The 144,179-nt window shown below is 39.2% G+C and overlaps 7 protein-coding genes across 13 annotated transcripts in view; 4 read left to right on the plus strand and 3 right to left on the minus strand.

Annotated features, from left to right (window-relative positions):
• Positions 1-33,545: 33,545 nt before the first annotated feature.
• slc34a1b (solute carrier family 34 member 1b) lies at positions 33,546-52,381 on the minus strand. Its single transcript, XM_081612028.1, has 12 exons — positions 52,369-52,381; positions 52,123-52,302; positions 51,612-51,758; positions 51,187-51,330; positions 48,665-48,776; positions 47,990-48,185; positions 46,771-46,866; positions 46,634-46,700; positions 46,365-46,532; positions 46,026-46,142; positions 44,059-44,183; positions 33,546-43,922 (listed from the first exon to the last, which is right to left on the minus strand). Exons 1-12 carry the CDS (start codon positions 52,379-52,381, stop codon positions 43,320-43,322), a joined length of 1,968 nt encoding a protein of 655 aa, XP_081468154.1. The 3' UTR covers positions 33,546-43,319.
• A 5,302-nt stretch (positions 52,382-57,683) lies between these two features.
• On the minus strand, positions 57,684-79,032 carry rgs14b (regulator of G protein signaling 14b). Of its 4 annotated transcripts, none has more exons than XM_008420150.2 (19): positions 78,920-79,032; positions 74,454-74,475; positions 74,178-74,329; positions 73,986-74,078; positions 72,135-72,278; positions 71,870-72,043; positions 71,707-71,788; positions 71,520-71,620; positions 71,143-71,361; positions 70,824-70,897; positions 70,387-70,513; positions 69,606-69,687; positions 68,983-69,035; positions 68,298-68,394; positions 65,719-67,544; positions 58,389-58,480; positions 58,229-58,306; positions 58,092-58,145; positions 57,684-57,963 (listed from the first exon to the last, which is right to left on the minus strand). In XM_008420150.2, the coding sequence occupies exons 3-15, from the start codon at positions 74,319-74,321 to the stop codon at positions 67,222-67,224; spliced, it is 1,713 nt and encodes a 570-aa protein (XP_008418372.1). In that variant the 5' UTR covers positions 74,322-74,329; positions 74,454-74,475; positions 78,920-79,032; the 3' UTR covers positions 57,684-57,963; positions 58,092-58,145; positions 58,229-58,306; positions 58,389-58,480; positions 65,719-67,221. The 4 variants fall into 4 exon arrangements, with proteins under 4 accessions (XP_008418372.1, XP_008418370.1, XP_008418369.1 ...); XM_008420148.3 differs by lacking the exon at positions 78,920-79,032 and adding an exon at positions 78,498-78,888 and having other exon boundaries at positions 68,319-68,394; XM_008420147.3 differs by lacking the exon at positions 78,920-79,032 and adding an exon at positions 78,498-78,885.
• Positions 79,033-80,986: 1,954 nt separating this feature from the next.
• LOC145553101 (uncharacterized) lies at positions 80,987-84,233 on the plus strand. The gene is made up of 7 exons (XM_081611711.1): positions 80,987-81,097; positions 81,236-81,281; positions 81,384-81,440; positions 81,529-81,570; positions 81,921-82,172; positions 82,307-82,405; positions 84,040-84,233. Exons 2-7 carry the CDS (start codon positions 81,239-81,241, stop codon positions 84,129-84,131), a joined length of 585 nt encoding a protein of 194 aa, XP_081467837.1. The 5' UTR covers positions 80,987-81,097; positions 81,236-81,238; the 3' UTR covers positions 84,132-84,233.
• A 1,863-nt stretch (positions 84,234-86,096) lies between these two features.
• Positions 86,097-91,919, plus strand: arl3l1 (ADP ribosylation factor like GTPase 3, like 1). The gene is made up of 6 exons (XM_008420151.3): positions 86,097-86,358; positions 87,074-87,217; positions 87,959-88,075; positions 88,404-88,454; positions 89,266-89,451; positions 90,511-91,919. Exons 1-6 carry the CDS (start codon positions 86,341-86,343, stop codon positions 90,556-90,558), a joined length of 564 nt encoding a protein of 187 aa, XP_008418373.1. The 5' UTR covers positions 86,097-86,340; the 3' UTR covers positions 90,559-91,919.
• Positions 91,920-102,475: 10,556 nt separating this feature from the next.
• On the plus strand, positions 102,476-114,313 carry LOC103471272 (myozenin-2). Of its 4 annotated transcripts, XM_081611382.1 has the most exons (7): positions 102,476-102,601; positions 106,830-106,921; positions 107,529-107,635; positions 109,680-109,837; positions 111,251-111,404; positions 111,940-112,123; positions 112,859-114,313. In XM_081611382.1, the coding sequence occupies exons 3-7, from the start codon at positions 107,536-107,538 to the stop codon at positions 113,040-113,042; spliced, it is 780 nt and encodes a 259-aa protein (XP_081467508.1). In that variant the 5' UTR covers positions 102,476-102,601; positions 106,830-106,921; positions 107,529-107,535; the 3' UTR covers positions 113,043-114,313. The 4 variants fall into 4 exon arrangements, with proteins under 4 accessions (XP_081467508.1, XP_008418376.2, XP_008418378.2 ...); XM_008420154.3 differs by lacking the exon at positions 102,476-102,601 and having other exon boundaries at positions 106,618-106,921; positions 107,545-107,635; XM_008420156.3 differs by lacking the exon at positions 102,476-102,601 and having other exon boundaries at positions 106,621-106,921; positions 111,251-111,332.
• Positions 113,963-120,657, minus strand: rbm22 (RNA binding motif protein 22). Its single transcript, XM_008420152.3, has 11 exons — positions 120,504-120,657; positions 119,325-119,378; positions 119,208-119,237; positions 118,967-119,099; positions 118,774-118,874; positions 118,306-118,478; positions 116,463-116,663; positions 116,190-116,354; positions 115,802-115,887; positions 115,020-115,148; positions 113,963-114,938 (listed from the first exon to the last, which is right to left on the minus strand). Exons 1-11 carry the CDS (start codon positions 120,555-120,557, stop codon positions 114,784-114,786), a joined length of 1,281 nt encoding a protein of 426 aa, XP_008418374.1. The 5' UTR covers positions 120,558-120,657; the 3' UTR covers positions 113,963-114,783.
• Positions 120,658-123,333: 2,676 nt separating this feature from the next.
• Positions 123,334-144,179, plus strand: part of ndst1b (N-deacetylase/N-sulfotransferase (heparan glucosaminyl) 1b) — a 61,147-nt gene continuing 40,301 nt past the window's right edge. Inside the window, exon 1 of the mRNA XM_008420157.3 lies at positions 123,334-123,644. The gene's annotated coding sequence lies outside the window, so the exon portion shown is untranslated. The remainder of the gene's footprint in view (positions 123,645-144,179) is intronic.

Here is a 144,179-nt window from a genome sequence, read left to right on the forward strand (position 1 = left end):
TTTTCTTCTATCTTAAAGATTCAAGTTCACACTCCTGCATGCACAATGTGAGCTAAACACTCTACTGATCAGTATTTCTGTGATGTGCAAGAGACAAACACAGCATGTATGACAATCGATAGCTATATAGAACTTTGTAGTATCACTCATTTTACTTTAGTTGTTATTGCAGACAGTATTACAATGCACCGCTCAAGACGGAGGGGTGCTTTAAAGTGCTATGAAGCCAGATATTTCCCCAAGGAAAAAGAGGTAGTGGGTGTACAAACATTGCACTTCAGATTCATCAGATGAAGATGAACATTACTGTGAAAGCAAACTAACATTACCCCACAACTATTGTGCAAATAAATGGCTGTTTGCTAACGGCATCTCGGTTACTGCTTGAGTTCAAGGTCAAAAACACTCAAAGCAGCAGGTTACAGTGTTCTCCAGATTTTCTCTGAAGATTTTTAGCGATTCTCCAAATCCTTTCAAAAAACACATTTTTCCTCGTCATTCCTTGCGATTTCACAATGGAGAACATCGTTTTTGCACTGGCGGTGAGCAGTCCACTCAGCCTGTCTTAATGCTGAACCACTCATTATCTTCAGCCAAACCTCATCACGTCTCGCTAATAACACACCAAGCCTTGGTTTCTGACTTAACATCATACAATTAATTTTTGTCATTTGCACTCTGAAGGGATCACATCCTGCTCTGTGACACATGCAAACATGAATTGTTATATTAATGATGCATTGCCAAAAATCCATGTATTACTTGATGCAATGTGAAAAATGTATTGATCTGGGAATATTATGTTTTAGGTTTGAATGAGTTTTTTTTTTAAATTTGTTTATTTACATCTGATCTGTGTTTTTGGTGAGGAAAAAATAATTTCATATTGATTCCAAATTTGGAGATATTTTGAGTCTGTTTTGGTTCATCCATGTGTTTGACAAATTAAAATGTTGTCAAATCAATGATGTTAAAACTTGCTTGTCACACATCAAGTGCTGCTTTGTGTACTGCGCATGGAGTGGAAACAGCATCGAAAGAGTTGTTTTGAATGTATTTCAGGATTGCAGCAGACACAAATAAGCGTTGGTTGTTTGATGAAATGATGTCAAAGAAACAATGTTGTTTCAATCGTATGTTGACCTCCTGGCTGCCATGTTGGAGGACAACTGACAGCCTAGCAACATAATACTGCTTGATGCAGTCACTGTTAGCTCCGTCAGGAAATTGTGGGACAAAGAGACGAAAAGACCAACTCGTTACCCAATAATTGTAATAAGAAAACATGGTAAAGTAGCAAATAATTTTTAAGACCGTAGTGATGTCGGAGAAACAGTATGATGAGATTTACTAAAGTTATCTGCTACACTCTGTCCATATGTGCTCAGATTACTTCTAATCACGTTGTTCTCTGCCATTGTTACATTTCTAGGAGGAAATGTAACAATGGCATTTCCTCATTTCCACCCTGCTGAATTATTATTCAGCAGGGGGTGCTATTAAGACTTTGGTCAAAGGTTACCAATAATTATTTTACAAAGTATTAATGTTTAATGTGGGTGAAATCATACTAAAGCCGAGTCCATTTTATGGATGTAAATATGTATGACACATAAACTGCTTCTAAGCTAAAAAATAAATAAATAAAAAAAGGGCTGTAGACTGTTGAGCTAATCCGTGTCATGAGAATCACAGGGGGATATTGAAGATATTTATGTGCTGGAGTTTTGATTAATTTTAAAAAAATATTATAAAGGGCAATTTACGGGCACATACGGCAAACATTGTGTGTGAGGGATTTGCCCCCTCCCTAACAGGTGCTGTTTTTGTGTTTTATAAATTCTAATTTATTTGTGTAAATGTATTGTTTTGGGAAGTATTTTGATTTATTTACTTGTTTTAATCCTCTTCTCTCTTTGAGGTCACCTGGTCATGTGTTGCCATGGAAGCGCGCCCATGAGCAGTGCTGACAAGGACCTGGTGATACCAATCAGCCTCATTGGGAAAATCCATTTTCTGAGAGGGAGGAGAGATGCATTTTGAATTTTGTTTGGGCCCAGATAGTTTTTGTTTGAGTTAATTGTAACTGTAGACATTGTTTAGGAATAGTTTAGTGCAAATGTTTGTTTGTTTCTGTCTGAAAATGTGAATGTCTCCACCCCTCCAATTAGTCCTGGTGGGAGCCAATCATTTAAAAGCCAGATGGTTCAGGTGAAAGGGGGATTCTTGCTCTTCTTGTTTGTGACCTGAAATGCCACGCTGTATACTGAACTGAACTGAACTGAACTGAACTGAACTGAAGAAAAAAAGAAAAAGTATTGAGTACTCTACAACTGCTGGCTCCGGTCTGTTTTTCTCTTGGGTCGCAAACCAACACTTGGTGTCAGAAGTGGGATGCGACGCTGATGTGCAGATAACTGCTAATTATGGGTCCAAAGCAGCAGACAAAAGGCTCTAAAGCTGCAGAATCGGCTCCAGTGGAGGAAGCAGAGCAGGATGGAGCTACAGGTCAGCAGACTTGGCAGTTCAGTGATGAAACAGCATCGGTGGACATGAAGAACATTGCTGCCATGCTGGAAAAATGTCTTCAGTTCCAGAGTGACTTTGTTGACAGATGGGATAAAGAAGAGGATAAGCAAGAAAGGAGATGGCACCAGATGCAGGTTGAAGTTAACAATCTGAGAGATGACTTGGAGAAGAAGCAGAAAACTGAAGCTTGTTCTCATTCAGGCTCCTCTTCAGAAGATGATTTAGAGCCAGCTTCTCGGCATAAATCTAGAGGCGAGCCAAAACAAAGAGTCTGGACTCAATCTGATATTCCAAAGTTTGAGGAGGGAGAGGACATTGAACAGTATCTGACAACCTTTGAAAGGTTAGCAACGGCATACCAATGGCCTGAGAGGGACTGGGCAGTAAGGTTGGTACCTCATCTCACCGGCAGAGCCCGAGCAGCGTATGTGGCTATGGCTGCAGAGGATTCCTGTGACTATGGTGAAGTAAAAGCAGCCATCTTGACAAAGTATGAAATTAATGAAGAAGTGTACCGACAACGCTTTAGAGAGCCAGAGGTCCGTGTGAATGAAACCCCCCGAGAGTTCTACAACCGTCTGAAAGACCTTTACTTGAAGTGGATACAGCCTCAGAAGAGAAGAAAGGATGAGATTGGGGAGATCCTGATCCTGGAGCAGTTCTATAATTCTCTGTCACCAGAGCTGAGAGTATGGGTCAAAGAGAGGAGCCCAGCATCGGCACAAGAAGCAGCAGAACTGGTTGAAAACTTCCTGGCTGCAAGACGGGACCAAAAACCTTCCGATACAACCTTCAACAGAAGTCCAGCTTAATGCAGAGTAAGTCTGTGGGGTTTGGTTTGGGTGGTGGTCCAAGTCAGATGGCAGGGGTAGAGAAGCAAAGGGGGAAAATGTTCTCATCTAAGCCTAAGTCAGAAACAAAATCTGTTGTCTGCTACTTCTGTGGTCAAGAGGGTCATATAAAACCAGAATGTCCACTGAGAAAAGCCAAATCAGCATATTTTTGCACTGTACCAAGGTCATTGTCTGCAGAAGACCAATTTCAGGGTAAGAAACAAGTTATGGAGGTGAGAGTAAATGGAAAGCCAGCCATTGCTCTTTTAGATACAGGAAGTGCACAGACCTTAGTCCACCCTTCTATTTTGAAAAATCAATGCTATTTACAGGGCCCAGGCCTTGATATTTCCTGTGTGCATGGGGATCATAAAACCTACCCCACTGCGGCAATCTATCTAGAAGTGGCAAACCAAACTTATCTCTTAAGTGTAGGTGTAGTGGAAGGTCTTCCCCATAAAGTTATTTTGGGTCTGGATATTCCAGTCTTGCCAGAACTGATCCAGGCCTGTAAGCCGGTGTATGTTGTAACCCGATCACAAACGCAAGCTAAACAATTAGCTGGGGGTGATCCTGAACCTCTACCTGAGACTGTGGAGACAGGCCAGCAAATAAACCCTGAGACTACTGTTAAACTGAATTCTCTGCAAGAACTGCCCTTCTTTAACTTTGATATTCCTTCTGAGAGTGTGGTTAAAGTGAGGAAAAGCAAACGACAAGGGCGGCTTCAGAAAATGGCAGGCACAGTTAGACAAACATCTTTGGGATTGCCAGATCTTGATGGGGACATTGTGGGCTCGCAAGTTGACTTCAAGAGATTACAACAGTCTGATGAATCACTGAATGGTCTTTTTGATCAAGCAACTCATATTGCTGTGGGAGAAATTGATAAACGGCCTGAGGGGGGGTATTATATCCTTAGAGATGGGTTGCTTTATCTTCATGGAGGAAAAACAGCATGTGAGAAACTGGTGGTTCCACAAAGTCTAAGGGAACAGGTGCTAAATTTGGGTCATGGGGCACCATGGGCAGGACATTTGGGTTTTAAAAAGACCTATGACAGGATTTATGCCAGGTTTTATTGGCCAGGTCTTTATAATCAGGTAAAAGAGTACTGCCAATCATGTGCAGTGTGTCAGCTGTCAGGGGGAAAGAATGTCCCAAAGTACCCACTACAGTCATTACCTATTATTGATGTTCCTTTCAGCAGAATAGGTATGGACATTGTGGGACCACTGGAACGGACTCAAGCAGGAAATCGGTTTATTCTGGTTGTGTGTGACTATAGCACTCGCTATCCAGAGGCTTTCCCCCTTAGGGACATAACAGCTAAACAGATAGCCTATGCTTTACTCCAGTTGTTCTCTAGGGTGGGGATTCCATCTGAAGTACTTACTGACCAGGGTACTAACTTTTTGTCAAACAATCTTAAGCAGGTCTACAGATTGTTGGGCATAAAGGGTATTCGGACCACCCCCTACCACCCACAGACTGATGGGCTGGTAGAAAGGTACAACCGGACATTGAAGAGTATGTTGAAGAAGTTTATCTCTGTCAATGGCAAAGACTGGGATAAGTGGCTACCCTATCTTCTGTTTGCTTATCGGGAAGTTCCGCAGGCGTCCACTGGCTTTTCGCCATTTGAACTTCTTTATGGCAGGCAGCTGAGGGGCCCTCTGGATGTTCTTCAAGAGTCCTGGGTTGGTAAGAAGGATCAGTCAACCAATGTCATCAACTATGTTCTAAATATGAGACAGAAGATGGAGGAGACAACCAACCTCGTCAGAGAGCACCTGGAGAAGGTTCAACAGCAGCAACAGACCTGGTATGATAAAACGGCCAGATGCAGATCCTTCAAACCAGGTCAGAAGGTTCTTTTACTACTTCCAACATCTGACAATAAACTTTTGGCAAAATGGCAGGGACCATATACTGTTATGAAGAAGCTAAGTGCTACAACCTATGAGATTCAGATGCCTGAGAGAAGGAATTCAAAGCAAACCTTTCATATCAATCTGCTTAAGGAGTGGAAATCCCGGGCTCCGCCCTTTAGTCAGCAATGCTTTGTGCGTGCAGTGCAAGAGGAAGATGATGATGATGAGGGTGAGTTGCCATCTGTAAAAGACTCTGTTATTTCACTTGATCTCTCTCATCTCACTCTCACCCAGCAACAGGAGTTGGAGGCCATTGTTCCTTCAGATCTTTTCAAAGAACAACCAGGTGCCACAAACTTGGTGGAACATGATATTCATCTGAAAACCAGTGTTCCCATTCGACAGCGAATGTATCGGATTCCAGAGAAGATGTCTCCTGTGTTAAAGGAGGAAATTGAGGTCATGTTGAAACTGGGCGTGATTGAACCATCTACCAGCGAATGGAGCAATCCAGTGGTTTTGGTGATCAAAAAAGATGGGAGTATCCGTTTTTGCATTGACTTTAGAAAGGTAAATGCTCAATCAGACTTTGATGCTTACCCATTACCAAGGTTGGATGACCTCATTGAATGTGTTGGCCAGGCTAAATATATAAGTACTTTAGATCTTTGCAAGGGATATTGGCAGGTCCCTTTAACAGATGCTGCTAAGCCTCTCACTGCCTTCAGGACCCCGCAGGGATTATGGCAGTTCACAAAGATGCCTTTTGGACTTCATGGTGCACCGGCCACGTTTCAAAGACTGATGAATAAGGTACTGTCAGGTATGGAATCATTTACTGCAGCTTACCTTGACGATATTGTCATTTACAGCAACTCCTGGCCAGAACACCTAATTCATCTGAGACGGGTTCTACAGACCATCAAGCAAGCTGGCCTGACTATTCATCCCAAGAAATGTGCATTGGCAAAGAAGGAACTCCAATATTTAGGTCACATCCTGGGTGGGGGAGTCATAAAGCCAGTGAAAGACAAGATGGAGGCAATCAAAGCAACAGAGAGACCAACAACCAGAAGACAAGTCAGGTCCTTTTTGGGCCTGGTAGGTTGGTATCGTCGCTTTATTAGGAACTTTTCTGCTAGAGCAGCCCCTCTTTCTGACCTCACTGGGACATCAAAGACAAAAATTGTGTGGGGAGAAGCACAGGAGAGGGCCTTCCAGGATTTGAAGCAGGCATTGTGTCAAGAACCTGTACTTCAGAGCCCAAACTTCTCTTTACCCTTCATAGTACAGACTTATGCATCTGCCAGGGGAATTGGTGGGGTTCTTTTGCAGGGAGAAGAGGCGGAGAAGAAACCAGTCGCCTACATCAGTAGGAAATTGTTTCCGCGAGAGACCAGATATTCGGCGGTGGAACTCGAGTGTCTGGCTATCAAATGGACGATAGACTCTCTCAGATATTATCTGCTGGGGCGAGAATTCACCCTTGAGACTGACCATCGTGCACTAAAATGGTTGGAGGCCATGAAAGACACAAACAGTCGCATCACACGATGGTTCCTGTCTCTTCAACCTTACCGGTTCAAGATAGGTTACATTCCAGGAAAGGAGAATACAGTTGCAGACTTCTTGTCTCGCTGTGGACACAGCGAGTCTCCTGAAGGGGAGGGAAGTGTGAGGGATTTGCCCCCTCCCTAACAGGTGCTGTTTTTGTGTTTTATAAATTCTAATTTATTTGTGTAAATGTATTGTTTTGGGAAGTATTTTGATTTATTTACTTGTTTTAATCCTCTTCTCTCTTTGAGGTCACCTGGTCATGTGTTGCCATGGAAGCGCGCCCATGAGCAGTGCTGACAAGGACCTGGTGATACCAATCAGCCTCATTGGGAAAATCCATTTTCTGAGAGGGAGGAGAGATGCATTTTGAATTTTGTTTGGGCCCAGATAGTTTTTGTTTGAGTTAATTGTAACTGTAGACATTGTTTAGGAATAGTTTAGTGCAAATGTTTGTTTGTTTCTGTCTGAAAATGTGAATGTCTCCACCCCTCCAATTAGTCCTGGTGGGAGCCAATCATTTAAAAGCCAGATGGTTCAGGTGAAAGGGGGATTCTTGCTCTTCTTGTTTGTGACCTGAAATGCCACGCTGTATACTGAACTGAACTGAACTGAACTGAACTGAACTGAAGAAAAAAAGAAAAAGTATTGAGTACTCTACAACTGCTGGCTCCGGTCTGTTTTTCTCTTGGGTCGCAAACCAACAATCTTAAAGATTCAAGTTCACACTCCTGCATGCACAATGTGAGCCAAACACTCTACTGATCAGTATTTCTGTGATGTGCAAGAGACAAACACAGCATGTATGACAATCGATAGCTATATAGAACTTTGTAGTATCACTCATTTTACTTTAGTTGTTATTGCAGACAGTATTACAATGCACCGCTCAAGACGGAGGGGTGCTTTAAAGTGCTATGAAGCCAGATATTTCCCCAAGGAAAAAGAGGTAGTGGGTGTACAAACATTGCACTTCAGATTCATCAGATGAAGATGAACATTACTGTGAAAGCAAACTAACATTACCCCACAACTATTGTGCAAATAAATGGCTGTTTGCTAACGGCATCTCGGTTACTGCTTGAGTTCAAGGTCAAAAACACTCAAAGCAGCAGGTTACAGTGTTCTCCAGATTTTCTCTGAAGATTTTTAGCGATTCTCCAAATCCTTTCAAAAAACACATTTTTCCTCGTCATTCCTTGCGATTTCACAATGGAGAACATCGTTTTTGCACTGGCGGTGAGCAGTCCACTCAGCCTGTCTTAATGCTGAACCACTCATTATCTTCAGCCAAACCTCATCACGTCTCGCTAATAACACACCAAGCCTTGTTTCTGAGTTAACATCATACAATTAATTTTGTCATTTGCACTCTGAAGGGATCACATCCTGCTCTGTGACACATGCAAACATGAATTGTTATATTAATGATGCATTGCCAAAAATCCATGTATTACTTGATGCAATGTGAAAAATGTATTGATCTGGGAATATTATGTTTTAGGTTTGAATGAGTTTTTTTTTTAAATTTGTTTATTTACATCTGATCTGTGTTTTTGGTGAGGAAAAAATAATTTCATATTGCTTCCAAATTTGGAGATATTTTGAGTCTGTTTTTGGTTCATCCATGTGTTTGACAAATTAAAATGTTGTCAAATCAATGATGTTAAAACTTGCTTGTCACACATCAAGTGCTGCTTTGTGTACTGCGCATGGAGTGGAAACAGCATCGAAAGAGTTGTTTTGAATGTATTTCAGGATTGCAGCAGACACAAATAAGCGTTGGTTGTTTGATGAAATGATGTCAAAGAAACAATGTTGTTTCAATCGTATGTTGACCTCCTGGCTGCCATGTTGGAGGACAACTGACAGCCTAGCAACATAATACTGCTTGATGCAGTCACTGTTAGCTCCGTCAGGAAATTGTGGGACAAAGAGACGAAAAGACCAACTCGTTACCCAATAATTGTAATAAGAAAACATGGTAAAGTAGCAAATAATTTTTTAAGACCGTAGTGATGTCGGAGAAAACAGTATGATGAGATTTACTAAAGTTATCTGCTACACTCTGTCCATATGTGCTCAGATTACTTCTAATCACGTTGTTCTCTGCCATTGTTACATTTCTAGGAGGAAATGTAACAATGGCATTTCCTCATTTCCACCCTGCTGAATTATTATTCAGCAGGGGGGTGCTATTAAGACTTTGGTCAAAGGTTACCAATAATTATTTTACAAAGTATTAATGTTTAATGTGGGTGAAATCATACTAAAGCCGAGTCCATTTTATGGATGTAAATATGTATGACACATAAACTGCTTCTAAGCTAAAATAAATAAATAAATAAAAAAAGGGCTGTAGACTGTTGAGCTAATCCGTGTCATGAGAATCACAGGGGGGATATTGAAGATATTTATGTGCTGGAGTTTTGATTAATTTTAAAAAAATATTATAAAGGGCAATTTACGGGCACATACGGCAAACATTGTGTTACACATTAACAATTTATTTATAATAATAAATAAAGAACAACAGGCCATGTGGCTGACATAAAGCAGGCCACTGTTTGTTCTGGAGTCAAACTTTGGACTAAATTTGTTGCTCGGTATCTGGTATGCATCTATCCTGTCAGTGCATTTAACTTTTGTTTTCAAACGTGGTTTATCTTCAGGTACCATAGCACTTCGAAAAATGAATGAAGTCTTTCCATATTACATTGCAAAATCATGCCAACAAAATGTAGTGCATAATTCAGAAGCTTGGGGAAAATGACAGGTTGCTTTCAAAAAAGATTATGTGAAAAGTGCGGCATAGATTTGTATTCAGCTCTCCTTGCTCTGTTACATCTAAAATAAAATCCACTCCTACCTGCAGCCTTCAAAGTCACTTGAGTAATTTTTTTAATAGCTCAGCATTAAAACGGAGCATAATTGTGAAGTGGGTAAAAATGACACATGAATATTTTATTCAGGCTCCTTTACTCTAATACCTTGAAAATTTATCAAATATGGCCAGTGCCCTTCAGGAGTCATAAAAGTAGTAAATAGAGTCCCAATAAATACATTCATCTGATCTGTGAGTGAAGAAAAAAAACAGCATCATGAAGACCAAGAAACAACAGGAAATAGATCAGAGACAAAGTTGTGGAGAAGTTCAAAGACGACATGGAATAATTTGTTGCACATCACCCTGAACACAACATCCACATGGTGGAGCACGGAAGTAGCTGCATCCTGCTGGGGAGATTTTCTCAGAGTACAAATTCACATCGCACTTTTTTGAAGTTTTTTTTTTTTTTTTGAAAGAGATATTTTATTTTGAAAACCATGTATCTTAAAATTAAATGCTACTTTAAGTTTGCCTTGGTCTATCACATGAAATCCCACTTTAAAATATTTTTCAAAGAAGTACAATTATCTTAATATTTACCCAACTTGAATGTTATAGTTTTAGGCATGTTTACTTTTTCAGTTTTGAAAAAAACAAAACAAGACAAAACAAATCAAGAACAGTGTAGAAGAAGGCACAATTTGTCTTCGGCTTCATGGATCTTTTCATTTTCTTGACTGAAGTGTAATTTTCCATCAGTTTAGCCTGGAAACTATAATTTTTTATCTCTAAATAAAAAAAAAGTCAGCTTTTATTTACCAACCTCCTGAGTGATTTACATTTATTTTAAAAAGTACAGCTTTGTTGTAAATCCTCCACTCTAATGGAAAACTGTTGATAATAAAAGGAACTGCGAAGACTAATGTATTTGCAGGAAATGGAACAAGATGTGGGAAATGACTAGGAGGGAGTCACACAGGTCATGACCTCAGTTTCTGGGACCGTGATCTGAATGCAGCCTTAACGAGGCCCGACTCTCTGTAACACAAATCCCTCTGTACAGGACTTGTAGCGTAGCTCCTTAATGCTTCAGCTTTAATCATGTTTATAGAATAACGAGAATAAGATTTGAACAGCAGAAAAATCTCAGATATATCTCTTATTTTAAGGGCCATGAACTCACACGGGTCCACAACTTTCTCACTGGCCTGCGACCTGTCTGTAACGAGCTCTGTTCAGGCAAATAGAGTCATTTTCTTTTTCATTCTGACCTTTTTTTTCTTATTCAACTGTAAACTGTTTTGAATCATGCATGGGCCTGGCTTCCCATGCACCCGCCGAGATGTGTTTGCATGGGGTGTATAGAAGACCACTTTACGACAACAGGAAGTTTTAACTCAAAATGAGACGCTGATTGAATGCAATTGCCAAAAAGAAAACAGCTGTGCGGGATTGAGGCCCCAATTCCACTGTTGCTTCAAAAAAAAAAAAAAAAAAACAGCAGAGGGGAAAAATGCAGGGCTAATGAAACATAAACTGATGGCACCCAGAGGAAATAGTCCTTCAGAGAGAATAAAAACTATGCAAACTAGTGGTTTGTTTTCCCTCCTACTGACCCTTTTCTAACTGCATTTCTTTGCGTATCGCTTTACAAACTCGAGTTTGGCTCACAGTATTCTTTTTTTTTTTTTGCTTTATCGGCACCGTCACGTGGAATTTGTTGTATGGATGAAAACAGATGATGACAGTTATTCATTTCTGGATTTTATACAGCATTTTTTATTTCACATCTCAAGATTTAATTCATGATTAATAGCTTTTTGAATGAAAATATTTTCATAAAAGCAGACATATTAAGGGAATGGGCTCTCGTCTATCTTTTAGGATATAAGTAACAAATTCTTTTATTCATACTTTAGTTGAAAGGTTGATAGCACGGTGATAACGGAGGAATTTAAACTCTGGTGCAGCTTTGAGATTTATCTGGATGTAGGGGTTTGAGATTTATTATCATGCACTTGTAGATCGCTCTAGCTATTACTCTAAAATATGTACTGCTTCAGTTTTATAGATTAAAATTATGTGGTGAATACCTGCTTTTAAAGAATTATGCAGAGAATTCCCACATGATAAAACCACTCTAACATAAAGATGTCTTGGAAAGTAATGAAGGTTTATTTGAAAGGTGCCTGGCTGCTTCCATTTCCTTAGTCTTTCTTTGATCATTTTATGGCTGCATTCTAGATTTGTTGCATCAATTTAATTGTCTTTCCTTCTGCAAATCCAAGTTCAACGCAGAAGGGCAAGCAGCAGTCCTAGTTCATCTATCTCTATTATCCTGTGAGTTTGGAGTTATGGAGTTCTGCTTGAGTTATTTTAATGAAAACTGACTCCTCAACCGAACCTTGAATAATGCCGTGTCATTAATGGTCGAATACAGTGCTGCTTTTCAGACCCTTTCAACTTTTCCTTATTTTCTTGTGAGCCAGACATATCTTGGAATAGATTGTATTGGATACAACGGAGTACAATGTTCTCAACAGCAGTAAAGCAGAAAATGGGTTTTTGAAGTACTTAGTTATTGGCAAAAAATACCCAAACGTCCACTCTTTCAAAACAGTAAGGATGTGGCGGTCATAGGTGTGGGTTAAAAAATCCACTATCTGTGTCTAACTGGGCGGACTAGGGGACGACCTGAAAATATTGAGTCTCCACTGCACAGGAATGGTGTTAAATACTTTTGAATTTGATATTGATTTCCCTTTTTTTTAATAATTGAGAGTAAATTAGCTGTGTTGTTGACCAGCTGTATGGGCTAATTTCACGATACAGGTTCAGAATGTGGTCAGGGATGGAAAAATTAATTTCTAAAACCCATATATTCTTAGCCGGGCTGTTAATCCATTATAGATTTTTTTTTTTCTGGAGGTCAGTCTACCCCAAGCAAAAATGGAGTAAGGATTTTTTTTCATCACTTTTTCTAATTAAAGATGCAGCTCCAAACATGTGCAACAAGCATACTATAACAGCTTCATGTCCGTAGATGTGAAATTATCATAACAGGCGAACAAAAAATAAGAAACATAGCTTCATATAGCTATGGTTACTTCAAAAATAGAGCTCACTATACATTTAAGTGAACTGGTTTACTGTTGCTATCAGTTCTCCATCAACCCCATTAAGAATAAGCTAAAAACAAACAACACACAAAAAAAACAGTTAAAGCTGTCCTCCAAAACATGAGCAAAAACACCATATCTGTTAAAATCTGCTTATGCTTTGTTCAATATGAAGAAAATGCTTTGAAAGGATATGCAGCCCCTTTTATCTGTGGTAAGTCAGTGGGAAGTATGGGTTTGCTGCTCATGTTGCAATTAATTTATAGCCATATTAAAGGAAAAGAAATTGTGTTTCTTTTTTCAGAAGGATATCAAGTAATGATTTCTTCACCTAGAAAATCAAACAGCCCTTGGGAGATGAGCGCCTGTCACGTCCTTTGATGGCCAGCAGGAGGCCTAAGAATTAGTGTGATTTCTCAGTCAGCAATTTCTGTCAACCAGTCTTGGTTTACTAAGTAAAGTTTTATTAGACAAAAAAAAAAAAAAAAGAATGCTCAGTCTCCTTGGTAACCAACAGTTTTACTGACTGATGGTTGGATTTAATATTTCTATCTCAGGTACGCACCACAGCATAAAATCTGGTTTACATAACCAGAGTTTACTTCTTCTGGTTCATCATTTCCTTTAAACATAGTTCACAGATAAAATATTTAGAAAATTTAGTCATATTAACAGTATGACCCTTGGAAGATCTAAGAAAAACATCACTGTAGAAGCATTTTTAAAATAATAGTTTATGGTTGTTTTTTTTTAGTGAATCTGTATTGATATATACCTGTTTTATTTTCTTGTTTGCATGCTTAAATTTCGTGCTACAAACATCGGTAAGGGTCCCTTTTGTTTTCTCACCCATCCTGATTATTATCCACATCATCTCTCATCAATCCACAGCCTCCACAGTCACTGTTGTGATTCAGAAATAACACCAACTCCTTCCTAAAGACTTTAGAAGCAAATCAGTCATTGGTTGTTCATGTTGAAGGGTGCCTTGTAAAAATCCCAGAGGAACAGTGCCTGGCACTGGCTTACTGAAGGAAAGAAGAAAGACATTCTAGATTAACCGTATTGCCTCCACTGCTACACATATGCACAATTATATTTGAGGCCCGTGTCAGACGATGTCACTGACGTTTCTTCAGGCTCAGTGTGTTTGTGATTTTCGATTATAAAACTGAGTGGGCGTCTTTTAACCTCAGATGCCCTGATGCCTCAGGCGAATAGAGCACATGCTTCCCCAAAAGTCAGTGCACTGGTGCATCCTATAAGAATTAGAAGTAGTGGGAAATCAGGACGGAGACAGGTCACATCTGTTAAAATCTGTTTATGCTTGTAATGAATGTGTTCTACTTTGGCAAGTGTTCATAAAAAGATGATGATCCAGTTAAAGTCCCTGATGTGCCAAATCGGGATCTAGATGATGACTTATTCCCTTTGTTTGTGCTCGGGAGTTCAGCTAGCGCAGCTCCTAAATGTGTAGCGGTTACACATTTATACTGTACATATGCTTTATGCATGGGGATCCCTTTGCTGTGAAGCTGAGTAATCAAACCCAGCAACTAGTTCCGTGCTGAGACGTGTTTATTTAGCCTCTCAAGGGTAACATGAGCAGTTATTTTCATTTAAAGTAGACAAACTCCCTATAGTAATAGCCTGAGGGGCTTGCCAAATTCACTTATTATCATTGTAAAGCATGCAGAATACATGTGTAAACAAGAAGCGAGGGAAAACAGTGGAGGTCAGATCAAAGTAAAGGCTCCAAGTTTCCGTAAGGGGATCTCCGCTGTACGTTTTCCAGAAGGCAGCATCCAAAAGGAGTAGTTCAAATGGTTCTGCTTCATAAGTTCTCCTAAGATGTGAAAGCAATCGGTATTTTACCTGCGTTGTGTTGAGGATCACATAGATAATACAATCTCTGCAGTCATAAAATGAGAGCAATTTATGAAAAAAAAAAAAATTAAACTGCTGACACTTGTGTATTAGACAGTTGTATGAGGTCATTCAAACTAAAATTAATGTATGTTATTAATACAGGGATCACGTTAAGCTTCCGTCCCACGGTAGAGCAAATGGGTGCTAAAAAGAAATTAAAAATGTTGTTGCTTATTAAAGAAAATCATTTTTTACACCTTATTTTCATGCTTCTTTTTAAATGGGACAATGTTTTCAATTTAGAAGGATCACAATTAAGTGGAAAAATCCATAGATTCATACAGTAACAGCATATTCACCTTATATCCAATTTCTACTGTTCAAAGATGCCCACGCAGATGATTTAATGGCTTGTTTTTCATTACTATTTAGATGTCTTTATCCGGGTGGGTTTGTCTGACCTTTAGACGATATAGCCTCATTAAAATGCTCCATTTTAATTTGTTAAAGGACTGGCCCTATGCGGTTAAATGTTTATGCTTGTGGGGGTGTTTTCCAAAACTCTGACCTTTAATTATCGCATCCCTACTGTACCAGCATTCATTTTGCCCTCTTCTTCGTCTTCTTTCACTCCTCTGTCATGAGTTGAAGCTAATAGTTGGCATCAGTTTTGCACCCCTTCTCAAAACCAAATACATATTTATATAAGCTAAAAGTTTTGAGCAAAAAATGCGCTGAGTTGATGAGCATGTGGCTCTATTTACGCTCAACATTACTATTTACAGTGCTTCTCATCCTTTGGCTGCTATAAGCCGACTTCCTGCCTCACATCAGCCAGCTCTTTACTGGTGGAGGTGAGGATTCATGTCACTCCAGCTTATTACAGGAATGGGTCCCTGGTGCTGTGTATATGAATTATGCAGCAGTCGGATGGCTTAGAGAACAATGCCTGACAATGACAGCGCTGTAGAAATTTGTGGCATTTTATCCCCCAGTGCCTGCATTCAACACAAAATCCACCAACCAGGATTCGGTAACGACTCCGGGGGCTCATCCATGCCAAATTCTGCTTCAGATATAAGCAGAAGGGTAGTCTAAAATGGTGGTTGTCTTTTTGTTTTCTTTTTTTTTTAATGACAAGAGTGAGTTTGCATTCTGCAATATCAAGATAAATGTAAAGACGATGGGGAGAAAAAATTCTGGGCAGAAGTTGCAACGATGCCTCGCCGTTACAACTGATGAAACTTAATGCTTTACTTGATCTATTCAGTTCTGGATTTAGTGACAGAAATCCAAAACTGACCTGCGTTACTAGGAGTGCAGGTCCTAATAAAAGTAAAGGTGTGTCTATGGATTATTTTGTCCAGGTTTGTGCTTTCTACAAACTGAAAATGCTACATTTATATCTAACATTATTCTGAACAATAAATTATGCATTTTAAAATGCTCACTGAAGATTAACAGGAGGCAAAAACACTTAATGAAGTCTTAGTCTTTAAAGAGAGCTGACATGGGACTATGCATGTCAGTGTAGCCCATGCTAAACATGCATTTTGTTCCAATTGGTCTTATCCAGTACAAAATGTTGTGTCTGCAGCCCTAACATTTTTATTAACTGGTTTTAAATCTTAACTGGTTTTAGCTTCTATCCCCAGTTGTTCAGTTTTGAGAAATAAACTCACAGAAGCCCTTAATCTACGTCCACATACTGAATCTTTTAGTTCATGGTAATAATCAATGTTTAAATTTAAAAAGCTGCCAGTTCAGTAGAGTGAAACGAGGTGAAAGTAATCAGCACAGAGCCAGAGTTTCCCCCTCACTCCAGTTGTACCTCTTCATGGTCACACAGCAGCGTGTGTGTACGCGTGTGCACGTGTGTGTGTAGGGGTGTGTGTGTGTGTGTGCGAGTGTGTGTGGAGAAGGGCGAAGAAATTATCTTGGTTTCCACTGGGGTTAAAGAGAAGGTCTGGTCACCAACTCGGAAAAGAGTCCAGCTGAAACAAGGAAGCAAATTCGCAGGATTCCCAGCAGCTTTGGGGCTTTCTGCTGCTCAGCCAATTAGGGTTAATTTCAGTGAAGGTTTGTCTGTGGGAATGTTGGATTGAATCTTTATAATGACCTACCTGACAACCAGCCTGACTTACTTTCAGTCATGATTTTTAATGGTCCTCATTGAATAAGAAGGGTATTTATGCTTTGGGTGGACATATCCAAAGTAATTTAAATTTCTTCACAAGACCATGAGGCAGCTCTGGACACGCACCTCAACATAGCTGAGCTCATTCAATACTTAGTTGGGCAAATGAGAGAATAACAGAAGTGGAGATTCATATTTCAACAGTAACATGCTAAAACAAACTCATATACATATCTCACAAAACGTCCACAATCAAAAGACCTTCTTTCCTTCCTGCCCACTTTCCTCAAGATGTCCATATTTTTTACATTTTTACTTTATTTACATCTCTATGTGGGGATTGCTGCGAATGCCATAATTCATCAAGTCTGAAGCAAGATAAATTATCCTCGTGTAGGAAAGCTGATTGGCAGAGGATGAGGAGGAGGAGGAGGACAGGTATGTGTGTGAATTTGTACGTTTGTGTCATATTTTTAGGTTGAGTGTGAGTCAGATGTTGTTATTAGAAAAATATTTCTCTGAGTCCAATCTGACAACGAGAAAGAGGGACAAATATTTTTTATTTCCCCACATGGCACCACGTTACAATATGTTTTTAAAAATGTAATAATTCAGAAAATGTCTATGTTCATTATTACATTTGAAAAACCCACACACTAAATAGATTTAAATGGCAGAAGAGTCTAAAACTTCGAGTACAACTAATGTCAGGTGCAGTGGTTTGGTAAAAGTGCTATTGGATAAAGTGATATTCTTTAAAAGAGTAAAGCAGAACCTCTGCTCTGCGTTGGGTCGCCTCTGCACTCCAGAAGCACAGAATAAAACACTCAAGATCTAAACGCCTACATGCCCAGGAGTGGTAAAAAGAGCTTAATGGGATTTGCTAAGTTACTTGTAGGATTTTGACAACTGCATGTTAGCCATTAACAAGTAACCAGTAAGGTTAACGCCAATAATTACCAACATGATGCCTAACAATAGAAAGAAACATGATCCATTTGTTCTCCTTCAGAAACATATAAAATAATGTAATAATAATATTATTTAAATGTTTTGGGTATAGTTCTTTAGATTCTCCTACAAGCAGAATCCATTCAAATCCAGTCATCCACACAAAGCAGTCCCAGATCATCACATTACAATGAAGTGACCTTGTCACGAGCTTACAAGGTCAGCTTGTTCGCCATCATGAGCAGGCTGACCTCTACTGGGGTAAGCAATACTTATGCATTGCTTTAAATGGGGCTCTGGGTTTCTTTTTATGACTTCACACATTGATGTGCACTTAGAGTTATTTCAGCCAGCGCTCCCATTCTGTTCCATGTTTTATCCATTTATAAATAATAACCCTGCAGTTTACCACAGTCCCAAAGACTTGGAAATAGCTTTGTAAACCTTCCCAGACTGATAAATAATGTCAGTCGCTTCTCATCTATTCTTAATTTTCTTTAGAGTGGAGCTTGGAGCCTTTAGAGATATTCTCGCCCCTTTGAAGTTTTCAGACAGGTTTTCTTTAAGTAATTCATTAATGCTCAAAAATCTGCCCAAATAAAAGTGCTTAATTTCCTATTCAGCAATGGAGGCAATTACCCTTTCAAATATAAACAGATTGATTTGAATACCTTTTTTCATTTAAAAAATGACATCACCACCTAGAAATTATTTTTGTATTTACTCAGAACTTTGTTTCATATTAAAATAGTTTAGCGACATGAAGCATTTAAATACAAAAGCAGCTAAAACAGAAGATATTTGTAAATCAGGTGTTTAGCTGACAACTACACGATCCAAGTATCTTCACAGGTTGATATGATATCTATAATATCTACAACCCTGCAAGATTAAAGTAAAAATTAACCCTTTCATGCATGAATTATGATCCTTTGTGTCAGGATTTTTTTTCTCCATATTTTTAATTTTATTTTGTTTAGGCATAAAACAAAGGTAGGAAAAACTATTTGTAATTTTTTTATTTTATTTATTTTTTTACGTAATCAATTGTAATTTTCTCCAAATGCAAATTTGGGAATGTTTTGTAAAATACATCAGTAGTATTGTTCTTTAGGGGCTATCTGATGTCACAATATTGTTTAGACCTGTAAGAATCATCTACAGTAGACCATATTGGCCATATTGGATTTAACAAAAATTATTTCTTGCATTTGCAGCTGATGGCCAGTAGTTGGTAGTGTATTTTATGATGCATTAGTGTCCACTTCAGTGGTCTGTGTGCATTGATAACATGAAAATCCACAAGAAGCACAAGAAAATGGCTTGTAGATAGCTGTCCACCGTAGTGACCACTATGCATGAAAGGGTTAAACACATTAAGATGATAATGATGTACAGATGTTGGCAGTGCTTCTTCAAAAGTGTTGTAACCGGTTGGGCTGAATATGGTTTGGCTAAGATAGAAAAAAAAAAACTCTTCATCAGAGCTATGTATAAACTAATGCGCCTGGCTAACTGCAGCCTGAACCCTGGGGTGGTAGTGATTATTCAGTAGCAAGTAATAATTACTTATAAATGAAAAAAAAAAAAAAACTAAGTAGTTGAAATTATGTCCCCTCAGTTTGTTGGCTTATTTTTGGGAGCCTCCTACTGTGGGTGAAGCTTAAACGCGGGTGGATTGGCACGTTCTTGGCGCCAGGTTGTAGAGCATGTTCTAGTCACTTTTCAAAGAAGTAAGAACAGAGCTACGCAAATACAGCTGTAATATCTCTCACTATCGTCAACAAGCTTTCATCCATAATGACTGTAGCGTTACGTATGGATATAATGGAACTGGGTGACTCTTGATGCACGCAGAGAGGAAACTTATCAGGGAGGACTGAGATGCATTCCAATTAAATCTCCAGCCTCAAGTGGCGAGAGTCTCTTTACAAGCTCTCTTCTGTGCTGCATCAAAACAAAGCACATCGTTTCACCAAGGAGGTCCCAGAGAGATAAACGGAAATCTAATCTTTGATGTGAGTGACTTGAAAAAGTTCAAACTCACAGTAATTAAAATGCAGCGTATGAAACATCTGAACAGAAAAACCGTGCAAAGATCTACATATCGCCATCCAAACAACAGGACCTCAGTATCTTTTGGGCTCAGCTCAACTCCTAAACATTCCCAAAACATCAACATCATCACCTAGAAAACTAATTTGGAGTTGGGGGGGAAAGCAGGTGAATTGTGTTTATTGCCACGATCTCACAGATAGCAATTTCTTAAGCTTTTGTATCTTTGAACTCTTCTCTTTGAGCTCTTTCATAACAATGCAGCTCTAACCTCTGGTTTGATTGGGTTCTGATATCAATCGTCTTTATCAGGAGTTATGTGCAAAGCTTAAAGCAAGCATTGGCAAAGAAACGCCTTTTTGCTCTGCCCTTGTAACACTGAAAAAGAGACAGTTTCAGATTTGTAAAAGTTGGACAGTTTTAGCTCTAAAACTGCAAATAAATACAAATTTAATCTTAAAAATGACACAGGAAATGGGCGCCAGTTCTTCAATTTGATTACCCAAACCCCATCACATACATCTTTTTTGGTTTTACTTTATGATAATCCTCTTGTTTATCTGCCTGCTCACTAGGGAAAACCCATTTAGCTGATGTGCTATAAATATTTTTATTCAACAAAAACATTTTTATTTTTCTTGAGTGGCAAATCACAACATTACTTCAAGAGGAGACGGATTTCATGCGTTCCCGTTTGCCATTATTATGCCTACTGTGGAGCCATTGCCCCTTTGTTTGTCTGTTTTTGCTTTTTTATGTCATAATTTAATGTTTGAAATCATCAAACAAATTGTAATACGAGACAAGTCATCTTGTGTCATTTCAAATTGCAGTTTTTAAATGACAGGATTTTTTTAGAGAGCAAAGATATCTAAATCACTCTCACCCTAAAGGGGGAAGCAATTGACTCTTTTCTTAAATTATTAATTAAATGTGACTAATTTTGGACAGTCAAGCTCAATGTGACAATCAAAACTTGATTACTCACAGACATGAAAGACCTTAAATATAACCTCTTACAGAGTAAGGTTGTCTAAAAGATGGCAATAAACAACACCTTTTGTCCCAATCTAAAAAAAAAATAAAAATAAAAAAAAAGACAAAAATCTCCAACATCTATTAGTTTTGAAGCAATTACATTGTGCAATTATTCACAAATATGAAATGGTGGTGAAACAAAGGTGAGATTTTTAATTTTCAAAAAAGTCCAAATGAATGTTCAGGACTTTTTGAAAAACATTAATTAAATATCTCAGATTTTTTAAATTGTTACACTACAAATTCTTAGATGATGTAAAATATTTCAGTGTGACAAGAAATCTTTTCCACAACATTGTAACTGCTGCTTCATTTCATGTTTGGCATCAAACTGATTTTGACTTAAATATAATTTTGTTAGTTTTGAATGGTTTCTCCAATAATCTTTTTCCCCCCAAATTAAAAATATGAAACTATTTGTTGTCCTACAATCCATCTGTTATTTTCCTACGGAAACCCAGTTCTTGTTGAATTAATCAACAGGAAAGAGAAGCTGTAAACCTCTGACAGTTCATTATGGGACAAATTATTATTAAAAATCTCAAAAACAAAATCAACTTTTAAATGTGTCAATCTTCTACATACTCAACTGCTCAATAAAATAGAGAAAAGTCTATGAACAGATTTCATCCCACAAGTTGTTGCTCTGCCAGCGCTCATCTGAAGTCAGGCCAAGTGAAGATATTCACACACACTCAGAGAGACACACACACACTTAAACTCATTCTATTAAGCAAGACGATTTCATTCCTCATTGGAAATCTAGCCAGGTATGTCCTTCGTCTATTGCTCGCCGCACACAGCTGGGCCGCAGTGCAGGAGGAAAGTGTCAATTAAAATGGATTCGGCTTCTTCATTGTGCTTCATCCCGCACAGGCAGAGAAAGGCAGAGAGGGGGGGGGGGGTTGCAAGCCATTTGCGAAGGAGAAGAGAGATTGAGAGTATAGTTGAAAACAATCAGTTATTTAGTGAGACAATAAGTAGATGTATCAGCGAAGGCAGCGTTTTAGTCTGTAGTTTCACCCAAGAGTTGCAGACTGGAGCTGACTCCCAGTGGGATCTTCAGCGGCGACATCCCATGATCCCCGCTCCGCTTCTCATTTCCTCTTTCCTCAACACCTTCTTCTGCATGAGTTCGTAAGACATTATTGTTACTGCTGGTTTTGACACCCACGTGTTGTTAAGCTCACATTGTTAATTTCCAGTTGATAATGCGGGGAGCTGCCTGCACTCATGATTGAGACGAAGCTTTCTCAACAGCTCTTGCAGTTGTTATCCTGATAATCGTTCAAGTTTTACAAATTTTGTTACAGAAAATGGAGGATTTTGACGTACCTTAATGAAGCACAAGTCAGGGGCACATCTTTCGAGTTTTGACTGGTGAGACATTGGATCCTCAGGAGCTGGAAATAAAAATGTATAAAGTTTTTGGTGACTATTTGTCACAATACCAAAACTGAAGACTTACTTTGTTAGGGATCAAAGTAGCTTTTGTTCCTGTGTCCCTAATGAGTTAATTAGGATTTTGTGGAAAGCGCTTTTTGCACTCTTGTGGGAGTGGGAAGTCACTGTGGCTCTTCCATGGGGTTAAAGTGGAAGTTAAAACACCCATCATGCAGCAGCTCTGCCACTTATTAGGCAAGGTGATCACGCAAATTCAATCTAATCCAGAGAAGTTTGCTGGATGAAGTTTGAGATGAAGTGGAAAAATGTGAATCATACTGACAGACACGGTGTTCATCTGGTTAAAATGACCTTAAATGTGGGCCCTTCTTATGTCCTTTTAAAAAAACATCTTGAGTGAGCAGATGGCTCTAAGAGTACAAATCTGTCACCTAGATCAACACTCAAAAGATCACATGCATACAGTTAAAATTAGATATTGGTCTAAAACATAAACCTATGTCAATTTCTGAACTTTTTTTCAACCTACTGGAAGGTTACGTTAAATTGTACATGTCATGCACAGACACAACATAGTTTCCTTTGAGGATTATTAACTAAAATGTTAATAGTTAAATGAAATGTGCATGATGTCACCCCAGCTGTTGGAGAAACATTAATACCAGTTATATAATTTTCTTTAGACAAGCATTAAAAAAAAGCTCAATTTCCATCAAGAGAAGAATATTTCAGTCCAGGCTGGAAAACATCCTCTCCTGTGACATCTGGATCTGTCTCTTTTTCCTTTTTTTTTCTTTTTTTGGCTAAATGTATTAAACTCCCCGTCAAGCCAAGGGCTGCCAAATATCTGTCAACAACGGGAACAGAGGGACCCAAAAACAGCATCTGAACATATCTGCCTCCATCTGCCTGTTTGCATATCTGCACTGGAAATTGCAGACAGTAGCAGCAGATGCAACCTGTCTTCATTTGCAAATAGGAGTGTAGGCATCATCCCAATCCGACTGCGACAGATATGGATTACAGTTGTGATCTTTTTAGTTATTTCACATCAGAAAACACAAACTAAATCCTTCTTTGTAACTAGCAAAAAACCTTTCCTCATTAAGTATCTTGTTTTTGTTCGTCTTTGTATATATTTCCAAACATTCCTCTTTCTGGAATTTAACTCGCACACATTCTCTCTTTTCTTTTTTTTAAATTCTTTTAGAGCCACTGTTTTCTTTGAATCTAGATGAAGTCAGTGAGATTAGCAGACACAACCACTTGACTTTTAAAGATCAAACGCATGTGGTCTGGCCTCTGATCCGTTTGAACGGAGAGCGCTCTCTTCTCACAGGCACTGGATGATATAACAGCACTCGAGCAGTAGAGAGAGAGAAAAAAAAATCACTTTAGTAAGGCCTACGCATTCACACTTCAACCTATGGAGTACTGTAATCTCAATCATAATTTTATTACTGCTCAGAACTAAATCAGCTAAGCGGAGTCTGATTATAACACTCCACATGTAGCTTAAAGGGGAACACTTATTGTACACACCAATTATTATGGATGAGTTTTAGAACTGCAGAAACTCAAAGCGGTTTTTGATTCATGTCGTCACCTGCAGCAGAACTGACGGAAGGTAACAACCTCCGAATAAAGCAAGAGAAGCGGTGTGCGGCATGGTGATCGTTTTCTTTCCAACTGCACTCTTTGCAACCTCTTTATTTGACCTAAAACAAGAAAATATACTGTTATGAAAAAGAATGAGATGCAATAAAAACGGCGAGGCAACAATAAAACGGCAACAGTGCATTTACCGAACAGCCACAAAGGACAAATACGCTCCAGCAAGAGACATAAATCAAAGAAGGAGAGATAATAAAGTGGGACGCTTTGTGTGGATTATTAGGCTTGGTGGGGAAATTGATGAAAGATTTCAAAAGGTATATCTTGAACTAAAATAATCCTGTTTTAAAGGATGTATCATTACATTACAAAACAGATCTCTTGTGTATCCTCCGTGGTGGGTTGCCAAAGACCAAAGTGTGAAGCATCAGGAACAGCACAATGAATCTATTTCACCTGAATCAGGGCATCGCACTGCTCTAATAAAATAAACCGCATGTTCTTTAGAAATCCGACGTGTTGTCTTTCGGGTTTTGAGCCGGTTCAAGCTTTCACTACATGTTCTGTGAAGTTATTCTGTCTCCGCAATGTAAATGTACCTTCATGTTTATGGTGTCAAAGAAGCCTGGTGTTTCTGGCAGAAGGAGATGCTTAGCAGAGATTTGTGAGGAATGGCTCAGGTTATATAATTGCTAAGATAAAGCCAGAACTATGTTTTTTTTTTTACTCAAAGGCAGGTGAGAGGATTGTGAGGATTTATTCTGACCACTGAAAAATGTGGGAATATGTGTAATATTTCCCAACATGGATGAAAGTTTGAGTGGCCTCTCAAAATAAATACTGTGTAAAAGTATGTGTGTGGATCATATGCTATTTAAAAGCTTAATCTGAAAGCAGCAGATAAAGAAGCACGTCATATCACAAAGGGAATGAAACATGAAGATCAACAAAAACTAATAAAATTTGTTTCTGCAGAGAGGTTATGAGTTAGTCGAATGTTACCTGTGTTAGATAAATATATTGATGACCTCATATTAGATGAACAGTTTTAGACTTTTATGGCAGATTAAGAAGTCAAACTATAATGTATTTTTACCATCTACAATCGATACAGTCTCAAAATTTGAACTACTGTGAACGTGATTTTTTTTTAAAGATTTAAAATGTAATCAGATGTAAATTGTAACCACTCTGAACAAAGATGTCGGTCTGTGATGTATGACATTTCTTGATATTTCTCACACTTTAGTAAAGTGAACATAGCGTAAAATCTATTGGGATTTTTGTAATAAACCAATAAAAATAGTGAGCAATTATATAGAAAAGCTTAAGAAAAACGATGAATGCCAAACATCTTTTAATAAAAAAGACTTAGCTGTCTTTCTTCTGAAAATAAATAAAATCCAGGGCAGCCATTGCCCTGGGAAGCCAACTAATCACTAATTACAGTTGATCTGAATAAAATTTGAACTCAAAATAAATAAATGTTAAAGAGTTTCCATCTAAGTCACTGTTTGCTATCTGACTAAACAATTAAACCTTAATAACTTTGTTTTGAATCAGTGCACGAAGAGATACGTTTAAATCTCATCTCTTATAAAAATGCCATCTAAACCCTCCATCAAAATACGATCCAGGTGTTAGAATTTTGGTAATTAGCTGAGAGATGTTGAATTAGATTATTTTATTAATTCCTTTCTTCTCTATGTTCTACTGTACAGAAAAAAATTAGTCATGCAATTTCTCTGGTTGTGGGGCGTAAACAACATCCTGCACAACCTATTTGCCTTATTCTGATTTCAAAGATTAGGTATGGCTGCACCGCGTAACTTTAAACAGACTCCAAAGCAAAACGATGTGAGGAGTAATTAAGTCATCTTTCTTACGTCCCCAGGGTTCGTTTTCCACATTAATCAGTAGAGCTTGTTGAACAGTAGAATACAATGTTCCACTTAATGTTATCTTGTCCTTAAAGGCAATATATTCAGAGCAGATCATCAGAAGGAAAACCAAAACAAGCAGATTTTGCTTTTAAATAGAATAAAATACACATAAAATGCCCATGAACTGTGCACTGCTCAGAATCAGAATGTTGTTGCCGATACCTGATCTTTTTTTATTGTAAAACTTTGAACTGTCATTACTAATTTTAGCTCATTTCAATTTCTCTTTAATTTGAATCAAAAATAAAACAAATATATTTTCTATTCAGAATCTAACACATTTCAGTATAATCTCAGTGACAAAATCTCTAATACAACTCAACCCAACTGATGTTTAATTATAATGAAAATGTGACTTAATGATTTTTCCAGCAAGTGTGAAGTGGATGTTGCAACGTTGTTGGAGAAAATGCTTTAAACTGTTCGGACCAATTGCAATGAAGTGATCGTTTATACAGAACTGAGGTATAAACAAATGCGCTGTCTGTGAGCTGATGAGTAATTTGATGGACCATACGCACTGAAAAGACTCAATATGTTTAACAAATTTCATAACCTTTGGTTATGACACAGGATGGAAGTTTACCAAGCTGAGAAAAGATGCACGCTTCACTCTCAGACTGTCCTGCACTTCAGAGAAAACAACTGGCAGCAATTAAACAGCAACGCATTCAAAGGATTCAAAACATCAAGTGCTTTTTATAAAACGCTGACATGTTTTGCTGAAAAGGTTTCTGGGAAAGTTAAATTGCAGACACTGCCCCTATTCTTTCATGGTCTTTATTCTGTACAGTGCAACTTCTGACAAGGCTGTTCCTTACAGTAAGACAGTTTTTCTGGAGATGCAGAAAAGAGGTAAACTGTCTGATGAAAGTGTAACCAAAAATATTTGATTGTGTTGGTCTTTAAGCATTTCCCCCGAAACTGCAAGTAGTTTTGCGCCTAAGTAAGACATTTGAAGTTAGACATTTTGAAATCCTGCTTTCCGAGTTGCTTTCGATATACCATTTACCTTTTCGCTTGACTCTTCAGTGAGAACTTCTCCCGACTGAGATTAATCTGACCTTTACAATGAGTTGAGGTGTGTTTCATCTACAGAAACATTTCTCAGTTATCAAGGCAGCTTAGATAAGATAAACTTTAGTGTCTCAAAAGAAATGTGTGGGGTACAGACACACTGGCTCCTGCATAATCCTTAACAATCATATTACATTCACACTTAGAATCCATTCTATGATAAATCAACACACACACACACACGCACACCCCTACACACACACAAACACACACAGCAATAGAGCTGTTTTGAGATGATAATTTATTTTAACGTTAAATTATCCAGCAAGCGTAACTGAAACAGTGAAAAATCTGTTTTTACATTCAAATACATTTAAAAAATAAATTAAACTTTGTGGAAATATCTTAATTCAACCATGTATTTTTGCTTTCAGTGCACACCAAAGTCATGTCTGGAAACTAAACTGGATGTGATAAAAAATAAATAAAAATAAATATAAATTAAAAGAATCATAGCGCCCCAGGATTTTTTTTAATTGTTGACCAATTTGAAAATTGGAAAAGCAATCATGTAGCTGCTCCCATGCTGCCAGCTGCTTGATGAGTGTGTCCTTCAGGCTTTAGCTACTACAAATATGTGAATGTATCAATATTTCTTGGACTTTAAAGGCGATTCTTTTGCAGAGTGTAACCTCCATAGAACAATAAAAAATTCAAGTGCAGGGTAATAATGTCAACTGGAGATCTTTCTGTTGTCATCTGATGTGCTTAAATGACAAGTAGCCTAGAGAAAAATAAACATTTAAATCATATATGTACTGTGACAGAGTCATTGTTTATAGTTTTATTGCTCACATCATGTGAGCATTAAAAAGGGCCTTTTATTAGATACTTCTCAACTGAACAAGGTATTGAGATTTTAGTAGTTTGTTTATAATCCTTTCCAGTTAAATATCTTTACATAGTGCATACATTTACAGTGCTTAATGTATTTTGAAATGCAGAAAGTATTTCAAAACATACTTAAGGTATGGTTTTACAAAGCAGCAACGCTCCTGCAGTGGAAGACGTGTTTTAATTGGATTCATTAAATTCAATTTGAAAATAGTACCAAATGACTTTAGCCATAATGAGCATGTCTCTGATGTTCAGGCTTCTGGAAAATAGGCATGTTGTTTAAAGTTATTTGAAACTGGGACATTTGGTGGTTAAAATATCCCAGTTGTTATTTGGTGATAGAAAAAAAAAATATCAGTATTCCTATATGTTTGGAAGAATTGTCCTTCACAAAATGATACATCTTACTCAGTTATAGTTTAATTTTATTTAAAAATTTTATGATCAGTTATTATAATCGTGATTATTTATTACTATCGGTTTAATATTAACATAGTTATATTGCTGGTGTAGCTATTTCTTTTTTGTTTTCAGACTTTTTCTTTTGTGAGTAGAAAATCTAAAGCACACATAAAAAGGCTCGATGCTGCAGGAAAGATAAGCTTTGTGGCTTAGCTGTGTTTGCTGTTTGCCTGCTGCAATCACCTTCAGTCTTTTTCCTGCCGACTCACTGCTGTTTGGCCTCAGACAGAACAAAAGCAGACTTTATATCTGTACTGTGTGTGTTTGTGTTTCCTACGTATATGGTGGTCTAGAACTGACCAATTACTTGAGATGTTCTGAACTTCCTGGCAAACTAGAAGCAAAACATGTAACTTTTGACATGAGAAAAATACTATTTTAGCTTATGTTACGGTTTCTGCCTCAAGGAGAACCTGCTGGTAAATCATCACTGCGTCTTTGCTGCTTTGCAAGTTTGTCGTAAACAGAGACATTCTTATTTCTAAGGTAATAACATTGGCTCCCTTTGCCCAAAGAAGTTCATGAATCTTGTTCTGTCAGCAGTTAGAAATCACTGATGGCATCTTTGTGATGAATTGTCCTTCTTTTTTGCCTTTTTTTTGTGGATTCTCACTGCAACGAAACAGCCGTCATCAACCTGCAAGCTTCGTCGCAGATTTTCAGACGGTGAGCTGCTATACTGACACCTGGGCTCAATCAGACATTATTACCTTCATAACTGAGAATTGGCTGGGTAAACGTGGAATACTGTCTGATGCCGTCGAATCCAGAGACAATGCACTGAGGCGAGGCTTTATGGCTTAGTTGGCTGTGTTGAAGTGAAAACCTGAGTTTTCTGTATCACAAAGGAGAATCTCTTTGAGCCTGGCTAGATCACCAGGGAAACACGGGATGAACTCCTGACCTGCCTTGTGGCGGGTTAGGAGTTCATTCTCCTTTTAAATTGTCTGGAGGAAGATAAAATAGATGTTTTTAGACAGGTGAATGAGATCCTATCAACTCATAACAAGTAAAACAATACATATAAAAGCTTCTTTGAGATGATAAGACTTCAGCCTAGGCATAATTTCAATCACCAATGTAATTCAAAGATTATTTTTTTATAATCTGTTATGTCCTTATCTACTTCTTTGAACTAGCTGTCTTTCTCAAACAAATGTATAGACAAATAAACCTGATTGATTCTCAAAATCGGCAGTATGTCAGAGTAAATTCGGCTATTAAATAGAGTAGGATGTGTTTTTTTTACACCATCTCCAGATCGGACACGAATTCCCAAAACCTGCTTTTGTTTGATCTGTGGAAAATCCTCAGATAAGACAACATCTGTAGCAGTTGTTGTAAATGTTGTAAATGTTGTTGTTCCCTGACCTCTTCCTGCTCTTTCTCTTCCCCTTGTCAAGCAGTCTATTGCACATTTAATTTAATAAAATCAATTATGCAACAAACAAGATTTCATCCCCCCACATAAATCTGCTCTGACAAGGTAAGGCATCAGGATCGACTACCCATCCCGCCTGACCTGGGATAGACTGGTGCAGAAAAAAATTATGTTTTTTATTTATCCTGACTTAACAAAGTGATATAAACTTTATGAATGGAAAAAATAATAATTAAATAGAAATCAAACACTTGCTGAGGAAAATAAAAAGTTAGCAACTTTATTTTTATTTAATTTAGTTTGTTTTCCTAGGATTAAAAACCACATCAAGATTAAAAACCTCCTTTTTTAGGGGAGTCTATGTACAATTTCTTCCAACAAACATTTCTCTTCAGCATTTCCACTTTCTCCTAACTGTATCTGTAGTATTTTAAACATCTCTTTCCACTCATTACGGGTGGGGAAAGTGAAGTGAAGTGTAGTTTAATTGCTGTTTTGGTGATATTTGAACAGAAACATTAATAAGCACAGTTCTTACTTACATTTGTCCTCTACATCATCATTTATTTAAAACAGAATATCAAAGACCAATTCCAACTGGACTGCTTTTCATTTACACCATTTACTAAGAATTCAAAGTTATTGTGGCTCCAAAACTCACATGAGACGTTGATTTTAATTTTGCTTTTTTTTCCCTCATAGAATCAAAGTCTATTTTAGAAAGGTCTTGTCAAGTCACCATCTGGTGCTGCTGCTGCTTTTTGTTGTTTTTTACGACATTATAGGGTATAAATATGTTCCTCTTCATGGTGAGTATTGAACCAACCTCACAGCCTTTGACTTAAAATAACCGCCAGAAATTACTCACAGTCCACAGTAAGAAGATAAGGTTGTGTCAACCTAAAAAAACCTAAAAGTAAATTGTTAATATTAGTTTGGTGTAATCAGTGTTCATGATTTCTTAAAAGTTGAAAGACTCAAACTGGAAATAGGACCACAGACAATGGAAATAAGTTGTATTTTAAAATGCTTTGGAAAATCGACACAGTTAAACTGTAATATATAGCTCAACTGTACATTTCAGAAATGCACATTTCAGTTAAACTGTATAGTATTTATTATTTATCTCCATAATTTGTCTAAATAAACTGATTCATATGGATTATGTCCATAAGTCCAAAGTGGATACCAAAGGAAAGGAAACAGGAACCGTTGTGCATGAAATAATGTTTAAAACCAGCACACCTGTAAGGATGTAATAAGTATGTTGATTTGGACCCAATGCTTAGGCCATTAAAATAATCTTTTAGTCTTTCCCAGTGTCACCTAGCCTCATAAATGAGGCCTCTTTGTGAGGCCTCATAAAACCCTCTTTATGAGGCTAGGTGAAAGTGCTGATTAGAGGTTTCCTCTTGAATATTTAATCAAAGTGTTACAGAGTCACAGCGAATGGTTGAAACTAACCAGGCTTGGATGAAACAAGTTATTTATTAAATCATTAAGGAAGACACCTCAGCAGTAGGAAGATCAAGGAGAATCCAACTTACTGACGAAAGGACATTCAGTTGGAGGAATCGCTGGGAAACCTCCAGGAAGTCAGACGAGGAACTGGAAGGAAGAATATAAATAAGAAGAAAATGGGCTTCTTAGCACAAAGGCAGCTAGAAATAACATAACCAGTTCAGCTTCAGGAAGTATAAATAACACAGGATATAAACAGGATTTAGTAAAATAGAAAAACAACTAAAAATATCACAATGACATCCGCTCAGTTTCCCTTCGTGTTAATATCCATCTGCTAATGTGGTTATACTTTTGCTCAGGTTCAAATTTGTCAAACTCAAAATTCACTTTAATGTGCATGTTCAGAAACACCAAATAGTGTCGCAGCATTTATCACCTTTGCCCTTTTGTTTATTTATTTACTATGAGAGATTTTGATTGACACGTGAAGCTGGCAGAAACTCAGACTGAAGCAGAGGCGAAATCCACCTTCCGTGTCTCCTGTGTGTCCTCAAAAGAAGACATTAACTGTGTTTCTAGTGTAAACGGTGGATAGACCTTGGAAATCCAGTCGGCCTCGTGGACCTTGTGCTGTGTGTGATTTGTTCCCAGCCAGCGGGAAGCGTGAGCAAGAGCAGCATATAGAAGAAACCTTTCATCAAAACACAGTTATCAGCATCTCCTTTCTTTAAAATGACTTTTAGATGTGAAATCCAGCTGGTCTGCATCCAGCTGGAACAAATACACATTTGAAGAAGACCTGTTCCTTTTTTTCTGTCTGTGCTTCATTGAGACTAAACAGTGTATTATGTTTTTTTTATTCAAGCAGAAACTTTACATGAATGAATGGAACATATCGCAGTCCATTCTAATAATGGGGAAAGTCTTGTGTTGAATCATGTAAGACATGGTTAATTTAGCTGATAGTGTGCACTAAATTGACAGTAGTGCATGCATGCTTGCCTATTTCTCTGTTTTTGGCCCAGTAATGGTCTAGCTGCCTGTCTAGAATGTGTCCCTTTTCTCATGGGATGTGATAGCTGAGGGTTCTGGATGAGACAAATTACCCAGGTGGGATAATCTCTTTCAACAGCAGCCGTCTGTCTCCGATTATCTGCGAGTGAGCAATACAGTACAGAGATTTGATTTCTATTCAGTTAACTTTTTTATTTTTTATGCAACTAATCCAGAACGTAGCTCCATGAAAAATATCGCAAACGCATAACAGACTCAACGAAATTCAATGGGAATGTTCACCTTAATCCACAAGATTAGAGCCTGCAGAACAAGTACAATGCTGTGAAAGAGGTTGATGTTTTTGTTGTTACTCTATTATCACACATTCGCCAAACGAATTTCAGTGTCAGACAAAATACAACTTGAATAAGTTTTTCATCATCTTTTTAATGTATTATTTGATTCATTAAGGGTAAAGCTATCCAGCCCCCTAAACCCAGTGCTTGGTTGGACAAGTTGTGTAGAAACAAACAATTCACACAACCCACCACCATGTCTGGCTGCTGGTCTTTTAAAGTCTTCCTTACAAGCTGTTTAGTCCAGTCTCTTTCGTTTTGTTAAATCTTGAACACTGACCCTAACTGAGGCGAGTGAAGCTTTCAGTGCATCGGCTGATGATCTGGTTTCTTTGTGACCTCTTGCTTGAGTTATTGACGCCTTCTTGGAGCGATGTTGGTCCATCAGTGTTTGATGTTTTCTCCATCTGTGAATAAAAGCTCTTACTGTGGTTCCCTGGAGTCCCAAAGTCCCAGAAATGGCTTTGTAACCTTTTCCAGACTGATAGATGTCAGAGACTTTGTTTTTCATCTCATCTCCACTGACAAAAATTCAATTATGTTCGACTTGAGTGGTAATCAGATTCTCCTGGTCTTGTGGTTCTGGTTGTTCGGTCATCTCTCTCTATCTCTCTCTCTCTCACTGCTGCATTCTGGCAAAAACACTTTTAGAGTCTCACTTTTCTTTTCCGTGAGAGAAACCTTCAGAGTTTCACGCCCGCCTTTTGACCAGACCAACCTGCAGTAATCTTTAGAAACTGCTTCTGTGAGTGTCTCCCTCTGTACTGGAGCTCCCTGGTAAAGTCCCAGTGCAACTTGCTCTTCCACCCACACTATCATCTCTACTGATGCTACAGAATAATTTACCAGATACCTGGAAAAGTACTTATGTAAACCCAGGACAGCCTCCTTAAAAATGTAACTTCCAACTCACCTTCTCTGAGATGCTCTCCTCCTCTCGGAAATCCTGCTGGATCACTTCTCCAACGTCAGCTTCAAAAGGGACATTTCTGTGTTCACTGCTGCAACATAATCTTATTAACACTGAAACCACTTCGAGGAGTGTTTCATTTGTTTATTTTTCTACACAAAACTGGTTAAATCCTAACAGTTGTATATTACACCAAACTGTTGAATGTTTAGGAAATTGTTTTTTTTTTGTTTTTTTTTTAATCTTTTTCTGTTTTCAGTAAATACTTAATCTCTCTGGTACAAGTCAGTTTATGTTCAGATTTGTCAAATTATTCAGAACCAGACATACCTTTGGAAAATGGAAACAAAACTGTTTGCAATGATGCCAAACAGAATAATTTTTCTTTCCCCCCCATTTATTGTATCATAAATTTCATTAATTTCAATAGAGAATATGAGTCAGTTCAGCTATATTTGCAGGGTTTTTTGGTGTTGTTGTGCTTACTCGGAATCAGAGATGTTGCTTTCCTGGTCTTGCCTTATTGACAACACAATGTTTGCGCACTACTGAACCTGTGCAAACAAATACAGAGGTTAATGCAACATATCGACCCCTAAGATGGGATTCATTGGGGATCCAAGTTGTCTAAATTATTTTTCCAACGCAGCACAAATTGAGTGCGACCTTAAGGTTATCGTAACCCACACTAGCTGCACACACTCACGTACTTCTATGATTTATCACATACAACTGTCGATGCATTTTTTTTTTTTTTTGCTTTTAGTCTAAGGTTGAACGGTGTGATATGATGGTTACAAATGGATGTGAATGAGGATAATGACGCCGCACCGTTTCCTGTTTAAACCAAGAACTAATGACACAAATTTGGAAACGTGGTAAAAAGGAGTGAGATGTCACCGCATCACCTGGCATTCAGCAAAAAAACGTAAACAGCCTTAACATCCAGCCTGCTCACAACAACAGCTGCAACACAGACGGCATTAAAGTGTGTGATTCAAATCAACCACCCACCATGCCCTGCAGGTAGAGAGACAGCTTCATTCCCACAACTCCATATTTATCGCTCCCTTTCTTTCAACTGGGAGATGTAGAAGCAAAGGTCTCTGTTTTTTTTTTTTGGTGCTAGTTATTATCAAAAGCCTGTTTGGGTGTGGTGTCTGCAGGGAAATCCGTGTCGGTGCAATAAGTCACTTCATTCATCTAAGTGGCTCGGACTCGGTGATTTCTGTACTACAGAAGCAGTGAGGGATCTGTTTCCTCCATCAGCAATACATTTCCTCAATTTCCTGTCATGCTATTCCTAAATCCAGCTCAGTAAAGGGTTTGCTTAAGAGAAAAACAGTAATGGGTGAAAGTATTTTTTATATATATATAAAAACATTTTTGTGTCCACTGACACGTTGCAGGGCAATACTTTGGCTTAAGTGGGTAAAATTGGAAAAACTCCTGATAGCACATCTACAAGGTTTAGTTTTGTCTTACAGAAATACGACAGTTGGACATGAATGAACTGGGATTTCTGCTAGACTCAATCCACTGCCCGCTGTCCCCACATGCTCCTGAGGAGGAAACCAGTCAGTCCCTCAGGTGGGTTTGGTTTCATAAAAAAGTACGTTAGTTGTTAGATGAATGTCTAAATTGTTTGTTTTTTTTTACTTAATTTTGACTTTAGCTGTATCTTTTTTCCTTTGAGGACATTTTAAACCATCGAACAATTTCTTGTTTGTTTGGGCCTTTTCAGGACAACAGCTGCTTTGACTCCTGATTTTCCTGGAGAAAAAATATTTTTGCTGAATATTGCAAAGTGCTGGGGAAAATTATGGGCTTTCCGATAGATTTGTTTGGGGGGGGCTTTGTTTTGGCCACTTTTAGAAGTACTTCAGGTCATCAAACATATTTTTACTTTCAGGAAAAATATCCATCCATCTTCCTTACACCCTTATCCCTTAGTGGGGTCAGGAGGTGCTGGTGTCCATCTCCAGCTAACGTTCCGGGCGAGAGGCTGGGTTCACCCTGGACAGGTCGCCAGTCTGTCGCAGGTCAACACAGAGACACACAGGACAAACAACCATGCACACACACACTCACACCTAGGGACAATTTAGACAGACCAATTAACCTGACAGTCATGTTTTTGGACTGTGGGAGGAAACCGGAGAAAACCCTTGCATGCACAGGGAGAACATGCAAACTCCATGCAGAAAGACCGGGGCCGGGAATCAAACCCAGAACCTTCTTGCTGCAAGGCAACAGCTCTACCAACTGAACCACTGTGCAGTCCTCAGGAAAAATATAACCAGAGTAAATGAAAGAAACTGCCTTCAAATTATGATTTCATTTACTAATGAAAAGAAGCTATCCAATCCAACATAGCACCATGTTGGTTTGGTCCTTAAGCCTAATAACTGGTTTTGCCACCATTGAGGAATTGCTGCCATCAAGAGTTTAAGAGAGCAAACATTAAGTGTTTTCTTTGCAGTCAAGGGATTTTAGCCTGCTGTTTTCTGCACAGTTGTTTTAATTCAGTCATTTAATTTGAGTCATTTTATTTTGTGTTTTCTGATGCAGAGCAGAATTCATGATTCCATCAGTTGTAGCTCAGCAAAGCAGCCCAGACCGTCACACTACCATCATGTTTGAATAGTTTCCCTACAGTTTTGGTGAAGATAAGATGATTTGGTGACAATGAGATGTTTTCTGGCAGATCTGGGATGAGTCTTTCTGAGCTTCTCCATAGATGTAATTTTTTTTTCCAGCCTCTTTCTCACTGTTGAATCACTTTCTTTGCTAAAGAAAGTGAGCACTGCAGTGACTTATATGGTGTTATGGGTTCCACTGTGCAACCCCATTGATGCACTCTTAAAGTCATTTTGTTCAGCAGGGTTCATCACTATGCCATGCAATCTCCATTTGTGGATAATGGCTCTCACTGATGTTCACTGGAGCCCCGGCCTTAGAAATGACTTTGAAAACATTTCCAAGGCTGATTGATTTCAATGACTTTGTTTCTCATCTATGCTTTCATTTCTTTAGACTGGAGCAGGATATCTTGCTTTTTACAGATCTGTAATAATCAGGCCTTGGTGTGGCTTTTGAAATTAATCTGGAAAACATTTAAAAAGTTCATTTTGGGCAAATGTAGGAAAGTCAAAGTTAATTTATGATTAATTAGTAGGACCTAGTTGAATGATTTTTTTTTCTCCTAATGATTGCTTTTCATATTTAGTTAAATATTAGGACCTGGTAGTAAAATTATTTTCATGAATTGAACTATTTAGGTGTGACAAAATGTTTAGTTTGTGTGTTGCTCTGTGACTGGTTTGGCCCGTCTGTTGTGCACCAACCAACCAGTGCAGCTGGACACCAGCACTGGGCAACAAACTACACACTAAAGTTCTTGTTTTCCTTGACTCTTTGTCAAAGAGGCAGGGCAAAACAGAAGCACAAAGAAACTGGAAAAACAACTCCATCTTTGCAGTTTTCTTGCTCCATATTCTGTCATTATTTCTACCAACGTCTCGGTTTTTCTTCCACGTTGTTACTCCACAAACTAAGTGTTGAAAACATCTCAATTTTGTGGATAAGGTTTCAAAGTTTTTTCTTTTTTTAATATCTGTCTTGGTGGTTGTCAGGGCTCCTCGCTCAAAAGGGAAAATGAACAACCAACTCTGTACTTTTGATGTTTTAATATGAGTATTAAATTGTTGAAAGTGTTTTCAAAAGGGGGTTTTAATCTATTTTACAACTTCAACATATCTCAAAGAACTTTGGCAGTCATAAGAAAATGTCACATTTGGTGAAGCTCCTTTTTCTGGTTCAGGTAAATTTAGTTGATGCTGCTCTGAAAAGAAGCACAAACTGTTAAAAACTGTTTCTTCTGTATTATTTATTTAAAAGCATCAAAGTACTTCTTATTTATAGAGATAATTTCAAATTTAATTGCTTTTTGAAGTGATTTACCTTATGAGAACCTTCCGGTCTTAATGAATAATTTCTGAACTCATACTGAGCTGCATACAATGACCTTCCTTCAAAGTGTGCGCTTTTCCACATTTATGCACAGAAAAGATGAACAATTCTCACAATAATGGCGTTATTTAAAACTTAAATGTATGGAAGGTTAAACTGGTGATTAAGTCCCCGTGCCTGGGTTTGATTTAAATTCAAGACGACCTCTGACACTTATTATTATTCCCAGTAGCAGGGGACATGAGAGGTGACCCTAATTGCAGTAGTTCACTTCAGATTTCACCTTATTCTCCTGTATTCTCCATGTCTCTCTCAGGCTTTAGCTGCTTAGGTAACTCTCTGCCACATTTTAAAAGGCTTTTAGTCACTCCTCCGTGGTCAGCAAGGTCTGATTCTCTCTTAGTATGTGTAGGCATGAAGATCAAAATTGTGGACAGCTAAGAGACTAAAAACAAAGATTCTCATTCAGATGCAGCTTCACGATTCAATTTAGCATGGCCACACCTCTGTCGTTAGGAAAATCAACTAATTTAGAACAATGTAGAGGATAAACCAACTGTTTTAGTTGCATGTTTGATCCGTGATAGTCATAAATACACAAACAACACATTTTTGGCATCATTATTGGAAGTCAAACCTGTCTGAAATGAGACGATCCAGAGGGATTTTACTGTGTATTCCCATTTTTATGATGGTAGATGGGGCCCAAAATATCTCACTACAGAGCTTTTCGGTTTCAGAAATAGCTTCTCTGGATGATCATTTAGATTAAGAATCTTGCGGTCTCTCTGAGAATGTGTTCAAAAGCTAGCGCAGCAAGAAATAGCTGTGCCTGGAATATTGCTGAATCAGTAGTAGTGAAAATGAAAATGCTTCCCAGGCAAAATCTGTTGGCGTTGGTGTTGAAAGGGTTTATAAAAATCAGTATGTGAAGAATGTGGCTTTACTAAAACCTTGTTCAAACCAGACTGGGCTCAAATAGAAGGGAAAAGAATGGTTACTATATTTATGGAGGGAAAGAAACTGATGAAATTGCACACGCTAATGCTAATGGATGTGACAGATTAGGCTCACAGGAAGCACATTGACATCTGTAAAAAAAAATAATAATAAAAACATTTCCATCTATTCTAAGAAATTGCTGCATTTAATAAGTGAGGATAAAATGTAAAAAAGTAACATCAATTAGCTAAAAATAGTTTCTAGCCGGTTCAGTCATTGGGACTCAGGATGTTGTATTTATCAGTATCCCTTTATTACTTTCCTCACAGGAGAAAAAAATATAAACCCAGAGACAATCACGCTACAACACTGACAAAAGAGTAAATATAAATTGTAGAAACATCTGTGTAAAACAAGCAGACTAAATGACAAACAATCAAGTCCAATTACATTTTAGATTTATCTGAATTACAGCCTGAGGAACAACATTTCATCAATCTGTCTGTCCTTAATTTAGGGCGTCTGGATATCTTTCCAGATGGAAGGTGCTCAAATTCACCATGAAAAGAATGATTGGGAAAGCAGAGAATAGAACGAGCCACTGGAAAAATGTAGAGGAAACAAAATCAACCTAAAGATGGATCCTTGAGGAACTCCAAGACTACGAGGCGCTGCTGAAGAAGAGAAATTGACCATTCAAACACAGTGAGAGATACTAGTAGAAAGTGAATCACTGAAGGATAACACACTTTTCCCCCAACCAGATCTCAGAGACAACATTTTAGGACGGCGTGATCAACCTTCTCAAAACCTGCTGTGAGATCTAAAAATCACAGTTGCAGAAGTGCCACTGTTTGAGGACAGGAAAACGTTACTGTAGATTTTTTATTTATTTATTTTTTGCTGCAGTGACAGGTGCGGTTGCCACACAATTTCTCAATAATAATATCATACTTAAAAAAATACAGATGTATGCATAAACATTTTTCTTTCTGATTTTAGAAAAATGGCAGCTCAGAGGCTGACATAATTTTTTTGACCAGTGTTTTTTTTGTGTGTGTTGTTCTGTATTATCCTTTTAGAGCCAATGATTACCAGCTGGCCGTGCATAGTGACATTGTGCAATTATTATAGCAAGGTCCCAAAAAACACAACTGTCTACTATGAGATAAAAATGATGTAAAAATCCACAACATGGACATTTTTGTTTGCTTGTTTTGTAAATGTAGATAATTTTATTTAATCAAAATTGAGCTCTCGTGAGACACTAACCATTCACGTGTTTTACACAACCTATTGAACATCATTTTGGAGTAAAATATGAACACAATTAAGCAGTACATAAAAAAGATGCATTTAGGAAGTGTAAAGGAAATAAGAGGAAAAAATCTGGTATGAAGAAGCTTAATGAAACACTCATCGATCCTTTTCCAACTTTAATTAGCGATCAGCATGACAAGACAAACTGAAGTACTTAGAGAGGTGAAAAGTCTCACAAAAAAAGAGAGAGAATCATGTTTATGAAAGCAGATGTTATCAGTTTAGGTTTACTTTTATATCTATTTCCCCAATTTCTCTGAGCCGTTTATTAGCCAAAACTAAAAGTGAGTTTGACTCAAGTCTCATTATTTTTACAGACTATTGCTGAGCTGTTGAAATTCAAGTGACTAGTGACGTGAAGATCTTGCTGCAGCAGCATATTTCTGTCCTGCAGATGAAGCTCCGAGATGGGATTCTGCTGCATATGCAATCCTAATGATGATCAGTTCCTACTCTAAAATAGAATGTGTTGCATTCAATATCAACAGCAGCAAGCCGCTGTCGTTCAGTGATAAACCGCTCGACACGACTTGAACTTTCCTCCTTTTTTTCATTTGCTCACAGCACAACAAAACCGAATTGCTTCTAATCTGAATTTCAGGCTAACAATGACGAGCATTACTGTGAAGTGGCAGACAGTTTTCAGAATTCTATCCAAGCGAATATCTGAAGGCTTCCCCCCCCTATTCTTTGCAAAATTTCCCAAGATCAAAACATCCTGAAGATCTGCTTTAAAATCGTCTAAATGTATCTATAAACATATATTTTATGTGGTCTTTATTTCGCTGATTGTTCACTAATGTTCTCTAACAAACCTCAGAGGCTTTTGTAAAACAGGTGACCTTATGTTGAAATTAAATTACATAAAGGCAGACGTTGTTTTCCAGGTACAAATGGTCACACTAAATTTTATTAAAGGGCATCTCCACTTATCGATTATCCACTTTTTTTTGTGTTGTCTACCACACATAACCCTCCAAAAAAAAAACACATTTAAGCACGTGGTTGTATTTTTGACAAAGTGTGAAAAAGTCTTCTGAATACTTTTGCAAGGTGCTATACCGTAAATGACAATTTCTTAACATTCCTAAGTGTTGAAATATCCAAAACATGTTTGAAGAAAATCTGCGTATCTTTCAGTCTTTTCAGTGTTAACAAAGACAACGCAATGTTGACGATCAGATTGCTATAAATAAAAATCGTATGCTTTCAACTATTGCCTGCATTATTTATTTATGTATTCTAGCTTTGAAAGAAAAATGCTTTTGAAATCAAATTTTCTCTCTGGTCAGCGTGGTTTTTTTTTTGTTTTGTTTTGTTTTTGTGATATGTTCTACTATGAAAATGTCAATAGATCAATATAAATATTTCATCAACCTCTTGCTAGATCTGTGCAATCTCTCTACCGGCTCCCAAAATCTGGACATTGCCATCGAATTTTCACACAGACAATTCAGTCGCCGGTAGTAAAGCAACACCTGTCTGTGGGAAACGATTTGCGTCAACATTAACATTTTGCTGTAGGGTTTCTGCTTTGTCACTGGACCAGTTGGACCAGCTTTCGTGGCTGAAGAGTCACTGCAAACGAGAGTTGTCGACTTTTCTGAAACACATGATCAATTGTTAGTCTGCAAACGAGAACAAAGCACAAATTCCCACATTCTGCGACACCTCCCAAATGAAATGTGCACACTCGCCCACTTAGTGAGCACACACAAGCGCAGCCAAATGACAGACTGCAGTACAGGACACACAGACGGGTCGCTGCAGACATCATTCATGCGAAGATACTCTTCGGTTCCTTTTAGCAGCTGTGTAAATCCATTCACCCAGAAATAACCTCAGATGCAGATCAAATTTTAACAGACAGCTTACATCATCGCAGCCTTTCATAAGCTCCATATTATGGTAATTGCACCTAGTTTTGTTTTGGTTTTTTTCCTCGACTAGATCAACAAGTCGACAGATCAATAGCCGAACTGTTGTAAATAAAAATAAATTAGGAGACATAAACTACAGAATGATTCAGAACCCTTATGAATAAGATAACTTGTGAACATCACTCACGCATAAGGAGAACAGAATAATAAATGACATACTTGATAATTGCAATATGTTGACGTTTAACTGCAATAACAGAAAACATGGCACAATGGACTCGTTCACTACAGTGACTGATACATCGCAGTTCCTTGATCCCCACTTAGTTGGTTTCGCACCACTTATTGAAATGTTTGCTCATTCCAACGCCTGGTGCAGGTATTTTTCCGTATCTTTATCTCAGAGGGTAAATCAGGAAGCACAGGTGCTAAATACGTTTAAACCCTCAGCTGCACGTCTTCTAGCATCTGTTTTTCTCTTTCTGAGTCCATCTGGTGATTTTTCCCGAGCTTTATCTGCAGATTGTTTGATTAAAAAAATTGAATTTCCAGTATGTGTATTTGCTGCTACCAGTTGAGCGAGCAGCTCAACACGAAGATCGTTTTTGCAGCCGTCCCTAATTTGCATCCTGGCCTCATCACCCTTTGATGGATGTCACTTCTGTCTCTTTGAACTTGCATGTCTCTTACCTCTCAAATTAAATCCGTAGAGGCTGCTAAATTATTGAAAAAATACTGTTCCTTTGCTGTTGTTGTGTACTAATTTAGAGGAAATCTTTGTAACCTTTCAGATCTTAAAAAAAATAATAATAATAATAAAGAATTTGAACCATTGCAAAAATATTGTTCATTTAAAGTTGTGTTTTATTTGATCATGAAAACGGACAGTGCCTAAGTACTCGGTTCTTTATTGAGAAATGTTGACATTTCTGTTTCTAATCTTAAATTATCTCTGAAAGAAATCACTATAACTAAAAGGTAAAAGATTATAACGTTTTACTCATTTGTTTCACCGTATTATAAACACAAATGTGTTTTCTTCAGGGGGAAAAAATTAGAACACCCTAGACCCTATCGATAAGTGTCGCCCCCTACAGGAAGTGAGAGAAATTGCACATCAATTCTTCAGCAAATAAATATAATCTGTAAAATGTTTTACTGATTTTTGTCATATTGGATATTTTGATGGGTTTAATACTCCCAAACATGCTGAGAAAGCATAGAAAAGGCAACTTTAGCATCTATCTAAATAACAGTTTAATGTGGTTGAAAAAATGCCTCTTAATGTCTAAATGTGGGGCTGCACAGTGGAGCAGTTGGTAGAGCTGTTGCCTTGCAGCAAGAAGGTTCTGGGTTTGATTCCCAGCCCGGTCTTTCTGCATGGAGTTTGCATGTTCTCCCTGTGCATGTATGGGTTTTCTCAGGGTACTCCGGTTTCCTCCCACAGTCCAAAAACATGACTGTCAGGTTAATTGGCCTCTCCAAATTGTTCCTAGGTGTGAGTGTGTGTGTGCATGGTTGTGTGTCCTGTGTGTCTCTGTGTTGCCCTGCGACAGACTGGCGACCTGTCCAGGGTGTACCTCGCCCGGCACGCCAGCTGGAGATAGGCACCAGCAACCCCCCTGACCCCACCAAGGGACAAGGGTGTAAGAAAATGGATGGATGGATGGATGGATGGATGTCTAAATGTGGTTGAAAAATTTGTTAGGGCCACTGAAATGGCCAGTTCTGGCTAAATTTAGATTGATCACAATGGGCCGGGAGAGCCTAATATTCTTGACAGCTTCATGACTGAAGTGGACATTTAAACCTAATAATCTGCATTTGAATAGATTGAAGACTGCACCTTTTAAATATAGATGTTATTATTGTTTGACTTCAGAAAACAGAAAGCTTCTATTGTTTCTTCTTGTTTGCTACAAATTCCAGATTTTCAAAGGACAGTACAAAATGCAGTTTGTTGTTAGTCCAACTACAGTGGAGTACTGTTGCACCTCTCCAAGCCTTTTAATTTGAAAACTGGCACACCTGGTCTGATCTCTTCCAAGCAGTCCAGAACCGGGTTATTATAAGCCAGCTGTTCTTCACTCTGGGATGAAGCGGACTCATCCTCCGTTCTGACAGACGTTGTGTGCGGAGCGATCGGCTCTTTGTCCTCCTCTTCGTTCTGACCCGCCTCGCAAGTGAAGCTGCAGCAGACAGTTGCCTTCGTTATCAAGCGGTCAAGAGGTTTGAGAGAGTGCATCCACTTAGGCAGGAAGTCCCAGGTTCGGAGTTTGGTGGGCAGATGCCGGGGGCTGTGAGCCTGCATCGTATTTACTACAGCAATGAACAGAGTGATGCCCAAAAAAGGACCCCCAACTCCAGCCATCACCTGCCAGCCAGCCAGGGAAAGGCCCAGCACCAGGGATGGAAGGAGCAGGAAACACAAGAGAAGGTACAGGATGGCAAACCAGCGGTATTTGGCCGTGCGTTCCCCCAGAACGTAAGCCATCCTGATGGGCAGACGCATGAATGGAACAGGATACCACAGCAGGATGCCAAAAACGTTGAAGAGGAGGTGACACAGCGCAATCTAGGCGGAATAAAGGCAAACAGTTGAAAAGCAAGGCACCAGACTTTTCCTCTTTCTTTACATACATGTGAAATAAAATCCTACCATCGTATAATTTTTGTTTTGTTTAGTAGTCTCTAATAAAACAGAAGCGAACCTGGATAGAAGCTACTATCTTGTTCCCAGGACTGGCCAGAGCTGCCAGTAAGGCGGTGGCAGTGGTGCCGATGTTGGAGCCCAGCGTGAGCGGATAGGCCCGCTCCAGACTGATGACACCAATTCCTACCAGATAGGACAATAAAACATGTAAAGACAGAAAAAAAACAACAACAAAAAACGCTGCAGAAATTGTGTCAGTGATGCCTCATTGCTCTTCATTTGCCTGTTTGGTTTTGTTACATAATTCCGCATGGCGTTAGACAGAGATTTCACTGGGAGCTGAAATCCAATATGCAGGACAAGCAGAAATCTATTTTTGTATTAAAAGCTGTTTTTTTTTTTTTTTTTGCCTTTTCATTTTAAGCTTGGTTAATTACCTCTGTTGGATGTGGGGATTATTCTGATCTCATATTTATCACTGTGTTGCAGGCTGATGACTCAGTCATCACCAATTTTATATGCTTCCTTTAGCCGTCCGCAGACTGAGCTGCTGATGAAAGCTGCTCTTGCAGATTTCATAAGACTCTGTCAGCGGATGTATGCAGTCATATGTGTTTATATTTATCTACAAATCAAACATAAAATTTAAAAAAAAATCTGATATTTTCTTTCTCAAAAATAACTACATATTTCATAGGTAGTAAATACAATATACCTGGAATTTATTTCTTTAAATGTCCTTTTAGGGGCCACGTTGTTAAAATTTATATATATATGTATAGGAAGCTGTGGCCTTAGAAGCAAAAGCTCAGTTTATGGGCTGTTATATTTCAGTATATACTTCAAATCCAAATTACTTTAGGAGCCTCTGAGCCTTTATTTTGTTGATGTTCAACATATTTAATCTTTTAATAGACCAAACGTGTGCTACGTTGTTGATTGTCTCTTACAGGAGAGACGATTTCATGATAGAGTACAAGCTCAAAAGGTTATAAGAGTATAGGTTCTTTAATTAATTGCTATATTTTTGCAAGTTTTAATGAAAATACTGAGTAGGAAAAAGAATATGCATTTAAAAAATAAAAAATAAAGATAGAGATTAAAGAGATATAATAATCTTGACTCCATGTCCGAACCAGCCCTGATGTAACTGTGAACAATTTTAGTCAAAAACAGCTTCACTTGGGGGCAGGGTAGCTCCAGTTTTGAGGCCTATGTGGGAGGAATATGAAAACATATCATATGCTCTAATATCTTATGGGTTAGGAGCACATGTGCAGCAGGGCAAAAGAAAAAACAGAGGAGCATGAAGAATAAGAGTGAAAAACATATATTTCGGACAGATTTAGCCTCATAAAAACAGTTTTGTTGCTGGATGAGTGGGAAAATTGTTGTTTATGTCAGTGGTACATAATATAAAAGGTGTGGTGTGGGTCTCGGTTTGCGGAGCTCTATAGAAAGTAAATAGGAGTTTGGTGTGGATGTGATGATATTCCCGCCCCCACCGTCTAAAAAAGCCTGCTTAGGTGCTCTCTCATGTCTTTTCTTGTTGCATCACATGGAAATTTGCTGCATTTCTTATCTCACGCTCCAAATTCATTTCCCATGCTTCCACTAAACTATAAAATCATATAATTTTGATTGCGCTTTATGTAATCACAGCAACAACAAAAAAAATGCTGTTTTCTTGCAAAGGGTTTTTGATTATTAGCCTTTAAATAAGTATCTGCCATTTCTTTTCGCATTTATTCATTTCTGATTCATGATGTGCAGACGTCTCACTTTAAGTCCTGCGTTGATAAGCACATCACACGTCCGTTTCCATAATTTCTATCATTTTACATTCCCAGTAAATTTATGCAAAAGTAACCTCGGGGGGGATTGAGAGCGACTTCAGCATCTCGAACTGAAACAGACTTTGCATTTTCTTCCATTTGTAATGCAGAGTCTTTCCAGTTCACAAAAGAAGATACAGTAATTTGATGTCCCCTTGATAAGAGCATGGAAATAAAGCACCACGCTCACCAACTAGAGGAGTCATAGCTGAGGTGAAGACGGAGCTGCTCTGGACGACAAACGTAACCCCGGCGCCTACAAACATGGCGATGTACCCCGACAGCCATCCGAATGGATATGGCAGGTCTGGTCGCAGAAAAGTGAGAAAAAATTAAATGCACAAAAAATTACAGCCGTCAAGAGTTGTAATCTTCTAAAGGATGAGTTACACTCAAATCTGCCTGTAGGTTAACACAGCCTATAGATCAACAATGAGGCCAAACTGGAATAGAAAATCCATTTCCAGGATTGTTAATTTAATGACAGCATGAATTTAACAACATATGAAAGCCTGCAGAGTGAGCCCACCTGTATTTATGACTTTATGGATGACCTTTGCCATTTGACCTTGAAGCAGAGAATTGAGCAGCTTGACCAGAAGCAGCAGACATGTGCAGAGGACGGCCAGAGAGGCTGCTAGGAGAATTAGCCCCACTGTGAGGTCTGACAGTTCTGTAGAGGCAAACAAATGTCGGCCTACAAAGAGACGGATCCCACAAACTTTAGGGTGTTTTATTGTACTGAATTTTATAAATATAAAAGTATAAAAATGTGTCATAGCATAACTACAAACCCACACTTGACATGTGTTGAGGATAAGTGAGAGCCGAGACCACAGTCTTCAGCACTTTTATTGGCAGCAGACTGCAGAAAGAAAGATGGAGCTTTACGAAAGCCACACTTAAACCACAGAGTGTATCAAACTAGTCATTACCGAGGCTGTGTCATCCCAGCACCACTGTTTCACCAGGCTCCGGTTCCTCATGACCTCATCTCCCATGGCGATCCCTGTGATCACACATTTGTCCAGCTGATGGGAAACGGATACATTTTTTTTCAGCACATTTCAGGGCAGTAAGGTTAAAGAATGAAAAAAAATGTATTTTTTTTTATAACATCTGCTGCTTTAAGAAGTCAGTTTGAGATCATGTTGCTGTCAATGAAAACATTGATGTGTCTGCTAGGTATGTATCTTTTCGGTGAAACAGTTTTGGGAATATCCAACAGTTAATTCCAAAATTTGGAATATTTTGGAATTAATATTCCAAAATATTATATATTATATAATATATTGGGATACTAAATGTTGATCTAACAAAGTTCAATGTTTTTTCTTTTTTTTTTGTTATTTAAATGGTTATTTAAAAAATAAGAGCAAATTCCTGTCTGGAAAAACTTGTTACAGTCGTATTTTATCACTTGTGAATTGATTGTCAAAGTGTGTTGGAAGTTTGAGTTTAAACACAGAAAAGATGAAAAAAAATCAGAATAAACTGGAGCAGAGCAGAAGTTTAAGAGTATAAGGATGTGCATCACAGAAGGGGAGGCATTTGTTATTTGCTGGACATGCAAATAAACCAGACAGACTCATTCTGGCTTCAATGAGGGTTTGTGCTGCCCCCCTATTGTGTGCTGCCCTGGGTAGAGAATCAGATGATTCTATATGATTTTATATTCATATAGAGTGAGTCCACTCTATATGGGCTCTATATTAGGAAAAACTGGGGAGAACTCAGGTAAATTTCGTATGAAATTTTGGCATAGAAAATTTGGTATAAACCTGCAAACTAAATGTTCCTCCGGCAATGAGTGACGTGTTGAAAGGTATTTCTGTTAGTAATGTGTAACCATGTAGCGAGATATATATATAAAAAAAAAAAAGACAATCATTTTACCAAAGAATGATGTCACTAACAATAATTTCTCTGCGCTCCATTTCTCTGGTGATTTATTGCAGCTACCACTGAGTGAAGAACATCCTGATGCTTATTTGTGAGCATCAGGATGTTCCCTACTTTCGTCCTCTTAATATCTCAACACTTTTTGCCACAAAAAAAAAACACAACTAATGAAGGATGATGTGGCACCAACTGTTTATTGAGCGGTTTATTGGACAGGGTATTTGCAAACGCGACCAAGCGAAGGTTTTTTACCTGTATAATGAGCTTGGTGACCGGCTCAGTGATGACCTTCAGCAGCTCAGGTGCTTCCTCCCCAGGCTGCAGTCTGAAGACACTGACCAGCCACTGGGACAGATGGGTAATCACCCCGCTCGCCACCTCCAAGGGCAACAGCACCAGCACCGACAGCCAGTTGAAGCAGTCGTGGACTGTTGCTCCGGCGAAGGCCCTGCCGAGGGTCGCAGTCATTAACTCTGCTCACCAAGGTCACCCAGCATCAGACTGATCATCTTTGAACAACAGCTTGTTAATCTGATTTATTTATTTTTTTTCGTTTTCCAGACACGAGTGATAGCTCGTCTGTTTTGACTGTGACGTTGGTTTTTTGCAAAATGTTGGCATAAATAATTATTTAATCATGCAGATAAAATAATACGCCATCTGCTCGGCATGTTATCATTTCATAGCATATTTTTTGCCGGGGTAGAATTAGACTGGATGCGTGCCATTATTGTCACTTTCCCACTGAAATAGAGCTTATAACGCAGCCAGCAGCTGCCAGTGATTTCTCTTCCACCTCCTCTGCTTTCGTCCGGGCAGTTTTCCTCTTTAAACCCCCTAATATAATCATTACTTATCTTTTTAAGTTTCCTCCTCCCTGCTCCTGTGTTTCCTTCATTCTTTGACTCACTACGTTTGCTCACTCACCGTTGAAACTCATTTCTTTCTGCGGCCTGCATCATGGCTACGATGGTGTTGGTGACAGAGGTTCCGATATTCGTGCCCATGATAACCGGAACGGCCAACTTCACTTTCAACACTGCGAGAGAGAAGAGACAGAACAGAGGTTTTGTCACGATCTGCGTCAAGGTCATTACGACGCAGCGCCTCACACCCGTACAAAAGGAGCTGTTTTGCCGTGAAACGTCCAAGTTATCAAGAAGAGCCATTCACGGCAGCAATAATTATGCGACACATGACCCACTACTTTAATGGTGATGAGAGATGGCTGTGGTTTCCAAGTGAGAGGAGGCAGCTTTATGGGAGAGGTTAATGCGGAGAGCATCTTTAAAGAACAGAGAGGACATCCTTCATGCAGGCAAACATCCTTACCTTCCTCTAAGTTTGGTAATGATCAGCAATCTTATTTATTTTTTTATTTTTTTATCTTTTAAAAGGGGCAGAGAGCCAACTTCTGTAGAGTGATGCCACTGATTTTCCCACTTTGAATGTGGAGCCTGAGAGCAAGAAACCCTGGACTGAATGAAAGAGAGAAAACTCACAGTTGGCGTAGTGCGACCTGACATCATGCAGAGCCACTTTTTCACATTCTCTCACCTTGTAACCACAAGCAACATATCTTTTGGGGACTGTAAATGGTAGACCGACACAAAATAGTATATTTTTTGTGATGCAGTAGAAAATCTATTCACTTAGTACTTTTTTCAAAGGCTTTTAATAATAAAATTGAGGCAATACTTTTTGCTGTATTTACATCATCAAGTCTGTTTTTTTTTATATATCTTTGCAGCTTTGCACTTCTACTCAAATGCTTGGTTGGAGCAACAGTTTTCAGATTTTTAAATTGATTTAGGTCTGGACTTTAACTAGGCCATGGGTATACCTTGATGCAAATCACTGCAGCTGCAAAGCAAATCTACTGCCCGGTCATTTGTAACCTCCAACAGGTTTACTTCCAGGATGGGCTGCATGATGCTGCCACCAGCATATTTCAGGTGTGTTCAGGAAGATGTTCTGCGTTAGTTTCGATGCCCACACACTTCAAATAACATCCTTCAAAAAGTTCTGAAATCTTTGGTCTTTATCTTCTGACAAACTTTTACCTGGTATTCATGTTTTTCACAGAGAGGAGAATTTTATTCCTCCCACTTGTCTCCTGTTGTTTCATCGTCACCATACAGGAGTTGCACTTCCAGCTACTATGTCCAACAGCGGAGAGCCTGCTGGAGGTCCTGTTATGACATTTTATGGATTTTGGAGGCTTTTAGTATTTGGCCGTTTTCTTTCAGGATGGATTTGCTTTGACAGCCAAACCCGTGTTCTTTTGACAGCTGTTTTGAATGTCCTCCACTTGTGAACTATTTTGAAAACAGAGGGATGACTGATTTCAAATCCTTTAGAAACATCTTTAAACCTCTCTTACCTTGCCATTCACTTTCACTTCAATAGTCAAGAAAACACCAAACTAAATATCTAAGGTTTAAAAAAAGGTAAACCTCGCTTTTTTATTACAGATTTGAGAGATTTTTTTTAAAAATCCATTGTTTTTTTTTTTAAATATAGTTTATTTACATTGCTTCCTCAGCATTTTTAAAATTCATTTTAAATGTTCATTATATCCAAACTTGCAAGGAAATCATGTAACTATAAATGTTTCATAAACATATGTTTACTGGTAGAAATTAGTTTCTGCTGTCAGACCAATTCTCACACCTTATTTTTTTTCTCTGAGTTTTAACACATAAACTAATGATTTTTTTCTCTGTATGAGGTTACTGGATTTGTTATAAAACATTTCTTAGAGTGAACCTATGTAAATAATCACAAAGTTTGGTGCAGGTATGCAGTTAATGCTTTTACACTCACACAGCTTCAACTCAGACAGCACTAATTTGGTCAAAGCTAATCAAAGTTTAATAAAGGTGCTAAAAATGTTCAGGTGATTGAGAAAATAGAGATTTACTTGCCAGTTTTTGTCCTCGGTTATTTTTCAAGATAGAAAACGTAATTGGCTCTGCATCTGCTTAACACCTACTTGTAGCACTGCATTCATATAAATGTGAACAGAATCTAATCTACCTCTTTTACCTCATGCATATTTTAATGCGGGCTGATTTTGCTAAATTAATCTAGATTCCATTATCTATGCCAATAGCAAATCAGACAACGTAACGTCGCGTCGCCTGCAGTCAGTTGGGTTTCGAAGTCGATTTCTGAGAAGCTCTATTGTCGAAAATGTACAAAGGGAGTTTCCAATTCCCAGGGTACTTTGCTGTCTGAATATTGGTCCAATTATTGTAATATGTATGCACGCAAAGTATTTGCCTGGAGATAAGCACACAATGCAGTAAACATGCAAAATATATATATATATAGCAGGCTGGTTATCTTTCTCTGTTCCCTCCATTTCAAAATCTTATTTTTCAGTTTAAACCAGCTCGTCTTCAAAACACACAAACATTTACACAGGTTTTCGTGCGCCTACTCACATCCCGAGGCCACAAGACTGACAACAATGGAGGTGGAGGTGGACGAGCTCTGAACAAGGACGGTGACCAGGATCCCCACCACCAGTCCTGCCACGGGGTTGGACAGCACGACATTGTCCTGGAAAATGTCCCCCGCCACTTTACCTGGTTAAATATCCCACCCACGTACACAGAGGGGAAAGATACAAACACAGACAAAAAAAAAACAACAAAAAAACACAAAATTGATTACTCTGAGGAATGACATATGGGAGCTGTGCAACACTCGCACTACTTATTTCCTCTTCTTCCTCAAGAAGGTCACCAGATGATGGCTTGGCAGTAAATGATACAGTAGGACGGTGAATTGTCCCTCACTGAGTCACTCTTTTGTCACACACCAGCTAGCTGAGTCACAGTCGGCCCGCAGCGAGGGCTATACTTACCCCCTGCTAACTGGAAGGCAGAGCTCAGCGTGTCCAACGAGCAAATGAAGAGGAAGAGGAGGATGAAAAGGAGAGGGATCTTTGATAGATTGATAAGACGCTGCTTGATCTTGCCTGGACTCACAGCTGTGGTGCGCGGAGAGTTTTCTGTTGGAAACAAAGAGCAAAGGAAAGGTTTAGACTTGCATCAGGGCATAAATAGCTTAAGACTGACCTATTTTATCCATAAGAAAAGAAAAAACACCCCAGAAAAATAGCAAGTTTCAAGCTAGCACATCTCCTTTTCATGTGAAATCTGGCTCCTGAATATAAAAATGTAGTACTTGTATGAGAACAAGGCTTTCAAATGTACAACATACACAGTGAAGCTGAGTTACCGGGGAGACAGAAAATCCCATTGGCATTTTGCCTCTGTCTTGTACATGTTCCTTATCTATAAGCCTTTCTAAGGAAATCAAACCAGCTGCCACACCAAGAGATGAAAGTGTTGAGCTCCTCTTGATGCCTATACCTTTTTCTCTGTGTTCGCTGCCTGTGTGTATCGACAGTACAGTCGGGAGGCGATTGGGACGTTCATTGTAGGACTCAGAGCTGCCAGTGAGGTCAAGAGTGGATCCGATGCCAGACTCCCTGTCCTCCTCCAGAGAGAGTTTGGCCTGGGAGGAAAGCTGAACCGCGTGCATCTTCAAGCCTGAGGGAACACGGGGTTCACATTTAGGTTCCTAGTGGTGACATTAAAGCTTTTCAAAATACGTACCAGTCAGAATCATATACACACTCACTATGAACATGGGCGTTGTCTTCAATTTAGAGTTGGGTTTTTTTATTATTATTTGAACCATTCTTTTTTCCCAGAAGGAAAGTAAACACATTGCATTTCAAGTGATTTTTGAGAACAGAAATTTGTACACAGGTTTTAATGTATAAATTATTTTTTTTTTCAATCCAGACATGGTCAAAATTAAACATACATCCTTAAATAAAGACAGTAATTTGCATCTTGATGACACACTTTTGCAGCCATCACCAAGCTCCTGGCACTTTTGTGGCTGGACATTGATGTTCATTTAACCTGCTTGACTTCCTGGCATGTTTCCATAGGTAACTAACATGTGTTTTTGGGGGCCATTGTCCAGCAGCAACATTGAAATGGACTGTATTTGCATGAAAAAAAAAACAGGTTTAAATCTTCAGGAACAACCAAGAGCCACAAATCCTTGACACAATGACAATTGGAAAATATTGGAGCAGCATTATTACTGTCCACAGTGAAGAAAGTTTAACATCAGCCTAAACTGGGAGTATGCTGCTAAGAATGAAGCTCCTGCACCAAAACTGATACCTTTAAGCAAACATAAAATTTACAGCTGCCACGTGGATCTACTAAATGCTGGAGAAAGTTTTTATGGTCACACAGGTAGCTACGATGATCAAAAAATACCTGGAGAAGAAAAGTAAAGATTTTTAAATCTAAGAACACTGTTTTTTTTTTTTTTTATCAAGCATAGAAATATTTATGAGTTTTGTCAAAATCAAAAATTATGAACGAAGCATTAACGGTGCTGAGCTCAATTGGTTGAGGTGGTACAAATCAGTTTTCCATTTTACTCAGAAGTTAATATTGCTTTCAGTGAAGTTGGAGAAAATTACATAAAGGTTGGTGGAAGCTGAAGGTTTCTCCAACCTCAAAATCCAACATGGCTGCTTCCTTACACAGGCAGCCAAAAACTGTCTATTTGCACCCCTGCTGATTTATTTCTCATTAAATCATCCAGACATCTTCAAAACATTATTACAACCCCCTTTAGTAAACATGTTGCTACAGTGTCTGAATACAAACACATACATTATTAGCTCGAATTGCTAACACCAGGTAGCGATATTGTTGACAACTTTAGCTAACATGGTTTGGTTTGATGTCATTCCCAGACCCAGGTTCTCAGATTAGAGGTATATACAAGGTGGGGACTTGTTTACCATCGTTCACTACGTGACAGTGAATCTGATAAATAACTAAAGCCAAAAATCCTTCCACCGTGGAAATATATTATGGTCTTCTTGTCCATGATGAGTGGATGTAAAACTGCAAAAGGCTTGAATGTTTCCACGGTGAGTGAGATCTGTGCCCCGTCCACAGGGCTCCGCAGCTGAGGAGGGAGGAAACATGTGGCACTCCGAGAGCCGTGTAAAGATGCTCAAGTAATTAAAATCACAGGATGGCACCACTGCAGACGAAACAGATGAGAGTGAATGTGTTTATCAGCCACCTGCAGCAGTCAAAAGAAATCAGTGGAGACCAGCATTTCTCGTATATGAGCCGCATCTCTCACAGAGGCGCCGAGACCGGCAGCAGACAAGCAATTACAAAAGAACAAAAGCCACCCGCATTGTTTCTAAGTGGCACCTTTTTCTTGATTTGAGGTCAGATTGAGTGCCACACCTCCTGGCAAACGAAAGCGTTTTCAGAATCAGTGAGAAAACATCGGTATCAGTGTAACTTTTCCCCCGTTTCTACTTTCTCAAAGGCACCCTTCACCTCTCAAAGAGCTACGATTGCCTTTAAAGAATTTCCTATTTTAAGCTTAGAGTGCCTGCTATTCCCTTTTTACACATCAGCTGTATTTTAGAGCCTTCGAGGCAGAGAAAAAAAAATGTGTCCCTTAAAAGCAAAGAGGATGGAAGTAATTACAGCAGGCAAAATCACAGTAATTACAGTCATTGCATCATTAGCATTGTATGCGACATCTTCCAGCAGTTCCTAATGGGTGGAGAGGCCTTGTTAGCATATGTACATGTATATCTGTATCTGGGAGGGGGTGAAGCAGCTTCTACGGATCACAGCTAAATAGTCTCTGGTCATATTTTGTGTTGGTAAACGAAACACTGAATGTTATCTGAGTGTTGCAAGCTGTCTGGCAGTTCGTCACTCGATGTTTTTCATCCACCGGCAAGTTTTTCTTTAAATCTGGTCAGAGAAAAGCATCGAAATTTCAAATGTCTTCCTGCAGCAGGGATGCTACAAGATTTGCTCGTCGAAAGACAAATAATGAGGTACGACAAGTTTTAGTACAAGTGTTATAAAAACGTAACAATTTATGTCTAATCTGAACTGATGGGACATGAGCTGTAAAATTGTGAGCAGCAACAAAAAAGCATTGTATAAAAACTGTATGACTTCTTCTGCTTCTTCTGGACATTGCACAACCACATGCTTTGCTCTTAACCAGAAAGTCCTGAAGAAGAATGTCTGCTCATCACTCACTGACCTCGAGTTCAAGCACACTTGGATTATTCTGCAAGACAATGATTAAAAGCACCCCAACAAGTCCACCTTTGAATGGTTTCCAAAAATGAAGTAGTTGTCTTGTCTAACTCTGAACTAAAGTTCAATTAAGATGCTGTGTCATTGCTTTACACAGGCCATCAATGCACGCTCTGATGGGGCTTAATTCCTCCTCCATGATAAAGAACATATAGCTGATTATTCCAAATGTTTGATGGCACAATAAGTTACTATTTATAACTTCAATTACATTTTCACAAAGACCCAGATTGGTTTGAGTAGACATTTCCATTAGGAAGCGAAATCATTTGAAAACCTCATTTGCGTTAAAATCTGCACATTTAAGTGCAACCAAAACAGCAATAAGGAATATGCTAGGAAGCCAAACTTTTTCTTTCACACCGCTCCATGCGGAAAAAAAGAAAAATAGGTAAATCAAACTTGACACAAAGATCATATTTATTGATATTGTTTCTGAAGTGCAGCCTCTTACCTGGTGTCAAACAGCGTCTGTGTGAGACCTGCAAAGCAAAGCATCAAGCTGGGGAGTAAATCATCTTTAAATACGCTCTCAGACCTGAAAGTGTTGAGAGGGGCACCTGCTCCTTTGGTGATTAACTTGAGACAACAATGTTAATCAATAACACAAAGAGTTAAGTTAATGATGCATTAGTAAAAGAAAAAAAAGGGGGGCGGGGGGTTTGTAGTGCACTCGGTAATGATTGATGCTCTCTCAGACGGTCTAATTTTCACTTGATTCGCTGCCAGATAAGGGGATTTAAAGACGAAGCTGCCAGTTTGATTTGCTGGAACATGAGAACACTGAGAGAAACCTGACCCCTAGTGGTGAATCAGGAGGAATGCGGCTGACTGTTTTGGTCCTCACGTTCTCACGCAGCCGTTTTTCATCCTCCTGTGGAACATGGCGAACATTGGAGACGGTGTATTAGCTGACTGTTTCTTTTTCAAGATAAGCCAGTGAAAGTAATTCAAATGTTTGGAGAGTAATCTGCTCTCAGCTGGTACAGGTACTCCCCTCAACCCCGGACGCTTAAGTTTAAGTCTGTTTTGATTGGACAAGAGCTATCAGGGGGATTTTTTTTTTTTGACAACCCCACACACAGAGATGCACATTTGCCTTTACACTCCACCGCTCACAGACTGTGTGTTCTTCTCAGAAACAGAGTTGGCCTGTGTAACAGGGTGAAATAATTATTAATAATTAGTTCAGCTTGAGTTTCCCCCCTGTCAGCAGTTCTCCTAACCAGATCTGGCGAACCTGCTGACCTCATGCCTGCATCCACAAACCCAGTGGAGCAGAACTCAACAACACCCTCAGCAACGTTTTCACTAGCCAAATGATGATGAGAGCTGGGACAAAAAAAAAAAAAGGAAAGGAAAGAGACGCATGAGACAAGCTCTGTTGTTGGTGATTTTCAGCCATTTGTTGACTACAGGGGTGAAATCCTTCAGATCTGGTAACACTGCAGACAGAGAAAGAGTGAAACACGGATATCCACTCACACGCAGTCACTTGTAAACCCACACGTTCGGCTAAAGCTGTGCAACAGCTCTGAGGCCCTTTGGTTAGAAAGCCCTCCATACTGCAGTTAATCCCCTCTTCAAATGCAGAAGTCGTTGAGAGGATGCCGCCACCTGTCATCCCGGGGATAAACAAACCGAAGCGACGGCGACTTCATCCTGCCATTCTGCACACACCTGTCGGTCGGCCATCAGCCCAGCTCTAAGCTCGCTCTAAGGAAGGCCAGATAAGGCTTTAGCAAAACGCACATCCCTTCTTTTTTTCTTTTTGTCTGCAGAGGAGTGATTTTCCGTGTGGGATACTTTGCAGCATAACAAGACATGTCATTGCTTTGGCTAATAATTCATTGTGGATTGAGGAAGCTAAACAGTTTGCTCAAGTGCTTCGTTTTTTGTTTTTTTTCTACCTGAAAAATAACTCAAGTTTAATAACAAATGAGACCCATTAGTCAGAAGCAACACTCTGGAAAAGTTTTGCTTTAAACTGTTAACAACATCTGCATTGCAAAATAAGCTAGATTTATTATAATATTTTAAGCAAAGTTTATCATCTTCCAACTATACAATGTTTCAACAAATAAAAATCTTAAAAGTCCTGCAAAGTCCCTCTTCTTTAATACCCTTAAATAAAAGCCCAGCATAATTATTTGTCTTCAGAAATCATATAATTTCAATTTAAATAATAGGTTGAAACAAGAATAGGTGATAAAGTCCTATCTTGTCATAGATTTTCAATAGCCTGGGCTTTGACTGGGCCATTCCAGCACATTAAATCAGTCCATTGTAGTTCTGGCTTCATGTTCGGAGTCGCTGTACTGCTGGGAGGAGAACCACCTTCTCATAATCAATTGTTTTGAATCAAAGAATTCCCACAGCATGATGCCGACGTCTCCATGTTTCATGTGCGGATGGTGCTTTCATGGTAATGTGAGGTGGTGGTTTTCCGACACACAAGGAATTTTGGTTTCCAAAACGTTCCGCTTTGGACTCACCTCTAGAGAATCCCTTCTTCTGTGTTTTTCTTGTCCCAGGTATGACCTTCCCTTCATCTTATTTGAAGATTTTCCAGCTGATGAAAGATCACTTTTATTTACAGCTCCCATAATACTGCACCAAGAGTTTTATCATAGAAAGTCTGGCAAAGCAGCTTTAAGATAAAAGGTTAAGTCCCCGAATCGTTAAATTCAAATATATTTGTACCTTGCAAGACTCAGTTGTTGCAGTGAATAAAAACAGAAAAAGAAGCATTTATCCAACAACATCACTTTACTTTTACCACACACATTTATATATCAGTCACAGCACAACGACACAGCTTCATCAGATGTGGACTTTCGATAAGGTTGAGTCAGCAGGAAATTCACAGCTTGAGTAGATTCTAGCCATCTATGATCATAAATGTTCAGCACTTTCTTTGTTGACTTATGTACATTGTATATGCGTAAGTTTGTGGCTCGACGTTGACAGCGTTTGTCACTTCAGCTCTTCTGTGGAGGACGAAGGCGTGTCAGAGCCATCGGGACACTCCTGCAAAACCAACAGAGAATTACTGACATATCAGAATAAATGTTAATTACCACTGCAGTGGTAATTAAGACATTGTAGTGGTAGAAAAGAGCAAGTGAACAAATACCAAACAGGAAAACAAAACCTACCTTCACTTTCTCCAGATCAGGCCTGCCTGGCAGTGACTTTTGTGAGGAAAATGCCTGTTAAAGAAGATTTAAAAAAAAAAAAAGTAAGATCAGCTCTAACCAGAGACCAAACATTAATGCGTCCAGCTGCTGCTCACCTTCCTGGACTGCTGCATCTCCTCTGTGGATTTAGACCTGTTCTTCATGTGCTTCTGAGGAGAGGTAGAGGTGGGACACTATAGAGAGGAAGGATCTGGTTAAGACCAGGTCTGCATAACAAAATGCTGTTAGAGTCTTTTTTTTTTTTTTTTTACATACCTCATTTGTCTTCTGCTCCATGGCTGAGTGGAGATTGTTCCAGCTCAGTGCTAAAGAGTGGCCTTGTGCTTTTGAATAGTCTTCTTGTAAAGCTGAAAGAAGAAAAAAAATACACTTTTATTTATCTATTTGATTTTATTTGCTTAATTTACTGAAAGAAGTGATTAAATGCTCAATCAAACGGTCTATAAGCAAGATAGTTGCCGTGTGTAGTTGCAGGTTCTTGCCACTAGATGGTCTTTCTGACTCAGTTTTCCATTGAAACGCTCATTTTAATCACAGAAGCGTTACCGAATGAATGATTTCTGGATTTTAATGCTCACCTTCACGATAGGAAGCAAACAGCTTTTGCCCATATTCTTACTTTCACTTCATTTTTTTAAAAAGCAAAATTAATGCACACTTTATATTATTCATTGAAATATGTATCAATTTAAAAAGATATCTTGTTTTTTGTTTTTTTTTTTTGGGGGGGGGGGAGGAGGGTTCTAATGTTTTTTTGAGTGATGCTTGTAGCTTACAGTATGTGAAATGTCTACAGACTTACAAACAGCAGCATTTGAAAATACAGATAGAAATTTAAAGTCTAACCCAAAATGCTGCTTTTAATGTGCATGGGAATCTTCATTTTGAGAGGGAGGTTTGTGGAGACGATCGTCTCTTTCAACTTTTCACAAAGCTTCCTCACCACAATGAATAACTTTCCCTCCCAGCTCACTGGAAAAACTCGTCTCCAGCATGTCTGAACACATATTTGATTTATTTTTTGAAGTAATCATCAAAAGCCTCGGGGCGTCTCGCTAACTAGGACATTTCTCTGACACTTTTATTACTGCTTTGGATGTTTGATCACTTTACTAACAGCCCGTTTGAGTTTAAGTGTTTTCAGTAAATTGCCCGATATGTTCTTTTGTCTCTTGCTCCTTCCTTTTTCTACTTTTTTTTTAATTATTTCATCAACATAAGATACAAAGAACTAGACATCCAGGCCCCATATTGTTTTCTCAGCCAACACTCTGCTGCTCGTTGATTTTGCCCAGAGGCTCAGACTGAGTTAAAACACCAGGTGGAGCAAAGGTAATGGAAACATCTGACCACATTTAGTTTACTCTTTTAAAAAGTTTCAAACCGTCTTGTTCAGTAAGATTTTTTTTCTTGGGAATCTTACTGATTTGCATATTTTAAGACCCGTTCGTTTTTTTATTGTGTGCTATGTTACCTTCTCTTTTTTTTTTTTTTTTTTTTTTACCATTATGACACTTTAGTTTTTATTTATAGCGACAGTGATTTGTGCCAAATTTCTCAGTGAAAAGCATAATAATAAATGCGTTATGTCACTTATTTTTGCATTCTGAAGTTGTACTCGGAACCAGTTTTCTACCCAGCAACATGAATTGCAAACAATTGTGATTTTTTTTCCCCCTTAGTCTCAAGATTTTCCTCTATTGCTTTTATGAACTTTTGTTTAATGGCAGATGTGCATCAAGTGTTTAAAAAACAAAAATCAATCTTAGTCTCATAACCAAACCACATGGTTCCAGTCAAAGTATCAGCAGCATTTAGAATCATCCCAAAGTGTCTGATTGGCATGTTGTGTCTGGAGACTTGGTGATCCTAAGATCGCCCTCCATGCTGGGACTCTCCAAAAGTTTGGGGATTTGTCGTTTTTTTTTTTTTCCATCTTTACCATCTCCTGCCTGTGCATAGTGGACAGAGAAACACAAATCCCGGTTCCGTCTCGTTTGTTTCCAATTGTTTCAAATAGTCTATTTATTTCTCTGACTCCACCTATGGGCAAGTTTATGCATGTAACTTTTTTTTTCTTGCATTAGCTCCTGACTTTTAAAGATCAACACATTTGTACTGTTTTCTTGTCTTTCTTATTTTGAAAGATGGCTACAAGAATTCTGCCATGTCACATTTATAAGCCAAAAATCATTAATTGCTAATTAAAGGTTCCTGGACACTGACCAGCTTATAAACAATTAATTGCAAAAATACCTTGGTCCTTTTTTTTTATCCAATAATTGTTTCAGTGTTGAGTAAGATCTTTTCACAGTTTCTGAATTTACTCAGGTTAAAGTTTGTATTTTTCTAAGTCTTTCAGTTCATGCCTTTACTACAGCAATTAAATATGAACTGGCTTTAAATTTTAATTGCTGTAAATTAAACTTAATTTACAGCAATTAAATTTAATTGCTGAGATTTTTTTTTTTTTTACACAAAAATGTTCAGGGGTTTTAACAATTGTAATAAGTTTCTGTAATGATTCACATCTTAAAACTTAATTTTAATAGATTTGTATTATTATGGGACCAAAAAAAAAAAAACAAAAAAAAAACTTAGTTTTACTTTTAGCTTAATGCAATCGTGCAGATATAAAGACATAACTACTTCTGTTTTCCTGTGAGCTCATGAATGCCAATAAACCATTTGAACAGTGCACCATCACAGCTGGATCTTTGAACTGTTGAGCAGATTAAAAGGTTTTTGAAGGGGAACATTTAAGAGTTAACACACTGAGCTAAAAACAATCTGAGCAGCGGCTAGGCAGAACACTAAGCACAGTAATTTGTTCCAAAGTTACCGAGGACAGAATGTAATGAACGGATTAATCACGCATTCAACTTTCCAATTGTATCTGTAAAAGAAAGTTTAAAATAATGCTCACATTTAGTTTAATTACCTCATTAAGAACCTGAAATCATTATGCAAGACATTATGCAAATAGGGAATAGAAATTCTTGAGATGCAGATTATAATGATCTTATTTGCTTTGGAGACATTTGAAAGGAGGAGAGGTTTTCTAAAGGAAAAAAAAAAAGAACATTCACTCATGCACACCAATGCAGCACAAACAATGAGTCCCAGAAAAGCCGAAGTCTACAGTGAATACAAAGCAACAGTCACAGCCAGAGGCACAGCTGGCATCAGGAGCCCTGCTGCCAAGGGACTGAACACCTTGGGGTTTAGGTCACAGTGTGAGAGACGGTTTCTTCATTTCAAAAAACACAAAACAACAGACCGACAGTTTCTGTTCTCTCTGTCAGTGCCCGCATGGTCCATCAAGGACGCATGGGTGAAATGTTATTGGCCGATCTGAGTTCACACTTGAAGACTTGGTTTATTGCAGCCGTCTACAGCATCTAGATCCGTCTGACAGATAAGAAAACTGTCAAAGTAAAAAGAAAAAACTTCCAGTAGGTCTGTATTTCTACAGCTTTTCATTTCAACGTAGGACCAATATTAGCAGATTAAGAATAGCTTCTGAGCTCAGGTTCTCTGCAAAGCTGCTTCGGTGAAGAAAAAGAAAAAACAACATTCCTGAAAAAGTACAAATAATGCCTTTTTCATCAAGGTGAACTATTAAGTTTTATTAGAAATGAGCACAATTTGTGCTCGCATTTAGAGCACTTAACATTAAACCTGTCATTTATTAGGTGCATAACGTTTTATGGAACAGATGCAACTCTTTCAGTGAGACCTCATAAGAACATTAATCGGAATAAAAAGGAAAAGGATTTGACTAAAACCCAACCATCACCCTGCTGCTCTGTTCAGGAGCTTATAAAAAATGAATGGCGACCGATCGACAGGAGTCCCTTCACCCACTGTGACGACTGACGTCAGTGGTCACAGCCGGTTAGCATTCGATGCTGCAGGGAACTCTCCAACACAAAGGCATTCTTGAAGTGGAATATACACGGACTGGACCTGCCTGCTATCTAAAACATGCCAACACAAGTGACTCAGCGGAGCGCTCTGACTCTATTTTTTTTTTTTTTCCCCACACAGGCTTCAGTTAGCACACCCAGGGGTAAGAAACCAGCAGCTGAGCTCTGCACACTTCCTCTAAATGTGCATTACGGGGCTTTGAAGGAGGCAGAGGAGAATAATTTCAGCCTTGATGGAAGGGCAGGCATTCAGTAAGTCTCTGGCCAGCTCACTCAGGGAGATGACCTAAATAAAAACGATTTGTTGGCCTGTTTCACTTTTCGTTTGTCTCGATAAAGAAATTCTCCATTGTATGCAGAGCAAACATACACAGAGGTTGGACTGAGGGAAGGAAAGTTCTCTTTTTCAAAGAAGTACAGAAACATATTGAGAAACATGTCACTGATGAAAGCATTTGAGCAAAGTACAAACATTTAATAGTCGCCGTTAGCCGAGGAAGGGATAAAGATTCAAGCAATGGTCTGCAAAAGTAAGTAGACGTCTAATAACGTCACATTATAGACACACTTCTTACATCCATTATTTACATCGTTAGACTTTAATGCGACAACAAAAATCAGAGCATAATTTTGAAGTGGAAAGAAGAAATTACACTGGTTTCGAAGATTTGTTGTTACAAATAGTCAAAAAAAAACAATTTATTTCTATTTAGCCCCATTTATTTTGATTACTCTAAAAAGAAAATCCCTCTAGTACAAGTTTCATGTATGATGTATTTTAAACCAACTGAATATTTAAAGTGGCAACACAAAGCTGCAATTGGGAGCAACAAGGTAAGGAGTTTGAATCCCAGTCTGAGGTCTTTCTGCATGGAGTTTGCATGATCTCCTCTTGCATACATGGGTCTGTCTGGCTTCCTCCCACTCTCCAGACACATCCCTTAGGTTAATTTGGTGTGTGTGTGTGGAGGGATGGATGCGTTTGTGTCGCTCTCGCATGTACCCTGGCTCCTGCCTGATGAAGGAGACCCTACAAGGACAAGCGAGTGCAGACGATGGCTGGACTCTTTGATAACAATGCTTTACAAGTTTTACACAGAAGCTGCAGATGAACTGTGAGAATATGGAAACCCTATTGCCTTTAAGAGCCAAATATCTGAAATCAAACATCACTTTGATGTATTTGCACTCCACTGTCCGAGACAAACCCAGAAAGCTTGATGCCATCTTTGTCCTTGGAGCATCTTTTCTGAGAATTAATCGGAAACCGTTTTTCTCAGTCAAGAAATGTTTCCAAAATTTTGACTTCTGCTGTCAAAAGCTGAAGATGATCATCAACGCCTCTTTATGACTGTGCCTTAATTGTTGCGACAACCTCTTTAAGTGACTGAATGCAGCTGCAAGGCTTTTCACTAACAAAAAGAGAGAGACAGCCCATTACTCCTATTTTACTCTTCTCACATTTTCTATCATTATATTTTAGGATTTATTTTATAATCTTAGTTCTCACTTTTAGAGTGAATCTATAGCCAATATCTCTCGCTTTTTGGAGATCCACACCTCCTCTCAGTCTTGGATGTTCTGGGAAAGGATCTTAGTGGTTACACACACATTTTCAGACAAGAAGAGATAAATCTTGTAGAGCGGTGGCTCCGAGCTCGTGGAATGAATTGCATTCATCTTTCTGCCTGTGAAGAAGCAGCTAAAGACTCATTTATTCATTTATTCAAACTGACTTTTAAGCAGATTGTGACTGTATCCTTTTCCTGTTTTTGTATTTACCGATTTACCTTTGCACCCTTCTGTTTTATTTTCCTCGTCATAAAGACTTTTTTTTTTTAAATCGCTATTATTATTCTTTTAAGGATGCTATGCTAACTCCTATTCCACGATGGCCTCAGAGGTTTATTTTCCACAGCTTGTGGATTACTCTTCAATCCATCATAAAATGAAAAGAGTGTGGCAAAAATGCCACCCAGGTCATTACCGTCAACCTTTACTGACAAGGTGTTCAAGAAAAGCGTTAATTAGAGAAGCAACCAGGAGCAGCTCAGGGTGAGAGAATGTGTTAACAGGATGTTTTGGAAAATGGCAAAACGTGCAGCCACAAAGGGAACAGCAGGCAAACAAGGCGCCCTGGTTAGGCAAGACCGAAACATTCAAAACTTTGTGTTGGGAAAAACTACTGCACATCACCTTGAACACAGTGAAAGATGGTGGTAGTGGTGGCGGCGTCATGCTGTGGGGGATGCTCTTGAGCAGAGATATTGTTGGTGGGGGTGGAGTGATGGAAGGGTTTAGATTAACAAAATTTGTGTTCAGAAAATAATTAATCATTTCAATCTGAGCGTGAAATATCTCTGAGAAGAACTCAAATGTAAAATGTTTTTAAGCTGAGCCCGTATATCCTTTTTCTCCCACTTCAAAATTCTGCACAGGGTTGTTTCGTTACATGAAACAATAGTAGTCTACTTTAAATTTTATGGTCTTGACAGGTAAAATGTGTAAATGTTCAGAGAGTGAGCATTTCTTTAGTGGCACCAAATGTTAGAAAACAGCAGTCTTTCTGGTTAAACACTTCCTCCCACCAGCACCACTTCTTCAGAGACGGTTTGAGGAAGATAAAACTAAAAACAAAGTAGAAGCTTTAAGGCTCTTAATAAAATACTTATAGGATCAAATTTAAATGAAAACCTAAGCTGTTCCAGAGATATTGCCCTATTTTTTTTTTTTTTAAAGAGTGAGGTCAGCAGGAATTAACTCCCCGGGCAAGAATTAAAATACGAAGGAAGTGGTTGAGCTTAAAATGCGTGATTAGCTTCCTGTAGTCATAAAACTCTATATTATAGCTCCTGGCGGCATGGAGTAACTTAGCCTTAAATCATTTTTCTCATGGCGCCTTTTCAATAAAGAGTGTCCCAACATGCACCCTTCTTCATACCCAACCAGCCAGAGTTCATTTTATTAATCAAAAATTTGCTTTAGAGGAAACTGTCAAGACAAAGAGCTCCCAACCTCAGTCTGACATCACTACCTTACAGCGCACAGAGATGATCGAGCTCCAAGGTCAGAAGGTGGCCAGTAATTCTGATAACACTGTGAGAAGATAGAAACCGATAGCAACCAGACATCCGTTTTCCCACGTTCAGGTGAGCACTCAGCACCCTGACCTCGCACCCCAACAGGATGAATTTAGTCAGTCGCCCAGCACAGCTGCTCCCTGTCCCACTAACAGCTGGGCCACGTGTCTTTCACCCGAGAACTGCTGAAAAGAATGTGAAATGATTTTAATCAGTCAGGCATCCGTCACTAAGTGCAGAATAGATTTGCTTTCATTGAAAGCCCTTCTCCATCCATCATTAATACTTTTAAGTATTAAGAGTTTTAAATTCAATCAAATAAACCATGCAACAAACTCCATCCCAATGAAGCAGTGAACAGAACAAAAAAAAATGAAATGACAAACCATGAGGTTCATCAGACAGGATAAATGCATTTCATCAAGCTCAGATATGTGCTGTGTGACAGACAGGCAAGAAGGATGAAAGATGGAAGTGACAAGGACGAACACACATACACTCTTAAAAAGCAACCTCCAAAAATCCTGTTAAATTAAAAAAAACATATCATTCTGGGGAAAAATTCAAAATGCTCACCTCCTCTCCCCCTCTGTCTTCTTTCCTCTCAGCAGCACAGCAGACGTGCAGTGGAGTAGATGGCACTCCTCATCCCAGAGCTGTGACGGTGTGTGTGAGAGAGAGAACACCCCTCTCTGCCCATTCATAGCTCCACCGACGCATCACTCACGCACGACTAGACGTGCAAGCGCACAAACGCGCAAACGCCAGGTGTGCCACTGTGTCTGAACACTTTGCACACTAATGTAGTGGCGTTCATTCTCTCCAGCTTAATTACGACCATAATAATTGCACGCAATGGTCTAAACAAGCATGATAGATGGGATGCATTCCAAAACCACGTGCTGCCACATACTATGAAATATATACACTGCTGACGTCATCCAGGGGGATGAGATCATCCATGAGTCATCTAATAGGTTTTGTAACTCGCATAATGCCTAGCCGTCACGGAAAAATGGCAAACCCCCATCCAGCAACAAGTCTTGGGAAATATAAAGCAGTTCATTGGCTACACACCTCTCCAAGGATCCAATCGTAACTCTGCAAAGATCATCATCACTGACGTTACATGAAGAAGGAAGTTTTCCTTTATCAGGATAAACCAAAAAAAAAATGGATGTATAAAAAGAGTTTGCAGGTATTCACATGGATCAGCCTTGTATTGTTGAGCATGACTCATCCAGTCACTCCACTGAGCTCGAGTTGTCTTACAGCACACTGAATGTATAATTTAAACCAAAATCACGAACCATTTTTTTCAGGCAGAAACTGACCTCGGATTTATTGAAAAATAAAACGCCTTTCATAGCAAACAAATTAAACGGTTAAAAGTTTTGCTAGGTAACATAACACTGAATCTGTCACCCTAATAACACTCTAGGGATCCCAAAATGCAATTGTAGGTTGGCAGGGAATGAGGCATGACCAGAGCTTCACAAAGTGCCTTCACAACAAACCATGCAAAAAATACAGATTACAAATAAACAAGTGCGCACACAAGAAAACACATATTTCAAGTAATAAAAGCTAATCTTCATAAAATATTTAGAAATCATAAGACACAGACATGCAGGGCACGTTTCAATGGGCTACTCAGAACAGTCCATGCTTCCTCTGCAGACATACACTCATGCTTTAGAGTCAACATTAAAACATGACTGCAGGTTCGAAGGTGAATTAATCTGTACAGCAACATGTTTCAGGGTGCAATTTCAAGGTTAAACGTTTTATGCGTTTATGGGTGCAGTATAGATTTGTAGCAAACATTCTCCAATGAAGATCTGTAGTGTTTTAAAAATTACACAAATGTTTGCCACGTTTTCACCCATCCATCTAGACTTGCCTTCAAAAGCCCATTTGATCAAAGGCTGAGGCCAAAGAAAAATACTGCCGAGTGTGAGCTTATTCGTTAAAGAAAGTGCATCTGGACCAACAACTATCTGTTTACATAAATCAGATCACATTTCTGTTAGATATTCAATTGGGTTTTAAGACTTTGTCTTTCCACGCAATTCTGCGTCAAATTGTTGTTTCCCTCAAGTCTTTAGATTCAGATTTAGAAGCATCAGAACTTTCCTCAGATTTATTGGCTGGAGTTGGAGTTGGAGTTGGAGTTGGAGCTGGATCTGGAGCAGTAACTGGAGCTGGAGCATCTGTGTTGTCCCCCGACTCTGTTTTGGAGTCGGTAGTGGAAGAGCTGGTTGCACTGGAATCGTCTGTATTCTGTCCCTGGTCTGAAGAAAGCTGCAGGAAAGAAGGGATTTCTAGCTGTTCTTTGGTCAGAAGGCCTCGCTGGTCATCTACTCTGCAGCACTGAGCTCTGGTCAGCATGTCCAGAAATCCTGAGGCAAATCAAGACAATCATGTTAATTTTGCAGGCTATTTGTCAGAATCAGTGTTGAGAAATGTGCATCAGAATCATCATTTGGCAAGATGTAAGTGATGTAAGTGACAAAGCACTCTGCAAAAGTATTCTATTTATAGCTTAGGCAAAGGACAAACAGAACATAGTTCAAGATTTTGACTTGGGGGATGGGGGAGAAATTAATTCAAAAATATTTTACAAATAAAATTCCAAAGTGTGTTAAATTGTACTTGCTTTCTAAAATGGCTGATTTAATCACAGCTGCAACAGTTTTGAGATGCAACATTACCAACTTTCATGATGAAGAGATTTTTATTTTTTGCTACTCGTCACCTCAACACGTCATCCACACAGTAAAAAACTGGTAGAAAAACCAGCAGGAATTATTTATTCCAGAAAAAAAAGATGGGATGTACTGCACACCACACCTTTCTTATTTCTAGTTGCACTAGATTTTGACAAAACATAATTTGCCCTCATGCTCTACTTCATGTCGATCAATGTTTTTAGCTGTAATGAGAATTAAATCTTCTGTAATCCACCGTCACGGTTTCTTTTCACTGGATCTCATCTTGACCAGACTTTGATTTATTGATTTAATAAAAACAGTAAAAATCACTAGCATAACATGTACTGGTCTATAAATGAGCTCCAGTGATCCAGGTGTGAAATCGCCTAACAGCATGTGGTGTGATACCCAGCTACACCAGACACTGGTGAGGTGCCCTACCGTCCATGTCGCGGTTCTTACTGGGTCTGTGCTGCGTCTTGACTCTGTCGGTCTGAGTCGACAATCGAGGCTCCAGGCCTCCGCTCCCCGCTCCTGGCTGAGGACATGATGCACTTTTCACATATAGAAAAACTGATATCCAAGAAGAATACACAAGCATCACATTTACATCTCTCCAGGTGTAATTTAAAAAATGAAAACAACAAATGAACATCTGAACAAGACGTGACCGAGCTTTACAATTAAGGATGTGGTTCCAAGAAAACAGCTTTACAGTCTCGCTAAATATTATAAAAACAACAATGGCTTTGTGTCCAGTGGACAGATGGACCTGGGTTCATGTCTAGTTTTAATTAACAGTGAGGAAGAAGATAAGGGATTGTTTTTATTTATTATTTTAAAGCTCGCTGTTAGGGAACTGCTGAACAGCATTGTGGGTCTCCAAACAACAGTTTGTGTTGCTTAGAGACAGCTTGACCCATATTTACTGGGATGTTCAATAATTGTGGCGGAAACAAATAATTTGCTCCATCAATCAGCCGCCATGGTTCCTAAAACTAATCAAATCTTTCACCCACAACAATCTGAAGAGGACAAAAAGTGATGTAGTCTTCCAATTCACAAAAAAGTGAAATGCATTAAAGCTCTGATAAAATGGTAATAATTACATTAATGTCTGTCTCACCTGTGCATTAGGAGAAGAACTCCCTCCTCTGGGAATAATGACCTGATCTTTACCTATTTTCACAGAAAGATAAAAATTTGTAAAACCACTTCGACGTAAAATCTCTTTGCTCTCCCTGAACGCAGGGAAAGGAGCTGAAGCACAGACTGCGGCTCTGATGTGATGTTGGGAAATGAGATGAGAAAACTGAAAATGACATAACGTTAAACAAACCAAATTCACTGCGACACATCAAACCCATAGAAAAGAAGAGCAGAGAAAAATCTCAGCAAGTAGTCAAGAGTAAAGAGAAAGGGACGTGTAGAAAGGGATTTAGAGAAACCAGGACAGCAAATTACTCTACTGTGTTCAGAGAGTGAGAGGCATAAAAAAAACACCAGAGAAATGAAAGAAAAATGAAGTATCACAAGTTAGAGGAAAGAACATGACATGATGTGTGTTACCAATAGTGTATGGAGAGCAGCGTTTAATTATCTCTTTGAAATAAGGTTCCTCGACTACACAGGCTTGTTTTCTTAACCGTTTTTCAGGAAACTGAGAAATCTACTGTTTAAATTATTGTAAACAGTCCATTTTGAAGCAAAATGATTGGTTTTTCTAAAAGTAAAGTCCAGCATGTTTACCTTTTGCCTTTTCCAACCGCAGCGTCTTATTGGCTAGGTTGTACACAGAGCAGTTCAGGTTCACCGGCTCGTCACTTCCAACCTGAAACAGACAAAAGAAAGAGATCCTGTTGAACAGAGTCCGATAGTCAGTACTAGCAACCTCAGCTATGGCGCAACATGTGCAGTCATAGTCAGTAAATTAGAATATCAATGAAAGGTGGAGTCATTGCAGTAACTCAATTCACTAAATAGAAGACACTCAAGAAGATAATTACATTTTGAAACCATGATTTTTTAATTTTTTTTTTAGTTAGGGTTATTAAAAATATGACTGTAATCATCCCAAATAAATGGCTGAAGATGCCACATTTAAAATTAGAACATTACTCCAGGTGAAAAATGTTTCTACCTCTCCATGAGTGTTTGCATTTTCACCACTATAACTGCACACCCAATGTGGCCACTAAGGGCAATTTATCACATATTCATACTTTGCAGAGTATGAAATTTTAAGTACCAAATATAGTGGAGTATTGCAAAGCACTGTTTATATTTCAATGGCAGTTATGACTCAACAAAAGCAAAAATGCAAGTTTAATTGGCATAAGTGTAAATTATGTTCTGACAACTGCAGGGGGAAGTGTGTACTGCTAATTCTAGCAGGTATCTATTCATGTGGAAGTTTTTATAACATTTAAAGATTTAAAAAAACTAAATTAATTGAGATTGTTAAGCACAAGTAACCATTCCTAAGGAAAAGACTGCTTTATATATTAAGGTGTCAGACATAACCACTTACCATGGTTACCGCTGCCTCTTGCGGCTTTAGATGGTGTTTCTGCATCACTGAACAAAGGGCGTCCTGCAGTGTTTTACTGGACTTCACCATGATTCCCACTGTTTTACCAGTAAAGGCATTCTCCAACCTGTGACATGACTGCATTTTCAATAATAACCCACAGAAATCCTACTGAAAACAATGCTGATAGATAAAATGAAAGTCAACACCTAATGACCTCTTCACAAGAAGCGGAAATCTGACCTAATTTGGTCATGCGTTTGAAGAAATCTTAACTAGAAGGCAGATGATGTGTCCCAACAACATCAGGATTTCCCCCAAATATGGTGAGACGTGACATGCTGTAGTGGTTGCGTAGTGGGTGTGAAAGTCTGCTAATGGTGACTAAAACGGCAGACAAAAAAAAGAACAAAAAGGAAGTGACTAAGATGACTCACGCAAACGTCACCCTGAGCTCAAGAGAGACCTGTTGATCTCTCAGCACGGAGCAGTCCTGGTCCAGTGACAAGGGCTGCCAAAGAGAGAGAACAGCACATGAGACAGAAAGAAACACCAGTGATTTTTTTTTTTTTTAACAACAGCATCAGTTTCAACAAAAGGTTTCGGAAACGAAAAACCAAGATGAGACAGAGGATGTTGGAACAGGAAGAGGTTAAACGTCTCACATGTTACCAAACATGGTTAAAGGCTGGCACTGCAGCTGGTAGCTTTATCTGAAACAGCAAGTGCTGCAGCACACAGAGGAAAAGCTCTCACCTTGTCCTTGCCATGAAGGTAAATCATGACATCTTTTAATGGGAAGCCCCTTTTCTCACACAGGCTGGCCAGCATGTCCTTGATGGGCTGCCCATTACGTGTAGGGGCCAGGGAGGCGCTGCCGTCAGGCAGGTAGACACAGCAGTAGCCCCCCTCCACCCCCATACGGCTCCCGATGCCAGCAGCCTGATCGCGGGAGGTGGGACCCGGCCGGCCGTTCTACGCAACAGATGGGGGAGCAAAAACAGAATATTTAGACGGATTTCCCAGCTTCTGGTCTACATTTTATTATTGTGCGTGTTTAACCATAATCTTACGTAATTAATAATTTATATGATCCGTAACATTCCCAGAATGTTTGTCACAAATGTACTGACCTCCATCTGTCTGCAGAGGGAGCCAAGCTCCACATTGCTGGTTGATTTGATCGACATATTTGGCTGCTTCAGAGGACCTGAGCCTTGGAAGTTTGATGCATCTGAGTCAAGACAAAAATAAAAACTCAAAATACAGAATTTAAAAAAAAAAAGAGAAAGAAACAATTTGACATATGACCACTACTACCTCCCCAGGATCCTCTTTTCTGTCGCTGTTTCTCTGATACACTTTTACCACTTGGTAGACTATTAGAGTCGGACTTCCTGTTCTGTTTGACAGATTTAAAGAGATAAATCAAGGTTTAAAAGGAATAATGGGCTTCCATCGCCTTGTTCTTTATGCTATTCACCTTCTTGTCACTGGAGGGGCTATTGTTGGCCATGTCGTCCCATGACCCCATGCGGACGGGCTCCGTCGAGAGCTGAGGTAGAAGTTTACCTTCTACACTTGCCAAGGTGCATCGCTGATAGAGAGGAGAGCGCACAAAGCGCCGGTAGCTGTCCATCTTCATCAATTTAAAAATCTGATGCAAGAGAAGCAGTAGAGCTGAACTCAGAGTTAAGCAATAAGTACATGTACCGGTGATTACATGGGAGTGCAAACGTTCTGCTAACCTGAGCCTGAGGTTTGTTAAACATGTCGGGAGTGGGTTGCTCCAGATCCTTCACCTCTGTCTTGGCAGTGTCATCGATGTTCACACTGTAGGGAGCGCTGTCAGACAGGTAGGTGTCATAGATGGAGCGAGCTGCTGCTTTCAACTAAAAAGAACAAATATGCCACAATGAATCAATGGAGTTCAGACACACACAACATTTGTCACTTTATGTATTCAAGCTGTTGAATACAAAAATAAATGTTTTTTCAGTAAAATACAGTAAAACCAAAACATTTTCAGTGGTTTTACCTGGCAGAGAAACAGTAGAGCTTAATCAACTGCAAAGAAAATGTCATTTTCAAAGTTTTCACAAATAAAAATGTGAAAACAAGCATGACATGCATTTGCAGAATACTTCCTTCACTTTAATATCCCAAAGGATCTGCCAGTCTAACCAGTTGCCTTCAGAAGCAATTAGTATACAGTGCAGCTGTGCATAATGTAACCTGTGCATAAACAGAGGTGTCCTGTGACGGCCTCAGAGGTTTGTTCATGTATCATGAATGTTAGGGCACACACCAGTTCAGGCAGACGTTACGGAGAAGTATTAAGAATATTAATTGCAGAAACAAACTCATGACAAGGTCTGTTTGTCGTTCCTCACAAGCTGTGTATGTAGGACACAGTAAACATGCTGAGGAAGGTTGGATGGTCAAATGAGATGAGAAGCTCAATTTTGGTCTCATCCTCTGGTCATGGCACTATGGGGATGTTTTTCTTTAGCAGTGATGTAGAAACTGGGAAGGGTAGATGAGGAGGTGGGTGGAGCTAAATGAAGGACTGGTGGTGGTTCAACTTCCAGCAGGACATCAACCCTTAGCATATAGCCATGTGCACACCTGTGTGTGAGTCCAGTCCTCGAGAACTACCACTTTGCAATGCATCACTTGTCCCTGAATCAAATGAATGGCACACTACCAAGCCTCTATTTGACATTTGATTCAGGTGAGTTGGAGAAGAGATGCAGCTAAAAATTGCAGGGTTGCAGATCCAGAGGACTGAACTTGTGCATTCCTGACCTAAATGATGTAGCAAGTTTCTAAAAAAGATGTTTACCATCTATCTTTGCTATATTTGACAAATCATGACCATTGTTTTGTGAGAAGAATGGAAGATTAGATTGCTCTCTGGATGTAAAAAGTTGATAAAGACATACATTAAAAGGGCATGTAGCTGTAAGTAAAGTGAAATGTGATCATGTAAAGTATTTACTTAGGGGGACTGAATACAACAAGTACACACTTTTGGGGTTTTTTGTATATATTTTTTTTCCCCAATCATTTTTTCCCACGGCAGTAATTATAGAAAACACTTACAGTAATTACTTGAAAACAGCCAATCACACAAAAACTGAATAAAATCAGAAGTGTGCGATTGTCAATTGACAAGGTCAGAAAAAAATGCTTAAGGGTTATAAATACTTTTGCAAGACAGCGCAACAGCCAAAGGCCATTTCCTGTGTTAATTTTAAAATTAACCACCAAAACTTTAAAGGTGAAAGCAGCTTCTAAAAATAAGCTGTATTTTACTAAGCGACTTAAGCTTCTACAAAAGCAAAAACTTGTAATTTTGCTTACCAATTCATTAAAAGCATTTCTCCTCGAGTTTTTTTTTTTTTTATCCGATTAATCCACCTGAACAATTCTTTTCCAACATTGAAATACTACACTTAGCATTATCTGTGTTATTTTATAAACTTGTCTGCTTGGCTTGTTAAAGTGAATGCAAAATATACATATTAGAAAACAGAGCAGTACACACTAAAAGAAATGAGTCACATAAATTCAGGAGCTAAAGAGTGGCACCATACCCGATCCAAAGATGTGGCTGGAATCTTTCTGAACTTTTCACATTCTTGCCAGAATAAAATGTTCTCTGCACTCACTTCGGACTTCAGAAAGGCCTGCAGAGAAGCGAGCAAGAAACATGAACAAACACGCCAAGCTTAGCAGGAATACCTTCGAAAAACACCAGTGAATAAATAGTCAATAGTCTGTCTCACCGTAAAGTAACTAACCCCATGGGGGTCTTCCAACAGCTTCTCAAAAGAGACGGCCCAGCTCAGGACACTGTTGGCGGAGTTGACGTCCCCTCCTGGGGTCCCTGGAAGGCTGGAGCTGCTGCCTCCGCAGCCCCGCGCAGTCATGTTCAGCTCTGAAAACACAATCACACCTACTTTATGAGAGCTAAACAGAAAGCTGGAGCTTGAGTCTTAATCAGATCTTTTCATGCGAGAACATGTTGAGATATGTAAAAGGTTGGTCATGTGCGTGCTTACCTCCATCTGACACTGCCTGACTCTGGGAACAAATAGAGAAGTCAGGAGACGTTATAAAGCAAACAAAATGTAGGGAAGAATATTTTACGGCAAATCAATTTTGCTGATTTTATCTTAGACTTACAATCTGTTCAAAAACTGTTTCTGAAACAAGCCTTTAAAAAAAATGTGGCTCCAATTAATATACTTATTGTCTAGTCATAGGAGAAAGCTTAGACAAAAATCAACATTTCTGCAACACCTATAAAGTGCATTCAACCGCATAAAATAGACATTTACAAAAGGAAATGTGAACAACAGCTGCATGTTTTTTCTGCATGTTCTGTCAGTGTAGCGCAATCAGCCAGGACAGTTTTCACAGGAAGTGGTTGCAACACTGATGACAACAGCTCTCATTCAGCTTTCAGAGCACACAAAAAATTCATATCTTGCAAAAGTTCTCCCACAGTAGCTGACAGACAAGAGTTTTGTGAAACTCTAGAATGAAGAAAACAAAGATTTGGGTAAGAAATTACTTTAAAATTGTATAAAATGGCATTTCTATTTAAAAAAAAAAAAAAAGAGACGAGGTGGATTTGTGAGAGGCATTTATGTTTTCCTGCCTGGGTTTCCTAATGTGGGGGCTCCGTTTCCTCCCACAAATCTACACATGTACAGGTTGGTAAATTAAAATTACTCAGGTGTGAATGTAGCCATGTCTACTCGTCTGTACAGGGTATCACTGTAACAAAATAAAAATAATTTTAAAAAACTTCCCCACCGACAATAAAGGTTGATGTTCTAGTTTATAAATACACTGATATAATTACCATAGATTATATCTCACTCTCAGTTCCCCATCATCGTTTGCTAGTAGTCTAAGCTAAAAAGCTCAAACTGCACAATCTCAAAAAAAGAAAAAATATTCTGGTTGTAATGTTTTTAACATTTGCTTTAGTTTTTTATATCTTCCATTCACTTTAATTTTTAGGCTTAGATTTACACTGAGCATCCACTTTCTTTAAAGACACCTCGGTAGTTACAAATGATACCCCTTTTAGACAGTTTATAAAAATGCCTTAATTCTTTAAGAAAACAATTCAGCACGACTCTCAGATGAGATGTCATGTTGGTGAATAGTTTTGAAATTACTCCTTTGAGAATTTGCTTAATCTTGAAATTATAGCATCATGCAAATGCTGGACGTTCCACACCAGTTTGAGATAATTGTGTCATTTTGCATTTCATGGAAGTGGATATCATAAGATACGTACACTGCGGTAATGAAGGGATGTAGCTGCCCAGCAGCATGATGCTAATGCTGTGGTATTAGCTAAGGTTGTGTAATATCGATTTTGCGATAGATTTTTTCTTTCCTAGGAAAAAAAAAAATCTATATTCATCCACAAGTATCGTAACATCCAACTGTCACCTTGATCACCGACTGCTTGCTTCGCCGGGAGAGTGATTAGGTCATCAGGCTTAGAGTGATTCCTTAATTTGTTAAGTATCAAGGTTAAAAAGGTATCAAACTATTCAGAGCAGGGTACTTGGTGCACTTTATTTACTTCACAAATGCATGTAAGCTACAGTTTGTACTGTTTCAATTAAAAGAAACATGTTTTCTTACCACTTCTTTGATACATTTTGTCCAGCTGTCGACTTTTAAGTCTGTGTCGTGAGCAGAATATCGTGTATTGTATCATATTGAGAGATTATTGTATCACTACAGCCCTAGTATTAGAATCAGTGACATCCGTCCCAAAACATTCCAAACTCTGACCCCATCACCTGAATGTTGCAGCTAAAACAGAGCCTTGGTGAATGTTTTGATGAGCTTGTGTATGTTGTAGCCCGAGTCATCTGTCCTTAGCTACCAGGAGTGTCTGCTACTGTACACCATCTGTTCCAAGGTTTGATGTGTTGTATGTTCAGAGCTGGTATTCAATATACTTTGATTATAACGAATGGCCGTCTTGCTGCAACACAACAATGCTACCAACTGTGCTACTGTGAGCCTAAATCCCTTGCTTTGAATTTCATTAAATCACCATGTTTGGTTGATTCAATGCACTGAGTTGTTGCCATGTGATTAGCTAATTCACCATTTGTGTTGAGCAACTGTACTGTTGTAAATGTTTCACTTCACAGTGGTCACATAAAATGACCACTGCGTATTTTTTTCCTTGAAAATAAATTTTTAACCATTAGTGTAACTGTGATTTAGCAGCCTTTGTTCATGATGAATGAAGCTGGCTGAACACGGTTGTGTTTAATTTGAATCATTATCAGTCGTTATTCTGATAGTAAAAGATTAAGCTAGGTGTGGGGGGAATTCCTTAAATTACAGCATTGTGTATTTTGTCTGTATCTTCAGTTGTTTTTTATTTCAATAAAACAAAAAGCAGCTTCTTATATTAGTCTAAATTAAGTCTCTTGTCAATAAATAAAAAGACAACAAAAAAGCAGAAGGGTTGAAACCAGTTTCAATCCAATGGATTTAACAGGGCATATTGCATGTAAGATGTGATCTAAATCACTTTTTGTGTCAGAGATCAAATTACCAATAGAACTAATCACAATGTGTCTGAGCTATTAAACTGCTTTTAAGAGCATTTTTCAACAGTAATGTGTTGACTTTTGCTGCAACTGCACTCCTCATTGACTTCCCCATTTAAATGTTTGTCCTTTTTTTGTCAGTCTGAACTGAAAAGCCACCAGTCATGGCAGAAGGAAGTCAAGCAGAAAAGTCAAACAAACGTCACTAAATTAAATCAAATAAAGTGACATTATCTGGTTTGCACACATCGTATTTTCTGTACTTAAGCAGAAACAGGAATGCAAACATAGAAGGGAGTTGCCAAATTAGAAAAGGAAATTTTTACATTTAATGCAAAGCAGTAATTTGTGCTAAACATCCAAGACATTTGAGGGCATTTACAAAAAGACACTTATTTAAGAGCCGATTCATTTCAGGAAACGGAGAGTGAACTCAAGCCAACTCGGCCTACACAGGACAGATTGGACCACATGCATGACTCGCTTTATGCTTCTGGCTCATAAAGACCGGCCTGTCTTCAGCAGCAACCAACTGTAGCCACACAGCCTGATTGGCACTGGCTTTGCATGGAAGGGAAGTCAGGCAACACAAGCCAACATGGGACAACTGTTCATCAACCCGCTAAATGTCGACTGACACTGGTATCAGGAAGTATTAAAATGAAGGCTAGCACTTAAAACGATAAAACCTACAGATTAATGGGTGCAAAGCACAAAAAGAACTGGACACAGATAAAATTTAAAGAAACATGTTTGAACCTAAAGAGTGGTACAAGCTTACCATGTGAGCAAGAGGAATCCCTAAAGAATTGCAGTTCTTCGCCATTATGGCCTAGATACCAGATTAAAAAAACACCAAAAACCTCTGTCCTCTCCGTCAAAGGGATACAGCGAAGTGCTCCACCCAAACTTGATGAGCACTCTTCATAACAAACACTCAGACATCACTTGGGTCTTCCTGTCACTTCCTGCCTGGAAGGGAAGTCTCGCCATAGCAACAAGCCACAGAAGAGGAAGTATGGTTACTATGATCAAACTGTTCTCAACCTACATCTTGAGAAACTCTGTGATGTGGGCTCATAAGCAGACTCACTATGCTTTTAGTGCAGTTCAGCTGCTGTGCACTTTGAGATGCATGCAGCCGAGTTTTAGTTTTGACGTATGTCACAGTTATAGTTTCCCACAAGGCTGTTGTGCGTTTTTGCGAAAAAAAGTATGCATATGTAATACAAACAACTACTATATACAAGCAAACGATCCCTGTTAAAATAAAAAACATGTAGTTTATATTATGTAGGTATATTTTTACCTAAATATCCAATTCGTTTTAGAATAAGAAACCCTAGACATTTTTCATGACAAGCTTCATAAATAAGCGGTCACGTTTCTCCTGCTTTCTAAGTTATTTTAATTAAGCTAAGCTCATGTAGGGAAAGTTCATATGGAGTACAAATAATGATGAGGCAAATTAATCAAAATATTTATGGATACCTGTAATTAACTCACCTTTCTCCCCTCTCTGTTGCAACGGGATAAGATGCGCAATTTATTGTACGTTGTGTGTTGCTTCAGAGAAACGCTTTTTGCCAGGCGGGAAAACTTGTGAAAAAGTCCACTCAGAGCCACCATTTTTGGTGAGAGGAAGAGGAAAATGTTTAAAGAAACCACAAAGATGACAACATCCAGCTCCTCCTCGGGACAACACCTATTCTCAAGTGCGCAACAAAACTACGCAGGTGTCACTGGCTAGTATTAATTAATGGCGGACAATTTAGTCTCGCACTCAGAGAGCAATTTATTTATTTTTCTTTCCACAACATTGGAGTCGATGCTGTAAATATGTTGCACTAGAAGATAAACTTATTTTCAATTATGCTTAATATTCCAGCAATATCTGTTCTTTAAACGGAAACCTGGAAAATGAATACCTGCACATGCGATCCAGTTACCGCGGATGTCAGAACGCGGAGTTAGGTTTAGCGTCACACCAGACGTAACGGCGTAACGGAGACGGAGAAGTACGTATTTCAACATGGCGACGCCCGTAAACGTTGCAGTACCTTTGGAATATCATGGAAACATAATTTTCAGATTTAATTTCCATTAAAAAAAAACATTTTTAATTTATTCTGTTTAGACTTGTGGGTGGTGCGAGTAACTTTGAGTTTAGATAAACTAAACTCAAAATAGACACACATGTCTATTTTACAAGACATGTGTGTCTTGTAAAATAAATGCATTTTCCCCACAGCTTTTTAATGCTAATATGAGGAGCAGCCATGTTGGAATGCAAAGTCGGCCTTGCAAGGTGTAACTGGGATTAGTCAGAGTTACTTTCCCAGTGGGAAATTCCAGTTGAGGACATTTCAATTGATTTTTCCAACTGGAACTCAGCAATAAAAGTGGGCCTCTGTGTTACCAAATATAAACAAAACATTGTCTAAATAATTAAAATTACACATTTTATTTATTTTTCTAAGGCAGAAGAAAGAACTGTCTTCAAACTAAAAAGATTGGCTATAGAGAACTTTTGGACTGATACAGCCGAACAGCTCAATGTAAAGAAGCAGATAATGCTTCAAAGAATAAAAATGAACACAAATTGTGGGGTTTATTTTACATCTGTGACTCATTTGGGATCATGCAAATATGAGGAAACAAATAAGGAAACAACTGGAATGAAACTTCAAAATATAACTGGACACAACACAATTACACTCAAAGATACAAAATGAAATACTTACACAATAAACCAAAAAACAACATGCATGGTAAGAGAGGTCCTGGCAGCTAACCTGTTCCCTATGCAGTGTGTCAGAACCAACTCCCAAATGGGGCATTTAGATCATTGTAATGAGTGAAATGAGCAAAATTAAAGGTCCCTCATAAGCAGCTAAAATGATTGTAATGAACAGAAACCTATTTCAAAACTTTTTGAGGCCTGTGCTGTCTCGATTCACTTTGTAAAGACTGACAGCAGCTCCTGATGTAGTTATTCCTCAACCCCACTCATTGTTTCAGAGGCTCATTGTTCCCCGTAGTAGTATGGAGGATGATTATGAAATCTGACGTAGAAAAGTTTATTTTTAACCAGCTAAGACGTCGAAAGAAGTAAAGCATCACACTTTCGTAAAAAGCATGTTCCCTCTTTTCTGTGCTTCCTTATATTGGTGGCTTGTTGCTGGTGAAAAGACATGGATCGTGCTGGTGTCTGACATGAGTTGTCACTGGATTAGATTTTTGCTTTCATTTTAAAATGTCAGAGCACATAAACTAAAGAGGAAATGGCAGCAGAGTGCAGCATGTATTCAACGTGATTTTCATCAGATGGACCAAAGTGTGGAGATGTTACTCGCATGCAAATTAAAACACACAAAGACATGTCTGTTAGTTTCTGCGTGGTCACCTTCTCTGTGTGTTGTTTCTTTAAAACAACCTGGTGCTTAAATTGCATTTTTGTGAATTTTTGCTTCATTTCCACTCGTTTGAAGCTGTCTCTGTCTCTACTGTGCATACTTAAAAGAGCTCCAGAATCCCATCCACTCAAAGAAGCAATAAGGAAACAAAAGATAATCTACAGCACTCTCTAGTGGCCGCTCTATAAATAGATGTCTGACTGTGAAGACCAAGTATGTCTTTATTGAGAGTGTGTACTTAAAATTAAGTTATCTTTTGTTAATGCATTTATTTATAAGTAGGAGTATCCTTGATGTGAGTATCTTTGTATGCTATGTGCTCAAGGGAATAGGCCTTTGCATAGAAAAACTTTTTTTTTCTGATAAGTACTCCTGTGTGAGTGCATGTCTCACTTGACCTCACATTTGTCCATTTTTTTGTTAAAAATAAATATACCATACAAAACGTTAAATATTTGAACAAATTTGTGTTAATCAGCACCCAGACTGCGATGTCTGGCTGTCGTCTCCGCCTTGGAAACAGATAAACAGTGGCAGTGTTTGTGATGCCAAGTTCCAGGAATGAAATAATTTGCATCCCTATCTGTGTTTATAATCCGTTCTTCCAAACTTTTTCTATTGCAGAGACCTTTAGGTTAAGCAAAGCAGAGCAGGTCAATGCATAGGTCTGTGCCTTGAGCGACAAACCAGGTAAAATCAAGACATTTAAGCTTTATAATAATGTAATCATGGGCAATATTGAATTATTTATGTCAATGTCACATAAATATAAAATTTACTAGATGTTCTTTGCACTTAAGTCTTAAATTGATCACTTTTGGTTGACAGAGAATGATCAGAACAGGGAGAGAGCTTTTGCTTGGACTTCTTCTGGGTAAAAACTTACAATATTTGGTTATTCACTATTTTGGCGGTCTGGGTATCAAGTATTTCTATTTGACTCTGTTTAATCTCCTCCGTGTTCTATTTTTTGTAGTTTGTGTCTTCTCTTCCTTGGTTGCTGCTGACTGTAAGGGATGTAATATTACAAAAGGTAAAAATAAAAGTTACTTATAGCCAGAATTTCATCAAAATATGACAGAAGTGTTCTAAAGTGTTTCTCAATTATTATTTCTCTGTAGCTTGCTGTGAGAGGAAACCCAACGTCACTGAGTGTTCTAATGGTATATCCACTCTTTCTTACTTGTCTATTTTAAGATAAGAGCTGGGAGTTTTGCATATGATTGCAAATGCTGTAGTTTTAATGTCGTAAGATCAGTAAAGTCAAACAGGTCATCAAAAACATGGTAGACTCAAAATATTAACTAAAAATGTCTAACTGTTGATATTCCTTATAAATTTTGACCACATAGACAAGGAATGAGCTGAATAGCTGAATATCTAGATGTTACTATAAACTGCTAATCAGAAGTAATATCATTAACATCCAGAAGTAAGCCAAACGGTATCCCTCTCTCTTACAGAAGTTACAAACTTTTCAGATCCTGAACTAAACTCTTTTTCTTCCCAACAGTCTTCAAAGCAGAGGTCAATAGTTCTGTAGCCACCATAAAAGAGGGTGATGACGTAACTCTAGAATGCTCCCACAACATCCCTGCTCTGAACCTGAGCTATGGATGGTTCAAGGACGACAAAGATATTGAAGGCAATAACAAAACAATTACTTTGAATCGCGTCCTTTCAAGCAGCAATGGCAAATACAAATGCTGTGTGAAGAACTCATGTGGCAACTGTGAATCCGTCGCATTTGATTTCAAAGTAGAGAGTAAGTAGATGTCATGATTCTACACTGGCTCTCAATTTTCATTTCTTTTTTGTAGGAAAACAAGGTCAAAGGTTTTAACTTTTGATATTTTTCTTGTTTTTGTTCCCTGTGACTCTCCATGTTCTGTCATTCAGACAACTCAATCGTGATCCTTATTGTCTGTGGAGTTGCAGCTTTGGCCCTTATCCTAATAATGGCGGTGGCTATGAAGGTTAAGCTAGAAATGGACAAGAGTAAGAGCTTTATTTGGATTGTTTAATTCTCTTCTTTCTTTTTAAAACATTAAACTGACTAAAGGAGCTGTAGTCTTATTTCAAGAAACATGACTGTAGTCAGCAGTTGCTTAGCATAACTGCACAAAGGCTAAAACATGGGTAAACACCCACACTCCCTCCATGCAAACATAGTAAAATTCCTGGCAGCTTGCTAACAAAGATCTTTTAATAAACTTCTCATGAATGGTGTGTATTGAACTTACAGAGCCATGTGGATTCATATGACTAAAGCCATGCAAATCTGAAAACAACCCCTTACTCTCTGACATTATTTAAAACTTTATCTAAAATAAATTCGTATCATATAGTAGAGATTAAATTACATGGAATTTGAATGTAGCACAAAAATGTCTACAAATGTAGATGTTAACAAATTAGCAACAACAGTGGATAAATATGTAAAATAATGAATATTGCTACACAGAGCTTTTAAACTGAGCTATAACATGTTCCTTTTTTTATATAATTCATTCTGGTCCATAACAGAATTTCAAATATAGTTTTAGAATAGAAAACCGCAACTGAGAGTTGTTCAGACTCTGACCACTAGATGGCAAGAGTTTCTATTATGAGCCAGTGTTGACCGGTTCATCGTTAGCAAGAACTAGTTCTTATGGTAGTTCATTCACGTTAAAATACACACATCGTAAAAAAACACCTATTTAAAAACACCTAGATATTTTTAACTGAGCTCCTAAACAAACTAATTCTTGTTCATTTGTCGTATTTTGTCTGATGTGTTGAAAAAATATTGGTAGATTATGACATCATAAGAAATACGCAAATTGGTTATCCCACTGTTTCATTGGTTGCACCTGTTTCATTTCTGTCTTTTCTTTGCTCACCTCAACATTATTTTATTATTGCTAAATTTCCAAAATGGCTGACAACACGTACAAAAATAGAGACATAGCCATATGCCACCAATTTAAAATAATACTGATGCTGTTTTGGAAAGCGTAAGCAAGCAAAGTTGATGTTTTTGTTGGGTTTTTTTTTTCGTGACCTAGAACATTTGATCAAAGATTTTCATTTTATGCTTCAGATTATTAATTTTACTGTTAATGTTGTCATTTTACAACATTTTGATTGCATTTAAATAAGATAACTCTTAGTTATTTTAAGCCATACCCCAGACTCCTTGCAGCGTTCCCTGTAAACATTATTTCTCAACGCACAGTGTTTCATCTGTGTTATTTTTTTTTATCCTTATCAGTTGGTGAGCAAACATGTTTTTATCATAAGCAGCGTGAGAAGATTTATGACATTTTGGAGTTAACACTCATTTGTCTTTTTGCCTAGAGCTGCATTGTAAGATTAGAGTTTCAATCAGATTTGCACATGTTTTAAACATTAAACTGTAACAAGACCAAACAAACTAGATATGATGTGACAGTCTGATGCTTTTAAAGGTCTGGTTGATTAATTCCTTTAGTTCTGGTCTTACTCAGCTTTGCTGTTTCCTCCCTTTGTGAGCGTTTGTATTTATTTAGAAGAGATGGATGTTATAATGATGTTTGCAGATCTTGAAGCTACGTACTATGAACCTGTTCAGTGCTTATTAATCAGTGTTACCCTATGCCTATTGGCAGTTCAACACAAGGAGAGGAGGAGGCAGAGGGAACAGCAGAGGGCACAAGAAGCACAGAATGCCGGTCCGATCCCATTTGCCCGAGGATACTGAAGAAAATGGCCTATTTCATATAACTGTGATGAATGAATGCTAAGCTTCCTGTCATAATGTACTTCTACTGTTTCCTTATGTAAATAAAACGTATCCAGTTTCTGTTTGTGTCTCTGTTGGCAAATAAGAAATTCAAATTTGGAGAGCACATAATTTTTCTTTTTTTTTTTCTCAGATTATATCTTTCTGAAGAGGTTACTGTCAACATTCCCACTAGATGTTTGCAAAAACCCCAGTGATTAACTAAAATTTGGTTTACAATGTTAATGTGAATGAAAATAACGTAGAGTTCAAATACTGAATGCAAGAGGTGTAAATATAAATAAAAAAGTTAAAAATCTAACTGGAATCTGTCAAAACTTATTTTGATCTGTGTAACGTAATATCATCTGGTTTAGACCCCAAAAAAGGTGTCTCATTGTCATGGTACGCCCCACAAAGAACCATGTCACTGAGAGTAATAACTGGCTCTCAACACCTTCACAATGTCATAGCTGAAAAACATACTGATGTCTTTTGGTAGACACACTTCTGAACTTCTGATTGTTTCAGTCAGTGCTGTCATAATCTAGAAGTGGGAATATCTTTTCACCATAACCTGGCCCCAACTCTTGCAACGAGAATCAAAATAATGTTTTCAAAGTTGTGTTGTTGTTTTTTTTCTCTCAAAGCATATAATTAGTTCACTCAACCACATTGCCGTGGATGTAGACTAACTGTGCAAAAATCCACAGCTGAAGAAAATGTATGTTGAATCTTGTTTAAAGTTATCAGCAGAAGATTTGGACAAACCAGTAAAGTACAGAAAAAATAACACATCAAAAATGTTGTACCATCAGTGATGTTTGGAGGCAAAAGCGTCATGTTCAGGGGTTATTTTTCAGTAAATGGTACTGTCAGACTTCTAACTGAAGGGAGGACAACTGGAGAAGCGTAATCAAACATTTATGACGAAAATCCAATCCCAAATACTCTGCAAAGGAAACAGCCAGTTAGCATCAGACAAAGAACATTAAAGTTGCTAGATTGAGTCAATCAACCGACCTGAATCTGCTTGAAAATCTGTGGATAAAGTCAAAAATCAGCGTATTGGTGAGTTGTCTGCAAAATGTTTAAGATTTGAATACAGCTTGTGTGGAAAAAATGGACAAAATAATTCCTGATCAATACATCCCAACTAGATGAAACCATCAATGCTAAAAAAAAAAAAAAAATGAAGGATAATAATTGTGTTTAACTAAGGTTGTTCAATATTTCTACTGCTAACATTCCACTGTCCCAATATTTATCTTGATCTCTGGGTTACATGGGGTTTTTTGTGGGCCCATTTAAAGCACATGAAAAGTCGATGTGTTAAATACTTATTTTCCCCACTGTATGAATATTTTTCATGACGTAACGCTCCTTCCACGTTGCCCTGTTTAGTTGAGGGAAAAGAGCCTAGAAATGTTTTAATCCAAATACAGGACAGAGATTCCCACTAATCCTCCTGGATGCTCTATTCACAGAAGCACACTCTACACAGAGCAGCTTAACAGTGGCTAGCCTGTAATGGATATATTGAACAATAAATCCATCCAGTCTCCCTCTAAAAGGCAACCATGTGAGGAATCAGACCAACGAAAGCAGAAACAACCTCCTGGTTCAACGCTCTGATTTAACCCTCGAATGTTTACATGTTAACCTTGTTCACACTAAGAGTGTCTTGCATCAACAGCAGTCATATGGGTGATAATTTTATTTTATTTTTTTTTCCAATCTGTGTATGTGAATGGGTTGGGAAGAGCTGTTTATTTACAGCAGGTGGCAAACGGATAATCCAGGTAAAGCCACTGCAAAGTGGAGAGGGAGGGATGGACCAAGGTGCGGGGGGGAAGGGAGGAGGATGGAGAGTGGCCTCTGCTTGGACGGCCAGGGCTAATTCTGGCCTCCTAATCCTAGTCCCGATCCACCCTCCCCCTCTTCCTGCTCACAGTGGCACTAAGGAGCTGTTGACGCCCAGGTAGACATTATCACTTACACACACAACACTTAACCTAGACAAGTTTTCAGAGAAGGGGAGAGGGTAAAAAAAAAAAGAGCAGCGTTTGCAGGTTAATTGTCTGGATAGATACTCCTCTGCGTGATCTGGATTGCTTACACACCCGTGTGAGTGTCACTGGAGAATGTAGCTGCAGCCTGCTAGCCAGGCCACAGGACACACACCAACATGGGAGAAGCTCAGAAGGTAGGTGATCTTGATCTGCCACCACAGAAAGTCAAATGTGAGCTTACGTGTATTTGTTTCTTTAGGTCGGTTCTGACTCGTAGAAGACGAACCAGTCAGGATTTTTACATTTTTGTTCCTCTCACTCTGTATTATTCTCAGTCAGAATGGATTATCCAAGTTCCTCAGGTTGTGTCAGTTCAACTCTGATTGTACCGCTACATTTGTCTCTTTGATGTGGAGTAAATCACCACAAGCGTCGTCTTACAGTCAAGTGTTGAACTCTTGGTGCAAAACTGTCAGCAATGAGGCGGTCCTGCTACGCCAAATAAACTGTTGCGCAACCTTTCCGACTAATCACATTAAGCGAGGTTCTATTATATGAATGGAGCGTCTGATGCCAGCGCTTTTCTAAATGTGGCATCAGATTCATTTTTCTCAGGATGTGGGTTGAGGGGCGGTGGCAGTCACAACAAAACCATGAACATAAGTTGGAAGAAAAGCTTTAACCACAAATCAGAGAGAGGTCAGGGAGGGTTTATTAGTTTACTAATAGAAGTCATGTTTAGTTTTTTTCCATTAGCTGTCCAAGCAGTTTCTGCTCCTTGACTCCCATTACAAGTATAAAAAAGACGTGTTGTCGTGTTACGGGTGTAAACGCAGTTCACTCCTTGCCGTGTTTTTTTTTTTTTTTTTTCTGTCTGACCTCCTGCACCTGACACTCACCACCTCCCAGGGCTTACTCTCTGTCATAGAGAAACTGAAAGGATCCACAGAGCAGGAGGTCAGGATAGTGCTGCTGGGTTTGGACAACGCAGGCAAGACAACGCTGCTGAAAAGCCTTGCCTCGGAAGACGTGAACACCATCACACCAACGCAGGTACGAGGGAACGATTAAGATCTAATAACATGCAGACTGCATGGCCTGCTTTCTTATAACAGAGTCAGACTTTTTCAGTGCATGTAGTAAAAGTATGACAAATGGATGTCATCTTCACATCCTTTAAAAAACCTTTCATGAGAACATAAACCAAGTTCTGATTTGTATCTCCCCAGCACGCTTTCTTGCAAGATAAAACTGATGTTCTCTTCTTTTCTTTTCTTTTTTTCCCCCTATCGTCTCGCTCTGATGCAATTATCTAATCTCTAATGTCATTATCTGATGCCCTTATCTGACTCTTCCAAGAAAATATTGGATGTACTGCCAGGTCCTGGACCATTGTGACAGCTCTCCGGGCAGGGAGGATGTCAACCAGTAAGACGCGGCGACAGTGGCCGTAAAAGTAAATCAGACTTGACACATCAGCCCACTCTTGGCTTGATCCTTCTGGTCTTATCCTCAGATTTGCTCCTCGGCTACCCCTCGGGATAACGTTGTTACACAACTTTGCCAAGTGAAACACGGGGAGAGATGTTATGAAAATCAGCTGCGGATTAACACGCCGGTTGTGTCTTTCTAAAGCACGCGTCGCTCTCTCACCGACGCATAACGTGTTTGTAGCTGAGAACGACAAAGCAAAGAATACTTTATTAGTGATGTGTTTCAGGAGGTTTCCTCTCCGCTTTGCATGTACTTTTGAATAATAGGTTGTGACACTTTGCTCCCTGTGGTTTCTTCCAGGGCTTCAACATAAAGAGCGTGGCCTCTCATGGCATGAAACTCAATGTTTGGGACATTGGAGGACAGAGGAAGATCAGACCATTTTGGAAGAAGTACCTGGAAAACACAGACCTCTTGGTGAGCAATGTTAATTTAACTCAACCCATTCTTACGTTTCCAACACCAAACAGTTTGTACATAATTACTTACGAAGGCTCATAATGTCCAAATGAAAAACAGTGTGTGTTTTGTTCGTTTATGATATTACGATTAATGGTAACGCTAGCAGTGTTGCAGATATTTAGGATGAAAGGGAAATCCACCACCAGACTGTCAGCAATGAATGCCGCATATAACACATTCTAGTTTCTTAGAGACTGCATATTGTTGACAATAAAATTCATGGTGATGCTATTAAGAGAATAGACAATTTTTTATGTTTTCTTTTTTTTTTTTTTTTTTTTAGATTTATGTTATTGACAGCGCAGACAAGAAGAGGTTTGAGGAAACGGGATTGGTGAGCTTGGAAATTCATTTTGATTCCCACCCCACAAAAAAAAGAAGCATCACAGTGTCTTAAGATATCGCGTTTGACTTTTCATGTGTATTTAAAATTCCTTGTTGATTTTCAAGCGGTTTCTGCAAAACCCGTGTAAGATAATCATCTCAGTTTGCTTAGTGAGTTGCCCATTTTTTAACTGAAATCTTTAAAAACCTGAAATACAGAAAAGAATATCAACACAGCAATATTGTCTTGTCTTAATCTATGATGTCCTCCTAATTTATTGATAAGGATGATAAGGAATGGAAAAAATCAAAAGTTTACTGTTAGAAAACCTGCAGCAAAATTGTTCTTTGTGAGATCATGCTACTGCACTGAATGAGGAAAGGTGGAAGATGCTGCTATTGTAATAATTACACCGACTTGAAAGCATCTGCTGGGATGTTTCGAACTCTTAAAACTCACAATGACAGAACGATTTCAGAAAGCAATATTTCAGTCATTCTCTGACTACAAAACTATGTCATGTCTGACTATACAAAATTATCTTGTCACTTTCATGCATACCCCGTTTTGTTTGCTGTCTTATAACACGAAGTCTGACTTATCCATCGTTGAAAACTGTACATTTGTTCTGGCAGCTTAAGGTGCTTTTCTAATTATATACCAGGATGAAAGCTAGCATAACTTTCATCCCTAACCAAGGAACTAAAGATAGTTATCTGTGTTTAATTTACCACTTTGGGATCGGTGATATACTTTCAGTATTCTACATCAAACATTTTACTTTGACAGTCTGCATGACTCACAAAAGCTGTTTGTGCAGGAACTGTCTGAGCTGATCGATGAAGAAAATTTAAAGGGCGTTCCGGTGCTCATCTTCGCTAATAAGCAAGATCTGGCCACAGCGTCACCGGCTAGTGAGATTGCTGAGGGGCTCAACCTGCACACATACCGGGACCGCGAGTGGCAAATTCAGGCATGCTCGGCTGTTTCTGGGGAGGGAGTTCAGGTAAGGAGCAACAGCTGCTTATTTTCTGACACATTACAACCATAAATGTCTCTTATCTCATCGGGATTTTATGGGACATAAAGTCCAAAACATAAAGAAGTGAATATTTGTAAAGTGGAATTAAAATAGCACACAGTTTTCATAATTGCGCACAAATTCGAATCAGGGTTAGGTTACAAATCAGTGCCAATAGCATTGAACTTACTACCGAGTTCTTTTCAACCCATCGTATGAAAACGCGAAGAGTATCTGCAAAAGCACAAACACATGAAATATCACCTAAACCCGGAGACTGGACATGGAGGGCATTAATCAGAGAGACATTTGTATAGAAGGATAAAGTGTTGTGCTCAGATGAGACCAAAGCAGAACTTTTTTGTCGTGGAACACGGTAGGGGCTGCGTCATAATGTGGGGACACGTCAGCAGAGTTATTTGGAGGATTACAGGGCAACTCTAGAAGGAACCCTGCTACTGGAAAATGAGACGGAGGTTTCCCTTCTAGCAACAGCAATTTTAAACTGTTAGGATTAAAGCAAACTTTAGACCTCAGTGATATTAGAAGTTTGTGATTAGACATGATAATCTATGTTGACAGCGGCTTCCTGTCACGTCTGACAGCAAATCTTAATTTGCAGAGTATAATGAGCAAAAAATAAATATATATTTAGATGTGCAAAGCTGGCTAACACATTCCTAAAGAGATGTTTAGCTGATCGCAGCAACAGATGGCTCTGCAAAGTATTGACTAAAACAAGGATGAAATCAAATATGTGCCAGTTTTCAGATTTCTATTTGTAAAACTATTTTGTTTTGAAAACTGTTTGATTTTCCTTCTACATGCCAATTCTGAGCAACTTTCTATTGGGCAGTTATGGAATATCCATGCTAGATATGTCAAAGTTTGCGGTTGCGATGTTGCAAAATGCATAAAAGGCATGGCTACTTTTGCAAATAATTTTAGAATAAACATCTACTGAAAAATCAGGACAACTCTGTTTAGACACTTGCATAAGAGTAATTTGAACACACACAATTACTGTCTTAATTTTGCCAACAGGACGGCATGAACTGGATTTGCAACAACATTGTGAACAAGAAGAAGTGAAGACCAATCCCAAAATAACACTGACCAGAATGAATCAGAGCACCGGCGTCACAGAATGTGATTTATATCTTTCACTTCATCTAATTATGATGCATTCAGCTGACCTCATAGATTGGAATGATTCTGTTTTTATGAATTTTTATTTTTATGAATGTTTTACAAACGTAGTCAATATAAAGAAGAACCATAGTTCTAATAAGTATCAGTGTTTTAAGTATTAACATTGTTTGGAAATGAAACATTTTGGCTTCATCCCAAAAGATTCGGTTGAATCTGTCTGCGTTCCTTAATGCTGCAATTACCAAGGAAAGTGTGTAGCATTGCAGCAGCAGTTTTTGTGTGGGTGTGTGTAACGTGCATATTTTGACAATAAAATTAGTAAATTCTGCTGTGTTGTTACTTGTTTGCAGATTAAATCTGTCCCTATGTAATCAAAGTGTCTTTACATTTCACTTAGCACAATACAGAGACAGGAGGTACAATCCTGTAAAAAAAAAACAAAAACAACTGTCACTGATGGACAGAAACTCCATTAATGTCAATGTACATACTTCATTGTGAGACAATTACAAGCTAATCTGACAAGTGCTAACATTTTTGCTGTGAGATGGAGACAAACTGAGCAACAGAGATGGAGACAAACTGAGCAACAAGACTTGCAGAAGAGACAGCTTAAAATTACACACTTACGTGGCATAGCAAACAAGATATCAAATCGTAATGGCATAGCAGAGCAAACAGTGCAGGAAATTACACACAGAGCGAGACTGAGTAATTTCGGCATAGGCTCTTTTCCATGAAACGTTTTATATGTTAATTTTGGAACCATTACGTCGCAGACTGCCCGTCTTGCAGCACCGTTTCTGTCCGTCATCATCGGCTTTCGCCGAGACGGCTTGCCACACGACACCTCTCGCTTCCAGCTGTGAATGCCGTTTGTTCCTCAAGCGGAAATGCAAATCCTCTAACAAAATCTGAGCAACTGGGAGGGAGAAGACCTGCTTTATTTACGCTCTTTGTGAGATGCGGTCAGACCATTGATTTTTTTTTCAGAGCTCTGTCTTTGTCAGCTGTCTCTCCTGGGAGGATAGCCGTCAGAGACCCTCCAGGCATTAGGGCCTAAACACTCCTGTGATTATTCCTCATGTTGTGTTTTGTTTGACTGACCTTGGTGTGTGCTAAGTCCTTCATTCACCCTCCCTTTTTTTTGGCTCTTCCTAACTGCATTTGGATGTAATGGATCCTTTGTTTCTATTGTGTAAAGCTGCAATTAACCACCTGAAGCCACTCTGAAATTAACAGCTAGCGGGGTCCATTCTGTACTTTTACACATTAAATTGCCCTAATGAATACTTTCCTCATTTTTGTTGTTATTTCTTGAATCTTTTGACGGAGAGCTTTAGGTTTCTCAATAGATGTTCACGAATTTAATGATTTTCTCCTTGCAGATTTTAATCTGAGACAAGACTGAACATTTTTAGTCCTCAGTTGCCTTTGAGCACCCCCTGGTACTTCACCGGGGGGTGCCGCACCAATTACAAGTTGTGAAAAATGGATCATTATGGTAGTTTGAAGGAGGCAGACAGCTAAGGCACTGGGGGAGGGGAGGTAAGCTGGTATTTTGCAATGTGCATTGAGGTTTTTTTTTTTTTTTTTTTACTAACAGGTGGCTGCACCAAAGGGTCCGAATAATCTCTTAGCCACCAAGGAATCTGTTTGCTTTTATCCTGTACCTTCTGGTTAGGCAAAGCTTTAATTCCTGACAGTGTGTCAATAAATTATAGGCTTCACTGAAGGCCACGTTGTTTAAGCTTTCACTTTGTTTGTGCTTTAACTATACTCATCTTTCTTTTGTTAAAAATGATCTGCATATAACTGTATATCATGAATGACAGCATGTCGAGGGGATGTGATGTCACTGTCTCGCGGGTGGCCCCTAAGTCTGCGTTGCCATGGCAGCCCTCCCTATTATTCCTGGTCCTCCAGCCACCTCTCATCTCCGTTGCTCTCCAGCCCTCCCTCTCGTTTTTTTCCCCCTTCATTTATGATACTTCCCGACCTGTGCTCACCAAAGCAAACCAAGAATCCTGTAACGGAAAGACTGAGTCCGGCGGTGCGGCTTCTGAACGCAACAGGTAAGCACAAAAGACAAAGTCAGTGCAGTGTTTTAATTATGCAATGAATAAAAAAAGTTTCTAAAATGAATAGTGTTAAGCTTAACATAGTAAAATATGTCAAAGGGATAAAGGTGGTATAAAATAGTTTTATGCAGATTATCAGCACTTTAAAGCTAGCTGAGCTTCATTGCTAGAGCTAGCTGGTAGCTAAGTGGACAGTAATTTTTGTTGCCACTTGTGTAGCTTTTGCTCAGTTGCTCGGTCCTTCACACACCACAGAAAAAGATGAAGCCCAAGGAATGTGCAGCTTCAAGCAAAACACCATTAACATTGAATCTGATAGTAAGATAAGCATGTTAAGCAGAAGTTAGAAAAGTATCAGTTCAAAGTGTGAATGAGTTATTTCTTCTTACATTATGGAGTTTATAATTGTTTACATTGCTTTGTGCCAATCATTAGTAACTAATTACAATTCTGTACAACCATCTACAGACGGTGCACAGGGATATATCATTGTTCATAATTTGGTGTTCAAAGTGGGCTTTATTACTGCCAAATTAAACCAATACCCTTCTGCAGCAGCCAGACTCTTCGCTGCCCTGTCCACTTTACTTAATAGACCAGATTTTATTATTTAAAGTGGACAAAATGGACTCTAAGCTCATCCAATCTTTCTCAATGTTTGTCTCAGAAAATATTGAAAGTTTTTCTTACGTTTCAGACTGCATTATTTTGTTTGTACAAAAACCGTCTGCAGCTTAAAGGATGATAATCATTGGGTTTCTGTTTGATTAACACTATCCATAATCAAGTTAGGTGCAATACTGAATTAAATGCTTTTTTTCCCCCCAATAAATAGTCTTCTTGTTCTCGTTTGTGAATGCAGTTTTTTTAACTTCCTCAAGAGGTCAATAATTAATCTTCAGCTGAATTAACCTTATTGATAATCAATGTGATTGACTGGGTTCTGGACAGACAGTGAGACTTGGTTGGTGTCTGGATATTAAAGCCATTTAAGGGACCTGGTAGTTGCTACAGTCCACACTCCACTGAGTTACTTTCTAATGTGCCTGTTTGAAAGTGACTTCAGGTAGTTGGGACTTGATTCTGCACATGTGGTAAACTGAATTATGTGTGTTTTCTTTCTTAAGGTATCATCAGGCCTGCCCAGCCTACAAAGGAAGCACCCCTTCTCATGTCAGTAGTCACACACTTTGCATCCGTGGAATCGTGGTTTCCCAGTTTCAATGCTACCCCAGCAGCATTGAGCCTCATGAGCCCAGCCTCACTCCTCCCTGAGGAAAGGCACCACATGGAAATACAGACCATTGTGATTATTGTCATTTTCTGTGTCGTCTGCTTCCTTCTCTTGCTGGCCTTCTTTTATGCCTCCTGTTTCCACTTTTCCATCGGTTCATCTCGGAAGGAGTCACGGCCGGCTAACGGATGCAGCCTAGAGCCAGAGGACACCACATACAGGCGCAGCTCATTTGAAATCCAGTCAGTGCAAAACGTAGTCTGACTGATAAGAACAGTCAAAGTAATACCTATAGGCTTTCTTGTCATTTTGACTAAAAGCTACACCAAACAGAAGCTTTGCGGTAAATAAAAAGGCACAGGCTTGATGAATTATAGAGCTAAAAGAAAATTACACGCAAAGAAGTGTTGTGAAAATTTTCAATAAAATTATCTTCACTTTGTCCCTGTGTACATATCCATGTATTTAATATTAATTTATAGCCGAGTAAAAAAATGCAAAATAAAAGATATAAATCACATGAAAATGTAAAAATGAGTGAATTATGTTGTCATCGAGGATCAAGAAAAAATAAATGCGTCTGCACAGAGATTCATTTCAGCCTCCGATATCCTCAGTGAAGTGACAAATGATTTCCTCTTATGAGTGGATGGATGAGCTTTTGAATAATACAGACATATGAAAGAGAAGGAACAGAGATGGAGAGGAGAGATCCATAATGATGAAATGATAGCATCCACGCAGTGCAACAGAGCAAACAATAACATTATTATTTGTGCTGTGCAGCTACATTACAGGGACATATCAGCAAAGTGTAATAAGTATTATCTAAAGGAAGAAATGTGTAAAACAAATCTGATTCATGTATGCAGATACAACCATTTAAGAAAAGAAATCATATGGGAATCAGTCCAAGTATCATAAAGCCCAGTTTTGCAGCAAACGGGTCAACGATTCTTTAAAAAGTGCAGATTATTACTTGCACTGTTCACGTTGCTTTCATCACGGCTCTGCAAATTGCCATCATGCTGTCTGGTAGTTTTTCAGGGTAAGTTGTTTTTCCCCATATAAATTGAAGCCAATCACACAACAGCTGCTCATAAATGGTTTGACCCATTTGACCAAACAATTTCCGAGGGTTGAGGCTGGGATACAGGGCCGGCCGTGACAAAGCTAAGAGCACACCATCAGTCTCTTTCATTGCTAAGTGGGTTTCTCCTGTCCTTGGTGATTGTTGAGGTCCATTTTAATCAGGCGAGGCATGTTTGAGGATTAGTTCCTAAAGATTTTTTTTTTTTTTTGTGACACTGCAGGATGTGAAACTTCATCAGTTTTGCTCGAAGTGATTCACCTACAATACGTTCACTTGTTTATTCCACATGCTTATATGGCTCGCAGATTATAAAGTAACGATTTATCTGTTGAGTTGAGTCTGATGTTAAACATCACTAACCTTTTCTGCAAGGAGGTCGTTTGATGTTCGGTTCAAAAAGTTGCTTTTTTTTTTTTTTTTTTTTTTACCCATGAAGCTGTAGTCGAATGCCCTGAAGCCCTGTTCTAGTTTTCAGCTGAGTCTTTCCAGGTCCCCTTGTGTGGACTTTTATCCAGGCCTCCTCTAGGCATTTCTGCACTGCTTCTACAGAAACTATGTTAAGTCATAGGTGTTTTATTAATATAAACTGTCTGGAGGGGAAAAAATTGCTATCTATTACCCCAGACTAGATGAGGAAGTTTACTCTTTCTAGGAAGTTTCTCTGGGCTTCACATCGTAAACTGTATATCTAAGGTGATCTAAGTGACAGATAAAGTGCTGTGGAAAAAGTATATGCTCTCTTACATATTTCGGTAACACTTTATTTGACTGGGTGTGCATAAGACTGACGTGACACTGTCGTAAACATGACAAAACATCTGTCATGAACATAAAGAAGTCTTTATGAATGTCTGACTGTTGTCATGAAGTGTCATTCGGTAAATAATGGCACGTTTAATGCAAACTTGCTTTAAAAGTCTATTAAAAGTGCCAACATTGCATGATTTTGTAAATAATGACAATTTAATGCAAAGCTGGCACTTTTAATGTACTTTATGTTTCTCTTTCCCCCCACGTAGTTGTTTGTGAACGTCAAACAAATTTCAATTTCAGACAAAAGTAACCTACATTCACCTAGCAGCTTTCAAAATGTTATTTTATTTGTTGCGAGAGGAAAAGCAATTCAATCCAACCATCATTAGCTGGCAACCACTGCCGTGTAGCATCTGTAAGCGGACAATTACTTTTTACGACACCGTGGGAGGATTTGACCTCTTCTTTTTGCTTTCTTCACTTTTCTAAATTTTCAGAATTTGTGGATAATGGTTCTCACTTTAGTTCTCACCATGTCGTTCCAAACCATTAAAACCACATTTTGTACTTATTCAGTTTGCCTGTCTGGTATTAAAATTGATCCAAGGCATTTTATAACAATGAAGCAGGGGTGCTTTTGACGGTATGCATCTGAACATAAACTATCAGTTATAATTTGATACAGAAAATAATATGCAATTACTTTAAATGGCACGTCAGATTTGAGCATTTCCTTGGTTATTGGCCTCCTAGTAAAAATACATTATCACCAAGATAAATATAAATTGATGTGCACCAGTGGTGGAGAAAGTACTTAAAAAAATTATTTAAGTAAAAGTACAAATACACAGACAAAAATATACTCAAGTAAAAGTAAAACTACCACATAACATTTGTACTCAAGTAAAAGTAAAAAAGTACTGGCTTTTAAAAATACTTAAGTATTAAAAGTAAAAGTACTTGCTGAGTAATGCCTAATCCCTAATACAATATCATTAAGTGAACCAATCGTATTTAATTTTAATACATTAGAAATGTGCCATTTTAAGAAATCCAACAGAAATGGGATGGAAAGAAGGTGGGTGGGAGAGGACATGGAACCAAGGAGCCACGTAGCAGAGTTGTAGTCAAGCCCTCCTACCCAAGACCAAGTCAAGACAAGCAACCCAAGCTACGTGACACAAAAAAATTTACTTTTACCTATCAAAATTGCTTCTCAAATTGATCTGAAAGATCCACATTCCCATAAAAAAAACTAGATATTAAATACTTATAGCTTAAATAAATTTAATCAATAAAGATCCGTCCAAAAGAATCGGATCGTTCCTGAATGTCATATTACTATATTGCCCTTTGGTCACAGCGTTGTCCCATACATGTGACACCTCAGTCAACACCTCCACACAATAATTCAGTGCATGAGTGACTTTTTTTCATCGCAGATGCAACATGTGTCTCAGTACAGCTAGCTTTGCTAGCATCACGTCCACAGAGCTTACCTTTCTTTAAGCTTTCCTTCCAAGTGATGCTAAAAGTTGGACGAAGTCCCCACTGTCTGTGAAAGCGAAGCGCTGCTGATTTTACATGTCGCCATATCTTAGGGGATTTATGCAGCGCTATTATATAACTGACGATTAGACAGACATCGCCTCCCGCTCAGAGGAAACCACTGCGCATGTCTTGGAGCTGCGCGTGCGACTAAAGGTGGAGGCGATGGGTGACAACAGACACTAAGTCACGTTATTGCTTGGATTTTACGGCGCCACCTTAAGTCCCTGAACTTCACATTTTAACGGACAAAAAGAGCAACGCGACTTGGATGTAACGAGTAACGCGACACTTTTGTAGAAATGTAGTGAAGTAGAAAGTACAGATACTTACTGTAAAATGTAGTGGAGTAAAAGTAGAAAGTATCAATTATTAAATCTACTTAAGTAAAGTACAGATACACGAAAATTGTACTGAAGTACAGTAACGACGTACTTGTACTTCGTTACTTCCCACCGCTGATGTGCTCTCTTAACTGAATTGTTGGCCATGAAATGGATTGTTTAGAGGAGCGAAGCATGCCAGGCTAAAATGGAAATACCTGGGTAGAAAATGAAGGCTAGAACTGTCCAAGGGGTAAAGTGACCTGGAGCCAAAGTCAGCTGTTGTGAGCATAATCAACTCGTGATGAAACTGGTACTCAAAGCAACAATCTCCAGATCCTGTCATGGAGACTGTCCAAATTTTGGTGGGATTTGTCGAAGCAAAAGATGCAAAGATGCGTCATCTTGCCACAGTAATCTGTCAAGAGTGACAATGAAAGTTAACTGTAATTTTAGCAAAGTGAACATGCTACAAGACTATTTTTCTAGCCTTATGAAAAGAGATTTCTTTTAAATTAAACTCTGCTTCTAGTTTCTTCAGAAAATTGAATCAATTCTCCATTTTTGATATGATATGTTTCTCTTTACTGGCGTCATCCTCAGACAGAGGGAACCTCAAGCAATCAGAGATTTTAAAAAATTGACATTAGGTCAAACGAGATTGTTTGCGGCTCAGGGATATCTCACTTTTAGCAATCATTTATATTATGTAGCGATAGGACCTTAGAAAAAGATATTATTGATGAACTATAGGTTTAGAGACTGAAAATAAATTGGACAATATTTTTACTTCTGTTCCTTACAAACCGCTTATCATGCAGTGCATATAAATACACAAGCTTAGATGCGAAATGCGGTGTTCGCTCTTCTATTCCCTGATGACAGATGGATCACTCTGGTGTTTTCTAAGATTGGCACCTGCAATCAGCTACCTCCAGCGCCTTCGGGAGTCGCTTTGCTGTTATCGCTGAATATACAGTCACAGGCAGAGTCAGGCCTGCTGATAAAATGTCACACTGACAGCCAAGCTGCTCACACAAGCAAAGAATTTTAAGTGTACAGGGCTAAAAGATATCTAAATATTGACTTTAAAGATTAGGTTAGATTCTGTCTGCAGATATGATGAAAAAACAACATAAAGTCTGAGTCATGGAATCATCCTGAAAATGTTGTGTGATGCGGAAATTTTACTAGTAAGGAGAAATATGCACCAATGTCCATGTTTTAAATATGTCCAACTATGCATTTAATGATGCTCTGTGTTTCACTAATTTATCAGGTTCTGTGATAGAAACTGAAAATGGTTTTACTTTTAACTTTTCATGATTTTGTAAATTATGATAATTTAATGCATTTTTAATAGACTTTCACTGCAACTTTTAGAGCCACTTTGCATTAAAAGTGTCATTATTTACCAAATGACACTTCATGACAACAGTCATAAACATTCATAAAGACTTCTTTATGTTCATGACTGGTGTTATGTCATGTTTATGACAGTGTCATGTCAGTCTTATGCACACCCCTTCAAATAAAGTGTTACCCAGAAATCATTAGTACTCCAGCAGCAAAGCAATAAAAAAAAATCTGTAAAAATGAAAAAATCTGCATACAAAATAAAGCTTAATATATAAAAATATCACTCATGCTAAACAAATAATACAACATTTTGAGTCAGAGATCATTGATTGTATTCATAAAAACCATGAATCAATATCTTCAATGATAGTGATTAATCATGGCTCTTTTTCAAGGATGCACTGCCTTCCTTGGGAGTGCTGCTGAGCAAAATGTTCATCTGAATAAGATCAGGTCTGTCACACAACTATTCACATTAGACACACGTCTCACCAAATTAGAATTTCATCAAAAAGTAAAATTATTTCGTCATCACAGTTGAAAAAGACAAACGTCAATTCACGAAACCCGCGGTGACATTCAAAGCATTTATCTTAGCAAATGTTGACGCTTATGGCTATGCTCATAAAAATGCAAACATTCCACTTCTCAGAAAGTTAGAATACAGCCTCAAACCAATAAAAAAATAATTTTAATGCATAAATTGTATGCTATGGTCTTACACAGTCATGGGGAAGACTGCTGACGTCTCAGCTGTCCTGCAGACAGTCACTGACTCCCCCACAAAGAGAGAAAAACTGTTTCTAAAGCTTGCTTTTTTTTACAGAGCTATATCCATGTATACTTATTGTCAAGTGGATGGATGGACGGACGGACGGATGGATGGATGAATGCAGAGACAATGTCAGAAAACGGATTGCAACATCGCTCAGTGGTCCAATATAACTTCTCTTGCTAATTTTGCTTTGAATCGATCTCCCGTAGTCTGGAAGAAGAGTAGAAAGTCACATAATCCACCTTGTTTAAATTACAGTGTGAAGTTTCCACTGTCAGTGATGATTTTGAAGAGCAATGTCCTCTGCTGGTGTTGGTCCACTGTGTCCTGCTCAAAGTCAGTGCTGCCATCTACATGGAAACATCAGAGCTGACGACTTTATGCTTCCCTTTTTATGCTAGTTTCATTTTTAAAAACTTGCTCAACTCACGGTTTATTCCACATCTCTGGTGTTTTCTTATGCTCATGTTTAGGATTGTTTCTTCTTTCCTATGTCTCTCTGTGGTCCTCCAGTGCTGTTTCTTTTTAATAAGGATAAAGATACAATGCAAAACATCTAGATGGTTAGATGGTGAAGTTACCTTTGGCACTGTTATGCAAAATTAGCAGATCCAAACAACAAAAGTGTCATCACGGCAACTACGCTCCTGTCTTCACGACAGACATGCCTTGTCTTTGAACTGGCTTTCTGTTAGAATTAATTTGGACCCATTAAAGTCAACCATATGGGGGATGATGATGTGCCTTTAATATTGTAGGCAAGAAAACTTGAGTCCAATGAAGACGACATGAGAAGAATGTTAGAAATTGCAACTTTGATGCAGATTATCTATTATTAATGACTGCAGACTTCTGAAAAAAAATCTTCAAGAACACTGCACAATAGATATACTTAAAAAAAAAAAGCAAAGGAACTTGGTTAGGAAAAAATTGCATTAAGAGTATGAAAAAAAGCACAGCATGCAATTCAGACCGTACGAGCGTTGACAGAGAGCTCTCCTTTGCGTGACTTTTTATCCAATTTCACAGAAATCATCCTGGACTGGACTTTATCCAGATCTTTACATCTTTCATTTCAACAGTTATGCTATTTACCCAGAATGAATGGTGGAACAACGAATCATTGACTTGGATCTACGGGATTTTGGACCGCAAACAACCACAGACACATGGCATAAAAAGCAAATCTAGGCTGCCAAATGGGCTGATCAGACATCAGAAACTGCACACAGTGTGCGGACACTCAGTGTAGCCACTTTTCTTTTGACGTCTCTCCTGAAGCCATGTACGAGCAGGTCATTGATGTTCAGGCTGGTCTTTAACACTTCAGAGAGATTAGGCCCTACTGTCTCACACGAGAGAGCACAACGAGATAAATCGATCATAAATAACTCAATTTTACAAGAAAGAATAAGGCAAGTAGAAATCTAATCTAACAACAGAAGCTCTGCCCACAGCATGTAATGTGTAAAAAGACAGATATGACTGGCTACGTCCCGTTTGGCATGCTGCAGCATTGATAATGTAAAAAATAAAAATAAGATAAAATGCATGCCGCTGTTAACTTTTCTGTAGCCTGGTCCATAACAACCTTCAGAGCAGCAGAGATTTTTGCTTGCATAAGAAAACGTTTTCAAAGAGGAAGGAGATGTTTTGGTAATGCACTCTGAGGAAAACACTCTCACTTGCAAATGGGTTCCCATTAGGCTCACAAGAGCTGCACTGTTTGATTACAAGCTAATTAGCAGCTCATTTCATGCATGGTAAGTGCTGCTAGAATGGGCCCCTGATTTGATTCACTGCCCGGGCTTTTATTTCCCTGCTCCTAATTCACTTTAGCTCTTGCTGCATTTTTGGAATGTTTTACTTTTCAGCCATAGCCTTTTTAATAAAGATCTGTATCACTGTAGTGTTTGTGTGTGTATGCGTGTACGTGTGAGTGTGTGTTCATGTGGACCGCTCATGCGCAGTCGTTTCCAAGAAGATGATGGGTTCCCCACTCTGGTATGTATCTCGTTTGTCCTTTTCGTTTGAAGCCGTGGCTCCACTCGTTCCAGCTCTTCCGGATTTGGAGCTTTTACAGGAGCAAGCGAAAGCAAACAGGACAATACTTTATGAAGGGTGCTTTTTAGATTTTAGCAGGTCACAATAATTGGATTGTGTTAATGGAGCTTTCGCAGTGAATTCAGTTTTTAGCTGGGAGCAGCTGCTCATTGGGATAGCTTAGTATAAAAAATATTTAAGTAGCTGGACAGGCTAAATCAAACTGCAATAAATATCTTAAAGCATCTGAAACTTCCCAAGCAAATGTGTGCAATGAATTATAAAAAGTTTGATCAATTTTGGGATGTGGTTGATTCTCATAATGAATATGAAGCATAAAAACATTACCGCTAAAATGAGGATCAAGTGATTGAGATGGGTTAAGCAGATATTGAGTATAGAGATCACATATATGCGATCTGTTTTGCTGAAATTGATTTCTATACATGGCAGGAAAAGGAGATGCAGCTACCTATTGTAGCCCCACACAAGCACACCCAATAATATCAAGCGCACGCAGTGGAATACTGTCATCCTATTGGCTGGAACGGTTGCTAGGCGACGGTACTCCTTGATCCGCGAAGGGGCAGACAATATCCAAGCGAGCAGTGAGGTTTGCGAGCGCAGATTTAATCCGCGCAGAGAGAAAGTTTGCGCACGAGGAGAAAATCTGAGGGAGAACAACAGAGAATATTTGAAAGAAAGCAGATGCTTTTAGTGGAAACATTACAAGTTTTGAGAGCAGAAACGACATCCGACTTTCAAACTTAAAAGGTAAGTAAAATTTCCCTATAAATATGTACCAAAATCTCGTATAAGATTTTGGTATATAGATTCAACTTTGCGTTGAATCTATGTCATTAAGAATTACTTTAAATGCAAACGAGAATCAAAGCCCAATTGCAGCAGAAACAATTGGGTTTTGATAAGTTAAGATAAATTAATCTTAAGGCTTTTGTGGGCATTTTTTTTTTACCAGGGATGCCAATAATCATATAATGTGCTGCAGATCCTTTGCCTAATCTCCAGGGGTCAAGGTTGGAGAACCATAACAATTTTCACTTAGTGAGAATGTTTCCCGGCAGATAAAAGTAGAGTCAACTGGATCCTTCAACCCAGGAGGGTAAACAGTTTGAATGGTCTGTAAAAAAAATAAATAAATAAATAAACTGCAGGGAAACAAACTTGAACTGTCTCCTCCTGTGACAGCAACTCCGTATAATTTTGTTTGGAAGAAAAAAAATCTTTTATAGCTCCTCATCAAACTTTTTTTTTTTTAATGCATTTATTTACATACTTTCTTCATGGTTTCTTCACTTCCTGCACACTTCATTAATTCTCAAAAGAGTAGAAACGAGGAGCCCTTTTGCAGAATCGCCTGCTGTAAAACCATTTGGACGTTTTTATTCTCGTTGCCTTCTTTTTAATGTATGTAGCGCACGTTAAGAAAGCGCTGAACGTTTCCCCCCCCCCCTTTTTTTTCAACCTTATGGCTCAATTTGTAAGCAAACTTTCCTTTTAACCCGAGGAACCCCGATTCAGCGGGAGTTCATTAGCTCACTGCAGAGTCTCTCACGCCGCTGTCTTTTCGCTTTGCTGAAATCAAACAGGTTTTTGTGCACCTGCGGAGGAAAACACTTTGAAAACCAGGCTCTTTCACTGAAAGAGTAAAATGAAAGTTAAGAAGTCGCCGTGCCACACCGGGCTGTAGACACACATCAGAGAGATTCATATTCCATGCGTGTACATTATGTCGTTTCTCATTGTGAACGTTTTGCCTGGTAGGTGCTCTCTCTCTCTCTCTCTCTCTCTCTCTCTCTCTCTCTCTCTCTCTCTCTCTCCCTGACAAGCATGCAGACATCATCGCTGTGTGACTCCTTGATGAGACTCTCACGCAGCGGTTCGCACGTCGTTCGGCTCTAAATTGAAGCTCAAACTGAGCACCGTCAAGCCGACTCTCCCCCCCCATCTGATTGACTTCCAGTCGCTCTCCCAAAGGCAGTGAGGGAAAAAGTTCAGAGTGTGACGACTTCTTCGGTGCTGCAAAAAAAAAAAAAAGAATTTTAATGAGTTTAGCTCTCAATGCGTAAGAGATAACAGGCCCACTTAATTTCTCAGCTTTTGCTCTCTCTCCCGCTGTCAAAGCAGCCAATAAGGTCTTATCTCATGGCCAGCAGGGCAAATCCTTTTAAAGGTGGTCTTATTGCAGAAGCTTCGGTCTCATTGTTCCTGTGTCAGATGTCGGTGCCCGGTGGCTTTTCACTGCTCGCTATGGGACATGAACACAGAATCCTATTCATTTTCTATGTGCTTATTCTCTGACATCAAACACGTTGGCTTTCTCCACTAAGCGCTGTATGTGCTTGGGTTTTTCTTTCCAGAGATAAACTGAAAAACATGAGCTCTTTATTCTTTTTTTTTTTTCTTTTTTTTTTTGTGAATAAATGTTATGCTAAACAGATGCAAATATATTCAGGAACAAACTCTGTGTTATTTATTTTATCCTCTTGTGAGAAAACATTGCAAATTCTCATCTCTAACAATTACGACCATATTTAGATGTCAGCCAAGAAAAGACCAATCCTTTACAGAGCCTTGCTCTTGCAGTATTCCAACTGTGTGAATTTTTTTTTTTCTTTCTCGTTGTCTCATTACAACCACAACTGTCAGTGGATTTTATTTGCAATTTATGCGATTGAACAAAACAAAAAAAAGAAGTGGAATGAGAATAATTTTCTTCTTATTTTTCCATCCGTCCACCCAACAGCTCCACTGTCTAAACCCGAGGGTCCAGGCAGGTTGCAAGGGGGGCTGGTGCCTCTCTCCAGTGGGACGGGGGAGCCAGTCCATCACTGGCCAAGATAGAGACCCAAACCCACAGACACACATAAATATGTTTATCCATGAGGTGGTTTTATTAGTTTTTAATTGACGTTTTCTTATCAAACGTGGGGGTTGAATAAAACCCAAGATATAGATTTTATTTGCAAAAAATAACTAAACCCGACTCATTTACCATCCATTTTACAATGGCTCTGCTTTGCGTTGGTCATTCCGATAGAAGGCAGTATGAAATCCACAATCTCTTCTCAGCCGGCTATTCTTTGGTGCTGTCTCCTCAATTCCTCCAAACGTCAACCTTGAGTTTCTGCCAGTTCCGTTCCCAGAGCCGTGCGTGCATGTGGGCTCCAGTGTCAACAAAGTGCCTTTTTATAGCGTGCAGCGCGATGGTCAAGCTACATATCTGTTAGAGGCTGTCAGTAAGCTGCCCCTCATCCGGGGAAACAAGGAGCCTCCACTATCATGTTTAGCATGACTGGCGTGGGGAATGTCTATGAAGCTGGCACTCATCGCCGTCAGTAAAGATCATCTTGGTTATTCCATGCTTCACTGAGGCCCCGTGCAATATCTGGCACGAATGTGATCATAAATATTTTAGTTTATAAATACAGAAGGATTTTTTTTTTTTTTGAAGCAACTCATCATATTTTGTTTAATTGTTACTTTGTGTTTGTATTGGCAATTATTAAGCCCTAATAAAATCATAATTGAAGGTTTAAAGAATAGTGGCAAGCCAGACATCGACGTTAATTTCTTAATAGCATGCAATGCTTGTACAATTTACAATGGAATCGGCGATTTTGTTCAAAGCAGCTGTTTTTTAGTGTTGATTTTTTTTATTTTCTCTTGTTAGTCAAAATTAAAGTCAGACTTAAAAAAATAAAAAATAAAACAGTGTGGGATTATACCACTCTAATAAAATGTTAATTTATTTTAAGGCTTTACATATTTGTCAGGAATGGGAATGAAATGTTTACGTGCCCAATTTATGACGCCTGACGTTGGTGATATTATGAAATATTTAGGATTACAGAGCCTCATAAATGCATTGGAACCCTCACAGTGATTATAAAATGGGTGTTTTATTTTCCTCTGGTTATCCTCTCACCGTCCTTCTCAGAAGTCGTTTTCTCAAGCATTGGAAATTCAACAGTGATTTGTTGTGAACGCGATAACTCCACGTGTCACAAACTGCTAAACCATGAGTCTGAATAAGCTGAAGGGGACGTGACTGATTCTGTTTGATCACAAAGGCAGAGCTGCACAGAAGCTGGGACGTTCTTTGTCAAAATGCTTCTTCTGCTAAACAATTCTCCTTAATAAACCATTAAAGAGCAGCCGCCTCTCGGCCTCATTTGTGCATCAGCAGATGAATATTTGTCACTAAGGATGACTTAACGTTTACTTTCCGAGGCCAGGAGGCTTCCCACTGGGAGACAGAGGTAGGCAAGGGCAAAATCAATTTCCAATCTCAGCAGAGATAAAGGCAAAGTTCCCTCCTCCCCCCCACCACTAGGCTTCTGCTAAGTTCAGGAAATCAATTTGTGAGAAAATACAACTTGATAGAAAAAAAAAAAAAAAAACTCACTTGAGTTTAAACAGAGCAACCAAATTTAAAAGTCATTGCTTAAAAGGTGAAGCTAAAGCAAATTTGGTGTTAATCTGCATTTGTTACATGGTGGCCTGAACAACTGAGAGCTGTGTAATCCCAATAACTCAGGGTAGAAAAGGTCAGAAAATGGAGGACCAACCTGCCTAAACAAGAAAACATAGCAGTGATGATGATGATGATGATGATGATGATGATGATGATGATGATGATGATGATGATGATGATGATTGCTACCTCATCAATTTCAAAGGTGCCTCCACAAAAAACACATGTGGATGCTTTGCCTTTCTTTGATAGTGTCTGGACAACTGCTGCAAGCTCACACAAGCATGCGCGTGCAGAGGAGATCCGGTTTTTACAATCAAAGCTGCCCCGAGGTCAGGATGTAAATCTTTGCACTTGCCCCCACCACCCTAATCACCTTTTTATAACCCCACAAAAACACCCCCTCATTTTGTCCTTACTGCCTTAGCTCTCTGCTAAAATAAACCCAGTGAGGTAAGTGCCAGAGGCATCCCGAGATGAGTTTTATACAGTCTGTTCCTTCAGGGTTGAGGAGTGTCCGAGCTGAGCGGAGAAGCATCCCAGATCCGTAGTGGGACGAGGAGCAAAACCCAGAAGAAAAAGAGAAGGAAACACAGGTAAGGTTGCAAATAAAGGCTTTCTAATCATTTGTACGCTTTGACATGAGGCACGATTAGACTTAGCAGAGTGAACTGTATCCAGGGACAGCGTGTGTAATTTTTGATGCTATCTGGTCAGAGAAATGTTAGCTAACAACATGCATATGTCATTAAATAAAACTAAAACCGATATACAACTTCATACCTGAGGCAAGTGTTTGGCACTAACAATAACATCATTCTTCTCGAAACTGTTAGAGATTTGCTCTATTATTCAGTATTTATGTAACACAAATCCCATTTAAAAAATTTTAATTTGCTCAAATTGTGTTTAAGGCATCAAATAAATAAAGTGTTACCCGAGCACACACAGAACATGTTTTTGTAAGAGAAGGAGGATATAACTTAAGGGGTTAATAACAAGGGTCCATCTGAAAGTATGGTATGAGTTTATAGAGTAAGGAGTTCATAAGTTTCTTACCTCTGCCTTCTCCTTTTTGAGCAAGCTAAGGTGATTGTGGTACAAAAATGTGTGTCTTTTGCATTTTTTTTATTTATGTGTGTGATTTTATACTTCTATCATCTTCAAAATACATAAATAAACAAATGAATATTGATTATACAGCCTGATCATGATTAAGGGAAAACCATTGGAGATGCATTCCAGAGTGGATGGCTTGACGAGGCAGAGGATGCTGCAAGCCAAAGCTCTGTCTCAGGAGGCCAGAGGAGGTAAGAACTTAAAGGAGCGACACAAGGGATTTATGTTCACTGTTGGGTTTTGGGGACAATATGGCCAGGAGGGCAGCAGAAGCACACAAAACACAAAGAAGTCCTCTCTCTGTTGCAGCTCAAACAACTTCTTTAAGACCTTTTGTCCACGTCAGGTCAGTAGGAATATGTTATGTTATGCAGTTTAAAAACTTTCCAAACTGTGAGGATACCTGGCTGTGCACCACAGCTGGCTAAGATGATGTTGCTACTGGAGCTTAATTAATTCATGGAAAATTACTTATTTCTCATAGAGACTGAACTGCCCATGGTCGTCGTCGATTCAAAATAAAAATATGCATAAACTCGGCCGTCTCTGTCCTGAAGATTACATTTGTTGTAAATCTAAAAAGCCAAAGCCTGAACAGGTCAACACTTTTCAGCAAACGTAACGATGGGACTTGAAGCACAGCTGCCTGTGAGCACATGTGACAACTTAACACTGAAAAGGCTACAATTTATTTAACTCCTTGACATAATGTGAGATCACAGCTGGGTGTGTCAGGTGTAACCGAACCAAACATCAAAGTGTGTAGCTTCTCTTCTCGGAAACAAGTGGACACTGATACTCTGAAATCCTCGGAATGGTAATGCGTGGATGGCCAGCTGGGACTATCCCAGCTGGCTGCTTGCTACTCCAGTCCCGTCCGCTAGTAAGGCTTTGAAAATTATTCTCCTAAACTCAGCAAAACGTGACTCCCACCGCTGAATTATACACAGGCTGATCAAAGGCAGCTCCTCTAGGGTGGCATGGGCCCAGACTTCTCCCAACACTTATCATGTGCGAGTAAAAAGGACCATCTGTTCTGACACAAGTCTTTCATCCAAAGATCCTATTTATATGCCCAGTTTCCCATTTAACTCTGGAGCACAACAAACATTACACACCACTTGACATCATCTCGAGGCTATTTCAGGCCATCCATCATGCCGCAATACAACCTAAGAAGGGACCCCCTGAGCAAAAACTGCATGGATACTTAGTGACGGCACACATGCTTTGGCTTTTAAATATCAGTCCAGCTCAGCTGTTTCATGTTGACAGAAACAAGAAGAGCACTTGGGACTTCATGACTTGCCAAGTGTCTTTTTTTTTTTTTTTTCTGCTTTCCCTTTCTTTGTAAATTGCTGGAGTTAAAGCTGATTCAAATTTATGAATTGAAATGTGGAAGTATTGGTGATATGAGAGAAGTTTGACTTTTTCAAAGCTTTAAATGATTTCAGACAGCAGGGGGGGAAAAAAAATCATTTTTAATCCTGTCGTTTGATTTGGACATAAAAAATAAAAAACTTTTGCATTTAAGACAAGCAAAGCCCTCCAAGAAAGAATAAGGCAAGAAATATACTACTCAAATGGCTTATTGAGTAGTAAAAAATAAAAAATAGTCTGTTTTCTGAGAACAAAACGATTAGGGAATCTTCAACATTTGAGTGGATAAATAAATAATGATACAAAAACAACATGAATTTTTAAAAAATGAACAGGATTTCTACTGTACAATGAATATAAGTAAAACACTGGAGGAATCTGGAGGCGCAAATAGAGGATGACTGAACTTAAAACCATTAGTTTTCGGCCCTATAACAAATAATGCACTACAATTATCATATGGACAAAGGGTTAATGGGAAAACTCTTTATAGAAGGCAACAATAAAGACACAGTTTTACATTAACTACCAAGGATTTAATTTTTAAAAAAGCACATGTTCACCTTATAGCCAAATAATTAATTCTGACGCATGAGGGATGGATGAACCATTAGATGAAATTTAAAATATACCATGCCTGTTGTTATGAGTTATATGTCCACTTACTGTTTGGGTTAAGAGTTGTCTTAAGGGAAAACACATAACAGATTACTTTTAGATCTTATAAGCTCTTGCAAAGGACTGAACACGATCATTTCTATTTATTTGTGGCAACCTAAAAGCCACAAATAAATGAACGTATGCATTTCTCACACAGAATGAGTCAGTGAATCACTTGCTACTTGCTTCTGACAGGTCTGAACCTGGGGAAGAAGATCAGCGTACCAAAAGATGTGATGATGGAAGAGCTGAACCTTTCCTCCAATCGAGGCTCTCGCATGTTTCAGGAGAGGCAGAGGAGAGCCGATAAGTTTACGCTAGAGAACGCTGCCAATGGACCTTTCAACACAAATGTAAGAAATAGAAAACAGACACATTGTAAAATGCTAAAGTATTCTTTATTCTTTCCTGAGAGTTTATGTGATAAGCTACGCAAAGAGCATTATTATTGTGATTTGAGAGAAAAACAACACATAGTTTTCATTCTTTTTGCTCAAGATAAACAATTTTTAAGAGTTTGTCGTTCACTCCGTAAGTCTGGTCTTTATGGGAGAGGAGAAGGAAGACTAAAAGAATGGATAAAATATTTATTTCATTTATTTCCTTTGGCCAAAAGGTGAGGTATAAATAAAGTTGCCTTGCTATTATTTCAAAAAACGTTTTATATTGTTTTTGGGTAGATTTCCTGTTCTGTATGTGACCAGTTTTGAATTTGACATGAATTCACCTGCATCCCACCCCGTAAACTATCTGTTTTGCTTTTTTTGTTCAAAGTGGAAGATGTGTTTCTCCAAATCTGCACACATTTAAAGTCAAATATAATGAAACCAATGAACAATATAGAATAGAGCTGATGCGTGGCTCAGAAGAAAACTATTGTGCCTGTCTCAGCTTGTAGCGTGTTATGTCAGGACACAGCAAGCTCCAGTACTCCAGTCAAATTAGACCAAAATTGAACATTGTGGTCAAAATGCTATTTATGGTAGGAAACTAAGTCTGTCCATCACCCCCACCATGATGATGGCTACGTCACACTGGGTTATTTTTTGTCACAGTAGGGACAGTGAAGCTGAGCAGAGTTGATGGGAAATGGGTGGAAGCAAGAGGCTGCAAATGACTTAAGGGTGGAAATGAAAAGCTTACTCATGTGTTAGTTTAGTCCAGTGAAGTCCGGACATAAGTCCAATAGAGAATCTGTAATAAGACCGCACAAATGAATTCCAAGCTGATCTTTAGCAGTTTCATGCACTGGAGTAAAACCACGTGTCGTTTTCCTTTCATTTCACAATTGCAAACTACTTTGTATTGCTTTATCCCATGAGGCTCTAAATGTTGTTTGGTAGCTTATTATTAACAAAGCAGATTTTTTTTAGCTATGTTCCAATCAAATATTCAAATAATAAATTTTTTTTTTTTAATATTTCTTTAAACCTGAGTTTAAAAAAATATTTTGAGTTTAAAAAAACTCAAAATATGTTTTGAGTTTAAAACATATTTTGTTTTACACTCAAACAAAATATTTGAGTTTTGTTTGAGTTTAAACCTGAGTTTAATATACATTAAACTCATCAGTTAGTATTTGATGAGTGGACGTCTTTGGTAGGCGTACTGTATTCCCGAGGCTAAACATTTGATAAGCTTTCCCACGGTTGCTGTCTCAAGCAGAGCAGCATCACTGTTACAGCCAAAGCATAAAGCCATAAAGTATTGCCATTTGAGTGTTAGATATACATTTACAGGAACCCTAATCAGCGTGTATCCTGTAGGCTCATCTTGAACTCAGTCCCCCCCTGCAGTCAGTCTCCGTGCCGCAGGGAGGAAAAGAGAACCAGGCTTTCTCCATCCCCGGTAAGCACAGCCTGGTCATGAACCTTCAGAAGACTGTAGCAAAGAAGGGCAATCCCAATGTCCTGGCTCCAGGTAAATGGTAACACGCTGCGAAAAAAAGGACAAGCTCAGACTGTGCTTTCAGCATTGCCGGCGCTTGAGGAACGCATGGACACTGTTGCACCACGACTCACCTTTCCAATCGCACTCCCAGCACATTAATTTGTTTTATTATAATCAGAGAAAGGGGAGCTGGCAGTTTGTGGAAAGCAATTATCTTGTGAGCATCTTTGCTGAGGGCTGTTGTATATTTGGCCTGGCAGAAAGCACTGCTTCCAGTCTGACTGATGAGCAACTAAGCTCCGTTTATTATCAGGGATTCACACTGAGATCTCATTACTGTCATTCCTATTGCTGACAGGAGTGACATCAGAGAGATTTGCATGTAAATTTTTATCCCTATGCGCTTGGAAACAGCATGTTTTTTTTATTCAGGGGGTGGGGGCTGAATTTAATTGAACAGTTTCTCAACTGAAAGTACTCGAAATTACTCAAACACATCGTTGGCTTTATTTAGGATCCTGCTTCACCGCTATCACGTTTTTTCTTTTGTTTTTTTCTTGGCCAGGCTACTCTGGGCCCCTAAAGGAAATTCCACATGAGAAGTTCAACACAACGGTAATCCCCAAATCCTACTGCTCCCCATGGAGGGAAGCTTTGGGAGGCAGCGAAGAGCTTCTGAATACGCTCAACACCCAGCTGCCACAACCCCCACAAAGACTACAGCCTGCTAACTACAGGTGCTTCAACAGGTAAATCCTTTCCTCCATCACCTGATAGGTCTCTGCAAGTGAATCAAATACATACGTTTTTTAAAGCACGGACGCCGAGGCCCGTCTATCTCCAAATAGTCCCACGGATGACCTAACCGAAGAGATCCATTATCATCTGTTCCCCCGGCTCCGGTCCATGTTTCCACAGGTTGAAAATGAATCCAGTGTCTGGCTTTCAGCTCCTTGGACTGTGGCAGCATCGTGGTTATTTTAATCTCTGGGCCTTGACAGATGATCCACAGGAAGGAGGGGAGAGTGGGGGTCTACAAGCTTTCATGACCCAATAAGACATATAGCACACGGAAAGGGAGTCGTCTTTCACATGACATACGTGCAAGACAGAGCAAATGTGAAGCCAAGGCAGATGGGGAGATGAGGCCGGCAGGCGAGGCAAACTGAAAGAAACGCTGTCAGTCAAACTGATTCAGTCCGCCTGTGAGGAGGAGCTGTACCCCCTGTGGAGAGATCCTCTTACATCCTTAAGATTATTATGAAATTACAGCGTCTTATAGCTGAACTCTTAATCGTCGGAAAGAGAGGTTGAGTTCAGGGCGCACCCAGTTTTAATGGTGTTAAACCCTGGTGGGTTTTAAAAAAAATAAAAATCTTGTTTGAAGCAGTGCATATCATGTGTCATGTAAAAGATTTTCACTGTTACCTCAAGCAGAGCTACTTGATATAACCCTCTTTTATTCCCCCCCACCCTTTTTACAGAACTCCGATGCCATTTGGCGGCACAATGGCCAGCAAGAGAGTCATCCCAGTTATTGGCTTTGAGGCCGTGGAGCCCCAGAAGCTTCCCGGCGTCGCCCTAGACCGCATGTGTCGACGGCCAAACTTCAACAGAGCGCCGAGGGGATGGGGAATAGACTACAGCCCTGAATCTAATGAGCTATGAGTGACTTTGTGAGATAAAACCTGAAGCACAAGCCTCTCTCCTCGAAACGGTCCCTCTGTTGATTGCAACAATCGAAAGGAGAAGTTGGAAGAAAAAAAAAAATTAAGACTCCAGCATAATAGTGGTTTGCTACTAATGAGTGTTGTGAGCATACAGAGGCAGGCGATGATGGGCAGAGTCACAGGTTCACAATGCCTTGCAGAAGTATTCACCTCCACAAGGGATAGGTTGTAAAACTAAATCCCATGTTTTTGTGAGTCCAACAGAGCTCTGGGCGTACGGCTCTTACATTCTGAAAATGTAAGAGGTGATCTATCAAGACACGGCCGTCTACCTAACCCAACAGGCCATGAGAGAGGAGCACGATTCAGAGGGGCAGCAAGGAGTCTCATAGTAACTCTGGAAGCGCTGCAGAGGTGATGCCTCAGGTGAAAGAAACTATTCACGGTGCAACTATACGTCGTGCATTGCACATACGGCCTTTAAGGAAGAGCTAAAGAATCCAAGTAGTGAATAAAGGAAGACCATGCTCTGGTCAGATCAGGCACGGAATATTTTTTCACCTACAATCAAAAAGCTATTTTCGGTGGAAACCTAACCACCAATGCCATGCTGAGACAAAGCTATTTTTATCTGGGATACAGAAACCTGATGGATCCTAAATATTTAGCTTTAATGGTTTAGGTTAAAGCAAATTCATGTGTTTATAACAGTCTAGTCGACGCTCAGGCATGAATCTAGTTAACACTCTGTGGAAAAATTTGAATATTGCCATCTGCAGATAGTTTCCATCTACTTTGACTGAGCTACAAAGAGTAGGCAAAGTATCAGTATCAAGATGTGCAAAGCTAGTTTCTGTCATTGCAGTACGAGGTGGTCGATCAGAAACGCATGCTCCATTTTTCAGATTTTATTTGTAAAAAGAGTTTAAAACAATTTATCAACTTCCTTCCATCTCACACACATGAAGTGTTGTGTTGGTGTATAAAAACTGCATTACAACAAAGTTCATAGTTGTGACAAAAGGTAAACATGTTCAAGGAAAATGAATACTTTTGCAAGGTACTGCATGAAGTGATCCCAACATATATTTTGACTCATCAAAACCCATCTGTCCTCTCTTGTTTTTACTTTGTGAATTTAATTCTGTCATAACGATATGTAGTAATAAATGTACGAGAAGATAATTATTGACAAGGGTGTCATTTTAATGAGAAGTGAAAATAAGTAAAGAAAATTTTACAATAAAGTCAATATGATGTTCAAATTGAGATGGTGTCCAATAAAAAAAAAAAAAAAAAAAAAACTCAAACTAAATGAAATGAACAGATTTAAAAATACTTATCAGTATTCAACTCCAGGTGAAAAAAAAAAGCAAAATGAGACAGAAACAAATTTACTGAAAAGACTAAGTTCTTATATGTACAATGGTTCCATGTGGTCCTGGTCATATCGGCCTCATGCCCAGAGGCTGTTTTAACTGTTTGCTATTCGTTAATATTCCCTAGCGCGACCAAAGTCGTAGAGTTAAACTCTGACCGTCACCTCTCATGGCACAGAATTCATTTGCAGCTCTGTAGGTTGTATTAACAGGAGATAACTAATTCCTGTGCAGCGTGTTTTTTTTCTGGAAGCAGTCCTGTGGCCCGTAGAAGCCTTGAACATGCACGCAACCAACCAGGTTTGACATGAGAACGCCAGAGAAATCTAATCACAGCCCAACGTCACTCCGCTCTCGCGGCTATTCGGTGTGGCGTGAGCCGTGTGCCGAGTGGGCACCCATGCGCTGGGGATCCTGGGACGGGTAATGGATTGTACCAGGGGGTCTCATTGTCATGGGAGGGGGGACAGGTGGGGCCATGGGACCCATGGGGTGAAACATCGGAGGGCCGTAACCTGAGGAAAAATAAACAGTTTACTATCTTAGGCATCTGCATTCACTCTGCGTCAGTAACACTAATCATGATCTCCTTCTACCTGGTGGAGGGGGGTTGATGCCTGGAGGTGGCGGTAAAGCAATGTTCATGATGGCAGGTGAGGAGCTCGGGTCGAGGTTGAAGTAGTTTGCTGGAGCCTCTTCATCGAGAGCTGGTGGTGGAGGAAGTGCTGACAGAAAGGGGGGAAACAAAGCCTGTCACCGTCTACATGTATTAGGGCTGTATATTGCGATTACTTCAGTAATTTAGTATTAACGATTAATCTGGAAAGAAAATTGCCACATTTTGTACAATATTAGAAATGTTTTAAAATATCCAAATAAGCAAACTCCTTATTTAAACAAGATGAAACAACATAGCCTTTCACAAGCGTATGCTAGATCATTTGTAGCAAAGGATGCATCTGTAGCTAAATAAATACTTCTACCATCAACGTGTGAAAAGCTCAGCCCTTTCTGCTTGATTTATTAATACAGTCTAATCTAATGATTATTTTTGGATTTATTAATTTATCAATAATCTCAAAGAAAAAATTAATAGAAGACTTTTTTTTACAGAATAAAGCAAAACCTGTGCCAGAATATATTTACAAAGATTTTTTTTAATTTTAATTAGAAAATGTGCATATTTTTGTAGTTTTGACTTAGTTACTGCTCTTAGTAAGTTGCTTTTTCAGCAAATTGCCTTTTTAGAGTTTGTATACACTAGTTAATGATTAATTTATTACTAAATTAGTTGACGATTACTTCAATAATCGATTCATCACGATTAATCGTTTGAGTCATACGTGTATTTTGAAACTCTTCTGGCGGCTGCACTCACCTCCCGGCAGGCCAGGTACAGGATCCAGTCTGGTTCCCATTTCACTCACTCCCTCCTTTCCATCCTTTCCTCTGGCTGCCTGAGACCTAAAGAGTCACACCATCTGCATTAGACGCCCGTTCATTAAACGCAGGGTAGCAGCTGAAAGCAGCATTCGTCACAGACAATCTTCGTCTCCAGCCAACTCTCACTGCGTCAGTAATAGTCACCTTTTAACAGCCCTGTAGTTACCAATTTACTGACACTTGTAACAGCAATGCTGGGATTAGCTCAGGCTGCTACACTCATTCTCCTTGAAAAGCACCTGGCATTTAACAAGCACATTATAGCACATCCCTCAAAGTGGCTCTGCTTGGTGCGGCAGGACGGGAGTTCAGAAGCGACTTACCTTCCCCACTTGACAGTGAGCCTCCGTCCATTAATGATTAGTTTGTTAAAGGACTTTTCTGCAGCCATCTCTGCTGCCTGCCGAGTGGCGAATTGGATGAAGGCACACTGCTGCCTTTGGACTATAGTAATGGTGCGAATTTCTCCAAATTGGTAGAAGTGACCCCTGTAGTGATAAAGAAACAGTTTGCTTAACAAAAGAATGTCACCTAAAGACTATGAATATAAAATTCACTATTTGAAGTTGCAACAGCGCTTGCAATAAAATACTGACTTGAGATCTCCGTCTGTTACTGTATCTCCCAGGCCGCCTATGTAAAGAGTGCTAATGGATTTGTCCTCTGGTGGGTCCAGTCGGGGCATAGTTGAAGCCCGCTTCAATAACTTGTCAGCAACTGGGTCATTGATGCCGTAGTAACGATCTTTAATGTTCTGGTCAGCCAGAGGGTCATCAGGATCTGTAGGCTTCTCGTGCCTGCAGGCAAAAACGGGAAAAAAAAGAATAGAAAAACGAATATACCACAAAGATAAAAAATAATTGTCAGACTGAACACTACACACAAAAAAACATTTGTATTAAACCTTTTATACAATGCTTACACAACAAAATAGATTACAAACAAAACAGGACACACACCCCTCAAATGAGTGATCAAGTTAAAAATAAAACTGATAAAAAAATTGACAAAAATTAGTTAAAAATGATAATGTAGATGATAAAAGTAGTGTACTTATGTATGCTGATAATTTTATAAATGGACATGGTTGAAAATAATCAACATAGGATTGCCATAAAAAAGACCAACAAAAAATTAACATAGCAATATTATAAAGTGAAAATATAGAAATAAAAATTATTCTTATGACAAAATAAATAAAAAAAACTAGTTTTGAATTGACTAAGAATTACAGATATAGAGAAAAAAGTAAAAAAAAAAAAGCATGTTATTTTATTCAGAAAAACTACAACTCTTTAATTAATTCTTATTTCTTCAGGAAGGTCATTCAAGGCCCTATGGTCAACAAATGGTAAACGGATGTCTCCCTGTCTGTTTTAGTTTGGAGTTTTGAAATATTTAAACACATGCTACCTGAAGAAAGGACTGTTCTGGAGGGCTCAAGCAATAAAAAACAAACAAACTGAAAGACAAGATAAACTAGCTGGGACCACTGAGAGCTTTGTAAACAAGCAAAATGACTTTAAAATCTTCAACTTATGAAGTAGCAAGAGTAGAGACTTTAAAATTTTTCATTTAGGACAATTCTACAATTCTTTGTGATTGTAGTTAATCACAAAGAAAGCCTAATTGACTACCGTATTTTACGCACTATAAGGCGCACCGCATTATAAGGCGCATAGAATAGATGCTACAGTTAGGGTTGAATTGAACGGGACGCGATTTGTTCTGTACTCTACAAATGTGGATGTGTAATAATAAAGAAATGGTCCCGAGTACTTTATATTGTAGGCTGCCCCAGTCAATTGTTTTACTCACGGTGTTGGTGTTGCCACATTGTGCCCAACTGCTTTCTGGGTAACACAGACCAACCGACACGCTGCCGCCGCAGTCTCTGTCTCTCTTCCCCCGACTCCCCCGGCTTTAAATGTATAAGGGCTGGTCCCTTGGTAACCCTAGTTGAAGCACCCCGGATGAATCTAAAGCCACTTTGTTAACATAAAGAATGCCAACAAAACAGTCCGACTCTGATCGGCGAGGAGAGCCTTCCGCGACTGGGCCGGGCCGGACGATGGTCACCCTTCTCTGTTCGCGCATAGCATGTTCGTGGAGAACGTGGTGCTACACGACTTGCAGACGACCCGATTATCAGGTAGACAGGTCAGTCAAACTTTATTAACAAACCAGCGTTCTGACAACTATCCCAGCATGCACCGCGCGCTTCTTCTTCTACAGGCGAAAATGAAGTCAGCGGCTGCTTTCCGTTGTTGCTAGACCTGTTGTGGCTCAATATTGGTCCATATATAAGGCGCACCGGATTATAAGGCGCACCGTCGGCTTTTGAGGAAATTGAAGGTTTTTAGGCGCGCCTTATAGTGCGGAAAATACAGTAGTCAAAATAGTCAACAAAAAAAAAAAAGATTTAGCCATACAGCCCACCTGTAGGGACACTCTTCTCCTCTCTTACACTCCCCCTTCACCCAGAAGGAGCAAATATGAGGCCGATTCCTCTTGTAATACGGCGTAGTTCGGGCCAATTTGAGCAACATGTCGCTGGAGCTTGGAGCCTTACCAAGCTGGCCTACCGGTCGAGTGCCTTCAGAATTGGCTATCTGTAAACACATATTCAAACAGAATCAATCACTGAGAACTGAAAAGTCAGCAAAACAAACGACAAATTGTAGAATAAAGTAATTTTGACAAATTATATTAACAGGAAAATCATTATTAACTGATCCTCTGAAGTATTTCTGGTAGCTGGAAAGGAAATTATTTAAAAAAAACTCCGACACTGACACTACATGGTAAACTATGTCCAAAAATTAGCAGACAATAAATATTTTGCTTAACTATAATCACTGCATTTATAAAAACTTGTTTTAAAGAGCAGTTATTTTGCAAGGTTACCTCTCTCTCCATGTTCTGTGTGTAGTACTCTTTGTTCACATCAGACCTGGGAATCTCGTCTTTAACAGTGAGGCCGGTGTCTCTGACCTGGATAGGCAAACCTTCCAACCACAAACAGAAGGGTTAAAACCAACTTATGTTGCGTAAAACATGTCACACTGGTCAAACTTAGAGCAGACAATCAAAGACTCACCATACTCCAGGTCAAGAAGGCATGTCTGACAAACGTTCTTCATTTTACTGCAGGTCTGACAGACCTCCGTCTTCTTAAAACGCATCCGTGTGCCCGGGCACCATCTGAACACGGTGAAGGGCCGAGCACAGATCTGATGGTCGAAAATGAAAACCTCAGGCATGTTCTTACAATCAAAATGTTGGTTTATGATGTTGTCTCATTACATAGTGTAATACAAGGTCAGAGTTGCAAAACATACCTTGCATTCTTTCCCATATTTCTCCTTGGTCTGTAAAATGAAACAGGAACATGTTTACACCCCTAGCGCTATAAGCATGAATTCAGTTAGCGCAACATCCAGAACATATAGTCTTACCATACGGATGTAAGGATTCTCCCCTAAACATGTCTGGCACAGAATTGGGAAATCCTGGAACAGAAAAATCACAATGGGTCTTCTTTGTGCAAGAAAACAACCACATTTTCTATTTTTATCTCTACTATGGACCAGGATTCTGTGTCTTTAGCAAAGCTAGAATTAATCTTTACGTTTCACCTGTTGATTTATTCATATTTTGTAAGTACTCTCAAGCTCACTTTTTGCTTCAGGCATATTCAAATGTGTGAACGGAACGAGTCCTGAGTCAAGCTCTCTCCCACTTTGCCATCTGTTGAAGGATGCTGTTTCAAAGTGCTTGCAGCTGAACATGACCAGGATTTAATCCATCCATTTCACATCATCAGCCAAACATCTAAATATAAGCGGCTCTGGTGATTTAAAACGTCAACTACATATTCTAAGGTTACAACCTTAATAGTCTGGTGTTTTAAAAAAACACTAAAATGTCAAACACCGGGTCGCTAAAAACAACATATTTACAGCTGTATCAAGTACTGCAACAAGCGGGCAAAAAGTACTGTTGTGTTTTATGCCCTAAACTAGCTGTAACAGACTTAAACTCGAGATCTGGCTTAGCTGCTTTATCTGAAAAGTTGGTGCTAATGCCAAACTGTTAGCTTAGGTATTTCCCTCTGAGGGCCACGCGGATACTATATTTACATTTCTAAGTTCAAATTATTAATTCATCTGACTAAATTGTAATACCACTGCAAAGTTTTGAGGTCAGTATTTTAAATACAAATTCTGAACGTAATATTTTACCGAATTGCGATTATTTTAGCCCTGTCAGTCTCCTAGCGCTAACCTTTTTAGCTTAAGTAGCTAGCTCTAATATAGCCCGTGTTCATATGAAATCCCAAGATAATTCTTTAGAGATCGACCTAGGAAGTTATTACTTTGCTTGTTTATAACTGAGACAATAGAGTCTTTTCATCTCTATACAGTTAATATTCGCACAGCAGCCAACCGCGACATACAGATAGATGCTAACCTATATAGCAGCCACGCTACAATAGCTAGCCGACATTGGCTAGCGGAAACTACTGCTTAAACTGAGGTGGTTTTAAGAGCTACTAAGTGTTGCGTTTTGGCTGCTACATATTTCATTCATTCTTGTTTACTGTCGTAGAAAAACATAACATTGATTCGACATACCGCGTCTTCCCAGTTCTGCCTGTTGTAGGTGTTAGAGCCTAGGGAGGTCGCCATTTTGGAAAGTGTAAGCCAAACTTCTCAGCTAAACAGCTCAAAGCTAGAGAAATTACAGCCGCAGTACCTGACTTTGCCTTTAGGTGTCGCTCTGGTTCCAAAATAATTGAACAAATATGGCTATTTGAAATGATGAATTAAAATCACATTACATGTCAATTTTTAGAAGCACGAATTTATAAACGTAACCTTATCCGTTGTTATAAAAACGTAATACAAATAGGAAAAAAATACTAATTCTAATAATTTTTCCTATCTGTTTGTCTACATATTTGTATATATTTTGAAAGAGAGAGAATGAATGAGACAATTTATTGCTGTGTTAGTGAAATAAACATTTCAATACAAACACAAATAACTAAAATAGTTACAACAGTTTGCTTAGACCAAGAATGTGAAAGATATACGCACCATATGATTACGTTGTTCTTCAGCTGCATTATCACAGGTATATATTTTACATAGTTTTAATGGGTTACTGTTAGGTAAGTACAGGAGAAATACATTTAACAAAGTCAAAACTAACATCCTATTGTACAGTTTTACATATCATTTGAGGCTTCATTTTCCTTTCATCCAGCATGCAACTACTGATTCAACTTTCATGTAAGTGACAAACAAGAGGAAGAGATGGATTCACAGATCCCTCAGAGGTAATGTCATCTATTTTTAATTTATCCATCCACTTGCCATTGATCTGTCCACCTGGCTCAATTCAGGGCAGGGTGTCTTTATTGTGTAAACCTCAGATTAGAGGGGCAAATGATGTCAAAGATTACAGCCGCAGGGCATTAAATCCTGGAAGTTTACTTAAGTTTAGAGGAAGGTTGTCGAGTCAAAGGGCAGAGTTTATTAGATACAAACCCAGGGAGCTGCAAAAGTCTTCTCTCTGTCAAACAGAGACTTGGCAACTGTCGGTTTTACTGTAATAATACTACAATGACACAGAATACATAGAAAAACAATTTCTGTCTCATTTTATTATGGGGGCTAAATAAAAGTCCTGGGATTCGCCTTCTCCAAAAGTCATGTGACTCTCTCTAAAGTGTCATGTGACATGGATGAAACAGCCAGAGCTGTTTTCAAGGAAGACTTTGTCTGGGATTTAATCTCCTAGTAATGAAAAACACACACCTCTTTAGTCACAAGGTTTGTTGTTTAGGTTTGTTAGAACCTTGTGTTCATCTTCTTTAAGTGAGGTTTATTTGTATGACACATTTCAGCAATAGGGTTTTAGCTATAAAAACATTAGACCATGTACAAACAAACCAAAAAAAATCACTACATTACAGTAGCAAAATAAGGAAGAGCGACAAAAAATTAGTAGCTGCTATTTAAAGAAACTCAGGGTTCCGCAGTTTTCTTTAAGTTTGTTTCAGAATATTGGAGCATAAAGGCTAAATGCTGCTTCTTCGTGTATAGATTCGATTCTGGGGATGCAGAGTTTAGACTTGAATCAGAAGGCCTGAGTGGTCTGGAAGGTCGATATAATGACAACAGGTCTTTAATGCATTTTGATGACAAGCCATTCAGTGATTTTAAAGTCTATTTTCTGAGCTACGGGGAGCCAGTGTAAGGACTTTAGAACTGGGGCAGTGTTCTGGATCAGCTGCAGCTGTCCGATCGACTTTTCAGGCAGACTTATGAAGACACAAATTTTATGCCTGTTCAATAATAGCTGTAATAACTGCAACTGTACACTGACTCTTGCTTGTTCCTCTTTAGGTCCAAAAATAATCATGCCAGCTTTGTTTCTGTTCAGCCTGAAAGTTGCTATGAATTGAAGGAAAAAAAAACAAAACAAACAAAAAACACTTTTTTTTTTTTCCTTTTTCGAATCAGAATATTCTCTGTCATTGTTTTTAATGGTGAATTCAAATTCTGCAGTCATGAACACAAACTTTCAGCTGAATAAAAGCACTATTTATTGTAATTAAACGACATTCATTCTAACCCTATGAAAACGGACCAAAACCCACTTTTTGAGGTGGTCTCGGTCCGTTTCCAAATAAACTCCGGTGCGGTATGCAGTGAATACACACTGAAACATCTACAGGAAAAATAAAACTGTGGTGAAAAAAAGGAGCCCTTCAGTGTTGCTAGCACTACTACTGCATGACCTGGTTGTGCTGAAATCGTACCTCATCCTCGGTTTTCTGCTTAGCGATGCTGCTGCCAGCATGTTGTGGGTCAGGGCACGCAGAGCATCTCGTCTCATTCAGCATGCAGAACACATTTGCTGGCACTGTTCCAACATTAGCTATATCACATTGCAAAACCTGTACTTGAGCTGCTCTTGACATTCAAAAAGGTAATGCAGTTGTAATTACAGCACAAATGGGGACAGCAGAAATTCAGACTTCCAGAGTTTGTTTTTTCCAGGTATGTGCTCTCTCCCGCACCCGTCCTTTCTGGCCCAAAGAAGCAATGGTCGTCACCACGCATAACTTTGTTTACAAATGATAGTCTGCTTGCAAAAAAGTACAATGTGAAAACAAAATGCAACAAACAAACAAACAAAAAACTGATATAAAGTTACATCGACAAACTGGCATGAACATTTTGCTGACATACAAAGTATTGGTAGCCCCCTTTGAAACTTTCTGGTGGCGCCCCTGACTTAGTCTGTATATTAACGCACTTTCGAGAGAAATACAAATGTAAAAAAAATAAAAAAATAAAAAAACGTTTGGGGTAATTCCAGCATCCATTTGCGATAAATGCTTTCCCACAATAGTAGGACACACAGCACGTCCAGGCCCCAATAATCTGAGCAGTGACGAGGAGCGGATGCAGATAAACCAGTGCTCCTGAGGACTTCAGTGTGCTTGCATGCGCATATGAAAGGGAAAAAATGTGCCGCGCTGGCGCCTCCTGAAGACAGTTATGGGCTACTGCCGGTGCTCAGAGCTGCAGAAAGAGAGGGGCTTTCTCACATTTCCCGATCTCTCCCGGCCGAGACCGCCACTGTGCCGCTTCCACAACACCGCCGACAGCGAGCCGAAGCGACGACCTGCACCCAGCGTGCTCTAAAGCCGTATTCAACCAAGCCAGCTCCGGCCCGGAGCAAAAACAAGCTTAAACAAGGTGAGTACATCGACACACAAGGCGAAGCCCGATCGGGGTTGCTCCTGTTTGGCTGCTACAGCACGGAGAAGCTCCGCCGCTCGGTCTCTGAGGCCGGGGCTCGTGTCTGGCGCAGACGGAGATGAGGCCAGCCTTTTTCGGCCCGACTCTCCCGGCTGGAAACACAAAGCCCCGGCGGCACGGTGGAGGCTCGACGCGGCTTTCGGTTTGCCTCGTCGGGCAGCGTGAACCGGGGGGAAGCTAGCGTTATTGTTGACGCTTTCGTCGGGTCGAAGTGTCTGTGCCCCGGGATAGAGCTGCGTGTCCGGCTGCTGTGCTCTGTGATTTATCGTCGGAATTCCTTTATGGAGTCGAGTCCCCGTAGTGCAGCCCGGGCAAAGCAAAGCAGAGCAAAGCGACACCCGAGCAACTTGTTTTTGTAACTTTGTAGCAGCCTGGATGTGTACAGCGTTATCTGCTCGACTCAAGTTATTGCTAGGAATCCGAGACATGGTGTAACCGTATAGGTGGAGAAACTGCTTTGTGTTCACATTAACATCCAGTTAGCCTGCAAATGAAAGAGGTGGACAAAAGATTAGAAAAGGAATGCAATGAGTGCTGTAACTTTCCATTAGGCTCGGATTGATCTGGGGGACTTGGCTCAATTATCATCTATGATAACAGAAGGGATGTTGGCTGCATTTTTAACAGGGTCTTATGTCAGAACACAATATTTAATTCAAAGGATTATCATAACTCCCAAATAATACCAAGATCATACAATCCCAACACTTCAAGATAATCATCAATTTGCAGTATTGCCTTTCAAATTAGTGTTTGCTTGTTTGTTTTATAAAAGAGCACCGCTTATAAATCAGGTGTTTTTCTTCTACTAAGGATTATGACATCTACAAGGAGGGGAAAAAATATCCTGCAGATTATGTGACATATGAGATATTAGTTTTGGATCTAACCACTAATTATTGAATTATAATATTAGATTGATTAGAGTATCAATCTTTCTTGTTTTTACCACACACAAGAAACAAATAAATGGACAGGCATTGAGGTATTGTTGGTGGTGGATGTGTTTATTGACTAAAAATACTGGAGTTTTTAATGCATTTAATGAAAGTGAGAAAGAAACATGATTAGAGCTAAAATGTGCTCGCATATCAATTTTTTTTTTCTTTTTTGTGGAGATGCGTTGATTTGAGTTTACGATCGATACCATTTACAGATTTCTTTTTAACTCTGTGATAAATAAATGGGAGGAGAATGTGCTGCAGTTTTTTTTTTTGATTGAGAAAGTTTTCGATCCCACAGAAAAGGAAGGAATTACAAGCATGAGAGCATGTGTCTCTAATCTTTATCTGGTCTCGGCTGCATCAGGTAACACGGGGTTGATTAATGTATTCATTAACCGAAAATGCCTCCAGTTGTTAGTGTTGATGCATTTAATGAATAGGAAGCAAAATATTAGATATATTGGTCAGGATTGTGTGTGGCAGGGGGACAAGGAATTTCTGATTTCAGTTTTACGTGCTCACAGAATACAGACATTAGTTATAAATACACTAAATATGTAAAGGAAAAAGCAAACTGTTTGGTGTATCTCTAATTTCTATTAGTACAAGAATGAACAAACTTGTGAAAATGTGGATTACAACGTACCTGAAGACTAAATCTGTGCTGCTGAATAATCTTATAGATGAATTATGAACTTTGAGAACTTATGCACATTTATTACTCAAGATTATAATTACTGAGATGGAGTTTCAGTTAAATTCCCTGAATATGAGCAAGGCAAAATCAGACGTACTGTTTGTAGAACATGATTCACCTACATGAGTTTTTCTTTCTTTTTTTTGTTTGTTTTGTTTTTGTTTTAGAAAGTAGCCTTGTTGTCGTCCCCCCCACACCCCCCACAAATCCCCCCCCCACAAAAAAACAAATTCAGTTTTAGTATGTTTATTGCAGTCTCTTTCTGTCTGTGTCTCTACAGGTTGATAAATGCCTGCAGTATGGCTTTTTTTGTGGTCTAAAATAGGAGCAAATGTTTGCCTCCACCTAGAGCTGCATCTATTAAACACTACAAACACTTGACTCTGCTCTGTAGGAGGAAAAAAAAAATAAATAAAAGGGCCGTCCAGACCTGCTTGAAATCTTTTGCCTTGGGGGTGTATGCGCATGCAAACGCGCGCACCCAAGTGAGTAAGAGATTACTGAAGAAGAATGACTCACGCTCAAAATGTATTTGGCAAAGTCACAAGGACTTTTCCCTGCGTTTTCGCCCTCAGCTGCAGAGCAAATTCTTGCAACCGCAACGTGCTCGTCCCTCTGGTTTCATAAGATTTATTATTTGATCAGTGTTTCACATTATTGTTATCCTCCAGCCATGTGTCGTATATCGCATGCTCCTCCCTGTATTTGTTAGTGTTGTGGCTGGAGGGGGACGGAGCGGGATTGAGGGAGATGTGGTGGTGGTGGGGGGGCATGTGGGCTTATTCCATTTGGAGATTACTGTCATTCGTTTGTCAAATTTGCAGAGAGCCGAATCTCAAGTTGTGGTCTGTTTATTCGAGCCAACTGTTTGTCTGGTCGTTCTAAACCTCCATCTGACTGCTCCCGCTGGCTGCCAAGCATGCTGTGGTCTGGCGCTATTAGTTGATGAAGGCTGCCACTGCCGCTGCTGCAAGCATTCGATCATATATCGGCATGTTTTTTTTTTATTTATTTATTTTTACTCGGATAGACCCGCGATGTGATGCAATCGAGTTGCACCGACTTACCTAAACATACAGGTTGTCAGACTCTATAGGCATGACAAGAAATTTATGTTTTGTTGCAGCTGAAAGGGAGGCAGAGTAAAAAAAAAGAAAAATGTCTGTCATTGTTATCTCCACATCAGGATGTCAGTTTAATCGTGTGCAGGTGCAGTAATTCTACCATCACATTTAATGCTAAGCAGAGTAATTGTTGGGAGCTACAGGGCCCACAACATGCCAGCTCTTGTATTTTTCCATGTCACTGCCCCTTGTAGGCACTCTCAGTGTGTGGGGAGCAGACCTCTCTACAGAGTGCGGCTCAGGCCAGGCATCTTTCCAAAACTCGAACCCCCTCCTCCGTCTTCTCTGCTGGGTATAAGCGCGGCTTTGTGCCTCGCTACTCCTCTCCGATGGGTCTTATTCATATACTACTACAACACTTCGTGCTCCGCTAGATAGTAGTATCGACAACTGGAAGCTCTCCCAAAATATCCCGCTGTTTTGACAGACAAACTCAGATGTTTCCTCATTAAAAATCAAACTCTTGGATTCATCCACCAGAATGCAAGAGGCAGGCTGCAATATTGCTCCCCGTGAAGCAGCTTGTATTTCGGTTCCTGAGCATGGGCTTAACAGTCGTGAGGGGTGCAGAGGAGTAAATACATTTCAAACAGCTCAGCAAAACCCAGTATTAGCCAATGATCCGATAGCATCTGTAATCCTCAGGAAAACCTGGAGAGTTGTCTTTTTTTTTTTTTTTTTTTTTTTTTGAATGGTGCTAGCCTCCACTAGACAGTTGGCAGGCACTAAGGGGGTGGGGTGGGGGGTGTCCACATGTGTGACCGGCTGGCCAGGCTAACGGCGAGGCTGAACGCCGCAGTATGCGGGCAGATCAGATTACTGAACGATTAGCTGTGGCCTCCTATCCGTGGCCCAGGGAAATGATTTTCCACTGTCATAATTCCCTAGACTGAATTACGCAGGCCAGTGACTCACAGATACTCCATACTATGGGCCAGAGTACAGCGTGGCATAACTGTTGCTCTCTGGAGAAGGGGAGATATGCGCTGCCATTGTTGCACCAGAGAGCAAAGTAGTTTTCAATCATTGTGAGCCTCCTTCAGCAGATGAGCAGCGGGTACATTTTAGCGCTGGAGCAACTAATCACAACTTTAAGAAAAATGTAATTAAGATGTTATATTGATATTTACGCAAAGGTATGAAACAAGAATGTATTATATTGTGTGGTTAAATTGAATTGAAACATGAAGTCTACGATTCTTCATACTGTTGATGAGAGATGCACTGTTCAGAATCCTGTGGCCATTTTCTGATTATCTGGTTTCTCGTAAAGCTTTGACCTGCTGTTGCAGATTTTAGCCGATTCTGGAGCCGTAAGAAGATTTGCATTTAGAATATTTTTTTTTCCGTAGCCTTCATGCTGTGAGTGCTCATTAATTATTTGCGTTAGCAGCAAAGGGATTCTCACACTGTGTGTGTGTTTTGCTGAAATATGATTTGTCATTACAGTGGTTGCTGAGTTGACTTGTTTTAAACTGGCTTTGGCATCTAATCGTGATTATTCCAGTTTTGATTGCTAGAACAACGATCTCTGTGTGTAGATGCAGGAGGACGCAGCTCCTTCACTGGAAATCCGGCATTCTTCATGACAGTAGTTAAAAACATCAAAAGAATAAAACAACAAAGCAACTTTGCTGTACTTAGGCCTGTCACGATAACTAATTTTGCTGGATGATAAATTGTCCCAGAAGTTATTGTGAAAAATAATAATGTTGTTATTTTGAGATCAATTTCAAGTAATGTAATGGTAATGGCATATTAATGTATGTACACCCACTCAAAGGTCAACACAGTTTAATTTCCAATGAAAATTTAACATTGGAACTGGAAGATATTTTAAACATCCAAAATGAATAAACAAAACAACACATGTTTGTTTACATGGACTAGTTGAGATCAATGCGCCAGACTGAAATTTTTTGTCATCCAGTCTTTGATAGAGAGACAAACAATGAATAAACAATCATGCAAATGGAAATTATTGAGCTGGTTTTAATTCATCATATGATCAGTTGATTTATTGCTTGTTGTGACGGACCGAGCTGTACTCTCCTTAGCCTTCTTGTTATCCATCCGAAAGTCATGCTTGCTCTCATTCTCTCAAAGCTTGCATAAACTAAACTTCTCATCATGTCTTAGAAAATACAGTTTAGTTTCCTTTTAAAGAGCTTATTCTTCTTCCAAACTTGCATTTCTTTTTCTCCCCCTGCCAGCTAACCGGCAGTGCGCAGCAAGATCCGGGAAAGCGACGACAGTGTGGTACTTCATGGTGAAAACTCTGGCCACTTCAGCAGTTTTTGTGGCATCATGTTAAAGAGACTTTTAAACCAACGAATGGTATAGTGTTGATGCTTCAGCAGCTTTGCCGTAACATTAAGGATGGAGAAGAAGAACGGAAAAAAGAAAAAAAACATGACAACTGGGCGATGAGGCAGATTAAATCTAGCTGCCCTGTGGTATCATTTTGGTGAATGGAAGCAAGACAGAAAGAGGTGTGGATTTGGACAGGCTAGCTGTTGGAGATGGGACCATGTTTCCAAGGTGCATATCCCCTCCCCGAGGCAGGAATCTGATACATTCCACGGGCTCCTGTATCCTGACCAATAATGGTGACCGGGGTGTAGCGTTTCATCAGGTGCCACATGACTGGAGCTTAAGTGCTGGGAAAGTAAGCACTATGTCATGGGGGCTCACAGTTGGCCAGCTCTGGTTGCTTCACAGATCAGGAAATGTGCCAGGAGAGGTTATGTGAGATATGGATTAATGTTTGTCAGTAGAGGATCTGGTGAATACAGCAGCTCAGCTTATCACATCCATCCCCCTCTCAGCATTGTTAGGTGCATTATGTCACCCATTAAAGGTGCTCTATTTTCAATATTTCGTTACCGCATTAGCCTCCATTTTGTTTTAATGAGGCCCTTAGTGGCAGCCACATTGCTCAGTAATTCTCCAGCCAGTGATGTCAGGTGAATAACAAAAAGAAAGCCACGTCACTGCACTTTATAGCTTCACCTGGTTTTATGCCACCATTTCACATATAGTTCTGTGCTTTGAGCAGAGTTTTCTTTGCTCTCAAGCTCTTGAGCTAAAGGCTATTTTTACAGCGAGACAAGAAAAAAAAAAACGCCCCATTTTATTTAGCGGTCAAAAAAACAAGCTGTCGGGTGTTAATGGACTTCACCTCAGCCATTCCAACAGACCCTCGGGCTACTGCGCGTTCATGAGCTCGGCTAGGGAGCTCTCGGCTGTGAGCCCTGTTAATGAAGCCATTTTCAGAGATGGAGAGATGTGGTAATGGGAACACACCACTCCACTGCAGGATATTCTAACCCCGTCCTCATCGTAAGTGCCATCATTCAATGGATCCGATTAGATTCTTCTTCTTCTTTTTTTTTTTTTTTCCTTTGTCCTTTTAGCTGTTTGGAAGGGTCTTTTTATCACAGACCCAGAGTTGGAGATGTTTATCTGAGAGATGCTTGAGTAAAGAATAAAGATTTGCCTAGCTCTTATTTTGGCGAGCATTAAACAAGTCGCATTTTGGGTGCAGATTTTCCACTTTGTGGGAAAGGAAGCGTTGGTGATGATGCTGTTGTAGCAGTGGATGAGCAAATATTTTCCTCCACTGCGTGTTGGACTTGAACCTCGTATTATCAGACCTAAAGTTCAGTGAACTGAACATGGGGAGAAGATTGGTGGAGGGGCCTTTGTGAGTTTATGCAGTTGTCTGGTGGCCTCGGCCGAGTGCAAATACCACTCTTACCTAGCTTCAAACTGTGTGCAATCTTTCCTGTCCATTGCCTCAAGCTGAATGCGGTGTTATTCCAAATAGGATGTTGGAAAAGCACACCCTGCTAAATGCGATCCTGCACACGTGGGATCAGAGTTTCAAAACAAGTGAGTTTTAACTAAACTGAAGTAATCTGGATGTAGTTTTTAATTGTATTAATGTTGATCCACAAATCAGCTTTTAGTTGAGTTTTTAACCTGTCGTGAAAAATGCATGGTTTGAAAATGTTGCCAGGTTTTTGAAATCTCAGAAGTAAAGAATCTACATTCTCTAGCGGATACACATGAAAAGTGCAATTTTAGTTACTCTAGCCATTTGGATTGCTAAGATGACTACCAGTGTCAAATGTCAACAATTTAGTTTTCTTTGAAAAACATTTCTGCAACACCTGGGAGGCAAGGAGTTTGAAAGTGCAGCAATGTTCTTATGATTTTACATCGGTTCACCTTTTAATGCTTTCGGACAATTAGTGCATGAGCCATTCCTTTTGTATTCAGAAAAAGAAGGTCTCACATGTTCAGTGAGCAACTGGACATAAAAGTGTTCAAAAGCACACTATGGAGTATGTGATAAAATATTTACAATGCTTTTATTTTACATGGTACTTTGAATAAAATCAATAACGAACAATGTGCTGTGTCCAAGGTTGGACTTCATCAGGTTCTTTATCCGCTGCGGTGTACGCTCCAGCTCTGTTGCACCTTAAGAGGCTTACTAGAGAATTAACCCTTCAACAAATATCACATTTGATTATGGTCCGGAGGAAAAAACAAACAAACAAACAAAAAAACAGAAAATCTGAAAAATCACACAGATTTGGTAAAGTCAGCTCTGCTCTTGATAAAAAATAAATAACCACTTATGACAGGAAGGCTAATCTCGAATTTTAGTACAAAGAAATTATGTACTAATTTCTTTGTACATTGCCAGGAAGAGCCAATATTCAGTTTTATGATTGAAGCAGTTTTAATGTATTTGTGGTAGACATTTTATTTTTGCTTTAAAATGATTTTTTTTCCAGGTTGATCTAAAGATGTGAAATACATGTTTTATTTAAAGGGAAAAAAATCTGGTTCAGTGTAACTGGACTGTTCATTGTAGAGTATACCAATGGATTTTCTTTGATGAAATATTAAAGAGGAAATAAATCCTGTAACATGCTCTATATTTAGAGATTCTCTAATAAAGGCATGGAAAAAACGGTGTCTCAATATGCCACCAAAAAAATGAAAGCTGCAAAAAAATACAGTTTCTTTTTAAGGAAATTAAACTTTTATGGCTTCATCAATGAAGAAAACGTATATAGAACTGCCAGCACATCTTATAACGGTATTCATGTTTACACGTCTTTATCAAAAAGCAAAATAGATTTTTTTCCCCCTCCTTTTCTTAATAACTTGTAATGAGGCTGAAACTCTTGTATTGTATTCTTGTACACCAAGAAGTGCTTTGTTACACCGTTTTAACCTCTGTGATTTTAATGGATTGGGTCAAACATTGTTCTTAGGGATTACACAGCACCACAAAATGCAGCTGCTGAATTTAACTTTTTGTTATAATCTTCAATAGCCTCAAAGGCACACTGTGGAGTATGTGATAAAAAGGATGCATTTCAGTGTTTGCAAAGTTATTGGATTCCAAGAAACTGTACCTGGTTTAGTGAGAAGCGAGAGTGTGACCAGTCTTCCTATTTTGCAGTTTTGCATTGTTTGACTCTTTATCCCGAGGCTTTAAAGAGCTATGAACGGATGCTGCCTTGGTGGAAATTGGCGCTCAGTGTTTACCTGGCAGTTAGTTCGCAGTGAGACTCAGAAGAAAGCCAGGAGCGGACGCCTACGCAAAGGTCAAGCAGGGGTTTCGGATTTCCTTTGTTAGCCTGCGATGACAGAAACTGATTGTCTGCAGGACAACTGTGCTTGTTTAAAAACATGCATGTCTCTGACCTCACTGAGTCTCTCATCTGCGAGCGTTTTTACAGTCCCACCAGGGCCGTAAATATGTAGCTGAATTTCTCTCACTCACCCTTTCCTCCCCTCTCCAAAGCCTCTCTGGGCCAAAGCACCAGCTAGCCGGTTGACGTCCGGTCGGCTGCCGTTTCTGAGCGACGCTGCGTTGTGAACAGTGGGACTCGTCCTGGGATACAAATGGACATTAATACATATGAACAGCTCAGCCTTCAATCTAACCTAATTGTTGTGTTGCAAAGATAAGTGCTTAGCCAGAGATATGGATCATTTCCATTTTAGATTAGTGCATGTCATGCACAAATGGACCTAAGCTGATGACATACCCGCTTTCTAGCTCGAGTTGCTGGGGTGGAAAGAAGAGCAGACCCCAGAATGGAGGTTCTGGCAGCTTCAAGCGCACCCCTCCAGTGATCCGCAACAATGCTGTCTCATCCAGCCTGGGTGGTACTGGTGTGTGTGTGTATGTGTGTTTGTGCAGCTCTTGCCCCTGTCTCTGCGGGACAGGTGCTGGCAACCTGGAGGTCAGCACAGGCACAGATGGGGCAGAAGGAAGACTGGAGACTTTGAAAGACAACAGCAGGATGAATGAGAGTTGCTTTGCCAGGTTTTGAACACTTTTATTCAGAGGGGCATCTACAAGTGGGGTCCATCGTGACAGTCGGGTGGTTCGACAGCCGGCTGCCCCCGAGCGGAAGAACCCAACAGCAGAATCTTTCTGTTCTTACAGAGGAGTTCTGAGGCCGTGCGAAACTTAACTAGAGGAACTTCAGTGAGCAGTACAAGCCTGCAAACACAAACAGCAGTCTACCCCCTCTGTGAAGTGTTAAGTGGCCGGATATAAGCGGTGAATGGAACACAGGTGTCTGGACCAGGCTGTGTGAGCCCAGCCAAAGGTCTGTTGTTTGTTTTCTCTTGGTAATGGCCCCCCAACTCTGAGCTGCAGCCCAACCTGGGCTTATTGGATCTCAATGGGCTGAGGTGAAGCTGTGGAAGTGATTCAGAGATCTGATCAACTAATTCATTCTGCAACCCCACAACCTAACTATGTGGCTATTTGAGGTGGGTAATTATTAGATTGTTTATTGTTACAAAGTGGGGGGGATAACTTTTGTGATTACATTTTTACCAATAATAGTTTAGATGCTTTTTATTCAAGTTTAAGAACAATGAGAAAGTAGCTAGGGGGGACACAATTGCAACAAAAAAAGTCCTAAGTTCTTTCTGCTTGCATGTTCTCCCCTGTACACACATTGGTTCTCTCCAGATTCCTCACACAGTCCAAAAACGGTACCGTCGGGCACCGTGCCTCTGACCCAATGACCACTGCAGATAGGCACCAGCAAATGTGCAGCTCCGTTCTCAAGTCTAAACCCGACACTGAAATTCATGTTAATATTCCACAACACATTGCTATAGCGATAGCGTTTTTTTTTTCTTTAAACATTCCTCTTTCTTCTTTTCTTCCTTTATTCTGCTTTGCTGCTCATCTACCGCAGTAAAGCAGCCTTTTGAAGTCGGAAAGGCTGTGGCTTTACTGTTTTAGTTCTCCGAGTGCTTGTGTGACAGGTAGTGAAAAGCTAGAGGCGAGTAATGGGACTCGAATATAATCCACGACTGTCTCTATAGTCGACGCCCTTGCTTCTTTCTTTTCTCCCCAAAAGAGGCCTCTGTGCTGCCGTCCATCCGCTAAGCTCCTCTTTGTCAACTAACAGCCCAAAGGTGCGCTGTGGGGTTTGAAGGACCAACAGAGCTCCATCCTGCACACCCCCACCCCTCTGGGAGAGCAACAGGGTGAAATAATGGCTTGTTAACCCCCCAGCTACCTCTCAGTTTGATCGTTGCATTGTGAGGAGTGGCGACTGTCCTCCACGCTGATGTGATTGTTTGAACAACCCCATGGCCTCCCCAGATGGCCGGGCCTCAGAGCCGGTTTATGATAACCACGCAGTTAATATCTGGCCTACATAACCGTCCTCCTACATACTTACCCCCCTCCCCACCCTCCACCCCTCTTAAACTCCACTCTCATTTCTCCCAGCCACCCTCTGCGCCATTGTCTCCAAGTGCCCCTGTTTTTATTTCCCTGTTTCGCTCAACTTTTTCTTTCTTTTTTAAATTCCAGAATCTATTTCTTTTCGGGCCCCCAGGCGTAGTGGGTGATAGCTAGAGACAGTGTAGCAAATTAAATTTCGTCTCACCCCCCTCCCTATTTTCTTTCGCTCCCTATGGACTTTGGCACGATGGATCAGTGCAAGGAGAATGGGAGTGTGCAAAGAAAGAGGAAAAAGCCCATTTCCACTGCATTACTGTCTCATTCCTCAGGGTCTAGAGTCGAGCTACACCAACACTTCTATTGCTTTTCTCTCCCTCTTTAATTTTCCTTTACTAGCTCTATCTCGCTGCTGCTGCTGTTCTTCACACGCGGCCCTAACCTGAAGGTCTCTGCTCACTCGCTACCACTGCCAACACACAGTCTGACCCACTTTATTAGTTTGGCTCTAGTGAATCATTAATCGAGGTTATCTAACTGTTCCTGTAATGATTCTGCAGCGACTCCCGTGTCAGCCGCTCTGTGTTCTTAACCAATCAAGCCGTACCCCGGCATGCTTCCCCCCTCTACACATTTGTACTCCATCATAATATCTCGCAGGAAAAAAGGGGGGGGAAAGAAAAAAAAAAGCATTGTTCCTCATGCTAGACTATATGTTTAATAGGTGTGCCATGCACTGTAATATGTCATTGTGTCAGAACACAATACGAGGACTAAGTGCCCTGAATGCAAATTAATCTTGCAGGATGGCAGCGGCTGAATGGAGTGTGGTTTTTGGGGGCGATGAGGAGAGAGAGAGAAGGGAGGGACAGAAGGAGGGCTAATAGTGGCGACAGGGAAGCGAGGAAGAGAAAAGAGCATGTGAGGAGGAGGAGGTGGATGGAGGAGGGAGGGTGATGTGTGGGATGTAGTCATGCCAGGCCCATTCATCATGCAGTGCCTGCTGGGATGCGCTGGGGTCAGTCCCGCACAACACAATTACAGCCTGTTCTGGTGTGTTGTGCTCGGCACCACTGTGTTCTCACTGTGTTCTCACTGTGTTCTGTTGCCTTTGTCAGGGGTTTCTCTCTTCTAGCTCTCTTGTTTCTCCCCCCCTCCATTTGCATGTTTCTCCTCTGCTCCACTTTGTTTGCGACCATTATTCTACCTTCTCATGTTTTCCTGAACTCAAGTTATCGCTGAAGCACGTCTTTGAACTAAACGTCTCAATTAGCTGCACGTTTTGTTTTTTTTTCTCTTCAGTGTTCCTCGTGCTCCACTTTCTTCTCGAAGAAAGTTAGTTTTTTTCTTTTGGCTCATGCACTTCCTGCAACTTGCACCATGCAACGCTTGGTCCTCTTTGATCCACAACCACAACCTTGTGATTTATGCATTACCTGGGCTCTGGTTATGGAGGTTTGAGATGCTTGTAAGCATGTTGTTTATCCTTCCTCCCTGACAATCCTCCACAAATCCACAGATGTTTCCAGAAGGCTGTACATGTCTGCTGTGCGCTTTAATGTTAGTTGACTGCGTATCCCGATCACGAGGATGTCTTTCCCTTTCCCCTCCATGTCTGTTATGAGAGCAGTGAAAGGGTTTTCTCCTGGTGGTAGGCTTCAGGTGGTCTGGAGGGCTGAATGAAAACATCCCAGAAAGATCCGAACGAGAAAATAAAAATCTTGAAGTTGAAGGCTGTTTTACACGTCTTTGTTAACGCTGTGTGGAGCAGAACTTTGTTTTCCTTTGTTTTCAGTCTTCGTTTGCTGAAAACAAAAGCGGAAAAGAGCACAGACTTGGTATGACAGATCATCTGGCTGTGTGTTTTTTTTAAGCATGTCTGTACATAATTGATTATATTATACGGTTGTGTTCATTCAGTTTTTTTTTTAATTCATGCCTTGTTGGCTTTGAATGCTTGTTGTAGCCTCAGCTTAAAGATTTCAGGTCAATAATTTTTCCACTGATGCTCTTTTAATCCCCAGTACTGTTTCCCAATTGTCCTACAGTGACGTTTGCTCCGGCTTAGTATCACACAAAGCAAGAAAATGTTAGACAATTCTAGAACAATATAGACATACGCAAATTATTTTTTTTAGATTGATTTTTCCCATCATGCATTCTGTAAAGCTCCGACCCCCTGATAATGATTTTTAACAAATTCAATCATTCAATCTTTCAACTTTCTTGACAGGTTGAGAATCTAACTGCTATAACAATGAGATGTTTTTGCAGATAAAACAATTTTCCTCCAAACAGCCCAAGGTTACAGAGCTGTCACTGCATCATTGAAAATCTGCTGCTACATTAAAACCCTCCAGGTTGTGGAACAGAGGGATCTGTCCAAATAAAAGTCAGCAAAGAGAATTCTAGTAAATCTCCTTTTCTCATAAACACTTTTTTTTTTTTTCCATAAACATGGACCAATTCCTACAAGGGTCGTTTGTAGTAACACATGTTTAAAACAATATTTGAAAGGAAGAAAAGCTCAGATTTTTTCAGGAGCCTGAAGAACTCTTTGTGTCATAAATTATTATTTTTGCTGGAAGCATAAGAGACATCCTACCTTGTGCGCAGTCAGTGTTACACATTTCTTCAATTTATCATGATTTCATTTTTATTTCAAAACAAACATGCAATGATTATAAGGTAGATGGTTTAAACCATCCCTAGCATTTAATACTGGCATTGTGTATTTGATAGAAAATGTGCTCTGTGTCCACCATTACTGGTAAATTTCATAAAGACTGCCAACATTTCCACATCCAGCATGTCCCATTGGGCTCCATCACAGCTGTCTGTATCGGTGTGCAGCATGTGAACTGCGTTTCAGGGTGCAAGTCCATCACCACACTCTGCTGAGGTTTTGCACAAAACTTCTATGACGTTTGTTGAACAGCTGTAGGGATGAAAACTATTCACAACATACCTTGGATCCTGTTTGGATTCTCAGCCTTATGTGTAATTGAATTGCCACGAAATGACAAAATCCTCACTCCAGAGATGTGTTCACTGTCTTAGAAGAAACAGCCAGGTTTTGCTATAAAGTCGTGCAGTGTGAAGATTGTATTTTATTTTTGGTGTTTTTTCAGGCATTTGATACAGAGCGTAAACTGTGGTTCAGCTGTTTTTTTTATTTATTTATTTATTTTATAAAAGACAGAAGTACCCAAAGTTTCCAGTGGTGTAGTCAGAAATGCATTGGGTGGTGGCTTGGCAGATGGGAACTAATAGGAAGCCCAAAGATTGAAAGAATGGCAAAATAGGGCCAAAATATGCAAGGCAACTGAGCATCTGGAAGCAATTTGAAACTATGGATTGTTTTCAGCGGGATCCGTATCAAACTACATTATTGCCTCTCATTTCTGACTCTTTTAGGTTTTGTTCTACTCTTTCAAACATCGGAAAGTCTTCCTCAGACTATTACGGTACTTATTTTAATTGGAGAATTAATTAAAAAAGCCAATCATTGAGTCTTAGTCGTAGTTAAACTTGATTGGGTCATAGACTTTTTCTATAAGCTGCCGAATCTTCCTAAAGTACTCCAGCAGTCTAAGGTATTCAATAACTCCCTGAAGAGCCGTTGATTGTTGCATTAAACATGCACCACATGCTGCACCCGCCCCCCCAACTCAAATTCCATCAGAGAACATGTCGACCTACGCAAACGATAAAAAGGTAAAGGCTTGGTTTTGAGATTCATGATATTGGAGTAAAAGGCTTCCTGTTCCATATTGACCTACCAGTGCATTAGACTCATCAGATGCCAGCTGGGGTCACAGCAGGCGGCAAACTTTCGGCTACTGATTCAATCCGGAGATGGTTTTGTAGCAGAAGTGAAAGGAAGCTGGTGATGAAACACAATTCATTGTTTTTCCTTTCTTCTGTGTAATTTGCCACTACTGCCACACTGCTTTTTTGGGGGGTTTTTTGTTTTACATTTTGCTAACATATTCAGGTTTTTGCTTGCACCGTAATCCTTTAATTTTAGACCTTTGATGGTAAGTTTGTAATGGTGATAAAAGCCCCATTGTGTTCTTGTATTGAAGAATTAGGCTTGCACAATTTACTGAGGTTCTGTTATTAAAATTACTTCAAAGGGATAGACTAGAAATGTTGATGTGAAGCTATGTGAAGTAACCATTGCCCGTTTCCTCGCCTTTTAGTAAAAATAGGTGAGTTTGTAGAAAAGTAAAGAGATCCTCAGAGCAGTAGGTTTTTTAGCCAAATTGACTCCCTTTTTAAGCTGTTTTGCCAGCTTACAGCAACTAACCACAAATGCTTTGGCAAAAGATTGTCAGTAAGCTGGAAGCTGTTTTCCTGAGCCCCAATCATCTGATTGTTAGTCTGTTTGGATAATTACCAAAGAACTATGAGACTATACCTCAGCAAGAATGACAGCCTGGCACAAAATTTAAATGTTTACCCTGTTCGACTTGAAAGAATCTGGATATGGAGAACGTCTTTTTGACTTTCATAGCCTTGATTGAGGCAAAACATGACAGGACACGCTCTCAACCGACAGCCTGTGCTCTTGTATCAAGAAAATGCGTTTTTGTGAAGACAAAACCGATGGGTGTAAAACCAGTTGTTAAAGTGGACTGATGAGTTGCAGCTGATTATGTAGATTCATACAGCCAGCAGCGTAATAATGTGCAATAATGCCGACCTTGTGTGGCTGAAAAAGTAGATACAAACTTAGCTGGAAATGTTTAATATTCAATAATACTGCAGTTTGCCTCACAAATTGGAATAATTTCACTTTGAGTGGGTTTATATGCTTAAAATCACCTATGGTAGGTTGTCCATCATGGTAGCACCTAGTCTTCCTCTGCTATGAAGACGTGTTTATTTGACTAATTTGACTATGTAGTCTAACTGTGACATGATGTCATTCTATTACAAGTAAGGGATCCATCACTGATTAAAGACTTCATAGAAATTATTGAAACAACCAGAAAATAGTCATGCAGTGGCAGCTAAGTAGACTAACTGGGGGATCAACATGATGGTGACTACACTTAACCATTACTAACTGGAGTCTCATCTTTCAAGGATCAGCCAATATTTGAAAAAGTAACACACCTTCACAGCAGGAATGGGTTCATAGTGAATTTTGACCAGGAAGTTAACATAAATTTATCATAATTGTAACTTGCTTGCTTAAGGCTAGCAACAAATTTGGTGCAGTTTTTAAAGACTGCACATAAAGCACTAATGTTGCATCATTGGGACACCCTAAATGAACTCTAGTATTATCCAGACCTACTGGATGGAAAAACCTTTCGTTTATGGTGGTAGACATTGTGATGCCACTGAGGTCTAACCGCTGGTAAACAAAGCCAAACATTGTCTGCGTCTGACATTAACAAGTCATTATGCTCCTTTTTGTAACCCCTGCAGTCAACAATAAGCCCAGTGGTATTGTATTATCTAGGACAAGCTCTACCTAGGTTCCATGGTAACTGGTTTGCTAAGTACACCTGCTCAGGCTCCTCCCAAATCTGCACACACAGCGTCCCGTCTGTCATCTTCTTGTCTTTTTGCGAGCCCTAATGAAGCTCTTGAGATGTGACGACGTGCCTCACATTTCTCTCCATGCCTAATTGTGTTGATTTGGAAGCTGATTTTTTTTTTTTTGTGCGATGGTGGCTCACCCCTCTACATTTAAGGAAACAAGAGTTTTTGATGGATACAACACAGATAAAAGGTGACTGGGATTGTTGTCTTCCTAGGTATGGTTGGGGTGTGGTGATATCTTTGGAAAAAATACAGTGAAAGAAATTACTTTTTTTTCTTTATGTACAATTTTTGTAAAGCGGTAGAGAAAGTAATTTCAGATTCTAGTCTTGAATGTGCTATGTGCTTAATCAAACCATCCGTTTCTGACAGAAAACACAATGGAAAACGCCAGCATTCATTACCACCCTACATGCTCCCTTCTGAGCAAATCACCATTCTGAATAGTCTGAAATTAAAGTCTTCTGAACTTGAGCTAATTGCCTTATAACTCCTTTTCTATTATTATTTCAGCACCCTCCAAAAAAAAAAAAAAAAGCTGTTTTTGGGCGTTCACTGATCTCGAGTGCTCCGGGTATAAAGTTCAGCTAAAAACAAAAGCTCCAACCCTTGCTTCTGGAAATTTCTTGGCAATGAATTAATGATAAAGGTTTTAAAGGCAACACCATTAGAGAAGCTGTTAGCAGTGAGCGGGCTGCTTCTTCATTGCATTTTGCAGAGCAGGTAATTTGATGTGCCAAAAAAGTGAAATGCATTGCACTCACTCTCCGTCCTCTCATTTTCTTCTTTCTCCTTCCCTCTGGCTACCAGTAACAGTGATATTAACCTCATCACCGCCTCGCTGTCCTCACATGACCCGAATGTCATCTCATATGAGAAGTGGTCAAATGTTTTACTGCTCAGGGTCTTCAGCCTCACTGGAGTTCTTAATGCATTATGGCTCCATTACTCGGGGGCGGGTGGATCAAATAATATATTAATATCGTGTTGCGAGCTGTCACACCCCACTTGGGTTGAAAAGTACTATGCCAGCAAAATTTTCTGCAGAGTAATACCCTGATAGACTTTTTTTTTCTTTTTTTTTTTTTCAAAGTCAGCCTTAGGGCTTGTTTGATTTTATTTCAGATTCCACTCCATTGCCAGTGACATCCACACCACTCATCCCAAACGCTGACCGCCATCAGCACACACAGTTCCCATACTCATCCATCTGACAGAGCCATCCTGACGGCCTGCGCTCGTCTCTGTCGCTGAGTGGAGCGCGGACTTGTCACCTGAGGGAGAAAACTGTATGATGGAAACTTGTATCCTCTGCGGTATGCGAGAGACGCTCAGGCCCCACGTTGCCTCGGCCGACGGCTCCTGTGCAGACAATAAACCCCAAAGCACGTCTCTGTTACTGGAGGAGTTATGTGGCCGGGAAGGACGCTTACTGTTCGCGCAGAGCTTTTTATACCTCTTTAAATCTAAATTTGGTTTCTGGTGGTTCGCTCACAGTGGCAGTTTAATGTCACTGTATGTAAATGTGTTTGCATATACAATTATCCAATTTAAATCCGGAGCTTGTATCTCCTGTGGAAAAAAAAAAGAAAAGAAAACGGTGGTAGGGGGAAGAGCTCATCTTCAAACTCTTGCATTTTTTTTTTAAAGACGCTGGTTAGTGGTCATGGTTTTAATGACTATGGCAGCTTGTCTGAGGTCAGCCTCTTTGTAATGTTTATGGCTGGGTGTCAGTTTTTTTCCCCCCCCTCACTCCCTGAAACTCTAGGCTTGAATTTCTTGAGCGCAGGATCCAGTCGAGTGCATTGCAGTTGACACAAAACATCACATAAATATACATTCTGCTTGTTGTGCCAGCATTTTCTTTGGCCAGTCTCCACGATGGGGGGATCTGCCAATAAGTGTCATTTATGATCGCACAGATATAGATACAATTATGTTAGTCAGATTTACAAACTAACCACAAAGTAGTTACATCATATGCATAGCCAGACAGGCTGCAGCCTACCAGCCAAAGTCTACTGGCAGCATTAGCCCTCCAGACAGAGAAAAGACGGTCAATATATGCTTTTACAGTAGGTTTTATGAGCCAGTAAATTGTTTACCTTCATGCATCTATAGCTCAGATCAGGTATTAAGTATAATCTGAAATCTGAAGCCTGCAGATTTACTGTCACTGAACAATAATCTGCAACTGTAGGTTTGGTTGAAAACCAAACAATCACTGAAATGCAGCTGGGGGATCAACTACAAATCCCCATTGTTTTTTTATATTAAAAATTGATTAATTTCTCTAAGAAATCACAAACTGTCTTTTAAAGAATCTGCTGTGGAAAAATTTAACACCAGTTTGAGTTATACATAATTTTCTTCTTATGATCTGTTTCTAAGGAGCTGGATCTCTGGCATATCTGCCAGAGAAAAAGAAAAGAACATTTCTTAATCTTTTCAATTAGTTCTTAAAGGAGCAGATTTATAAATTGCAAGTCAGAATTTCTATATACGGTAATAAAGTTGCAAATGTGTTTTTTTTTTTTTTTGTTTTTTTTTTTACATTTGTAAGATTTGTCCTGGAATTGAGTCTAAAGCATTTTGGTTATTAGTGGAACGTGTTTGCCTTCCCTGGCTTTACTGCATCACAGCCTGACCAGTGTGTTGCACTTCGGTCTGTGTAGGTCATGTTGATCTTTAGTTTGCAGTTTTATCAAACACGGTGGCAGTGAAAGTCTTGTTCCTCATTTAGAACAAATCCCTGTGATGAGATGTACATACTTATCTTGAACTCTCCTCCCAACTGTGCAAAGCTTACTGTTGGAATTACAGGAACTATCTGTAAGCACAGTTGACGATAAGGTGACGATTAGGTCCACTGACACGCGTGCGGTCCATGCTAGTGGACACACTGCACAGGCATGTGCTCATTATAAATTAGAGATCTGTTTATATTAAGTTCAAAATCAAAAATTAATAAACATACAACTTTTCTTGCATAAGTTATTTGCCAGTTAAAGTTGGTGTAAAACGTTTTAGTTTTTTTTTTTTTTTAGATTTTTTGATATTTTGTATCTTGACAAATTTCAACGTTTAGGTGAATTCAATAAAGCTGATTCCGTTAAACTGGTAAAACGCATTCTTCTGCAAAACGGCATGCGTTACAAATCTGCTCTGACGTTTTAAGAATCAAAATAAACTCCACATTTTTAGTTTCATTTTACTTGGAATTTAAACTTCCCACTATTTATCTCCAAAAAAAGAAGATAACTTTATAACTGACTGAACTTTTGTGTCTTCTTTCTCGTAATTTATCTGCAAATTGACAGGATTTTATTTTTAATTCCAGCAAAACGTCTGTTATCACAAACATCACCAGAAAAGGAAACTTTGCTGTGTGAGAAGTGAAATATCTGCAGTCACAAACATCACCAGAAAAGGAAACTTTGCTGTGTGAGAAGCAAAGAATCACTTCTTTTTTTTTTATTATGAGAACTGCTAACTTAAATAAGAAGAGACACATTTCTCGGTTGTGCTGTTAAAGCTCAGGAAGAGGCTCCGAAATGTTATCAGTTGTACGGAAATTAGCTCATCAACAACCAGTTGGCATTTCCTATCAGATAGTCTCATTGTCCTCTGTGTCATCAACCGGAAGAGAGCAATCAGTAAAACCTCAGAGGGAACACACTGGTTGTGGGTTCTGGCAAAAGTCAGAACTCCCTATCTGGTATCTTGGTTCACAAATTTCACAAATAATCAAACGGTCTAATTCTATTTATTGGACAAAGTTTTCTGTAGACAATTTTGTCCGAACACAACATGCTCCTGGTACACTCAGTTCTAACAGCATTTATTATGGCCATAGAGCTGAGATATGGTGGCGTAATCACATCAGCATGTTAGAAGTTACTCTTAGCTCTTCACCTTACATAAATTATGCAAAATAAAGTTAGTTTTTTTTCTGTTGCTTTGAATATATTTGTATTCAGACTTTAGAACTAAAACGTGTCATTGATGGCTCACAGCTTAATATAAAGATGTATAGAGAAGTCATATTTTTGGAAAAATAACTGATACAGTATTTTATCATCCGCTGTGGTACTAACTGCCAGTAAAACATTTTAACATTAACATAATTTTACAAATTGTGTCAAGTTATGTTGCTGTTTGGTTAGCTCTTCAAACCAAAGTTCCTCCTGAACTTCTGCTATAATAATGTTCCTACTGAAATTGTTGATGACTTGGATGTGAATACTTTGCAGCCTCTTAGAAATTTCAAGCATTGCCATTAGTTTACTTTAATTACCATTAAGGCAATCAACTTACCTGCCCTTCTTATTCATGACCTTTTAAATTAAGAGATGTTAAAAAGAGAAAAATTAATTGGAGAAATGATTCTTCAAATTTATTTTG

The sequence above is a fragment of the Poecilia reticulata genome, chromosome 10 (assembly GCF_904066995.2).
Source record: "Poecilia reticulata chromosome 10, P_reticulata-male-v2, whole genome shotgun sequence".
NCBI lineage: Eukaryota > Metazoa > Chordata > Actinopteri > Cyprinodontiformes > Poeciliidae > Poecilia > Poecilia reticulata.

Bases quoted from the DNA above. Each gene is read 5' to 3' on its own strand.
- slc34a1b (XM_081612028.1), bottom strand. The intron at 46,701-46,770 runs GTAATGACTAGT...TTCTTTCTGCAG, and splicing joins GCTGGGATGACACAGCCTCG to TCTGCTGCCAATAAAAGTGC. The intron at 46,533-46,633 runs GTGGGTTTGTAG...GTCTCTTTGTAG, and splicing joins ATCCTCAACACATGTCAAGT to GCCGACATTTGTTTGCCTCT.
- LOC103471272 (XM_081611382.1), top strand. From the start codon at position 107,536: ATGATTAAGGGAAAACCATTGGAGATGCATTCCAGAGTGGATGGCTTG. The intron at 107,636-109,679 runs GTAAGAACTTAA...TGCTTCTGACAG, and splicing joins GTCTCAGGAGGCCAGAGGAG to GTCTGAACCTGGGGAAGAAG. The intron at 109,838-111,250 runs GTAAGAAATAGA...TGTATCCTGTAG, and splicing joins ATGGACCTTTCAACACAAAT to GCTCATCTTGAACTCAGTCC.
- rbm22 (XM_008420152.3), bottom strand. From the start codon at position 120,557: ATGGCGACCTCCCTAGGCTCTAACACCTACAACAGGCAGAACTGGGAA. The intron at 119,100-119,207 runs GTATGTTTTGCA...TTCGACCATCAG, and splicing joins AATATGGGAAAGAATGCAAG to ATCTGTGCTCGGCCCTTCAC. The intron at 116,664-118,305 runs GTGGGCTGTATG...TTTTGCCTGCAG, and splicing joins GGAGAAGAGTGTCCCTACAG to GCACGAGAAGCCTACAGATC.
- LOC145553101 (XM_081611711.1), top strand. From the start codon at position 81,239: ATGATCAGAACAGGGAGAGAGCTTTTGCTTGGACTTCTTCTGG. The intron at 82,173-82,306 runs GTAAGTAGATGT...TCTGTCATTCAG, and splicing joins ATTTGATTTCAAAGTAGAGA to ACAACTCAATCGTGATCCTT. The intron at 82,406-84,039 runs GTAAGAGCTTTA...GCCTATTGGCAG, and splicing joins TAAGCTAGAAATGGACAAGA to TTCAACACAAGGAGAGGAGG.
- rgs14b (XM_008420147.3), bottom strand. From the start codon at position 78,620: ATGGTGGCTCTGAGTGGACTTTTTCACAAGTTTTCCCGCCTGGCAAAA. The intron at 74,330-74,453 runs GTAAGCACGCAC...TTGTGTTTTCAG, and splicing joins TCAGGCAGTGTCAGATGGAG to AGCTGAACATGACTGCGCGG. The intron at 69,688-70,386 runs GTAAGTGGTTAT...TGTCTGTTTCAG, and splicing joins AAGAGGCAGCGGTAACCATG to GTTGGAAGTGACGAGCCGGT.
- arl3l1 (XM_008420151.3), top strand. The intron at 87,218-87,958 runs GTACGAGGGAAC...GGTTTCTTCCAG, and splicing joins ACACCATCACACCAACGCAG to GGCTTCAACATAAAGAGCGT. The intron at 88,455-89,265 runs GTGAGCTTGGAA...CTGTTTGTGCAG, and splicing joins GGTTTGAGGAAACGGGATTG to GAACTGTCTGAGCTGATCGA.